Source organism: Emys orbicularis, chromosome 19, assembly GCF_028017835.1.
Source record: "Emys orbicularis isolate rEmyOrb1 chromosome 19, rEmyOrb1.hap1, whole genome shotgun sequence".
Lineage (NCBI taxonomy): Eukaryota > Metazoa > Chordata > Testudines > Emydidae > Emys > Emys orbicularis.
This window is the reverse complement of record NC_088701.1, coordinates 8582104-8726282: the sequence shown is the minus strand read 5'-3', so window position 1 is coordinate 8726282 and position 144179 is coordinate 8582104. Positions and strand designations below refer to the sequence as shown.

The 144179-nt window shown below is 48.0% G+C and overlaps 1 protein-coding gene across 1 annotated transcript; it reads left to right on the top strand.

Annotated features, from left to right (window-relative positions):
• The first annotated feature begins 79170 nt into the window (after window positions 1-79170).
• On the top strand, window positions 79171-142641 carry WIZ (WIZ zinc finger). The gene is made up of 11 exons (XM_065419737.1): window positions 79171-79225; window positions 82908-85462; window positions 85801-86166; window positions 128335-128499; window positions 130630-131136; window positions 134391-134870; window positions 136724-137260; window positions 137783-138313; window positions 139578-140021; window positions 140953-141145; window positions 141735-142641. Exons 2-11 carry the CDS (start codon window positions 82987-82989, stop codon window positions 141889-141891), a joined length of 5856 nt encoding a protein of 1951 aa, XP_065275809.1. The 5' UTR covers window positions 79171-79225; window positions 82908-82986; the 3' UTR covers window positions 141892-142641.
• The last annotated feature ends 1538 nt before the right edge of the window (window positions 142642-144179 follow it).

The following is a 144179-nucleotide window of genomic DNA, read 5'->3' as shown; positions in this document are numbered from 1 at the left end:
AAACCGTACTAAGTAAATCATAAACGCAAAAGGAAGGAGGGAACAACAATGCTGCAAGGCCAACCAACAAGGGGGTCTGGTCAAACAGCAATGTCGTAGAGATGACCAATAAGGGGTCCTGCTGCGGTCGCCAGAACTGTTACACAATTCAGTCAGAGTTCACACAATTTACTCCTCCTGAACTGCCTGGGCAGTTAGGAATCCAAAATAACAGGACCCCTCCCAGCTTAAGAACGCCCCCAATAGCATCTATCAACTGTCACCATCCCGCCTACACCAAACTTCCCTGACAATGAAAACTATCACAGTTATATACTTAAACAAAAAGGATTTTATTAACAAACCACTTAGTAGGTTTAACATAACTGTGGCATGAAGCCTGAACCCAAACCCAAAACAAGAGTGGACAACAGGTGTAGAAAAGGTCTCTATAATACTGTATCCACGCAGGAAACCAGGATGAGGGTAACAGACCAAGAACCCTGAAGTCTTCAACCAGGAACTGCCCTCTGGAACCCAGGAGCCACTGCTCAGGAACTCGCCGTCAGGAACACCTCCGCCAAGGACAGGACCAGGAGCGATGGTAAGCGTGCAGGTCTTCTCGTCTTCTTTTCTTCGTCTCCAGTACTAGCAGAGAGCTAACCTCTGCTTTCCCCAAGTCTATAGTACAAACAAAGCTTCTGGAGCCCTTGCTTTCCCCCCGATGAGACGTGGACACAAGCTGCCACTAGGACAGACAGCAACCAGTTGCTGTGTGTCAAGTCCTTATATAGATTTTCACGCTGATCACATATCCTTTCCCACTCTCTCTGGTTACTGGGCAGACTTGCCAGCAGTATCCAGGCAGCCTGAAGTATCCGTTATTTACACAAACCTCCTAAAAGATTTCAAACACCAACAAAGCTGTGACTGTCCAATCAGGGACAAGGAAAAAGGGCTAAATGGGACAACAAGAAGCCCATCCAAGATGGGGGACACAGAAGGGTGAGAATAACCAAAATGGTGATTCCCTGTTTACAGGGAGGGCGATTAATCATTGGGACAATTTACCAAGGGTTGTGGTGGATTCTCCATGTCCTGAGTTCTTTAAACGGATGCTTTTCTAAAGAGCTCTACTCTGGATCCGTCACTACAGTGGCCAACTTTCTACTTTGTGAAAACCAAACACTGAGCACTGGACTCTCCCTCGCCCCCTGCACCACCTCTTCCCCCCAAGGCCCCGCCCCCCGCTCAGCTTCCCCCCCCCCCTCGCCCATCACCTACTGCTCTCTCCACCTTCCTCTCCCTGACAGTTGAGCAGGGCTATAGGGATGGAGGGGTGACTGGGATAGGATGGGGGAGGGAGAGCCATGCTCCAGGGGGTTTGGAGTGACTGAGGCAGGATGGGGGGGCAGCACCCCAGGGGCAGGGCACAAAGGAAGCTGAGGGGGGGCTCGGGCAACGAGTCCAGCCACCGGCCCCACTCCTCAAATACTGCACACTTCAGGATCCCTTCCCCCAGGCACCAGCACCTCTCTCTGCCAGAGCCAGTTCCTGAGTACTCCTCCAGCTGCAGCAGCAGATGCTCTTCCAAGTTCCCATCCTCCCAACAACAGAACGGAAGCCGAATAAGGACGGTTATTCTGGTAATCAGACTTTTGGTGTCCGGTCAGTAATACTGAACACGCACTATCAGGTCCCCTTTTTGACTGGACTTTCCAGTCAAAAACCGGACACCTGGCAACCCTATCCGTCATGAGTTCTGGTCTGGATACAGGAGTTAGTAGGTGAGAGTCTCTGGGCTGTGCTATGCAGGAGGTGAGACTGCTCCCCCCTGGTCTTAACATCTATGAATCTATGAAAAACCTGATGAACCTCAAAGCAGGACCAATCCCCAGACAGATTTTTGCCCCAGATCCCTAAATGGCCCCCTCAAGGATTGAACTCATAACCCTAGGTTTAACAGGCCAATGCTCAAACCACTATATTCAGTAGGGGGGGCTCTCCTCTCAGGATGAGTGCTGACCCCAAGATCCCAGCATGGTGCTAGAGGGAATGGTGTGGGTCATTCATTGGGGGCCTCTGGGCCAGCACTGCCCCCCAATGCTTCATTGGGGTTACTAGAGAGATCTGTATGGGGAACGGTGTGGGGAAATAGCAGAGGCCAGCATTCACACCAGTGCCCTAGTGTGTTGCTGGGGGGAGGCTTCAGGAAATGTTGGTGATTCAGTAGAGGAGCTTTTCCTTTTGAATCACTTCTGAGCCTGTTCCCCCAATCTTGGGCTGTGTGACAGAAAGTGCGCTAGTGCAGAGGTATACGATGTGCTTCCCTTTACCTCTGAGTCGGTACTAAACCCCATTATGGCATTAGGAGGGGTTCTGTTGTTGGGATGCCATTTTGTGGTGGAGATGCAAAACCACTTTTGGCTACTAAAAATCCCAGACTCTCTTTAGGAAATTAAGGGGATTAAACCTAGCGTCCTGACCCAATTCCAACTTGGATAATGATATGCCCTAAATTCCCTTCCTCACATTCTGAACTAATCTGATGTGCGCTGTTGTGTGGTGCTTCTCTTGGGAGCGGTGGTCGTGGAAGCCCCATCCCTAGGACAGTGCATCTCATGCTTCCAATCGGTGGAGTCTCCTTCTGCTCCCTTCCCTCAGATGTATCATCTAGTCCACTCTCCACATTAGTACCTGTGGAGAGAACATGAAAATGGTTGCTCACCTGTATCTCCACTGCTGGTACATGGACGCTTCTCTTTCTTCTTCTGGAGGCCACATGCTGACAAATTTCTTCACCATCCCTCTGTCCCCACTGTGCAGCCTGCTCTGATTCTTCAGAATGTTGTGCCAGTAGAAGCATATCCTGACGTCTGTCCAGGAAATCTTCATTTTCTCTTATGCAATGCAGGGTCGATACTTGTTTCTCCAGACCTCGAACCTTCTCTTGCAATATGGAGACCAGCTTGCACTTTGTACAGACAAAGTCGCTTCTGTCCTGTGGAAGAAAGACAAACATGGCACAACCTGTGCACGTTACAACAGCTGAATGCTCACCTTCCATATTACCTTCCTTCTAAGAGCTTCCTCAGCTGTTGCAGTAACTACTCAGAGAAGCCTGCAAGATGAAAGCCTCAGTGGGCTCTCCCCAGGCAAACTCCTTCTGTTAGCCTCCGCTGTTCGCCGCAAGAATGATTTAAAAGATTAGAAAACATGCCTTAGAGTGATAGACTTAAAGAGCTCAATTTATTTAGCTTAACAACGAGATGGTTAAGGGATGGCTTAAGTATCTATAGGGGGAATCACTATTTAATAATGGGCTCTTCAATATAGCACAGAAGGAAATAACACAATCCAATGGCTAGAAGTTGAAGTTAGATAAATTTAGACTGAAAATAAGGTGTAAATTTTTAACGGTGAGGGTATTTAACCACTAGAACAATTTTCCAAGGGTCATCACTAACAATTTTGAAATCAAAATTGGACACTTTTTTAAAAGCTATGCTGCAGGAATTGTTTTGGGGAACTTCTGTGTTCTACTGGAGGACAGACAAGATGATCATAATGGTCCCCTTTGGCCTTGGAGTCTATGAATCTTATTGCACACCTGTTGATAATAATTCCATCTGGACATCAGTGGGTTTTTGATCACATGACCACCACTACAGCTCCATTACCTGGTGCCTGTTTGGGGTTTCTGACATTTCACATTGTCAGGCTGGAGGAGTGTTTCTTTTGTCAGCAGAATTCTGTGTCTTTAGCAAGAAATGCCAGAATTCTCCTTGATGTTGTCTGCCCTCCTTTTAGGCTGACCTTCAGTGGTGTTGGTGGTAGTGGCGCAGATTGTGGTGTAGCTGCTTCTTTTGCAGGTTGCCAGCCACATGCTCTTCGGAATCTACTGCTCTCCCAAAGCCAATGACAGTACCTAGCATTGTCTTTGCTTAGAATTTTTTTGCTCCAGTTTCTTGAGTCACTGGAGACTGATCATGTGATGGGCAGAAAATATCGGTGTCACATGGCTGGGGTTAATATCCACTGATATCACTCTAGGGCACGAAGTGGGTATTCACCCACGAAAGCTTATGCTCCAATACATGTTAGTCTTAAAGGTGCCACAGGACTCTCTGTTGCTTTTTACAGATCCAGACTAACACGGCTACCCCTCTGATACTCTAGGGCAGCGGTTCTCAAACTGTGGGTCGGGACCCCAAAGTGGGTCACAACCCCATTTTAATGGGGTCACCAGGGCTAGAGTTAGAGTTGCTGGGGCCAAAGCCTGAGCCCCATGGCCCAGGGCCAAAGCAGGAGAGCTTCAACCCCGGATAGCAGGGCTCAGGTTACAGGCCTCCCACTTGGGGTTGAAGCCCTTGGTCTTTGCCCCCCCGGAACAGTGGGGCTCTGGCTTTGACCTCCCTGCATGGGGTGGCGGGGTTTGGGCGTTGGTCCCCACTCCTGGGGTCGTGTAGTAATTTTTTTGTCAGAAGGGGGTCACGGTGCAATGACGTTTGAGAACCCCTCCTCTAGGGGTTACTTTTACACCCAGTCTTCTGAAGGACACGCAGTCACCTGCAGCACAGCTCCAAGCCTGCTGCCCGCAGAGAGGCTCCCACCCTGTGCGGGGGAGGGGGCAAACGCTGAGCCGGTCACCCATTGTGAGTGAGAAGAGCCTGCCGCTTCCCCGAGCCTGTCACCCCGCGGGAGGCGTGGTGGAGAGCCTGCCGGCTCTCCCCTCCCGAGCCTGTCACCCATGGGAGGGAGGAGAGGCTGACCCCAAGCCTGTTATCCCCTGAGGGGGGAGAGCTTCCCACCCATGCGCGGATGAACGGGACTCGTCTTTGCCTCCCTTGCCTCTTCTAAGATGGCGGGAGCGACTAGGCGTCGCTACTCGGTGACGCAAAACAGCTGAGACACGACAATGGGGCGTGGCATCCCCAGGTCAGTGTGGCTCGTGTCTCCCAAGATGGTGGGGGCTCTGACGGTCATGCTGCGGGTGACGTAATCCAGCAGTGCCGCTGGGAGGGAAGCCATGCTCTTGGCAAATGACTCCTTTGCCTGTCCTAACATGGCAGCTGCGAGGCGCGAGAGGCCCGGCCTCGGCCCTGGCACTTGCCTTCCTTGCCTCTTCCAAGATGGCGGCGGCTGCACTGGCGCGCGCTTAGTGACGTGCTCCGGCGCCGCCGCGGGAAGGGGGGCGGGGGAGCGGCCGAAGCGGCGCAGGCAGCGGCAGCAGCGGGACTGGCCGGGCCCCCGGAGGGGGGGGGGGTGTTTAAAGGGACCATGTCCCCGGCGCTGCTGCTGCTGCGGAGGCCGGAGCCGGGCAGGAGGCGGCGGCGGCTGCACCGGGGCCGCTGAGGAGCCCTGCGGGCCCGGCCCCCTTGGGCGCCCGGGAGGCGGGGACGGCGCGTGACCGGGTGAGTGTCCGCTGGGAGCCCGGCCGGCTGGGAGACAAAGCGGAGCCGCCGCCGGGGACTCGGCGCCCGGCCCGGCCCTGCGGGGAGGCGGCGCGGAGCCCGGGGAGCGGCCCCGTCCGGGGTGCTGAAACCTGGGCAGTTTGGGGTGGGGGCAGAGACCCAGGTGTCCGGGCGAGGCGCGGGGGGTCCTGGGGGTGGGGGCAGGGATCCAGGTGTCCTGGAAGGAGCAAAGGGGGTGCCGGGGGTCCAGGTGCCCGGGGTGGAGAGCGGTGGTTGCTGGGGGCAGGGACTTGGGTGTCCGGGGAGGGGAGCAAGGGGGGATGCTGGGGGTCCAGGTGTATGGCAAGGGGGAATTCTGGGGGTGGGGCACCAGGTGTCTGGAGTGCGGAGGGGACATGCTGGGGCAGGGCCCTAGGTGTCTGGGTTGTGGGGGCAGCAGTGCGGCAGGGCCCCAAGTGAGGAGAGCAAGGGGGGGATTCTGGGAGTGGGGCCCCAGCTGTCCGAGATGGGGCAGGGACGTAGCTATTCGGGGAAGGGAGTAAGGGGGGGAGGTGCGGAAGGGCAATCCAGCTGTCTGGGAGGGACAGTGGAGGGATTGCTATGGGGCTGAATCCCAGGTGCCTGTGGATGAAAGGCTGGTGTCAGGGGAGGGGGCGGGGGGATGATTTAGGACTGGGAGCCTGGTGCTAGGGATTGTTGGGGTGGCTGGGAGCCAGGTGTCCCGGAGAGGGGCTGATAGAACTGGGGATCGGCATGTGCCCTGGAGTTGATGGTGCTCTAAGGAGTAAAGAAGCAGGGAGGCTGATGCCTGGAGATGAGTGCAGGGGGATGCTGCCGTGCTGAAAGACAGATGCTGGGGGTGGAGGGCAGACTGCTGGGGCAGGGAGGATAGGGGGCAGTGGGCTGATACTGCTCCAGGAATGGAAATGAGAGGGAAGCTGATGGGGCCTGGGGAGGGGAGACAGCAGGGAGGTTGTCTTTTCATGAGGAAAGGGGGCCACGGGCATGGTATCCACCTGTTATGAGCTGCCTGACATTTAGGTTGTGAGCTCTCTGGGGCAGGGACTGTCTGCCTTGTTACTTGTCTGTAAAGCTCCCAGCACAGTGGGAACATGCTCCTTGATTGGGATTCCTAGGTGTTAACATAATGCCAATAACGATGAGGATCATCCTACCAGGCAGCCAGTGCATAAGGCACAATGCTTGGCATGGGGAGGGCTCTGGGATATAATGGCTTCCTACTGACAGGCCTGGCCCATGCTAGGATTTTTCTCCCTAAAGTTTTCTTCCATTGCTGCTGCTGGTTCAGATACACCAGTGAGAGTGTTAGCATGGATACTATGCCAGCAGCTGTTGGCATTCTAACCACAGTGTAATCTAGAGCTGTATTGAGCGGGGTGAGACAGTAGGGTGCTTAAAATGCTGGGGGCTGGTTAGACCATGTGGCCACTAGTGCTCCCAGCACTGTTCCTGAAGATGGAGCACAGCTATTGGTAGCAAGGGTGAGAATTTAAAGGTGAAAAAATCCTACTATAGAGACAAGACACAGTGCCAAGTCTTTTGGAGTTAGGTGTAAAACCGCACCAGTGGCAGGAGGACAGATAGGGAACCTTTCTATTCAAGGTTCTCATGCCTGTCACTGTGCTGTCTGATCATCTTCCAGAAGGCCACTAAGTGACATGACTCATCTGTTGCAAACTTCTTCCTAGCCAGTGACTGTGGTTGGATTATGTCAGGGTGGCTGATACAGCTCTCTGTAAAGGAGCTGTCAGGTATGCTGATGGTGCCAGAGTGGGTTATGTGCAGTTGACTGAGTAGGGATGCTGATGATGTAGGGGATGAGTTGTGACAGGAAGGCTGGTAATGCCCAAAGATTGAAGGTTGCTGGTGATCTAGGCATGGGAGGTGATGGGGATCTAGACAGGCTTAGGCAAAGAGGGCAACAGGGCAGTTGGCTGTACTTTAAGGATGTGATGCTAGTGGTGGCCCATGGAGGGAGGTAGCCTCCGTGGTGTTGCCTAGGGCAGGGAGGCAATGGGCATGCTAATGGATAAGGCATCATCCCATGAGGTTCATCATACCTGAATTATTGTGCTCTATGTAGCCTCTCCCCCTCACAAGTACAGGAACCTTTGTTGTAGTATATTTTGTGCAGCCTCTGAACTGTCAGTTTTCTTCAAGGCTTGGATTTCTGTGTTGAGAGCCAGCAACTGCCTTGGAGGGAGCTGGCAGGGAGGGAGAAGCTGGAGGCTTTGGCAGCAGGTCTGAGACAGTTGCAGGTTTTGGCATAGAAGGTGATCAACAGTGAAATAATTTAACAATGTAGGCCTTTAAATAGCAGAGTACAGCCCAATACGGTGAATAGGCCAGTTCATCTCCCCTGCCCCTCTCCAGAGCAGTTGTTTCAGGCTTTCTGCAGACTCAGGCATTGCTTAAACATGGGACATGTTTTGAAGGCTTGTTTTGCAATGAAAAAGCCTGGAATATTTTTTTAATTGGGGATGGGGGAGAAACAGAGTGTAATTAGATAGCAACTAAAAAACACCCTACAATTGTGCAGAAATGTACAAGGCCACGTGACCATGGGACCCTACTGGTAGTGAGAAAGTAATGTTGGCATCCTGGGAGGGGAGAGGTGCCTCAGGGGTAGCTTTCCCAGATAATGTTGCTGAAGTCCCTGAATGCTTATATCTCTGCTTATCTTACTGCAGCATGAAATCTCGGGAGAGGAAATCTCTCCCTGTCAGATTCTTCAGTAAGTTCATTGTCATGGAAGACCCCTGGAGCCAAATTCCCTGAAGATCCTAGCACCAATCAAGTTCAGATAATCCAAATACCAACAAAGCCCCATATAGATAAATGCTTGATGCTAGATTTGCCAGTCTGCCTAGCCTTGGCACTACAACTGTGTAAGCAGAAGAGACGGAAGATCTCTGGGGATACATCCCTCTCCAGTTCCAGCTCTGGGAGAAGAAAAGCCCCTCTTCCTCTGCTAAATGCTGTCATTAGTGTGACTTCAGAGAAAGATTCATGCCATTCAGGCGCTTGGGAGATGTCTTGCTGATCTTTTGAGGTTTCTCTGAGGAAGGAAATCTTATGGGATCCTGTCTAACCTGACTTCACCCCTGATGTGGCATTGCCATTAAGGGGTGGGGGTGGGGGGAAGAATTGCTTTGGGAGCTTCCCAAGTTCCCTGAATTCCCATTTGATTTGATTCCAGAACAATTGTTCTTATTTTCTTCTACCGTCATTGACTCACCAATGGTTGTTTTGCATCAGCTGGATATTTTAACCTGTGAAATTTAATATTGCATGCAAAAGTTAGGGTTCATTGGCATCTTTAACTTGGCATGGGTCTGTGCGCACCTCTCTTGTTAAAGGCTATTTTAAGCTGTTTTGTTCTGTTAAGTCTGTACCATGAAATGGGGTTCTCAGGCTTGTTCATAGGGTGGAGTGCATCTTTGGGAAGAAGTGTGTTTAAGACAAATTCATGATCCCCTGGCTGATTATACAGCATCTCTGTAACAACTACAGCAAATCCTTCATGGAATAGTAACATCAGGAAAGTGTTTGTGTCTATTTGTCCTATTTAAAAATAAGTTAATCACACTGTCTCCTGCTCCCCTTTCCTCTGTCCTGCTGTTCTTTTCCCCTGTTGCCCAGCTGCTGCCTCTTCTTTGCGTCTTTCTCCCCTAGACTTTCCTTTCCAGCTGGTGGCTTTGGATCTGTTGATGGCTCTTGGTGGTGACTGGCACTTCAGTCCTGCTGTTGGCTTTGGCCTCATCCTGCTTGTAGGTCATGTCTACACTACAGAGCCTATGTGGGCATAGCTATGCTTGCATAGCCCTAGTGTAGACACAGCATAAGCTGATAGGAGTCCTTCTGCTGGTACAGGAACACTAATTCTTCAAATAATATTAGCTACACCGACAGGAGCGCTATTCTGTCGGCAGCACTGCAGGTTTTATTGGCATAGCTATGGTGTGTGTGTGTGTGTGTGTGTGTGTGTGTGTAAAAATCACACTCCTAGCCAACATAACTATCCCAGTATAAATTTTAAGAGTAAACCAGGCCTTAGATAGCAGCAGCGTCCCCTGTTCTTATGTGCCTAGGCCCTTAGAGAAGAACCTGGGTGCCTGAAGAAGCAACTGGGAAGAACCTAGTTCCCATAGGCGCCGACTCCATGGGTGCTCCGGGGCTGGAGCACCCACGGGGAAAAATTGGTGGGTGCCCCGCTCCGCTGCCCCAGCTCGCCCCCGCTCCACCTCCTCCCCTGAATGCACCACATCTCTGCTTTTCCCCCTGGCTCCAAGCGCTTGCGCCGCAAAACAGCTGTTTTGCAGCAGTAAGCGCTGTGAGGGAGGGGGGAAGGAGGGGGAATGCGGCGCGCCCGGGGAAGAGGCGGGGCGGGGATATGGGGAAGGGGTCCAATAGGGGCAGGGAGGGGGTGGAGTTGGGGAGGGGACTTTGGGGAAGCAGTTGGAATGGGGATGGGAGGAGGCAGGGCAGGGGTGGAGTCGGGGCTGGGGGGAGACTCAAGCACCCACCGGCGCCAGAAAAAGTTGGCACCTATGCTAGTTCCATGTAGCCTGTTGGCTCTCTGTGGACCAGAAATACATGCCCAGCAGACCCCGCCATAAAGTATACAGTTTGGGTAGCATGGGGGAAGTAACGTTTTTAGATGCGTAACTGTGCACCTGCAACATTCCATTTGCAAAGCTCTGGCATGGAAGAGCCTTGTTTGTTTTTGATTTTTAGGAAAGGAGGTGATTGCCCATACTTAATCACTTTAGCATTCAAATTCCCTGGTTCTACTTTGAAGCTTGCATCTCACGGAGGTGAATGGAGCAGGAAAGAATTTATGATGCTGCCATTTGGCAAGAGGCACTTTGCTGCAAGTCTGGGTTAACAGGACAAATGTGCATCTGTTTACATGGGTGGGGGACGCTGTCTTGGCAAAGAGGAAAGATAGAAACTTTTTTTTTAAGTGACACTGTTGAATTTTCAAAATGCTACAAAAATTGTTTGGTAGCCCCACAATTGAGGGATCTGCAACTTTTATTAGACCCCTAGATTCCTGGTGAGGCAAATGTGAGCTCAGGGGATTGTGTTGTGTGTTTATGATCTTTCTCAGGCAGATTTTTCTGAGGAGCCTGGTCAGATACTGAACTTTAAAAAGAGGTGTGGAGATCACCATGTCAGCTCGCTACCCATCATGCAATTTAAAAACAACTGAACAGGTGTTTGAGAAGGGAAAAATAGTGACACTCCATAGAAACTGGTTTACAAGGAGAGATTTTGACAGGACCGATTGGAGAGGAAAATATGTATTTTGCTAATGAAATAAGAATTGTCTTTCCTAACTAGAGGCCAGTTTCCATGTTCTCCTGAGACCAAGTATGGAAAACTTCAGGCCAAACACAAATCTGTGCCAAGTGATGGTTGAATGAAATCAGTAGGTCACATTTGAAATTGTTTTGCAATCTTTCCAGTACCAGGAGTTCACCAGAAAGGGATACGAGATTGGGAGTGTGATGAGTCTTCCCATTCCAGCCAATTTGGCTATCTAGAAACCCAGGCCCAAATTCTGCTGCCCGTTGCCAAGATAAGCCCATTGATTTTATGTAGTCACTGAACTAGAGTGGCTTGTGGCTTGCCTATGTCCATGATTTTTTTTGCACTGGTATAGCTATACTAGAGTAGACGTGCTGGTGTCAAGGGGGTTTGCACTGATTGAGCAAACTCCAAAGGTAAGTTGCACTGGTGCAGTTTGTCTGCACAGGGGGTTTGCACCAGTACAGCTCCCTCCAAGTAGCTATGCTCATGGAAAATCCTGAATGTGGACATGGCCTTGGTTTCCTCCTTTTAATCATAGACTATCAGGGTTGGAAGGGAGGTCATCTAGTCCAACCCCCTGCTCAAAGCAGGACCAATTCCCAACTAAATCATCCCAGCCAGGTCTTTGTCAAGCCTGACCTTAAAAACCTCTAAGGAAGGAGATTCCACCACCTCCCTAGGTAACCCATTCCAGTGCTTCACCACCCTCCTAGTGAAAAAGTTTTTTCCTAATATCCAACCTAAACCTCCCCCACTGCAACTTGAGACCATTACTCCTTGTTCTGTCATCAGGTACCACTGAGAACAGTCTAGATCCATCCTCTGTGGAACCCCCTTTCAGGTAGTTGAAAGCAGCTATCAAATCCCCCCTCATTCTTCTCTTCTGCAGACTAAACAATCCCAGTTCCCTCAGCCTCTCCTCATAAGTCATGTGCTCCAGCCCCCTAATCATTTTTGTTGCCCTCCGCTGGACTCTTTCCAATTTTTCCACATCCTCCTTGTAGTGTGGGGCCCAAAACTGGACACAGTACTCCAGATGAGGCCTCACCAATGTCGAATAGAGGGGAATGATCACGTCCCTCGATCTGCTGGCAATGCCCCAACTTATACAGCCCAAAATGCCGTTAGCCTTCTTGGCAACAAGGGCACACTGTTGACTCATATCCAGCTTCTCGTCCACTGTAACCCCTGGGTCCTTTTCTGCAGAACTGCTTCCTAGCCATTCGGTCCCTAGTCTGTAACAGTGAATGGGATTCTTCCGTCCTAAGTGCAGGACTCTGCACTTGTCCTTGTTGAACCTCATCAGGTTTCTTTTGGCCCAATCCTCTAATTTGTCTAGGTCCCTCTGTATCCTATCCCTACCCTCCAGCGTATCCCAGGAAGCATTTGTTTTGTTCTTTTGTGTGTGTGGGCGGAGGAGAGCCTTTGCTTTTGTGTCACTTGAGGCGGGTGAAACACAAGACAAGGTGGGGAGTGTAGAATGGACCTCGGTGGCACCCCAGCTAAATTTGTCCCATGGCACTGCACCATATAGATTTGAACATTTACCAGTTTACCTGGAGTGATAACACCAGCTGAAGGCTCAGTCTAAAACACATGTTTGCAGCAGTTTAACTAAAGGTGTGACTTTAAATAGGTGTAGCTGCTGTATGTGTGGATGCTATTGGGTTAGCTTAAATCTTTTAATTGACTTAAGCTAAAATGATAGGAGAGCTACACAGCTGGTGCTTGTGCTATGTCAAGGTGCTTTGGGTTCATCTGGTTACTTGAAGGGGGAACAAGAGGGACTTCGCCATGTGGCAATGTCACATGCCCTCTATTAACTTGCATTCTCTTGAGCTGACTGATGTGATGTTAGTCAATCATTGCTATATAATAAAATGAATTAGCTACTTACAAGTGTGTCCCTCTATCCTTTGGGAAATGCTACCAGAGAACGATTGTATTAGAAAAGTTAAATGAATTAATTGTGTAAAGTATCCAAAAAGCTACATAAAGCACAGTTTGGTAGTGGTGGGTCACAGGTGGCAAAGGTCCTTTGTCTGTGTACATCTGTACCCACAGGAAGCAGTCTGTGATTGAGGGAATAGGGGCTGTCAGTTTGGGAAGAGAGGAAGGAGGTCTCATTTTCCACTGCTGATTGGATTCACAGCTGGAAAATTTTGGAGAGTCTTGTTGTTACCTGGGGTTTTCTGAACCCAAAACTATGGTAACTAGTCTTTGTTTTTCAGGCAGTTTCAGGACACAAATCAATGTGGACATAGCTCTTCTTATAAATAATTGGTACACATGAGTGCTTTCATCCAAAAATCCTTGTATTTTATTGTCTCAAGCACACATCTAAAATAACAATAGTCTAAAGAACCCCAGATATAGTTACACAAAGTCTGAGATGGTGTTGAGTGGTCAACAGCAGGTTTCCAGTAGCCAGCCTTCCTTCTAGCTGCTGGGAGTTGGATGTCCGACTCCTAGCTTGTCAAAATCCTCTCCGATCTTCACCAGATTGCACACTCTAATCTCCAAGACACCAGCAAGCCACTGCTGTTGTCTCTATCCCTTAGCGCCTACATGGAGTGGAGACTGTCTTCCTTCCAATGCCTCGGGTTTGGCAGAACTTCTGCAGGTCTTTCCCTTCAGCAAGCTGAAAAAGAGAAAGTGATCTGTGGGATGTGCTAGGCATGTCAGCACTGTCAGGCTCCACTGCACGGTGGCTCACTCTGGGAAGAATCCAATGTACATTGGGAGTGGCTGTCAATGAAACTGGGAGAGTCTATGGGCCATTGTTCTGCTCAGATTCATGTCCTTGGCTCCTGATATATAATTTAAGACTCCTCTCTTTTATAATGCTGTTCATTCTGCCTATTTGCCACCCAGGTCAGACAACCTACTCTGCTATGGCTACTTCATTGTAAGACACTTGGAAAACCCTCCTACATGTTCCTATGCTCTGGCGCTATCCATGATTTCTATTTCAAAAACACTATATTAGGGCCAGTACAGGGATGCCAAATCCTCTGCTCGCTTTATAGGCTAATGACACTGGTGCTCATGACCTGAATGTTCTTCCAGGAACTAATCTACCGCTGGGCTGCTGCAGAAATCAGGCAGCTACTCTGCTGCTTAGGGTCAGGATAGCTGGTGACTCTGGATGCACTTGAAGTGGCCAGGTATTGTATGCAGGTTCAGCAGAGAGTGTTCACTGCCTGTGATCCTACTGCATAACCTAGAACTGTGGCTGTCAGGAGAGTTCTTGGTGAGCTCAGATAAAGATTCAGGGACAAAGGAGCAGGAGGGTACCAGTAAAGAGAAATTCTTATGTTGGCCTGAGCTCCAGAAAGAGCAGGGCAGCAGAAACTGATTAATAGATTTTAAGGCCAGAAGGAACAACCACTATGACCATCCAGTCTGACTTCTTGCATAACACAGGCCAGAGAACCCCATCTAATAATTTCTGCATCAAGCCCATAATTTCTTGTTGACTTAGAGTGTATGTGTTAGAAAGAGACATCTAGTCTTGATTTAAACACTTCAAGCAATGGATAATGCACCACTGGTCCTAGATCAGTTATGCCAAGGGTTAATTGCCCTCCATTTTTTTTTTAAAGTGCCTTATTTTCAGTCTAACTTCAGCTTTTCTGTCTTTGTCTGATAAATTAAAGAGCCCCCTGCTAGCAGAAATTTCCCCCGTTGGTTTCTATAGACTATGCTCAAGCTACCTCTTAATCTTCGGTTGGCTACAAAGCTGGTGTCCTGAGTGAATTCCCTAGATTTGCTGGCCTATTCGTTGTTTGTATAACCACTTCCTTGTTCTGGGTTTTTTCACTTTCTCAGCATGCTGTTTGTGTGAACTCAGGAATTCACAGGCTTTCTGTAGTGTGGTCATCCCTTAACAAGAGCGTCCTGGGGATGTATCTCCCACAAGCCCATTCATGATCTCACAACATCTTGGTAGCAGCTCCAGAGATCCTAGTCTCTGCTTCTCCCCTCAGTCTCTGGAGCTGGACAGGTCTGGAAATGCAGCCGTACAAGGTTAATTTGGTATCTGGAGCCCCATCTCCTGCTTTTCCCCCATGCTCCAAGTAGCACTGCTTGGGTTCTCAAACTTGCCCTCTCCTGCTGCTCAGTGTCTTTCCTGCTGACCCCACTCCCAGCCACTTTCCCCCTGCAATGTGTGGCATTGACAAAGGGTTATATGTGACTCCTCACACAGAAACAAACTATCCCTTTCCAAGAAGGAGGGAAACCCATGATAACTCCCACAGACTCTAGTTGTAAACTGAAATTAAAATTGCCCCTAGCACACATTGTCTCCTGATGGGGTGTGTGCGCATCATGACAGCATATTTAGTTGATGTTCGCTCCTTTTAGTCAATGCTACTGCAGTTAATTGTTTGTAAAGTGCTTTTAAGATTAGAAATGCTGGTTTTATTGTGCTCTTCTAGGGTTGACATCACCATGGAGAATATTTTTAGGGTTGCCTGGAGTCTGGGTAATGAAACTTTCACATGCTTCTTACAATCAGTCTCTAGAAAACCTCCTCTGAGGTCAGAACTGTATGAGTTCTGAATATATGCAGTGTTATTGTAGCCATGTTGGTCCCTTGATATTAGAGAGACAAGGTGGGTGAGGCAATACCTTTTATTGGACCAGCTTCTTTCTTTGATAGTTGTTCTGGATTTCTTGCATAAATAGAAATTACCTCACCCATCTTGTCTCTCTAGAGTTCTGAAGAGACGTGTTTGAAATGAGTGCTAGAAATTAGAATTTGAAAATCTTACCTCTTTTTTTAGGCTCTGTGGCTTTTTGTGGGTCTGTGGTACCAGGTACACTACATGAAGTGAAGCATGTGTCTGCCAGCAGGCCTGGATTGCTTCCTAATGTGGAGCATGAGCGGGCACAATGGGTCAGTTACTCAGCTCTCTAGACGGGTTTTCTTTTGCTACTCTTTTCAGAGGCATTGAGCATCCTCTGCGCCAGGTGAAATCGATGTGAGCAGGTGCTCTGTATTAAGTGGCTCATGTCAGATCCCCCAAACTAGTGGATATTCTGTATTTATTTAAGCAAAGAAATTTGTCTTCATTCCAGTTTCCTTATTTGTGAAACTGGGGTAACTAATGTCTGAAGTGCTCTGGGATCCTTGGTCAGAAGGCGCTTGAGAAGCATGAGTCACCCTTCTCTCTCTACCGCGCCTTTTAAAAATAGGTGACAAGTGCTGTGCTGGTAGCAAAGAAATTAGCACTCTGGCCTTCATGTGGCAGCACAGTGTCTGAAGGCTGTTTTCCCTCTCTAGAGTGTGCCACCTCGAGAGAGGGAGAACACTTGGTTCCTTGGCAGAGGGAGCGGGGTATCTTGTGCCACACAGCAGTGACATCTTCCCACCATTAGAGAGAATCCTTGGTGTTCATGTCCAGCCCTTTTGGGGGAGAGTATGGGCACTGCAGTATGAGACCCTAAGGCAAGGGTGGGCAAACTTTTTGGCCCGAGGCCCACATCTGGGTATGGCAATTGTATGGTGGGCCATGAATGCTCATGAAATTGTGGGTTGGGGTGCAGGAGGGGGTGAGGGCTCTAGCTGGGGGTGCGGGCTCTGGGGTGGGGATGGGGGTGCAGGGGGTGCTCTGGGCTGGGACTGAGGGGTTCGGAGGGCGGGAGGGGGATCAGGGTTGGGGCATGGGACAGGGTCAGGGGTGCAGGCTCTGGGCAGCACTTGCCTCAAGCAGCTCCCAGAAGCAGCTGTCCCCCCTACGGCTCCTAGGCAGAGGCTCAGCCAGGCTGCTTTGCACGCTGCCCTGTCTGCAGGCGCTGGCCCTGCAGCTCCCATTGGCCGCAGTTCCCAGCCAATGGGAGCAGCCGGGGCGGTGCTTGGGGTGGGGCAGTGTGCGGAGCCCTCTGGCTGCCTCTACACGTAGGAGCTGAAGGGAAAACATGCCGCTGCTTCCAGGAGCCACGCGGAGTGGGGCAAGCCCCAGACCCTGCTCCCCAGCGGGAGCTCGAGGGCCGGATTAAAACGTCTGGAGGGCTGGATGTGGCTCCTGGGCTGTAGTTTGCCCACCCCTGCCCTAAGGGCTGGGTGAGGGGACCCTTCACGGCTCTAGTGAGCACAAAGGGTCCCTTGAGGAGAGCCATGTATCAGTCTTTAAAGTATTGAGTACATGCTGTGAATCCCAATGGGAGGTCAGTGTGGGTTTTTTGTGTGGTGATTATATATGTTCCTGAGGGACTTGTACAGAGTCTGAAGCACTGAAAATGTGCAGCTGTAGGCTTGACTGGCAAGAGCCCAATGGAATCCTAAAAAGCCTAGGGAAAAGATTTCAGCAGTGTTTTGGACTTAGTACTGCACTGGCATGCCATGCATGGGCTCCTGATGGAGTCAGTGAGCCCTCTCCAGGTGTCTTGGCTCCAGGTGGAATGGCACTTGTTGCTAAAGGAAGTTCTTAGCAATCAAAGCCAGCAGGTAGGTCCTACCCCTGCTGGCTAGAAAAAGAGCATTTGAAGCAATTTTTTGTGTGTGTCTTGCTGAGGGTGAAACTGGACTAGGCAGGGGGAGTGGATTAATGGTTCTGTGGGCACTGTGTGTGAGAGCCAAGGCTGCAGGGACAGGAAGAGTTGAGACTTAAATAAGCACAAGGCATCTCTGTGTGTTGTGCGGTGGCTGTGTCCCCTCCTCCCCAACACTGGGGGGAGAGCCGAGCGTTCCTCAGTGCGAGTCCTCTCCAGAAAGCTCTGAAAGAGACACAAGCATGAAGATCAAATTCTTTGTGTTACTGACATGCTAGCGTGTGGTTGTTTGGTTTGGGTTTTTTCTCCTCCCCTTCTGTAGCTCCTGTAGAGTAGCTAGCACAAGTGTGTGTGTGTGGTGGTGGGGGGGGGGGCAGAGAATCGTAGGGAATCAAGCCCATCACATGGGGTATTCAGTTTCGTTTCCTCACCTCCCCACATGCAGCACTCACAGGACTCTTCTCTACATCATTCCCACAGATGCTTGGTCTCTGCTCATTCCTGGCTCTCAGCAGTGATGGAGACTTCATTTCCTACCATCTCTTCTAGGGCTCCTTTGCTCTCATGGTTAAGAACTTTTTATGTAAATGGCTCCAGGCTATTGCTCCTTGTATGGTAATAGCCTCTTAGGAGACGGAGAATAATTCCCTCTCTTCATTTATATTGTTACCTTGAAGGTATTTATAGACTGATGTCTCTCCTCTGGCCTTCTCTTTCCTTAACTACATAAATTTTGCTTCCTTGCTTCCTCTACTCATGCACCTTTATTCTCTAGCTTTCTGGTACATTTGCTCGCTGTCACTTGTGCTTTCTCTAGCGTTCTTTCTGGATCGTGGAGTCTGGAGCTGTTCATGCTTATTTGAAACGTGGCCATATTGGGGGTTATGTAGGGCAGCCTTATCTCGTCTCCAGCTCATGTATGTGACTTACCCCCTCCTACGTGCAATAATAACTTTGCCTTGCAGCACACCATGAGAGATGGTGGCTGTGATTCTGGGAGATATGGTTGTCACTGCTTTTCCTTGAGTATAGCTCAGGCTCTGTTTAGACCACTATGAAATGTTTTGTTCACTTCACCAGTGATTGAAGTTGGTTATACAGTAACTTCATCCCCAGGGTGACTGGATGGGTTGGGATCAATAATCATCTTGACTTCCACGTTGAAGTAGTCCTCATATTGTTTCCTGTGTCTGCACTCTGATCATCAAGGTGGTAAACCACCCAGAGACCCTTTATTGCAGGGTTCTCAAACTGGGGGTCGGGAGGTTATTATATGGGGGGTCGCGAGCTGTCAACCTCCACTCCAACCCCACTTTGCCTCCAGCATTTATAATGGTGTTAAATATATAAAAGTGTTTTTAATTTATAAGGGCGGGGGGTTGCACTCAGAGGCTTGCTATGTGAAAGGGGTCACCAGTACAAAAGTTTGAGAACCACTGCTTTATTGGGTCCATGCCCCACTATCAAGTGATGCTAGAATTGCTTTCTTACACCTGTGGCTAATTAGGATGGTGAGTCTCACTGGGACAGATGCAAACCTAGCGGCAGCAACCTCTAGGCATGGCTAATGCAATGCATGGTAGCTATGAATTTAAGGAAAGATCTTGAAGCTCCCGCTGGGTCAACACGTAATGCCCATCCTGCTAAGTAACGCATGTTGACATGAGCCAAGCATGCTGTGTCCCAGACACTACACTGGCTGTCTACTTAATACTTGAAGTTCAAGGTCCCAAAGCCCTCAATGGGCTGGAGCTGTCTCTGCAGTCAGGACCTACCATGAAGCTGTGGCCCTCAGGAACAATAGAACTGTCAGCAGGACAGGTGTTGCTCATGGGAACCGGGGGACATGAGCATTCTCAGTTGCTGGCCCATAGCTGGGGAACTTTCCTTCCATGAGAGACTAGAACAGTCCTAAATTTCATTGCCTTCAGGGCAAAATCTTGTCTCCATTTGCTTCCCTACAATAAAGCCCACCTCCCAGGAAGAATAACTAGCTGAGCACTTCTCCTCTTTCTCCTCCCCCTGTCCCCAAACCCCTCAACATGCAGAGGGGTGGAGGTGCGGGGGCGGGAAGAGACCCAAACTTGTGTGTGTGTATAGGGTGTCTGTGGCTTGTGAGGCACAATCACAGTGTGAGTAGCAGTATAAATCCCTGGGGAGATGGTAAGGGGCTGTGCGAAGTCTTTAGCCTCTAGTTGGCTGGCTCAGGTGCATCCCAGGAGAGTGGTAACTGAAATCTGTTTCTTTTTGGCTTTCATGAAGTGAGTGGCTAGCTTCAGTCCAGATTCTGCTTAGGTAGGTGTCCATTTTTCAGACCTACAGCCTGGTTGGCCTCCTTGTTGGTGGCCTCAACAAGTTGCCATGTAGCAAACCTCTTACCCCTGGGGGTAGGCAGTGGGAGATATGTTGGCACTTCTGCTGCTGTACCTGCTTGGGGAGAAATAGTCTGTTAACGTAGTACCTTTCACCAGCATGAAATGCCATTTAAAAAATGTAACTGCAGCTATTAGTAGCCTCTGGTGATCTAAAGGGAGAGTGTGTAGGCCATGAAAATACCTGAACCTGTCCCAGAGGGTGGATATGTGTAATTATATGGGATATTGAAAGTTGTGTGTTTTACCTTTTTAGGAGAGTTTGTGTTAGGTCAACACTAAACACGGAACTTGGAGACAGCAAATGCTCAGAGGATAACAGGGAGCTCTGTAGTAACAGGAAGCATAGTGCAAATGAAGAGCAACAATGTGTGATGGAAATGTGCAGCGTTAGCCTGTGAATGAGGAGAGATGCTGCATGGTAGGGACCAGTGGAATAATCCTGCCTTTCTGTGGAACAGCTCATGATACACACAGACTCAAGACCAATGTTTATGTACACACACATGTGCTGGCATGTCACTAAGGTCTATACGTCGCCAGTGGGTAGCTTCGGACATCTTGTATCTTTCCCCATTGACTCCTCCAGCAAGGAGGGGACCAAGGTGTCAGCAAGATACACTGCTCCCAAGGCACGGATATTCGACAATTTCCCAGTCTCTGTATTGGCCATTTGGCGGCTTCTTCCACCCTCTTGTTCTGAACTGCCCTTCTCACCTGTATAAGCTCGTTAGCCTTTCTCGTCCTTGTTCCATTCTAACCCTGTGGCCAGGGAGTGATGCAGAATCTTGCTAAGCAGGTCAGTCTCCTAAAGGGTCATGTGGTGCCTTGGACACTGTATTGTTCTTTCTGACTCCCCCAGCCCTCCTGCATCACCGTGAAATGCTCCTAGGCTCAACAAGCTCTTGGGGTAAAAGCTTAAACGCTCCAGCATGGTTCTAGAAAGCACTGTGCTGCCAGAGGTGTCGTGTTTACATATGGAAATGTAAAACGAAGGTCCTGACCAATTGCCTCCTGGAATCCCATAGCACTAAGGGCATGGACCCAGGTGTCCTGGTTAAATCCCAGTATGGGATGTAACTGGGTATCGATATTTTCACTTTACGGCTGAAACAGCTGCTGCTTTGCCCCACTTGAAGCCAGTCATGTAGTGACACTGTAAAGGTGTTGGGCTGAAAGGCACAGTAAGATTCTTTTGTTACTATCTGTTGTTACTCCAGGTCATGCCCTCGGGCCTAAAGAGAGCAGGTGTGACCAAGAAAGGCTCATCACTTTCTGCAATTGAGAAATCCTCATCACTTTCTTTTCCCTTTTTAGATTTTCTGGCTACAGCTGCCTGTGAATCCTATGAAGTCCTGATGTTTGTTTTTCCTGAGTGACACAACAGAATCTGCGAGGAATGGAGAAAGCTGTCTCTTCTTCTTCATCAGAGCAGCAAAGAGCACATCGGTGTGATGGAGGCAAAACCTTGTTAATGACACTGGAGCCAAACAAAGAAGATTTTTCTGCCCTTGGGTGCCCCCAAGGTGAACAGAGAATAGCTGCTTTTGTTAAAGATGCAAAAATGCCTCTGGAGAGTGCAGCTTTATCGGGGACATCAGTGGAAGGGGGGACTGATCTCAAGGAGGCTGCCTTCTATGCTTCTGACAACGTGGCAGCCATGAACAGAGATGGGAGAGGGAATTCGGGTGCTGATGACATGTGCAGCCGTAAGAAGGATCCCACTTTTTTCTTGCCTCTAGCCCGCCAGGAGCCAGACGTTGGTTTGGAAGCACACAACGTGGCAGGTAAGTTCCACACCCTAAATCTATAGGTGGGACTCAAATACCATTGGCTAATGGCAAATCAGAGCCTCTTTCCTGGTGAACAGAAGGGAGGTCAAAAGCCTAGACTGCTGCAGAGTTTAATTTTCATTTAAAAATATACCTGGCATTTGTGGTGCTGCTGGAAACCTTCTAAATGGGACAGCAGAGCAGCGAGTCTTCCTGAGTCTGCAGACTGCTTAGGCGCCCCGCTTCTGCTCATTTGCAGAGTGAGTTAAGGAGACACTGCTTAGTGCAACTGCTTCTATTCAGGACCCTGCAGGCTGCATGAAACTGATTAGAATCCCTGCCAGTTTTCCTTTGCTGCTGCTGCTCTGAGCAGTGAGAAAGGCAGACACTGGAGCTGTTTGCAGGAGAGGAGGGTGGAGTCTGTCAGGAAGCTGTGGGCGAAGTCAAGAGACACTTCCAGCAACCAGAGGATGGGATGGCGGTGGGAGGCATTCACATTTATTAGGTATCTACAAGCCAGAGGCACCTAGAAAAGAAGCAAAGTCCCATGAACAGCATCCTTTTCCTTCCCTACACCTGCAGCCTTTCCCAGCATCTAATGGTAGTGGGGAGGGGGAGGTGTATCTGGGCGTCTCACCTGCACCAGGCTGGTGCTGTTGGGAGGGACCCCCTCCTCTTTTGTTTTGGCCTCTGGCTAGCAGATGTTTTTTTGAGCCTTCTTGGTAGTGGACTCTCCCTGGTGATCATCCCGCCTGCCATGGCCAGCCATGCAACCTCTGCCTTGGCATGCAGCTCCTCGTAGCACTCAGTTGATGAAAGCTCCTGTGCACTGGGCCTTTCACAGCTGTTTCCCCTCCTCCTCCCCCATCTCTCCTGGCTTCACTTTCTCAAAGGTCCAGGAATTAGTGGTGTTCCACATGGAGATCTCCTGTTTGAAGCTAAGCTGTGGATATGAGTGCAGCACTGGGCTTCCTTCCTAGGTGAATAGCTCCAAGATCTTTCCACTTGTGATACTGAGAGTTTTGGAGCTGGAGGGAGTGTGATGATGACACAGCCATGCTGAACAGTTCCTGTTCTAGTTTGTTTGAGCTTATACATTTGTTGGGGCAACCAGAAGAGAATCCAGAAGAGAAACCTCAGCCTGAACCAATCTACACGGGAGGTCCACTTCCTAGATACCACGGTACAAATAAGTGATGGTCGCGTTAACACCACCCTATACCAAAAACCCACCGACCGCTATGCCTACCTTGAGTTAATTGGTCATTTAGCAACATGGTAATGATCTTCAAGTTCAGCACCATAGACAGGGATGTAAAATTCAGTGGCAGTAGTGAACTGATAGCTCTTGGGAGTTCTGCTTGCCACAGTCAAAACTACCTGCTCAATTCATGAATCTTAGACTTGTCAGATCCATTAAATGGTGCTGGTCAGATGCTGAAACGCCAGTGGCACTTGGTAATTTAGTGACCTGTATGTAAACTGTAAAAAATGTTACTGTTTTCTTGCAACATACCCAGAGGATTACTATGCAATCTTAAAGTGCAGTGTCTCTATGTATAAAACACGTACTAACAATCCTGCATTGAAACAACAAGGAGTCTGGTGGCACTTTAAAGACTAACAGACTTATTTGGGCATAAGCTTCTGTGGGTAAGCTTCTTCAGATGTATGGAGTGAAATTTACAGATGCAGGCATTATATAATGACACATGAATCCTGCATTGGGAGACCTAATTAGGCCCTTTGCACATCTGTGGATTGCAATACGTCCCACTTGTTCTCCTTGTACCAGTCCAGAGCTGTGGGGATAGACTCCTCTGCCAGCAGGTGGAAATAGGAACCCTGGAGAACTTGGAGTGATTTCTTTCTTTGCTAAGTGGAGTTCATAGGCACAAAATATTCTGTTGGTTACAGTCTCCTTGTCGCTGTGAAAAGCTGTACCTCCCAGGAACCTATGGCTTGCCAGTTATCTTTTTGGGCTCTGTGTGATGCCCTCCTGCTATTGCCTCTCCTATTGCATGTTTCTATACTAAGAACTAGGGAGAGAACCCAAGGCCTGTGAAAGTGAGGGATCGTTGTCCAGGATGGGTTGTAGATCACTGATGATGTGTTGGAGAGGGTTTAGCTGAGGAGTGGCCAGTGGAGTTCTGTTGGTTTCTTTATTGGGCTTGTCTTGCAGCAGGAGGCTTCTGGGTACACGTCTGGCTCTGTTGATTTGTTTCCTTATTTCCTCGGGTGGGTATTGTAGTTTTGAGAATGCTTGGTGAAGATCTTGTAGGTGTTGATCTGTCTGAGGGGTTGGAGCAAATACGGTTATACCTCAGTGCTTGGCTGTAGATGATGGATCGTGTGGTGTGTCCAGGATGGAAGCTGGAGGCATGAAGGTAGGCATAGCGGTCGGTGGGTTTTTGGTATAGGGTGGTGTTAACGTGACCATCGCTTATTTGTACCGCGGTGTCTAGGAAGTGGACTTACCATGTAGATTGGTTCAGGCTGAGGTTCATGGTGGGGTGGAAACTGTTGAAATCGTGGTGGAATTCTTCCAGAGTCTCCTTCTCATGGGTCCAGATGATGATGTCATCAATGTAGCATAGGTAGAGAAGGGGCATGAGTGGACGAGAGCTGAGGAAGCATTGTTCCAGGTCAGCCATAAAAATGTTGGCATATTGTGGGGTCATGCAGGTGCCCATAGCAGTGCCACTGGTCTGGAGATGTATATTGTCACCAAATTTGAAATAATTGTGTGTGAGGATAAAGTCACAGAGCTCAGCAACCAGTTGTGCTGTGGCATCATCGGGGATACTGTTCCTGACCGCTTGTATTCCATCTGTGTGTGGGATGTTTGTGTGGCTAGGATGGTGTTTTCTGGAAGATCACCAATGCGTTGTAATTTTCTCAGGAAATCAGTGGTGTCACGGAGATAGCTGGGAGTGCTGGTGGCGTAGGGTCTGAGTAGCGAATCCACATATCTGGACAGTCCTTCAGTGAGAGTGCCGATTCCAGAGATGATGTGGTGTCCAGGATTTCCAGGTTTGTGGATCTTGGGTAGTAGATAGAATAACCCCGGTCAGGGCTCTAAGGGTATGTTGATTTGTTCCTGTGTTAGTGTAGGGAGTGTCCTGAGTAGATGGTGCAGTTTCTTAGTATATTCCTCAGTAGGATCTGAGGAAAATGGCCTGTAGAATTTGGTATTGGAGAGTTGTCTGGCAGCCTCCTTCTGGTAGTCAGACCTGTTCATGATGACAATAGCACGTCCTTTATCAGCCGCTTTGATTATAATGTCAGGGTTGTTTCTGAGGCTGTGAATGGCATTGCGTTCTGCACGACTTAGGTTATGAGGCAAGCGATGTTGTTTTTCCAGAATTTCTGCCTGTGCTCGTCGGTGGAAGCATTCTATGTATAGGTCCAAACTGTCATTTCTACCCTCAGGAGGAGTCCATGTGGAGTTCTTCTTGTGCTGTTGGTGGGCGGGTATCTGTGTATCAGTGCACTGTTCAGTGTTATCTTGAAAGTATTCTTTGAGTTGGAGACGGCGAAAGTAGGCTTCCAGATCACCGCAGAACTGTATCATGTTTGTGGGGGTGGTGGGGCAAAAAGAGAGTCCCCGAGATAGGACAGACTCTTCTGCCAGGTTGAGTGTGTAGCTGGATAAATTGACAATATTGCTGGGTGAGTTAGGGGTACCACTGTTGTGGCCCCATGTGGCAGGTAGGATTTTAGACAACTTATGGTCCTTTCTCCTTTGTAGAGAGATGAAGGGTACGTCTACACTTACCTCCGGGTCCGACGGCAGGCAATCGATGTTGTTATTAACGTAGCTGAATTTGCGTACCTTAGTCCGAAGTGGGGGGGTAGTGTGGACCAGGCCGAAGTGTGTAATGTAGATCTCCTGTCTTATTTTAATAAAGTCCATTTGTGTGGAAGGTTGGTTATTTATGAAAGTCTCCAGGTTGGAGAGCTCTTTTCTGATGTTTTCCTGTTTGCTGTATAGGATGCTGATCAGGTGGTTCCTCAGTTTCTTTGATAGTGTATGGCATAATCTCTCACTGTGGTCTGTGCAGTATGTAGATATTTGGCAATAGGAACCACTGAGGGCACATAACTTACCAGGTCGACCTTGGTCCCCATGGGTGTTGTGGAGTTAACACCGGGGAGTTGTACTGATTCATGCTGTGCACCCTCTGACTGGCTGCAGCCAGCTCCTCTGACCTGATAGACTGATGCCCTCAGAAATCCCCATCCAGACATGGCCACCTGAACTCCTGTCACCCCAAGTTTTCCCTGCTGCTGGCTCTGTCCCCATAAAGCTCAGCCCACTTCCTCCCCGGTGAAGAATTCCTTTTAATATCTGGAATTGGGTGGGGCAGGGTCTGGAGTGGAGGTGGCTGTGTACTGGCTGGGGACAGGGAGTTGAGGGCAGTAGCCTGTTGGGGGGAAGGGATTTGCATAATCTGGTGTAAAAATTTGCTGGAAAACTGTACAGTTGTGGGTCAATCATTGTTCAGCATCCCTACCTTCTGATTAGCTTAGGCAGTGCAATCCTTCCCTATATCCTAGATGGTTTGTGGGGCTCCGTTAGCGTCCGTAAAGTGCTCTGAGACCTTTGGAAGGAGCTAGGGAAGAGTAAAACATGTACACTTTGCTTTGTTGTAGGGTTGCTCGTAAATGAGGTTAAGATTTTTGTCAGTTTTTTTTAGTAAAAGTCAGGACAGGTCACAGGCAATAAACAAAAATTCACAGAAGCCCATGACCTGTCTGTGACTTTTACTAAAAATAATAGTTACAAAATGGGGCTGATGGGGAGATGAGAGCCTGAGCCCTGCTGCAGGAGGGGAGGAGGATCCTGCCTGTGGCGGCTGAGAGCTCCAGGGTTCTCCCTGCCACCTGCAGCAGCTGGGAGCTCTGGGGTCCCCACCAGCTGACAGCTCTAGCCCCACCACCCTGGGGCTGAAGCGGAAAATATCATGGAGGTCTCTGGAAGTCATGGAATCCATGACTTCCGTGACATAATCTTAGCCTTACTTATAACTGCTGGCACTGGCTTTTATTTCAGAAAAGCATGAACCATGTATTTGGGGAAGGGTATGTGTGACATATAAGGAATGTATTATTATTGCAAACCTGGTGCTGGAGGAGAGGGGAAAGTGCAAGGTGTCAGATTAGGGGCCTCCTGCCCCTGACCATGTCTAACCAACCCAAGAACTGCCACCCACTTGGAACAAATAGCATTAAACCTGAAGGCTCTCAGCACCTGATAGGTCTCAAAATGTAATTGTAAATGAGGAATAATCATTGATATTTCTAGTGGTGTCCTGCAGGGATCGGTTATTGGCCCTACGCTATTTAACTTTTTTTTTTTAATTATTATTATTATTATTATTATCATCAGTTAACTGGAAGAAAACATTAAATCATCACTGGTAAAGTTTGCAGATGACAAAAATTGAGGGAGAAATAGGGAACAGGTCACGATTCAGAGTGATCTAGTCACTTTGCTTTCACCCAGTTTACAAACGGTATGCATTTTAATATGGCTAAATGTAAATGTCTGCATCTAGGAACAAAGACTGTAGGCCAGACTCACAGGATAGGGAACTCTATCCTGGGAAGCAGGGGCTCTGAAAAAGATTTGGGGGTTGTGGTGGATAATCAGCTAAATGTAAGCTACAAATGTGATGCTGTGGCCAAAAGAGCTAATGCAATTCTGGGATGCACAAACAGGAGACTCTCTCAAGTAGGCGTATAGGGGTTATTTTACCTCTGTATTTGTCCAATAACTGTTCAGTCTGTGTCCAATTCTGGGGTCCACAATTCAATTTATTAGTGTCAATCTTGGAGAGGATTCAGAGAAGAGCCATGAAAAGGGTTAAAGAATTAGAAAATATGCCTTATAATGGGAGTCTCAAGGGGTTCTATCTGTTTAGCTTAACAAGGAGTTGAAGGGGTGACTTGTTTCCAGTCTAAAAGTATTTGCATGGGGAACAAATATTTAATAACGGGCTCTTCAGTCTAGCAGAGCAAAGTATAACATGATCCAATGGCAAGAGAGTCCTGGGGTAGTCTCCTTGATTTTCACCATGAAGCCTGTCCAATAGGAGCAGATCTAATTTTAGCAAACCTAGGGTTGGGGGAGAAAACACACTCCATTCCGATGTTTCTAGCTCAACAAGTTGAAGCTGGACAAATTCAGACTGGAAATAAGGCATAAATTTTCAACCGTGAGAGTAATTAACTACTGGAACAATTTACCAAGGGTCATGGTGGATTCTCCCTCATTGGCAATTTTTAAATCAGGATTGGATGTTTTTCTAAAAGACCTGCTCTAGGAATTGTTTGGAGGAAGTTTCCCTGGCCTGTGTTGTACAGAAGGTCAGACTGGTCTTTTCTGGCCTTGAAATCTATCAAAACCTTTTGGGATTGAGCCCCAACTCCTGTTGCCTTCAGTGGGAGTTGCAGGTGATCAGCACTTTGCAGCATCAGTCCAGTGTTCCTGTTTCCTAGACAGTTCGTTTTGGTTGAGCTGGAAACCTCAGGAGTGGGGAGTGTGTGTGTTTGGGACTCTTCTGCTCCCCCACCCCTAGGTTTGTTAAAACTAGATCTTCTTCTGTTGTCCAGAACTCATGGTGAAGACCAAGTAGACTACCAGGACTCTCCTGCCTAACGAGGGTAGGTTATTTGCATTATTAACGACCTCAGTGAATAGGTAGCTTGGTGCACAGTTTAAAAAGCTGTAGTATTTATTGAATCTCTGGCTTCAGTTATGGCTGTCTGTTAAAGCTTATTTTCCATGATGGTGTTTGTCTTACTAGCATAACACTTGTTGCATTAGAACCTTATCTGTTGGAGCAGACAGTGCACCACATGAATAAGAGCTGGCATCTGCAACTATGCACCTTTGGGAGGGTGTGGTGGATTTGCTGAGCCCCCAATGATTTCCATGCTTGAAATTCTGTTAGCTGTTTGGGGGAGAGGGATAAAGAAAAACATCCTTTAAAATGTCTCTCATTACTGATGCATCATCTCTAGTAATTTCCAAGGCAGCTTTTACCGTGTTCATCACCTAATGTGTTAAAGGCCAAAGGTGGAATCCAACATACTGTCATCCAAAGACTATCACTTCAGGGAACTGAATTGGCAAATTACTGGCATAAACCTGAATGATTGTTTACATTTACATAATGTGTCTTACCCCAAGTGCTTTACAAACTTGGGGTCTAATCCATGAGATTACTTACGTGAGTAAGGGTGGCAGAATCATCCCTTTATGTATTGAGATTGTCTTTGACTGCCAGTGAAATGTAAAAGTCCAAGGCTTAAATGTACACATCAGCACTACACATCTGTTTAGGACAGGAAGTGAAGAGGAATGCTGTATCCAAATGAAAGAGCAAGGGCAATTTTATGAGGCAAAAATTTTATGAGGATTTTGCCTGGGGATACCATGGGTAACATTCCTTCACTAACAAAAAGGGCCATGGGGTTTCTAATGAGTACAATTGGTCAGGTCCCTGCATCCTGCTGAGTCACCCACGCTAGTTCCTTGTTCTTTTGGGGGTCTCCCATCCAAGTATTGGCCATGCCCAGCCCTGCTGTGTTTGGGAGCCTACAGGATTGTAACAGGAGGTGGCGTGGCTGCAGGTCATGACAGATGAGACTGGTCACAACATAGATCAGATAGGATAAACACATTTCAATGGGCTGGCCCTGACCATTTCCATGCAAAGGTTTTGAAAGCCATAGAAGAGAAAATGGTGGGCTTGTTAGCAATAATTTGCAATAAATCACTAACCCAGGGGACTTGCCAGAAGGATGGAGAACAGCAGTGAGCTGAGCCTTCAAGAGGAGCCATTGGGGAACAAAGGAAGCATTAGCTGAGTTTCTATGATCATGAGGAAGCTTTAAACATTTAAATGATGACAGTTTGATGGCTTGGAGGATGCAGGGCTAGATAATTCCAATCAAACCTGATTACATCCTTTGATAAAGCCACAAGGAATAGGCTGGGCTGGCAGCCTGGTGCTCTAAAGGGGACTGGGAAAGAAGTCACCAGGACCTGGTCTAAACACAATAGTTAAACCTGTAATGTGTGTGTGTGTGTGTGTGTGTGTGTGTGTTTTTGTTTGTTTGTTAAACTGCTGTCAGGTGGGTATGGACAGTCTAAACTGATATAAGCATATCCACATGTGTTTACACCACATTGGTTTACATTGTTTAATTAAACCAGGATAACTTTTGTATGTAGCCAAGCCCTAGGTCTCTGTGGATAGGATGGAAGGAAAGCATTGTATCCCCTTCATGCAGTGGCACACACAAAAGCATGGACCATCTCTCTTCACCCAGTGGGTTAGTGGGCTGTGTCTGGTTAGAGCAAAGGATTCTGTGAAGTCAGCTGGGCTGAGATTGGAGTGTGCGGTTGGAGTGAAACCCTTCTCTTAACCTCGTCCTGGCTTGAAAAATCCCACATTTAATAGCAATGGGAAACTTAATGTGTGCAATATTTCTAGATATTTCTTTGATCCAGTTCCACAAGAGTATCTGCTGGTTATCAGAAAGACATCATCTGTCTTGCAGCAGGACACAGCTGTCTCATGAACTGCTCAGAGTAACTAGGCGTACTGCTGTGCCATGTTGGGATGAGATTCTCTAGGCGCTCTGGGCCAGGGATCTGGAGGAACTGGTAAAATAACCCAAACTGCCTATTCCCAATTTGGGGGGATGGAGGAGCATGAAATGGCACAAGGATTAGGGAAGTTTAAAGAAGTGTTTAAGGGTTGGCATGAAATGGAACGTGGTTAAATCCAGATTATGTGCTGGGGACAAGGAATGATTGGAAACAAAACTGGAGGAATACAGCTTTCTAACGAGCAATGTAGAGCAGGAACCAGGTGGAGAGTAGAGAAATCAGATGAGTATGTGGTGATCTCTTGGAAAAGCCCCAAATTACCAGTTATGTGCACACAATGCCTTTATAGTACAGTACAATTTAACTAGTTAGATTGTAGGCAAAAGGACTAATGGCAAATCAGAGCCTCAGGGGTTGTATTGGTTGTATTGGTATAACACCACTGGTTTATAAGAAAAAGAAGGATCACACCTCTAAACAACATAGTTATACTGGTACAAAACCTTTGTGTAGGCCTCCTGTGTGCTGCCTTGGGACATGCACGTGAGAGACATTCCCTCTTCACTAGTAAAGCTGCAGTCAGGGTCCAGTGTCCACATCTGGGTTCCTCACTAGGTACAACGGACCTCAGGGGTTGTATTGGTTGTATTGGTATAACACCACTGGTTTATAAGAAAAAGAAGGATCACACCTCTAAACAACATAGTTATACTGGTACAAAACCTTTGTGTAGGCCTCCTGTGTGCTGCCTTGGGACATGCACGTGAGAGACATTCCCTCTTCACTAGTAAAGCTGCAGTCAGGGTCCAGTGTCCACATCTGGGTTCCTCACTAGGTACAACGGACCTTGGTGGAGCAGAGAGAGTGCCCAAAGGAGGTTGAATGGTTCACAAAGGCACATCTTGTAACTGGCCAGAAGGAACTGGATATCATAACTAGTAGAGTACTGGGAAAGGAAAATGCTCCATAGAGGCAATGAGTAGTAGTGAACTCTTCTAGTGCCTTTTTAATAAATACCATCAAATGCAGTGTCACATCTGTGTTAAATGCTTCAACAGACTCCATTTTTGGGAGATACAGCAGTTGTATTTTCCATAGTCAAGGCACTATAATATTGAAAAGATTTTCAGGCCTGGATTTTGTTTAATTTCAGTTATTGGCCTCTAATCACCTCCCATCACACCATTACCTAAGGGCCAGATCTGGGGAGGTGTGAAGGTCCACCCACATCAATGAGAACTGAGGGTGCTTGGCAACTGGCAGGATCTAGCCCTGATGGATAAAATTTGTGGCACAACCTGGTCCAGTCCCTCTTTCTGAATGGTTACCAGTTTGTTGTGATGGGGTCCCACATGCTGCTCAGCACCCTAGGTCTGGGCAGTGTCTAGTCTTTGATCTTAGCTCTGGTTCTGTCTTGCACCCTTCTGGGTCTGACACCCTTCTTGGGCAGTCTGGCTGCCTGGACCCCAGAACCAGCCCTCTCAAGCCCCCAGTTACTTAGACATGTTCCCCCAGAGTCTACCTGGCTGAGAAAGTTCTGGTTTCCTAGTTATACCCTTCAGGGCAGTAAAGCAACGAACGGGGCTATGCTAAGGGATTTCCCATTCACACATGCTTTACTCTTGTAACTCCCCTGTGTTTTCTAAATCTATGGAAAAAAATTTCTGAATGCAGCCCCCTCAGTCTGATCTTGCCCCCCTTTGAAAGTCCTGGTTTTGGCCTGAGCCAAAGGGGAGGCAAAGTTCTACCTGGCTGCACTCTCTCCAGCTGTGTCTTCTGTTTCTGGCAATGAAACTGCATAGTTGCTTAGAGAGCATGTCTCTTTTAAAGCAGACTCTGACACCTGTTCTGCCCCTGCTCTTCTGCTGGGGAATTTCCATTCTCTAACCCCCGCACTGGCTTCTGGGCAGAGAGTTGTTCAAGTCAGTGGCCTGGCCATAGCAACCCCACCATTCTAGCAGGGGAGAGCTAGACAATATTGATGACCCGTGGTTGCTCTGTGTCAACTTCCCAGACATAGTCTCTGCAGTAGGTGTCAGGCTTCTGCTCCAGAATGAATGTGCAAAGCCAAATCTTCATAGATGGTGCTCACAGAACAAAAATGGAGTTAACAGGTTGACAAGACATACCTTCGCAGCCTGTCACATAAAGAAAATGGCTCTTTCTAGTGAGGAAAGATGGTGCAGTGGTTTGGGAGCTACTTTAAAACTTGGGAGAGCTGGGTTCAAGTCCCTGCTCTGTCAGACTTCCTGTGTGACCTTCAGTGAGTGACTTACTTTCCCTATCTGTGAAATGGGGATAACAGACCTGGTTTGGCTCACAGATGAGTGGTTGCGAGGATAAATGCAGTAAATATTGTGAGGCGCTCAGATACTATCAGATAAGTGCCTGAGAGAGAGACTCTATAAGATATTTGGTACCCGTGTTAAAGTATAAGTTGATAATGCCTTTCTGATCAGCATGAAACTGTATTGGTAGCATTTGGGTAATATGGGCTGATAACCTGAGTCTAGTTAAAAGCCTGGTCATATCTGTCATACGTTTGAAACAACCATAGTATGAAAAGATGCTGTCCCTTTTACAGCAGTGTAGGCTGGGAATCCCACATTTTACAGAAGGGGAAACTGAGGCACAGAGCAATGACGTGACTTGCCCAGGGTTAACCAGCCGGCCAGTGACGGAGTGCTTGAGCTTCTTCCTCTTCCTGGTGACAAACTGGGATTCAGCCTATGTTTGGTCATTGAATCCTGGTAATTAAATCTTCGTCTCTGGGACCCAGGTAACTTTGTGTCCAATAGTAGTTAACTTTAGGGATAATAAACCACTATTTAGCATCTCTGCCATATCCATTCTCTGTGCAATGAACTTCCACTTGCTTTAGTATGAAGATAGTTAAAAGACAGTTTAGTAAGAGAAGCAGAACATTTATCAGTGGCTAATGTGTAACATGCAGGCCTCTTCCATTGGTTGGTGGTATAATCGTGTTATCAAAACTGCTCGCTAAAGAAACCCGATTTAATGAGCGTTCTTGTCCAGTTAACAACATTTCAGCCTGTTGTGATTTGATTTAATAGGATTCCCAGCTAGCTACCCTTCAACAGCATGCTGGCAACTGGCTAGCACTATCGTGTGTAGACTCAAGTGGTAATAACTGAATCATTTTAGCAGGGGCGTAATGTAGCCCATATCTATGAAAAAGGAAATCCCACTGGTTACCATACAAATGCACATAAGTTAAAGGACCCAAAACAGATTTGAAAGCACAGACTTGTAAATTCTCTGCCATAGGCAATTTCAGAAATTCCTGGGGGAGATCAGCACAAAACCAAGTCCATGCTGCTCCAGCCAATGCTGCAGACAGGTCAACAGAAGGTCATGGTCAGCTGTATCAAATACTGCTGTGAAAGGTCCAAAGAGCCAGAAATGAATGACGACCCCCACCTGCAGCAATCCAAAGGTTGTGTTATGCTTTCCATAGAGCAGTCCAGAGCTATGATAAGCATGGCTTGGCAAAGGAAGTGTGTGGCAATAGACTGGAATATCTCTCCCCTTCCTGGCCACCATGCACTGCAGAAGAGGGAAGTGACCGAGCAAATTCACTCCTCTTGCTTGGTGTCCCATGCCATTTGATCACATGTATCCTGGCCAGCCTCCTGTGGCTTCCAATAGATCCACTCAGCATGCTTGAAAGGACAAACCTTCAGCGAAGGTGCCAGGTCAGGCTAGGCACAGGTCAGGCCTTCTCCCAGTGGCTTGCCCTGCCCTACTGCAAAGTGCATCCCCGGGAGCCTGCATGTTATAGGCGATCCATGCCGAAGGTGCCGGGGCATTAGATGTTTTGCTCTGGTGAGAGCAGGGTACAGTTGTGGTTTCCAGGCAGTTTTCTCCTCTCCAGGTGAGATGGATCGCTCTGAGGATACATCGACGCTGCAAAAATAGACGTCCTGTGGCAGCGAGTTTTAGAGCATGGGTCAATTGACTCCAGGCTCATGAGATTCATGCGCAGGGCTAAAAATAGCAGTGCAGTTGTTGAGCTCAGATGGGAGCCCAGACTGAGATCCATCCCCCCCCTTGCTGGGTTTCAGAGCCGGGGCTCAAGCCCAAGCCTGAACATCTACACTGCCCTTTTTAGCCCCCTAGCGTGAGCCCTGCAAGCTCAAGTCAGTTTACCTGGGCTCTCAGACTTGCTACGACAGGTCTTGTTTTACAGCGTAGACATCTGTTGAGTTACTGGTCTAGGAATGGGGCAGATATGTGAATCTGGGCTGGAAGAAGTTGAAAAGATTCTTGCTCTGTCAACTTGTTTGTGCAAAGTTGGCAGTCCTAGGTGTGGCAGGAGCACTGGGGATGGATAGTTGGGTTATCCTCTCCCCCTCCTTCCCCCCCCCCCCCCACCTTCTCTTCCCCTGGCCACTGCTCACAGCAACCTCTTTGGACAATATGAATGGCATTGGCAAATTCCATCCAGAAGTCCTTGGCAAGAAAAATGGTGGCTGCAACATGGACCTTTTTTTGCAGTGGGGAGGTGGCTGGGGGGCACTGTGGGGAGGAAAAGTTAAAACAGTGGGGGGTGGAGAATGGAAGAATGCTGTGGAATATTGTGCTGCATGCTGCCCTGTGAGAGTGCTAACAAATGGATGATTCAGTAGGTGACTGCACATGCTTGATGAACCGTGATCTGGCTCTTTACTGTATTAGGCTCAGTGCAGATCCTATGAATGGGCTTGTTGCCATAGGAGTGCTATGCAGGTCTCTGTTAAGCTGCTGCTGCTTGGCTCTGACTCTGAGCAGCACAAGCAGGGAATCCTGGAATGAAGGTTGGTTGTCAGGCTGCCACTGAGGGAATTCCTGGCCCTCTGAACCCAGACATGGCATGGCACTTGCTCTCGGGTATATGGGGAGTTCCTAAGTGATCGGTGACCCTTTGTGGCTGCAATGTCAATATTTTACGTGGAAAGTAATCTGTATAAGATCCTGGGTTTGCACAGTGGTGTGTGCTGCAAACAGTCCTACAAACGAGAATCCACAGGTCTCCATCAGGGACTGGGAACAAGAGAGAGGGCTGGAGTGTGGAACCAGGTCCGGTTAGATACCAGCTTTAGTTTCATCTTTCAGCTTCTTGGTTTTTCTGCTCACTCATTTCATCTCCTGCCACATCCCTGAAAATGTCTCCAGTTTAACTAGTGGCATGTCACACCTCTTGGGATGTTATTCAGGGTGCTCCACCCAGGTCCACCCTGTGTCTGCTCTCTGGTGGAGGGGCCCATCTGAAGAGTAGTTTGAGAGGCCTAGAGCTTAAAAATGGCTTAGGGTGATGAACCCAGAGATTGAAAATAGTTCAAGCAACCTAGCCTCCCTGCCATGGATGAAGTTAGCTTTGCTATTATGGAGACTATTCTAATAACATTATAGGGGAAGTGGAGGGGGGGCCCGAGTTCCTATATTTAACCCTTTACCTCTCCCTCCTCTTCTCCCTGTGCCACTGAGCTCTTGCTCATCTCTCCCCTCCCTCCTCCCCCCCCCCCCCCCCCAGCTCTTGCTTTTTCTTCATTTTTAGGTCCATTTCTCTCAAGAATACAAGATAGAATCACTAGCACAGTGAACCATAGACAGGTTCAGATGCGGTAGTTTCAGATATGGATCTGTAGAAGTTTGTCTCAAAACTGCTCTCCGCTGCTTTCTAACAGGCCGTGATAACTCTTCCCTATACACGGTGCTTCCATATCACCTCAAACATGTAGGGTATCTTCCCTGTATCAACAGGTGGAGACTGGGGCGGTTGGTGCCATGGTCATGTCACACCCCCATGTATAAGCTCTTGCTCAGCTGTTTCCCATTCTCAGTGGGTGACAGCACCCTATTTGCTTCAGGCTTGATCCTGGGATCCCCTCCCATTTGAATTTGCAATGAGAACTGGGACTGGCTGGGCAAAGAGGAGCCAGGGTGGGCATAGGAGGTGTGGAGAGGAGACTGATATTTGGACTGGGAACCACTGGATGAGGGGAAACAGGTTAGGGAGAGAAATGAAGGCCAGGGAGGAGATGCAAAAGAGATGGATTGGCTAGGCAAGGAACTACTAGGGAAAGGAGCTGAGATTTGGACAGGGAGCCAAAGTGGGAGACTAGAACTGCCTGGGCAAAGAGACTGGGACTGGGGTGAGAATTGTTAGGCGAGATGAATGGGACTGGGATGGAGAGCTGGGGGGTTGGGGAAGAGGCAAGACAGGAACATGAGACATGAAGGAGACCTCCTGGGTCATCAAGTGCAGTCCACTGGACCCCAACATATCATAAACTTATCAAGCTTCATCTTAAAGCCACTTATGTTTCTTGCCCCCATGCTTCCTATTGGGGGGGCTGTTCCAGAACCTCCCTCCTCTGATGGTTAGAAACCCGCTTCCCATTACCAGCCTCAGTTTACTCATAGCCAGTTTATCCCCTTTGTTCTCTAACAATATGGTCCTTTTGTTCTTCTCCCTCGTACTTAACCCCCAATGTATTTAGAGAGAGCAATGAGACCCTCCACTCAGCCTTTGTTTTGCCTTTTAGTTTCCTCTCATAAGATGGGCCCTACATTCCCCTGGTCATCCTCTTAGCTCTTCTCTGAACCTGCCCAGTTTGCATTCATTTTTCCTGAACATGGCTGACCAGAATTGTACAGAGTATTCCAGATGAGGTCTTACCAGTGCCTTGTCCAATGGCAGCATTAGTTCCTGGTCTCTACTGGAAATACCTCACCTGATGCATCATAGCATCACTTTTGCCTTTTTTGTGGCTGGATCACATTGGTGGCTTATAGTTGTCCCATGATCAACTAGTACATCCAAGTCATTCTCCTCCTCTGTCGTTTCCAGCTGACGAACCCCCAACTCATAGCAGAAATTCTTGTACTTAGTCCCTAAGTCCATGACCTTGCCCTTTGTACTATGAAATTTCATCCTATTTTTATTGCTCTAGTCATCAAGGTTGCCCAATTCTTCCAGTATAATATTCCAGATGTCTTTGTATTGCTAGTGCCTCCCGACTTTATCAGGAAATTTCATTAGCAAGCTCCTTTTTATGCGACGCTCCTTAATGGAAATATTAAATAAGATCGGTCCCAAGACGAATCCTTGAATGCCATTAGTAACCTCTCTCCAGCCCAATAGTTCCTCTTTCAACACAACTTGTTGTCTTCGCTACTTTAGACAGTTCTTTACTCACCATACAATTCTTGTATTGATCCCCATCTTCTCTAGTTTAACTAATTTCCCATGTGGTATGATATCAAATGCTTTATTGAAATCAGGGTAGATTAGCTCTACCACATTTCCCTTGTCAAACAAATCAACTCTCAAAAAAAAAAATCATGTTAGTCTGACGTGGTCTACCTTTGGTAAACCCATCTTGCATTTGTCTCATTTGCCATAGCTTTATTTTTTCTTTCCTTCAAAATTTGTTCTAAAGCCTTGCATACAATTGAGGTCAGATTAACAGGTCTACAGTTGCCAAGGTCACTTTTTTCCATTTCTTAAATATAGGTCTGACTTTTGGTATTCTCCAGTGATACAGCACCCCTCCCCCCCCCCCCCCCCCCCCAATGTCATAGATTAATTAAAAATCCCTGCTACTGGACTTGCACTTTCATGTGCCAGATCTTTCAGTATTCTGAGATGGACATTATCTGGTCCCCACCCCAATCCCCCATTATGAGCACATTAAACTCTGAATTTTGCTTCCATCTTGGATGTGGAAACTTCCATTTCTGGACACTCATTCCCATCAGCCATTCTTTCTCTGCCCCCATGTTCTACATTATCATCCTTATTGAAAACTGAAGCAAAGTATTCATTTGGTTTTGGGGTATTCGTAGTTTATCTTTAATCTCTACCCATCCTTGCTCCATAGCAGCCACTCTTTCTTTCTTTCTTGATCTCTTTTTATTTATATATACTGTATCTAAAATACCACTTCCTATTTTGTTTTTAATTTCCTTTACAAGATTTAACTCAGCTTGACTTTTTGCAATTCTCTGTACTTTCTGACCTCCAAGATGTAGTTTTCTTTGCAGTCGGTTCCTTCTTCCATTCCTTGTAGGCTGTCTGCTTACACCTAATAATTGAAGTGATTATTCATCACCTCCCTCTGCCAAATTTCAAGTTCCTGCTCCAAAGCATCTGGGCACTAGAGATTCTCAATGAGATGATTGTAAGAATTTTTTAACGTGGCAAAACAACGTATTTTTCCCTAGGCTCAGAAACAACTAAACTGTTTTTGGTTGAAACTTTCCAAAACAATTCAGCCTGAGGTAGAAAACGGGCGTGGCAAACTTAAACTCAAAGAGTTAGTCTGCAAAATTATAAGCAACTGAAAACAGGATCTTATAATGGGAAGTGTTGGAAAACCTTAATAATAATAATCTCTTGACAGAGAAGCATTAAAGTTACATAGCTAAGAATTGTGCTTTGTTTCCTAATACTCAAGTTGCCTGCAAAACCTTAATCTTGTCTCCTTTTTAGCCTATGCATTATAATAGTCTCTTTAATTACATGAACAGTATACAATTTCCCAAATACTACAGTATGATAGCAACGGGCTTTTTCCTCCAGCCTTAGTCATCTTGCAGTATTCATTCTGTCTTGACACTCTGTGTCCAGCGCCTCACTCACTTGAGAGAGTTATCTAACACCACGAGAGGTTCAGATTCTGCAAGTGAGGCCCTGATCCTGCGATTCACATCAAACAGATGGACTGCTGTGGCTGCAGGGAGCCCCATTTGACTTCAGTAGGGCTCTGTATGCATGTTGTAATTGGCAAGACTGAGTTTCTAGTTTAAGATTGTGAATAAAACATCCCAAGTGTTCAGAGTTCTCTTCCTGTGTTGTCTGACAGATTGAAACATGGCCCTGGGATTGTGAATGGCTATTGTTTGTCTTAGTAAGGTGTTAACTCTTAAGCCTAATGTCACTCAGCCAGATTTTTCTATAATATAGGTACACAATTTTGCAACCAATTTGTGTCATTATACCAATGCTATGTACTAATTGGGTTACCACATAGACAAATGGCCAGATCAGCAAAGGGCAGAAATAGAACTGGATTTAAAGTGTTTGGGGTCACTTTGTCTAGAATGGTGCCCACTAGAGATGTGACTTCAATAACTAAAGGTTTAATTATTACTGTATTGTGCCCTCAATCTCTGTGCAAGTGTTTGCTGTTATTGGTGGGAGAGCCTCAGTGTAACTTCAGCCGTAATTGCTAGTGTAATCTGGACCTCCCCACAGGCTGAGTATGACACCCCTTATCTACGTGAATGTAATTGTCCTAGCAGATGAGTATATTAAATGTATTATGTCTATTTTTCAGATGCTTATAACTTTAGCCAACATCCATTTTGGGGGGCTGGAACATTCCATCATTCCTATCGGTCCTGAGGGCACTGGATTTCTTAAAACTTTGAAGAACGATCTGTTCTGTTGGGTCTTGATTGAAATGGTTGGGGAACGTGAGATATTTTGCTTATTTTTGTACCTGTTAAAATCGTGAGTTCTTTGGGGTAAGGACTGTCTTTGTCCTGGGTTTGTACAGCACCTCGAACAGTGGGTTCCTGGTCCATGACTGGGGCTCATAGGGGATACCACATACTACTACTACTACTACTACTACTACTAACTAATAAATAATTCTTAAACTTCTTTGATTTCTGCCTCTGATCTCTGGTCATATTACCTGGCTCATTTGGGAAGAGCAGAATTGGATAAAAAATTCTCCAGAATATTCAAGAAAACAAGGTGACTGGCTCTCCTAAAACATGACTTATCTTATTGGCAGCCAACCTAGAATATTAAATTGATAGGGTATTGGATGCCAAGCATGCATCTTATATGCACATAAGCTCTTTATGCAGCAGGGACCATCTTTTTGTTGTGTTTATACAGCATCTAGCACAGCGGGGTCCTGCTCTATGACTGGTGCTGCTAGGCACTACCATAATACACCTAATAAAAAATAACCATCCCTCATCGCTACCCCAGTGGAATCCAGCAGTCTTTGTAGATGAGACCAATTCAAGCTAGCACAGAGTCAGCCACCTTAAATATTTGGAAACATATAAATAAATAAAAAACTAGTTAAACTCCCCTGCTCCCATTCACAAAGGTGAGTGAGTTGCTTTAAGGAGGAGGTCCCTGCATCTCCAGTCTAATTTTTATAGCCCCTCTTCCACAGGCAATACCCAGGATGCACTGCTTGGAGCTGGGGATTAGATTCGGCCTGTATTCCATGTCTTTGTTTTCTTTCTTTCTTTCTTTCTTTCTTTCTTTTCCCCTCCACTCACCATCTGTCTTTCCCTCTCTATCTCTCCTTTTGTCCCCCAACTCTCTCTCCTGATTTGTAAGTGGAGCTGCCAGCGGTGGGAGAGGATCTCATGATTCATCCAAGTGTCTCTCCTGAGTTCCATCGGGGCTTGCCCTTGTAGCTAAGAGCGCTCTCTAGGAAGGGCTTATCCCTTCTCCTGCGGCTCTGGAGACAGGGCCGTTCTTACCCATACGCAAAGTACGCAGCTGCATAGGGCACCAGGGAATTTGGGGAACCACATTTCCTGGTGCCCTGTGCAGCTGTAAAATGATCCAGCCCCGGCTCTGCCTCTTCCCCATGGCCGCCGCCCCTGCTCTGCCCCTACTCCGCCCCAGTCCTGCCCCCACTCCACCCCTTCCCCAAAGCCCCTGCCCTGCTCCGCCCAGCCCCACCTGAGAACTGCTGCAGGGGTCGGGCCTGCACTCACCGCATGGTAAGTGGAGCGACCTGGCCCCAGCCTGCTCCACTCCCCTGGCTCCCAGCCGCGCTGCTGGCAAGTGCTGGGGGGTGGTTCCCCCCCTGCCCCCCAAGGCTGGGAGCCAGGGGAGCAGAGCGGAGTGGGCTGGGGGGGTGGTTCCCCCCGCAGGGGCCTGGAGCCAGCTGCCCCCCCCCCCTCGCAGAGGCCTGGGGCCCCACACAGCCCGCACATCGGGCACCAAAATGGCTCGGGACGGCCCTGTCTGGAGAGATCACTTACCTGATAGGGAGATTCCTGCCCTTAGTCTCTTGAATATATAAACTGGTTTTCCTTTGCCAATGGAGCAAAACTCAAAAGCTCCACTTGAGCCTGCAGCCACATGCTAGAGAATGAAAGCAGCTGCCCAGGGCCACTTTCCTCTTTGTTTGACTGTATGGCTACAAGGTCAAGTGACAGAACCCTGCATTCCCTCAGTGGAGGAGGGAGGAGACCCGCTCCTGGTATGTCCCTTGTAATGCTGCGTGTGTAGGCAGCTGTTGAACATTTGAGGGAATGCAGTCGCCTCCATCCATCCAGCCAGGCCACTTTCCAGTGCTGCATCGTCTCCTGAGTCGGAGCCATTTGCTTGGGCTCTCTGCTTTCCACAGTAATTCTTACTCCTCAGCTTTCCAGGGCTGAAGATGTTGCTAGTGGCAGCCGAAGCCCAACAGATTGGCTCCCTCAACCAGATTCACTTACACCCAGCTCACTCTCTAGCTCCCCTAGGCCTCTCAGAGCCAGCCGAATCAGTGCAGTGATGGGGTCGGGACCACTGTAGGCCAGGTTCCTGCAGGCTCAGTTCGGCAGTGGGTGTGAGGTGATCTGGATTGCTCTGTACCATCATCCTTACAGCTAGGACATGAGGGATTTTTGCTTTGCAGTGTGAGGTTAACCTGAGTAAATGGCTTTAAAAAATGAATTTTGTTTTGCACTGGCCACTGTCGGAAGACAGGATACTGGGCTAGATGAACCTTTGGTCTGACCCAGTAGGGCCATTCTTATGTTCTCTGTCTCAAGAGCTAAGGCCCCATATCTTGTGAATACATTTTTGGGGAGGAAAGGGGGGGGGGGAGGGGAAGTCCCATAGTGGTCATTGCAGTGGGACCCAGGACACCTGCCCTGGACAGCACTGCAGTGTAGTGTCAGAAAACTGCTTATAAATAAATTGTGATAGAGGAGTTCTACAGCCCTCGCTTGCCTGGTGCTCTCTGATTTGCAATAATTTTTTAATTACTGGCAGAACAGAACAGATCTCTTTAATTCCCAGGTTTTCTGCTGTAGCTATTGTCACCTGTGACTTCTCTCCTTGTTACTTGGAACAGGAATATGGACATTCCTCTCTTGCTTCACCCACTCAGCTTCCAAATGAAGAAAATATTCTCTCTGCTCCTGCAGGTCTCTTCTGTCCAGTGTCTTATGCTGTGCCTCTCACTGTGGTCTCTGAATTCCTTCCAGGCCAGCATGAGAAGTGACAAGCTGGGACCTCTCATGTTGAAGTCTTCCTCGCCTCAGGATGGGGAAATTGCTTTTTAACATCTGCTGTGCTCTATGCTTTTAACTAGCAAGGGCAGGTCAAAGCCGGGCACCTCGCACTTGGAGGCAAGGTTCCTAGATCTTGTTGGAGTTTGTTCCACAGTCTCACACAGCCCTGAGAAAGTTCCATCTCCTGCATGGATGAGTCTTACCCTTGGAGTGGTGCCTGTGGAGTGAGGTGGGGCAGGGCTGTTATCCCCATTGCACAGATAGAAAACTGAGGCAGAGCGAGACAGTGACTTGCCCAAGGTGGCACTGAGAGTCTGTGACAGAGCAGGGAATTGAATCTGAGTCTCCTAGTGCCCAAACCGCTGGACTCCTCTTCCTGTCCTACTGGAATAGCTGCACAGCTGAGTCCTTGGGGACTCAAGCTAATGTTTGGGACGCCATCCCTGGAGCCATAGTGACTTTTCTCTTTTCACTTTTTGTGAGGTTGCTAATGTGGAAGCTCTCTCATTACCTTTTACTGGACTGTGAACAGCTCCGCGCAGACAGGCCATTTAGCCAGAGGCTTTTCCTGTGCCATGGAGAGATCATCCACAGCAGGGGAATCTCTCCTCTCGCCAGCTAGCTCCTGTCAGATCACTGAAGCCTTCGGAAGCAGCCCAGTCTCTGAACCTGCTCACTGATTGGGTCCAACTGTAGGTCCCGGTACACTGGGTTTCTGCTTCCCCTAATTAGAAGGCATAAGAGCAAAGGGAGAATAGGGTCTCTACTCTACAGGTGAATCCAGGAATCTGGCTCCTAGGACCTCTGCTTGAGGGAAGTCTGAAGCCATGTTGTGTGCCTGTACTTTGGCAACGCCCTATATCCCACAAGCCTAAATACACGAAGCGGCATGCCTGAACTACAGTCATAGGTGAATAACCTTAGTATTTCCCCTTAAAGTCGTGTGTCGTCGTGTGTGTCATGTCGTTCGTCGTCGTGTTCCCCCCCCCACATACATACATACATTCAAGGACTGCTCCAGCTTTCTGGCTTCAGAGAAAGACCCTGTTACAGACACATCTGAAGTCTTGTCACGTGGTTCCCTTCTACTGAGCACTGTGATAAGGAACATTCTCCATCATTCAAAACATGGATCAAATCAGCTCTAGTTTCATCTTAAGTTATTGGCCTGTGTGCCAGAATCTTCAGGTGGAATTCTATGGCCTGTGTATTGCAGGAGGTCTGGCTAGAACATAATGGGGCCTTCTGGCCTTTAAAACCTGTGTTTGCTCTTTGGAGCACCAAAAGCAGGTGAATTTGCTTCTATGTGCATAATCATAAATGGATCATCTGCATAATTTACTGAGCTGCCTAATTCTCTTATATTGGACACAGGCCACTAGTGACTTCTTTCTTCTCTAAGAAAAGCATCTTTCCCTCCCTCCCTCCCTTTCACCAAATGGAACATTTTAATCAGGTCTCTCATTCTCTGGTCTGCTAGAAGACCGACATTCATTGCATAGTATAGTGTCTCTTAACATGGAAATATTTTTGTTTGCCTTGTGTCAGAGTTCTTCTTCATGCCTCTTCTTGTTCCCTAATGAGACAGAAGAAAATGGATGATGATTTTTGCAGTGGTGACAGCTTTATTTTAAAGGTTGCATCTTTATAATGGAAACAAACCTCATCATCCCTTGGTAATAATGTGACAATTTTATCTTTTTGTTCTTGGTCTTGACCTGGTGGTGATTTTCCTTTTTTAAAATTTATTTATCTTCCTCTATAGAAAGTTTGAGCGTAATCCTTAAAGAAGGTTGGTTGGTTGGTTGGTTGGTTGGTGAGTGAGAGAGAGGTGGAGATTTTTAATTTTTTTAATTAAACACTGCACAGAATTACAGCTGCCCATCACATGGAGCTAGTTTTCAAACTTCTCTTCCTCCCTGAAAAGTTATTTATTATAAAATATATTACTTTTAACACCTAGGTCTTGTATAGCATGTTGCAGTGATTTTAAAAATTCACTTTTATGCGCGAGCAATTACTGCTTGGGGCTTTTGTTTCATAATTGCCCTTGGCATTGTGAATTTGTAAAAACCTGTAACAGTTCAGTGCACAGTTCCAGAGTGCAACTAGGCCTCACCCAGACACATAGATGGCCCAGTTTCTGTAAAGGTGTGGTGCTGCAGTGATTTTTGTGAAATTGTCACAACATTGTATGTGGACTAGGGTTGCCAACTGTATAATCGCACAAACTTAAACACTCTTGCCCCGTCCCCCATTCACTCCAGCCTCCCTCCCTCTGTCGTTCACTCTCCCCCACCTTCACTCACCTTCACTGGACTAGGGCAGGTGGTTGGGGGTGTGTGGGGATGCTGGGTATGGGCTCTGGGAGGGAGTTTTGGGTTCAGGAGGAGGTTGGGGCAGGGGGTTGGGGTGCAGGCTCCAGCCGAGCGGCGCTTACCTTGGGTGGCTCCTGGAAGCGGTGGCATGTCCAGCAGCGACTCCTAGGCTCAGGGGCAGCCAGGCAGCTGTGCGCGCTACCCCTGCTTGCAGGTGTAACGCCAGCAGACCCTGGTCTTCAGCGGGCGGAATAGAACCTGGGATCCCTGGAGCTTAGTGCATGAGCTAAAAGCCAATTGGCTCTTAGCTAAGGCTGTAGAGCAGACTCATTTTATCTCTTTCTCTAAGTGGTCTCAGTGCCACTAGATGAGACAGAACACCACACCCAGAAGGTGTGTGGGTTACATACTTCCCCTAGCTGAGGAAGTGTTTCCCGAGCTTCAGAGACTTCCCAGTTGAAATCCCAGACGAGCCTCCTGTGACGGGTTAGATCACAGAAACCCCCTGGGGCTACCAACTGATGTGCCAAGACTACTTCTGCCCTTGCTTTCCCTGCCAGCTTGGGACTCCAGCACCCTGTCTTGTTGAGCCAGACACACCAGCCTTTTTCCAACACAGAACCAGGGTCTGAACCACGTGCCCCAAAGCTGCAGAGTTAACTGAAAGCAACTTAAGAAGTGTTCCTGTCTTTAACACTCAGATGCCCAACTCCCAATGGGGTCCAAACCCCAAATAAATCCATTTTATCCTGTATAAAGCTTAAACAGGGTAAACTCATGAATTGTTCGCCCTCTATAACACTGATAGAGATGCACAGCTGTTTCTTCTCCCCCCCACCCCCAAGGTATTAACATACTCTCGGTTAATTAATAAGTAAAAAGTGATTTTATTAAATACAAAAAGTAGGATTTAAGTGATTCCAAATCGTAACAGACAAAACAAAGTGAATTATTAAGCAAAATAAAATAAAACCCACAAGTCTAAGCCTAGTACAGTAATACAACTGAGTACAGATAAAATCTCACCCTGAAAGATGGTTCAATAAGTTTCTTTCACAGACTAGAGCCTTCCTAGTCTGGGCACAATCCTTTCCCTGGTACAGCCCTTGTTCCAGCTCAGGTGGTAGCTAGGGGATTTCTCATGATGGCCGCCCCCTTTGTTCTGTTCCACCCACTTATATATGTTTTGAATAAGGTGGGAATCCTTTGTCCTTCTGGGTTCCCACCCCTCCTTCTCAATGGAAAAGCACCAGGTTAAAGATGGATTCCAGTTCAGGTGCCATGATCACATGTCACTGTAAGAATTCATTACCCACTTGCCAGCACACACGTATACAGGAAGACTTACAAGTAAAACAGAGCCATCTACAGTCAATTGTCCTGGTTAATGGGAGCCATTAAGATTCCAAACCACCATTAATGGCCCACGCTTTGCATAAGTACAATAGTACCTCAGAGTTATATTTCTTATTTCAGATACAAGAGTAATACATTTATACAAATAGGATGACCACACTCAGTAAATTATAAGCTTTGTAATGATACCTTACAAGAGACCTTTTGCATGAAGCATATTTTAGTTACATTATATTCACACTCATCAGCATACTTTCATAAAATCATATAGAGTGCAATGTCCCACCCCCCACTTGTAATGCTGACAGACTCTGGTCGTCGGCGAGCAGGATTGAACCTGGGACCTCTGGAGCTTAGCGCATGAGCCTCTACCGCACCAGCTAAAAGCCAGCTGGCTGTTAGCTAAGGCTGTAGAGCAGACCCATTTTAGATCTCTCTCTAAGTGGTTTCGGTGCCACTAGATGTCACAGAATACCACACCCAGAAGGTGTGTGGGTTACACAGGCTCCACCCCTGCAGCTCCCATTGGCTGCAGTTCCCTGTTCCTGGCTAATGAGAGCTGTGGAGTTGGCACTCGGGGTGGGGGCAGTGCGCAGAGAGCCCCTGGCCACACCTCCGCCTAGGTGCTGCGGACTTGCTGGCCTCTTCTGGGAGTGGCACAGAGCCAGGGCAGGTAGGGAACCTGCCTTAGCCCTGCTGCGCTGCCGGACTTTTAATGGCCTAAAATCTCCTGGATTGGTTTCAGTCACCTCGATTCCAAGAGACTCCTGGCCAAACCGGGAGGCTTGGCAACCCTAATGTGGACACATGTTCATCAGTTTAAACCTGGCTTGTATTGGTTTACTTGTTCCCTGTTAGCTGGATTTAAATCAGTTTAATGTGTCCACATGCAAAGTTGGACTGGTTTAACTCAATTGATGCTGTAATGTGATGTGGAGAACTGGAGAAAGAGGATGAAGTTTCAGGAGGGAACCAGTTTGTAGCATCAGGGCTCAAGAATGCAAGTCAGGGCACACAGTCTGTTCGTACTCAAACACGAGAGCATCGGCAAGTAATGCTGGCAACTCAACTTGCATACTAAAGATCTCTTTCCTACAGCTCTGCCTGCCTGATGTATATCTTATTACTAATGAAACTCCTGCAACATTGCACCTTTAGTTAAACCGATGCCACCCCTGTATGTAGACAAGCCCCAGTGTTTTTAGTGTATCTATGTCATGGTGATTCTTAGCTGCTTGGAACATAGAGATGACGCCATATAGCTAGGGAGCCAGAATTTGGTTCAGGGATTTGTGAAAAACCAGTTTGTGCCTTATCTTACTGCAGCTGTGTGTTTTAATTTATTTATATATTTTGTCGTAAAACCAAAAGAAAATAATGTGCCTGAATCTCTCTTGCTCTGCACCTTGTATGGTCACTTATACCAAAGCATGCCACTAACTGCTCTGATTGTGTACCATCTTTATGCCCTTTGCACAGGTGGAGATAAGTACATTGGGTTCTGGAGGTAATAGAGAATCAGATCCAGAGAGAGTAAAAAAGGAAAATCAAGGTGATTGAATGAAGGAACTACTACAATGCAGTGCTAAGGCTGTGAACTTGAATGACCAACTGCTACTGGCTAAATGACCAAGCTCTCTCTTTCTGATGAGATTACAAGTTAGATTGATAAAGGTAATAGCATTGATGTAATAGACTCCTGTAAGGCCTTTGACGTGATATTTTATTAAGAAACCAGGACAACACAAAATCAACGTGGCAGACATTTAAATTTGATTGAAAACTGGCTAACTGACAAGTCTGAGTGTAACTGAAAACTGGGAATTGTCATCAAGTGGGTGTATTTCTAGTGGGGTCCTGTAAAGAGGAGTTTTTGGCCCTTTGCTATAACTTTTTTTTTAATCTTTTTATCAATGATCTGGAAGAAAACCATATAAAATAATTCCTGATAAAGTTTACAGATTATGTAAAAACTACAGGAGTGGTAAATAATAGAGATGCAGATCACTTGGTAAGAAGGGCACAAGCAAACAATATGCGTTTTAATATGGTCAAATGTAAATCTCTGCAACTTGGAACAAAGAATGTAGGCCATACTTACAGCCCCCCCATCCTGTATCCTGGGAAGCAGGGACTCTGAAAAGGATTTGGTGGTCATGGTGGATAATCATCTCCTAGTGGAAACTAATGAGATCCTTAGATGCTTAAACTGGGAAAGTCCAAGTAGAAGTAGAGAGGTTATATTAGGTACCTCTGTATTTGGCACTGGTGAGACTGCTGCTGGAATCCTGTGACCAGTTCTAGTGTCCACAATTGAAGAAGGCTGTTGATAAATTGGAGAAGATTCAGAGAATAGCTACAAGAATGATTAAAAGATTAGAAAACATGTCTTGCAGTGAGACTCAGAGCTTTCTCATTTAGCTTTACAAGAATAAGGTTAAGGGGTGACTTGATCATGGTTTATAAGTACCTGCATGGGGAACAAATATTTGATAAGAGTGCTCTTCAGTCTAGCAGAGAGAGGTCTAATATGATCCAGTGGCTGGAAGGTGAAGCTAGACATGTTTTTTTTTTTTTTTTTTTTTTTTTTTTCCTAGTCTAAATTTGCAAATTTTCAACAGTGAGGGTAATTTAAGCTTTGGAACAACTTACCAAGGGCTGTGATGGATTCTGTCCTTGGAAATCTTTAAATCAAAGCTAATGATTTATTTATTTATTTATTTATTTATTTATTTTAAGGCATGCTCCAGTTCAAATAGGAATATATTCAGGGAAGTCCTGTGATATACAGGTGGTCAGACTAGACTAGTGGTTCTCAAACTGTGGGTCAGGACCCCAAAGTGGGTCACAACCCCGTTTTTAATGGGGTCGCCAGGGCTGGCGTTAGACTTGCTGTGGCCCGGGGCTTAAGCCCGAGCCCCACCCCCTGGGTCTAAAGCCAAAGACCAAGGGCTTCAGCCCTTGGTGGCAGGGCTCATGTTATAGGCCCTCCGCCTGGGGATTTGTCTTCTCTCCCCTCCTCCCCTCCCCCCCCCTCGCATGGGCAGCCAGGCTCCGGTGGACTCATGCTTCAGTCCCTCCTCCTGGGGTTGTGTAGTAATTTTTGTTGTCTGAAGGGGGTTGCGGTGCAATGACGTTTGAGAACCTCGACTAGACAATCACAGAGCTCCTCTCTGGTGTTAGTCTGTGAATATATTTAATATACCCTAGGCCAGGTCTTCAGCTAGTGTAAATCAGTATAGCTTCACTGAAACCCATGGAGCCGCATCTGTTTGCACCTGTGTGTGCAATGTAACCACTTTCCCTTTGTTCTGACTCCGTGTTCAGATCACTGTTGCATTAATGAAGGGTTTTGCATGTAACAGATATTTGGAGGAAAAAACAACCCACAAAACTTCGTAGTATAGCTGCCACAGAATGGCTGCGATGTGCCACCCCAGAGATCCCTGCATGACTGACAAGTGCTTTGGGAAACATTTGATTAATGGCGCTTTGTAAATTTATTTGTATTCTTTATTTCACCTACACTGATTTTATTAACTTTACAGTAGTATTTTAATATGCCTACTGTTTTAGTGGTTTGATTTTAATTTTAATTCTAATAGCAACACTGCAGTTCACAATTTCTTATGAATAATAAGGTAATGTTGTAAATATAAAACGTTCATTAACGTTTCTCTTATCTTAACACGGAATTTGTGTAACTTTTTACGTTGAGCCATCTTGTCTGAGCAAAGGTATTTTTGGCTTTCATATCAATGAGAATGTAATTCTTTTTTTTTTTTAATCTGTAGTCCAGTAAGAATATGTTTATATAGGGCCTTTCATATGGAATACCCTAAAGCATTTTACAGACCTGTGTATAATTTTGCTTCATACTTAATTTTGCTGGTTTAATGGCAACACTTACACAATCAATTTTGGATAAAACGTGAAGAATACAGTGTCTAGTAGAAGCTCCAGGAGGGCAGGATTTAGGTATGAGGTAATCACTAATGGAGCTTTGGCCAGGATGCACAGTGGAATTAATATCTGTTGCAAAAAGTGCCACAGAATCTCTGATAATGGACTGATTGGGGCCTCAATTTTAAGTCTCATCCAAATGTTTTACTGGTTTAACTGACTGTTCCCTAGAACTAATTACTGACCCAGAGCTCCCTGATTGCCCCTTATTAAAACAAATCTGTATCTAGGCGAACTCTCTCTCTGTGGAGGCGGGTGGGAAGGAGGCATGCAACGTGGTCCTTGAACATGCGACCAGCAGAACCATGTGGCGGTTGATAAAATGCTTATTCATTTTGCAATGCTAGTCTCTGGCAAAGTAATTTGGAAGTGAGGTGAGTGCTCAGGTTTGTCAGCTGACCTTGTTCATGGGGGATCCCTTCCCAAACTCCTCTCCCTGTTGATTAGCAGCCAGGATGGTCCCTGATGTGGAGGAAAGGGTTTCAATCTTGCTATTGGTAGCAATTGTCCGAGCTCACTAAGCACCTGCCATGCCAGTCTTTCAACCTCTATAAATAGCCTCCCAACCACAGCACCCAAGAGCAGGTGCATGCCTCGTGCTGTCACTCACGCTAACCAGGGCGCATTTTAAAAATAAGCTGCTGGGGGCATTCCAGGCAGAGACTCTGGATCCTCTTGCCGCCTTTCCCTCTCGAGAGCCTTTCAAACTAGGACATTCCCAGCTCTCTCTCCCAGCGGCACCATGTTACAAAGCTACTCAGTGATGTTACACAATTGCTCCATTCCTCTCCGAAAGCCATTGCAGGGAGGTGCTTGCGGGCCGGAATGGGGCTATGCCTGTCACCTACAACTGGGCATAAAGTGTGAGGCTAGAATGTGGCCTTACCCGTGCTAGATTAGACCACTGGCCTATGCAAGCTCATTTTTGCCTCTGATAATGACCCACACGAGATGCTGCCCAGAAGGGCAAACAATTCTCCAATACAAGGCTAGTGACTGCATAGGGTTGGGGGGTGGTAGTGGGGGACATGGAGTAACTTCCTTCTGACCCCAGCAGTGAAGACTTAATGCCTGAAGCACAAGACCAGATTAATCCTGTATTTGTAGCTTTGCAAGCTGTTCTTGGCCATAATATTTAACCTTAAAATTCAGCTGCAGCATTCCTCCCTGGGATCCTGGAGTGCTGCATTCTGGGAAAAGTTCTTCAAATAACATTATTGTCATGACAAGCTGCACAAAGTTAGCTGGGGGCCGTGTGGAACAAATAGCAGCTGATGGAAAAAGAGCTGCTTTTAAACATTTCAGTTAAATTATTATTAATTAATTACAATTAACATATCCAAACTAGAGCAAGGTGCAATATATGCCATGCTATTTCCGCCACCTCTCTCATTTCACCTCAAGTAATAGACCGTTTTCTTTCTATTTGCTTTTCAGCATAAAGAGTTTGGGTTTTTTTATTAGTACCATGGAAGGCATAATAGCTGTTCAGATTCTCCTTCCTTATACTATAACCAAACTCTGCTGTCCTTTGTTTCCAGTATAGGTTGTGCCTCAATTGCTATGTCCTCTAGTCACACTATGTATACTATCCCCTGGGTCCCAAGGAGCTCTGAGCTATGGTGCTGGGGCTGCCCATGCAGAGCCAAGGCCCCAAACCCCTCTTTCTCTGTCAGGTCTGGTGCAAGATTTTGGAAACAGAGAAGGGAGATGCCATGTACCCAGGGAAGCAAATGCCTCTGAGGCTTGTGAACCTAGTTTTTTAATTTGGGGTAACATTTAAATTGAGCTTCTATTATGGTGTCTTTAAGAAGTTTCCATGCAGCTTGCAGGGATTTCACTTTTGGCACTGTACCTTTTAAAATCCTGTTTAACAAACTTCCTCATTTTTGTGTCATTTCCCTTTCTGAAATTAAAGGCTACCATGGTAGGCTGCTGTGGTGTTTCCCCCTGCACAGGGATGTTAAATGTTATGTTATGGTCACTATTACCAAGTTGTTTAGGTATGGTCACTGCTTGGACCAGATCCTGTGCTTCACTTAGGCCTAAATCAAGATTTGCCTCTCCTTTTGTGGGTTCCAGGACTAGCTGCTCCAAGAAGCTGTCATTTAAGGTGTCAAGAAACTTTATCTCTGCATCCTGTCCGGAGGTGACATGTACCCAGTCAACATGGGGATAGTTGAAATCCTCCTTTATTATTGGATTTTTTTATTTGTATTTCCTCTCTAATCTCCCTGAGCATTTCACAGTCACTAACGCCGTCCTGGTCAGGTGTACAGTAGTATATCCTTACTGCTAGATTCTTATTATTCAAGCATGGAATTATTATCCATAGAGATTCTATGGTACAGTTTTTAGTTCAGTTAAGATTTTTACTTCATTTGACTCTACGCTTTTTTTCACATCTAGTGCCACTCCCCGACCAGCACGACCTATTCTGTCCTTCCGATGTATTTTGTACCCTGGTATTACCATGTCCCATTGATTATCCTCATTCCACCAAGTTTCTGTGATGCCTATTATATCAATATGCTCATTTAATACGAGGCAACTCTAGTTCACCCATCTTAGTAGGAGTATTTAGATATCTAGCATTTGTATATAAGCAATCTGCCATTATATGATATAATTGAATGGCTCTCTTTTTCATTTGACTGTTTCTCATGAGATCCTACCTGTATATTATCATCTTCCATCCTCTCCACCTTACAAGGATGTAGGGAAATTGGATTCGCTTAATATCGTATTGCTTAAAGTGCATTTTTCAGGTGCATAACTACAACATTAAGCGAGGAGTTACTGTAGGAGCATTGCCAGCAGATTGAGGGACGTGATCATTCCCCTCTATTCGGCATTGGTGAGGCCTCATCTGGAGTACTGTGTCCAGTTTTGGTCTCCACACTACAAGAAGGATGTGGAAAAATTGGAAAGAGTCCAGCGGAGGACAACAAAAATGATTAGGGGGCTGGAGCACATGATTTATGAGGAGAGGCTGAGGGAATTGGGATTGTTTAGTCTGCAGAAGAGAAGAATGAGAGGGGATTTGATAGCTGCTTTCAACTACCTGAAAGGGGGTTCCAAAGAGGTTGGATCTAGACTGTTCTCAGTGGTAGCAGATGACAGAACAAGGAGTAATGGTCTCAAGTTGCAGTGGAGGAGGTTTAGGTTGGATATTAGGAAAAACTTTTTCACTCAGAGGGTGGTGAAGCACTGGAATGGGTTACCTAGGGAGGTGGTGGAATCTCCTTCCTTAGAGGTTTTTAAGGTCAGGCGTGACAAAGCCCTGGCTGGGATGATTTAGTTGGTGTTGGTCCTGCTTTGAGCAGGGGGTTGGACTAGATGACCACCTTGAAGTCCCTTCCAACCCTGATATTCTATGATTTTATCTCTGGAGGATGTTAAACAGAAGCGACTAAAGTAACACATTTTTAAATCAGCAAGTCCAGATAACTTGCATCTGAGAGTTTTAAGAGTTGTCTGAGAAAAGCTCACTGGACGGTTAATGTCGATTTCCCTCCTCCTCCCCCCCCCCCCCCAATAAGTTTTAGAGCACTGGGGAAGTTCCAGAAGACTGGAAGAAAGCTCATGTTGTGCCAATTTTTTAAGAGTAAACGGGATCACCTGGGTAATTGTAAGTCTACAATGATAATGGAGCAACTTTTATATAGGACTCAATCAATAAAGAGTTAATGGAGGGTAATGTAATTAATGGAAATCAACATGGGTTTATGGAAAATAGATCCTGTCTAACTTAACTTGCAATTGCATCAAAAAAGATATTTTGTTGATGAAGATAATAGTGTTGAGGTAATAACTTAGATTTCTGTAAGGTGGTTGACTTGGTACCACACAATATTTTGATTAAAAAACTAGAATGATGTAAACTTAATACTGCATACCTATGATGCTGTGGCCAAAAGAACTAATCTGATCCTGGGATGCATAAACAGGGGAATAGTTAGTAGGAATAGAGCGGTTATTTTACCTCTGTATTTGGCACTGATGTGACCACTGCTGCAATCCTTTGTCCTGTTCTGGTGTCCCAATTCAAGAAGGATGTTGATGATAAATTGGAGAAGATTCAGAGAAGAGCCACAAGAATGGTTAAAGGATTAGAAAACATGCCTTACAGTATCAAAGGGGTAGCTGTGTTTGTCGCTTTTTACAGATCCAGACTAAGAGTCCTGTGGCACCTTATAGACTAACAGAAGTATTGGAGCATAAGCTTTCGTGGGTGAATGCCCACTTTGTCAGACGCATGTGGTGGAAATTTCCAGAGGCAGGTATAAATATGCAGGCAAGAATCAGTCTAGACGAAACCTTATGCTCCAATACTTCTGTTAGTCTATAAGGTGCCACAGGACTCTATGCCTTACAGTGATAGACTCAAAGAGGAGGTTCAGGGGTAACTTGATTACAGTCTATAAATACCTACATGTGGAACAGCTATTTAATAGTGGGCTCTTCAACCTAGCAGAGAAAGGTATAACATGATCCATTTGGTGGAAGTTGAAGTTAGACAAATCGAGACAGGAAATAAGGTATACATTTTTAATGGTGAGAGTAATTCATCATTGGAACAGTTTACCAAGGGTCATGGTAGATTCTCCATCACTGACAATTTTTAAATCAAGGCTGGATGTTTTTCTAAGAGATCTGCTCTAGGAATGATTGTGGTGACATTCATTATATGTGTTATACAGGAGGTCAGACTAGATGGTCATAGTGCTCCCTTCTGGCCTTGGAATCTATGAATCTGTAAACTAATTGAGAATTCACAAGTGAATCCATTAGAGCATAAATTCTATGCTCAGAAAGGCAGCACAGTAATTTTGGGGAGATTACCATGTATTTAGGACGGAAGAATCCCATGCACCGCTACAGGCTGGGGACCAACTGGCTAAGCAGCAGTTCTGCCGAAAAGGACCTGGGGATTACAGTGGATGAGAAGCTGTACATGAGTCAGCAGTGTGTCCTTATTGCCAGCATATTGGGCTGCTTTAGTAGGAGCATTGCCAGCAGATCGAGGGAAGTGATTATTCCCCTCTATTCGGCACTGGTGAGGCCACACCTGGAGTATTGCGTCCAGTTTTGGGCCCCCACTACAGAAAGGATGTGGACAAATTGGAGAGAGTCCAGCGAAGGGCAACGAAAATGATTAGGGAGCTGGGGCACATGACTTATGGAGAGAGGCTGAGGGAACTGTGGGTATTTAGTCTGCAGAAGAGAAGATGTGGGGGATTTGATAGCAGCCTTCAACTACCTGAAGGGGGGTTCCAAAGAGGATGGAGCTCGGCTGTTCTCAGTGGTGGCAGATGACAGAACAAGGAGCAATGGTCTCAAGTTGCAGTGTGGGAGGTCTAGGTTGGATATTAGGAAACACTATTTCACTAGGAGGGTGGTGAAGCACTGGAATGGGTTACCTAGGGAGGTGGTGGAATCTCCATCCTTAGAGGTTTTAAAAGCCTGGCTTGACAAAGCCCTGGCTGAGGTGATTTAGTTAGTGTTGATCCTGCTTTGAGCAGGGGGTTGGACTAGATGACCTCCTGAGGTTTCTTCCAACCCTAATCTTCTATGATTCTCTGATTTTTCATCCATAAAATAAGAGATTGAATCTCTGCTTTTAAACTCAGCTCAGCCTTAACTATGGAGCAATAATTGGCACCTTCTTAATATCTCCACTGGAATCAAATATCAGTGAGATAAATTTGAGAGATTATGGAAATACGGGTTCCTTCTTCCCCATCTGGTGAGAATGCTCAAAAGTGAAAGTCTGCTGTAGGGTCCTAAGAACTCCAGTAACATTGATAACACGTACTCCAACAGTTAATGAGCTTCATTAATTGAGTTTTGAGACAATCAAAAGCACATTTCAATGGCACTGACTCTTGTTGCTTCGTCCAACTGTATTTCCTACAGTATTTGAAAATGGTCTTGAAATGGAACAGAGCCGCCATTTCAAAAGGTAATGTGATGTCAGAGGAACAGCCTTTGGGGCCGAATTCTCATCACAAAGGAGCCATTTGCAGCAATGCAATCTTGGGACTAGTTCTACGGTGTCCCTGGAGTAGTCCCAGATCTGCTGTAAACTATGCTAGCTAGCAACAGCCCCCAACAGGTCACTACACAGCAGGGGATTGCTCCAGTATAACATTCTCTGGTCACACCCCTGGCACACCATGAGTAAGCCCTGGCGGTGCAAAATGTGTCACTCAGGGATTCCCCCATGCCAGCTAACTCCGCAGCTGGAAGGCTGCACTAGCTTTCTGGCTCCTCTGCGCTGCTGGGGTGGTATAAAGAGGCCAGAGTAGTATCCAGGAAGTAATCCTATGTACTTAGTGCACAGGTTCAGTCAAATGAAATCTGTAGGGTTGGATCCTTGCTCAGCAAGAACTTGGAACTAATGAGATCTCAGTTTTGTTTGACTTATGTGCCATGGCATGCATGTAAACTCCACTTCTTGGTGGCTTGTAAGCAGTTACATATCACTGCTTGATTATTCGGTGGCAGAGAGAACAGCTTTATAAGCCCTGACAGCAGCCAGCAATACCAAGAAGAGGAACCTGAGAGGGATCCCTCAGGCACACCACATCAAGCAGGCATGATGAGATCTCAGCTGAACCATGGAGTCTGTTACCAGTTGATGGTTTTTGAACGATTCAAGGCAAGTCAGTGCCCAGCAACCTAATGCTACCTCCAAGGGCCCAGTCCTGCTTCCACTGCAGTCATTGGCAAGACAGGGGCTTTGCAGTCAGGCCTTTTGGATCCCTTACCTGATGAGGCTGCTAAGAGAGTTGATGAAATTTGGAGGGAATAGGAGTCTGAATTGGCTGCATTCAGTGCCAGTAGAATCAGAGCAACAGCTCTAGCAGAGCAACAACCGTGTTGTGAAAACTGATGAAAACTTCACAGAGATGAAACTGAACAAGAGCTTGTGGCTGAGTCTGGATGCCTTTCAACACCTTGGGTAGAAAATGTCAGCATCTGCTGAAAGGACAAGGGAAGTTTCTGCCACATGTCATTTAAAGCTTGTTTAAAGTTGGATGGAACAATTCAGGATTCCGAGGATGAATTTGTGATACCTTAGAATGTGGTTGCTAGAAAACAGCAAGCTAGGAATAAGATCAAAATGACTTGTTGCTGCACTCTGTATTATATTATCAGATACCAATGCCAAAGAATGGATTCAGAGGACCTGTGAGGTATGGTGAAGGAAAACAAAAATTTGCAGTGGGAGAGAGCGTAAGCAGAAGACTGAGTGGCTATGGACTCTAAAATAAAGATTGAGTGTGTGCATGAAGTATCATAGAATAGAATCGTAGAATATCAGGGTTGGAAGGGACCTCAGGCGGTCATTTAGTCCAACCCCCTGCTCAAAGCAGGACCAATCCCCAGACAGATTTTTTTTTCCACAGATCCCTAAATGGCCCCCTCAAGGATTGAACTCACAACCCTGGGTTTAGCAGGCCAATGCTCAAACCACTGAGCTATCCCTCCATTACTGCAAACCTCATTACAGATGCCAGTGGAAGGAGCTGCTGAAGTATTAACTAATCATTCTGCATGTAAGTTTGTCTTGAATCTGCAGTAGGATTGCATGTTGACTCCTCCCTCTAGCAAGAATACCCATGAAATTAGCATATTTAATTTTGGCCAGCATATCCTGATATTTAGAAGTGGCACCAATCCAAATTCATTAAAAGATGTAAGCTAAAGCTAGGGATTTGGTTTCAAAGAAGCTAAAGGGAATGAGTCCTCTAACTTTTTTTTGTCCTGGATTTCAATGCAGTTTGAATACTAAACTCCCTGAGGCTGCTTTTGAAAACCACAGCATGAGAGTTGGTGCACACCATTTCTAAGTAATGTGCTAACAATGTGCTTGGTGCTGTACAATACACAGATGAGCCAGTCCCATCTCCAGAGGGCCATGCTCTCTAGAAGACAGAACTAGAGAAGTAAGTTTGTTCTGGTAGAGCCAGAGAAAGAAGCTACCTTCTATAACTTTTGAATTAAGGGGGAGGAGGCTTTGCAGAAGAAGTGGGTCTCTGGGGGGATCTGTATGTGGTGAGGTTGGGGAGCCATTGTGTGCACAGGGTAGAAGGTGCAGGGTAGGATTATGACCAAATTGTCATCAGCAGGAATAAAATGGGGTTTCTGGCCATTCGGGGCGGGATGAGTGAGCTTTTTACGGACACACTCCAGCTCAGTGAGGAGCCATGAAGCAACCCAATTTGGTCTGCAGACGTGTGTCTTTGGTTGGTGAAAATGCCACCGTTTCAGAAAGCTCTTTTATGCTTCCTTCCACCACCCAGCATCATCAAAATCTTGTTGGGGAGGGTGAGGAACCCTGGAGAACCAAAGTAGTTGTCCTGCTATTTAAACCTTCCTACCCAGGTCCTCCCTTATTTTTGCCAACTGCCTTTCTCCTTTCTCCCCTGCATGGGCATCTATAACATCGGACCGATGGGTCCTCAGTACGGTGGCGCGGGGTTACACCCTTCAGATGCTTTCTACCCCTCCTTCCCATCCCTCCCTGTCCCTCTTCAGGGACCCTTCTCACGAGAGTCTCCTCGCGCAGAAGGTAAAAGGGTCACTGCAGGTAGGTGCGGTGGAAATCGTTCCTCCGGAGTTCAGGAACAAAAGGTTCTATTCCTGATACTTTTTAATCCTGAAGGCCAAGGACGGTCTACGACCTATCCTAGACCTGCAAGACCTGAACCGCTTCCTAGCAAAGCTGAAGTTCCGCATAGTCTCCCTGGCCTCCATCATCCCCCTCCCTGGATCCAGGAGCCTGGTATGCTGCCCTCGATCTGAAAGATGCGTACTTTCACATCGCCATCTTCGAGGGTCACAGATGCTTCCTCCAGTTTATGGTAGGTCCCAACTACTATCGGTTTGCGGTCCTCCCGTTTGGCCTAGCAACAGCACCGCGGGTATTTACCAAGTGCATGTCGGTGGTGGCTGCCTACCTCAGACGTCATAGTGTCTAGATCTACTCGTACCTCGATGACTGCCTAGTCAGGAGAAGAGCTAGGTCCAAAGGGATGTCGCAATGCTGTTAGCCACCTGCCATCGCCTTGGTCTGTTGGTGAACGACAAAAAGTCCACGCTAGTTCCGGTACAGAGGCTTGAGTTCATCGGAGCAGTGCTCAACTCGGCCTGCGCCAGAGCGTTCCTGCCACTGGAGAGATTCAGGGCACTGATGGACCTCATCGCGGAAGTCTCTGCCTTTTCCCCCGACCATGGCCAGGATTTGTCTGTGCCTACCAGGTCACATGGCAGCATGTACATATGTGTTGCGCCACGCCAGGCTCCGGAAGTGACCCCTGCAGCAATGGCTGGCGACAGTCTACTCCCAGTCGAGGGACCACCTGGAGAAGGTCGTCACCATCCCTGCAACGGTGCTTACCTCGCTGCGATGGTGGACCGACTCCAGGAAAGTCCTGGAAGGAGTTCCCTTCCTCAGCACTCCTCACTCAGTTCAGTTGGTTTTGGACGCCTCGGACCTTGGCTGTGGGGCGCACCTCGGCACCCTCCAGACTCAGGGTATGTGGTTCCCAGAGGAATGATGCTACATGTAAACATCAAAGAGCTCAGGGCGGTGCGCAGAGCATGAGTGATCTTCCTACCTCACCTGTTGGGGAGAGTGGTCAGAGTCCTCACGGATAACATGGCCTCAATGTTCTACATGAACAGGCAAGGCTGAGCACGATCTTCGGCCATCTGCCAAGAGGCTCTCACCCGGAGGTAGCCGGCATGATCTTCCAGAGGTGGGGAACTCCCCAAGTGGATTTGTTCGCCACCAGGCAGAACAGGAGGTGCCACAGGTTTTGTTCCAGACGGGGTCTGGACAAGGGCTCCCTCTCAGACGCCTTCCTCCTGCCGTGGGCGGGAAGCCTGATGTATACATTCCCTCCAATTCCACTCATCAGCAAGGTCCTACCGAAAATCAAGAGGGACAAGGTGCAGGTTATGATTCCCGCAGCATGGCCTCGCCAGCACTGGTTTGGGATGTTATCAAGCTTGTCAGCGATCCCTCCCTGAACCCTGCCGAACTGACCGGACCTGCTTCTCACAGGATCACGGCTGACTCTTGCACCCCAACCTCATGTCCCTCCACCTCACGGCGTGGATGTTCCATGGCTGAACCCAGATGAATGGGCCTGTTCGGAAGGGGTCCAGAAGGTCCTCCTTGAGAGTAGAAAGCCCTTGACTAGTCAGACCTACCTGGCAAAGTGGATGGGGTTCTCCCGCTGGGCGGCTGAACGGGGCATCTCCCCTTCATGTTCTTCGGTGCAGTCGATCTTGTTTTACCTGCTTCATTTAAGGAACCAGGGCCTGGCGCAATCCTCTATCAGGGTGCATCTGGTGGCCATTTTGGCCTTTCATCCGCCAATCCAGGGGCAGAAGGTGTTCTCCCATGACATGACGGTCAGGTTCCTTAGAGGCCTCGAGAGGCTCTTTCCTCAAGTCTGGTCCCTGCCCCCCTCAGTGGAATCTCAACTTGGTTTTGTCCAGGCTCACGGGCCCACCTTTGAGCCTTTGGCTTCATGCTTCCTGTCTCACCTATCGTGGAAGGTAGCTTTCCTGGTGGCGGGGATGGCGGCAAGGCGAGTCTCCAAGCTGCAAGCCCTGACCTCAGAACCGCCGTACTTGGTCTTCTATAAGGACAAGGTCCAGCTCCGGCCCCACCCGGCCTTCCTTTCCAAGGTGCTGTCTGCTTTCCACATGAGCCTGGACATCTTCCTTCCGGTCTTCTGCCCTAAGCCCCATGAGACTAGTGAAGAGAGGCACCTTCATGCTTTGGACGTAAGAAGGGCTCTGGCTTTCTACCTAGATCGGACAAAACCTTTCCGTTAGTCAACTCAGCTTTTCACCTCTACCACTGATAGGATGAAGGGCCTCCCGGTGTCTACGCAAAGGATTTCTAACTGGATCACCTCTTGCATTTGGGCCCGTTATGAGTTAGCGGGAGTCCTGCCACTACCGATCGTCAGAGCCCACTTGACTAGAGCGCAGGCATCCTCGGCGGCCTTCCTGGCACACTTCCCGATCCAGGACATCTGTTGAGCTGCGACGTGGTCCTCGGTTCACACATTCATGGCCCATTACGCCAGCACTCAGCAGGCCAGGGAGGACGCTGGGTTTGGCAGAGCTGTGTTGCAATCTACATGTCCGTGAACTCCTACCCACCTCCGAGGGGTACTGCTTGGGAGTCACCTAAGTTGAATGGACATGAGCAATCACTCGAAGAAAAGACAATTACCTTTTTGATCTTGGGAGACAGACCAGTCCTCGCTTACAGACAGCCCCCCAACTTGAAGCAAATACTCACCAGCAACCACACACCACACAACAAAAACACTAACCCAGGAACCTATCCTTGCAACAAAGCCCGATGCCAATTCTGTCCACATATCTATTCAAGTGACACCATCATGGGACCTAATCACATCAGCCACGCCATCAGGGGCTCGTTCATCTGCACATCTACCAATGTGATATATGCCATCATGTGCCAGCAATGCCCCTCTGCCATGTACATTGGCCAAACAGGACAGTCTGTATGCAAAAGAATAAATGGACACAAATCTGACATTGGGAATCATAACATTCAAAAACCAGTAGGAGAACACTTCAATCTCTCTGGTCACTCAGTAACAGACTTAAAGGTGGCAATTTTGCAACAGAAAACCTTCAGCAGTTTCTTGTTGGAGTATGTTTTTGAACTAGAATTAATTTGCAAACTAGATTCCATTAACTTGGGCTTGAATAGAGATTGGGAGTGGCGGGGTCATTACACAAATTGAATCTATTTCCCCATGTTAAGTATCCTCACACCTTCTTGTCAACTGTCTGGAATGGGCCATCTTGATTATCACTAAAAAAAAATTTTTTCTCCTGCTGATAATAGCTCATCTTAATTAGCCTCTTAGAGTTGGTATGGCAACTTCCACCTTTTCATGTTCTCTGTATGTGTATATATATATCTTCTTACTATATGTTCCATTCTGTGCATCTGATGAAGTGGGCTGTAGCCCACGAAAGCTCAAATACAGGGCCGGCTCCAGGCACCAGCGGAGGAAGCACATGCTAAGGGGCAGCATTCTGTCCATTCTTGGGGTGGCACAGTCCCGGCGGCTTCTTTTGTGTGTGTGTGTGTGTGTGTGTGTGTGTGTGCGTGCGCGCTTGGGGCGGCAAAAATGGTAGAGCCAGCCTTGCTCAAATAAATTTGTTAGTCTCTAAGGTGCCACAAATACTTCTGTTCTTTTTGCGGATACAGACTAACACGGCTGCTACTCTGAAACCTTTTCCGTAACTGGTGTTCTTCGAGATGTGTTGCGCATGTCCATTCCACAACCCACCCTCCTTCCCCCCACTGTCAGAGTTTCCGGAAAGAAGGAACTGAGGGTGGGGGAACCAGCGATGCCCTATATACTGCAGCATGTACACGCCACTCCAGGGGGTGCCAGAGCCAGTCCCCTACGGATACTGCTGAGGGAAAAACTTCTGACACCGGTGCATGTGGCGAGCCCTCACACCTAAGTTGAATGGACATGAGCAACACATCTCGAACACCAGTTGCGGAAAAGGTAACTGTCTTTTTGCTGTGGCTGCTGTTGGAGTCTGCTGGGTATTAACCATCTAGGTAGCAGAGTAGTGTTATAACTGAGTATTCCCCCAGATGTGTGATAGAAGACAATGATCTAGACCAGCCAGTCCTGCTAACCTGCATAGATTTCTATGTGCTTGGGAGAAGCTGTGAATGCTGGGAGTAGTATATGTGGTAGCTAAATGATCATGAGCCACTAAAACAACTTCCCCTGCGTTCATTGTCTGCAGATATTTGAACCTAGCACCTCGTGGTTGAAAAGCAGGAGTCCTTTCCTGCTTGAGCTAAAGGTCCAGCTCTGTTAGCCCCAGAGGCAGTAGACTCATTAATCTCAGTATGTAGTGTGGCCACTAGAGAGGGACAGATCCACCCTTTGTGAGTCTGAGTTACACAAACACTGATTAGAAATAAAATTATATTCAAACACTGGAGTCCTCCCAGGTGCTTGGACAAGTAACTGCTTATTTTGCTACCAAGCTAGCACATCCAGCACCACCTCCTCTCTTTTTTCAGCATAGATATTCTTCGTCTCTTCCTGCCATCTGTTGCTGAAACCACTTCATGAGAAGTCTCTACCTCTGTAACTGCTCAGACGTCTCACAGGAGAGCAAGTGTGGAATATGTGAATGGTTCAGGCCTCTGTCAGAGGCAGGATCCCACAGCACATGGGTTGCTGAGGTGAAAGACAGGGTTAGATGGGCACATGCATCATTTACAGAATAGTAGGAAGTGGGATACTGAGCTGATGGTCTCCCCTGGCAAGGCAGGAAATAGGCACCAGGCTGATGGTCTGTTCCAGCATGGCAGTTCCTGGTGGAGAATTCTCGCCTCCTTACTCTTCATATTGAACCCTAAGAGGAGAGGAATAGTAATCTGGGGACTGCACCAGGAAGGGTTCCTCCTGCTGTGTGTGTAGCTGGCTGAGCAATAATACTGTGTGCTGCCTGGAGAGGAAGGCTGTGGGCTGGAGTCCTGTGATTTCTAGGGGAAGCAGAGAACAGCACAAGCTACTGTTTGATGGCATGCAAGCCATTGGCAAGAGCCAGTCAGGAAGTCTGAGTTCAGCAGCCAAAGTGCTGAACAGTTAAGTCAAGGGTTACCGCCAGGCTTGATTAAACCCAGTGAGATCTTAGTGTGTGCTCCTGGGGAAAGGTGTGTTGCTAGGCAGTTTCACAGCACCGTAGGACTTAGGCTCCATTACCCTTTGGATTTGGATAGTGCCTTTGTTATTGTCCTTTATCAATTTGTTTGATGCTTTCATACAACATGAAACCAGGCGTGGGCAAACTACGCTCCGCAAGCTGTTTTTAAGCCGGCCCGCGAGTCGCACCATGCCACTCAGCCCCGCTCCAGCACTCCGGCCGGGGTGGTGGGTTGGGGGGCCACACCACGTGGCTCCCGGAAGCTGCAGCATGGCCCTACTCTGCCTCCTACGCACTCCAAGGGCCCCTGGAGGCACTCGAATGGGAGCTGCAGGGGCGATGCCTGCGGATGGGGCAGCGTGCAGAGCCACCTGGCTGCGCCTCTGCGTAGGAGCCGGAGAAGGGACATGCTGCTGGTTCCGGGAGCTGCTTGAGGTAAGTGCCACCCCTGAGCCACTCCCCATGCCCCAAACCCCTTAGTCCCAGCCCAGAGCACCTTCCTGCACCCCAAACCTCTCATCCCCAGCTCCTCCCCAGAGCCCGCACCCCCAGCTGGAACCTGCCCCCCTTCCTGCACCCCTGCCTCAGCCCTGAACCTCCAAACCCCTGCACCCCCTCCCGCATTCCAACCCCAATTTTGTGAGCATTCATGGCCCTCCATACAATTTCTATTCCCTGATGTGGCTCTCGGGCCAAAAAGTTAGCCCACCCGTGATTTAAACAGATCAGGGTAGAGCCCAAAGTCCTCACTGAGACCTAGAGTTGCCAACTCTGACTGAAGTTATTTCGGGAGATTTTTTTTCCCCCCAACATGACATAGGATATTTTGAGAAAATGACATTATTAAAATCCCGGAATGCTTTCAGTAGTCACCGGGAGATCAATGCCGATTCCGGGAGACTCCAGGCTAATCCTGGAGGATTGGCTACTCCATTGGGACCCCATGGTGCCGGGTGCTGTACGGACCCAGAGAGAGAATCCCTACCGTGGAGGGACTGGGGCCCCCTGGTGCTGGGTGCTGTACAGACCCCGAGAGATGATCCCTGGCCCATCAGGATTGCCATCATAACCAGATTTTAAACCATTTATAAAGCTACTGTGAAGCTGAAGACAGCAACAGCTAATCTCCTGCCTTCCCAAAGTGATTGCTGGGGAGGCCGCCTAGCTTCTGTCTGATGGAGCGGGAGGTATCCAGGACAGCTGCTGGAATTAGAAGAGGACTGGTGAAACAAGCTCTGCTGACTGAGAGAACTCACCAGCCTTTGCCCTGATGTCACACTGAGCCTGCTTCACATCTGCCAGCATCTTAAAGACTTTGGCTGCCAGCACACTAGGGTCAACTTCATAATCTTCAGCTCTTGCTTTGGCAGCTTCCCCTGGTGAGATTCTTTAGACTTGCTTCTGAGCTTAAGATATTTCTCAGATCTAAACGTGAGGGACATCTTGGAGCTATGAACAGTGAGAAGGACCTTAATTTAATTCCCTCCCCCTCTGCCTTGACGTACTGCTCCAGAAACTGTCTCCAAGCACTCACCCAGCCTGGATGCAGGAAGAGGTGATGTTCCACAGGCCAAATGGAACGAGTTACCCAGGCTCCAGAGCTAGCAGTGAGGTGTCTACTGTCTTGCTACCCTTCCAACCTGCTGCAGAAATCCTACGAGCCAGGCATGGCGTGCAGCAGGCTTTGGGAGGGGAAACTCTCAACGTTTATTTGTGTGCATCGGGCTGTGGGGGCTTGTAAAAGTCACGGTAATATTGTTGGTCTGATACAGCAGTTGCCAGCTCTCCTCTGCCCTGGATGCAGAGGAGCCAAGCTCAATACCTGTGGGCATGTTGGCATCTTAGTAATGGCTTGTAGATTAAGCAAAGTGACCCAGGAGCCAATTTCCTGGGAGGCGAGATGGCTGAGAGTGGTTGAAACATGAGATCATGCTAATGTAAACAGTTGTGAGATGGCTGTGAGCTTGACTCTTCTGTAACTAAGCTTTCCTCTCAATAACAATCCAGAGGCTGAAGTGGGTCGAAGGTTTGGTGAGACAATGCTTGTTGTACAATAAGTGAGTGGAACGACTCATTCATGGCACAAGGAATATTCTGAATGGGGGTCCAGTGGCCATAACAGTGAGGTCGTTGAACAGACCAAAGCCTTTAGAAATCTGAGGCAAATAATGATGCTTTATAACAAACTTGACAACAGTTACGCTGGTGGTGTTTTGAGACCTCTGGTCCATGACTGGAGCTCCTAGACTCTATGGTAATGCAAATACACACTCCTGGTGCCATTCATGCAAAGATCTCAATGCGTTTTGCACATAATTAGCCTCCCAGCACGCTTGGGAGGTGGGAACTATGCCCATGTAATAGATGTGCAAATGGAAAGGCAGAAGGTAGAACAGAACCCAGGAATCCTGACCCCTAGATCTCTGCTCTAACCATTTAATAACACTCTGCCTGAAATTATACCATTCTAAAATTTAGTTTTATTTTATAAACATGTTCCTCCCATGGTCTCTGGTCATTGTATAGCACTGTGTCAGTGTCAGCACTGAAAGACTCTTGCAATTGAGACTTATCATTGGCCTGGCTCAGAGGAGACCATCCTACGAGCTTGCTTCCAGCTGGCCTGAAGCTGCCTTGTGGGTTCAGGTCTCCCATCTGGGGAGAGGAGAGATCATGGCTAGCTGACTGTTGCATGCATGCCCTAGCGTATGACCGTGTGGCAGAGCAACTGGGGCATTGCCAAAAGCAGTGCCATGAGAAGATAAAGAGGCTGCAGGACCAGTATAATGAGGCCCAGGATGGCAGCAATTCATCCTACTCAGACAGGAAATGTGCCTGTTTACAAAGTGCACGTCTGAATCCTAGGAACTCCACCCAGCCTGGCACAGGAGCACCTGGCAACTTAGTCATTAGAGGAGGTGCTAAGCAGACTCTGAGAACTATACAAACCAGAGCAAAGAGGAGCAGTGCAGGTGGTGCCTGGTACATTGCTGGGATCTCAAGGTTTCTTGAGCAGACCTAGCACCTTGGCACGGCTGCAGAGATAGCAGCTGAGCCAGTTTGGAGGTGGAGGAGTGGTTCTCTACAGCAGGTATGCAGCTCTTCACTGAGAAATGTTCCAAAAGGGCAGATCTTGATTCCCATATCATGTTGTAACCTCTACCCCACCTTTTAAAGTTTTGTATCTAAGTTCTAATGTGTCCTTAGCCTTTGTAGCTCAATGAGAGAGTGGCTTTCAAGTAGGCACTGGAATGCAAACCTGACTTGGAATCTCTGCTTTCCTGGCATTCCTTGGTATTACAAAGATGGCTGGGAGACTGCTATTAACTCTACCATTTGCTTTACATTATAGCGTCCACCTGTGCAGCACAGGTGACCCAGAGCCAGCAGGGAGGTAGGTGGACCTAGATCTGCAGAGATGGAACCTTGAGGTCCAGGGATAGGGGAAGAGCAGAGAGGGTCTATTCCTGGAAATGCACAGAGACACAAATAGGGACTCTTGAGTTGATGTGCCAGTTGTAGAAGCGCAAACGAGAGTCACTATGAAAAGATAGGCTAAGGCACTGATGCAGGAATGCGTTAAGAATGAGAGGGAGATGTGCAGGGAAAACGGACAGATCCAGTAGGAGTTATTTAAAGGAATATGAAAATGTCTGCTGCTTTGACCCAGCATCTGCATCCTTCATGCCCTGATAATGACAGGTAGTGCAATAATTCAGGGCAACAGCAGTTATGGGACTGTCCTCCTAGACCCCCACTTCTTCCTAACCTTTTCTCAGGCATCTTACTTCTCTGCAAGAATGTGGGAAGGAAAATGTGTCCAAATGAGAGGCACTCGCAAGAGAATAGCCCCCAGTGCCCTACTCTGGTTTGTATGTTAGAACTTAGAGCAGCTTGCTTGTGTGTAACAAAGTTTATTCTTTGCAAACTTTGCACATCAGCAATACTGCCCTTCGATATCCGTACAATAGCAGTTCACACCTCCATGAACTCACTCGCTCTAAGGACATAACCTCATCCAGAATATAGCTCTGATCCCACAGTAATCCACTCCTTCAGGAACTTCTTTGCTAGGCCAATAAATGGAATTGTCTAATTAAGAGAGGCTGGTTTTAAAACAGAAGTTATATTCACTTCACTTGATCAGGATCTAATTCTCTAGTGTGTGGACAGATCATTCCTTATTTGTGCATCATGTGCAACCTCAGATGGAACTGCTTGTCTGTCTGGCTATTCGTGGGTTGCTGTCAGTCTGGCTGCCTTAGCGCTCTACTGTTCACTTGCTTTCACATATGTTATGCAAAGTGCAGCCGGCAGATACATTAGTGGCTGAACAGTCGTTCCAGCTCAGCAGACACATCCATCTAGCTTTCAGTCTCCTGAACATATGCTCCACCATCTCCCCGCACCTGCTGAATGTATTGCTCAATCTGTGTGTCTGCCGTGGCAAGGAGAAATATGAGGTCATCTCCAGGCTAAAAGGAAAGTGTGTCCATGCTCTTGCTGCCTGATATCTGTGCAACATTTCATGTTGATCACCCAGCTATCTTGCCCTGCTCTGACCCTCTCCAGCAGAGAAAGATGGAAGTGTCCTGAAATGGCTCAGGACTTTTCTCTTGCACAAAACCGAAACTACTATTATCCTAGTCATACAGTGCCTTTGAGAGAGCTAGTGAGGCGGTGCAGGCTGGTGCCCCAGCAGTATGCAGACATAACCTTAATGCCAAACATAAATAATTCCATTTCCCCGCTTGCACAGTGCCTAGAATTGGCATCTCGGTGAAGCAAAACCCCAAAAAGCTGAGGTGAAGCCAGGGGGAGCACCCTTCCTGCATAACTACTCCCATTTTCAGGGCATCTGTACCTAAATGGATGTAACAATTTACAGCCCTGGGAGCTCCCTTCAGCTCTGGCCTGAATAGCCACAGCAGCAAAATACCTCCTCTTCCACCTGCAGGTGGCCAGAAGGTATCGCCAAATTTGGATCTGGCCATGATGATCTGCACTTTACATCCACATCAAGCTCAGTGAAAAGATGCTCACCAAAAAGGTGAGTAGTGATTGGATGTCTAACATAGTGAATGCCAGTGAAAATGGGGTAGGATCAGAGGTTAAAATAGGGAAAGAACAAGTTAAAAATTTCGTACACACGGTAGATGTCTTCAAGTCACCAGGACCTGATGAAATACATCCTAGAATACTCCTAGAGCTGTCCGAGGAGCTATCTGAGCCATTAGCCATTACCTTTGAAAAGTCATGGAAGATGTGAGAAATTCCAGAGGACTGGAAAAGGGCAAATGTAGTGCCAATCTATAAAAAGGGAAAGAAGGACAACCCGGGGAATTACAAACCAGTCAGCTTAACTTCAGTACCCAGGAAGATAATAGAGCAAATAATTAAGCAGTCAATTTGCAAACACCTAGAAGATAATAAGGTGATAAGTAACACTCAGCATGGACTTGTCAAGAACAAATCATGTCAAACTGACCTAATAGCTTTCTTTGGCAGAGTAACAAGCCTTGTGGATGGGGGGAAGCGATAGATGATGTGATATATCTTGGCTTTAGTAAGGCTTTTGATACTGTCTTCTCATAAACAACTTAGGGAACTACAACCTAGATGAAGCTACTATAAGGTGAGTGCATAACTAGTTGGAAAACCGTTCCCAGAGAGTAGTTATCAATGGTTCAGTCAAGCTGGAAGAGCATATCGAGCGGGGTCCCGCAGGGATTGATTCTGTTCAATATCTTCATCAATGATTTAGACAATGGCAGAGAGAGGACACTTGTAAAGTTTTCAGATGATACCAAGCTGGGAGGGGACCTACAGACTGAATTTTTTTCCAGAAATGCTGATTCTACTTGTTCTCAAAGGAAGTGCTCAGCTCCACTGAAAAGCAGCCTAGGACTTGGGGGACATAGATTCAAGTCCCTGCTCTTTCATAGACTCCCTGTATGATCTGGGGTGTCTCTTAGCCTCTCTGTCCTTCAGGTCCCCCTTCTGTACAATGGAGATAATGGCAGTGCTCTGTATCACAGGGGTTTACAAGGGCAAATACGTTAAAGTTTGTGAGGTGCCCACATACTAAGGTGCTGGGGGGCCAGATAAATTCCCGGGAGAGAGTATGATTTTGATCTTGGTTCTCTTGTAACCAAAAGCGGCCGAACATATCTGGTATGGGAGCTGCTTTATTGCTGCATTGGTAACAGGTTAGTAGCGGTACACTGTACAGTAGGGCGGCGATCTTTACTATATGATTTTTACTTTGTGCACAGGCAAACACTATGTTGCTTCCACAAGCAGTCATGTAAAAGGCCAACTCAGTAGCTGGTATTCTGGTGCCTGACTTGATGTGTTCCTCATAGTCAGAGCAGACACTGCCAAGGTTGTCTCAGTCAGCACATTACCCTTTGCTTAGCACAGACCCTGCTATTTGGGTTAACCTATTATATTTTTGGCACTGATGGTTATTCTGCCATAGCTTTGCCTTAGAACGGCTGACTGTAGAATCACTGCTTTCCAAGCTAGGGACAAGACAGTGATAATGTAGTTACCTGCTAGTGCAAGGTCACCAGTAGAGCAGTGGCTCTTCCAGTACCTGTGCTCATGCATGAAATACCATAGATTCAAAGAAACGGCTCAAGTGGAATTTAGTCTTCTAGAGCTAAACCATGATTTGCTTCATCTTACGTTACTATGAAGATCGGGCAGTGACCGTCACCTGTTGCTTAATGCCATGGCTGAACATTGTCTGTCTGTACAGACTTCTCTAACAATGCTACTGTGGAGATGCTGAAATGTGTTTGTCTTGCCCGTGCCAAAATTTATCTCAGAAGCCTCTGAAGACTGACACCTGAGCATAATCCAAGGCATTGCTCAGGTCAATGAAGACTTCGTTGAGGTGGTAGTTTGGTCACTGGACGTTTTTCTGTAGCTGCAAGACAGCAACAAACTCCTCGACAGGAATGCATTTTCCACCACCACACCACCTGAGTATATGATGTCCATAAGACCATAGATACTAGAGATGGAAAAGTCCTGTTTGTCTGTCCTTGGCTAGTGAATGCTACAAAATGTTCTCCAGGACTTTGCCCTGTCTAGTTTTGAATGTCTCAAGCAATGGCTCTTTCACTGTATCCCTTGAAGAGACCTTTACACATCTGAATAGATCTCTACCACTAAAGAAATATTTTCGTAACATCCATCTTAAATTTTATTTCTCTGTATTTTATCCCATTCCTCCTAGTTATACTGCCTTAGATCATCCTAACCAATTCCTGGGTGCATATTGCCTCCCTTAGTCAGTGGTGCATTGTACAAATCACATATAAAGAGTGGGATTTTCAAAGCATTCCACTTTGGCCTAATTCTGCTCCCTTTAAGTAAAACTAACATTGACTTTGATGTGGGAGTCAGACCAATGCTAAATGCCTTTGAAAAGCCCACTCTAACAGTCTTCAAGTTGATTTATTATTTGTGGGCACCATGCTTTTTTGTCCAGAAATCTGTCTGAAACATTTTATTAATAATCCCCAGCCCCTGTATAGCACCTTCCATCAGCAGGTCTCAAAGCACTTTACAAAGGAGGACAGTATCATTACCCCCAGTTTATAGATGAGGAAACTGAGTCACAGAGAGGTGAAAGGATGCAGCTGGGGGTGGGTCTGAGGCCAGAAGTGGGGCCGTGGCTGGGGCCAGAAGTAGAAGCGGAGCCACAGCTGGGTCTGGGGCCAGGTGCACCTCTGCTCCCAGCCTCAGCCCCGAGTGGGGAACGGAGCTGTGGCCAGTGGCCAATACTGGTGGCGGGGCCGAGAGCAGAGCCACACCGAGGCTGGGGATGGGAGCCAGGGACATGGCTGAGGGCGGGGAGGGGCTAAGTGGTGCTCTCTCCTCTGCCTCCCGTGGGGGCTAGCCTGGGCCCTGCTGTCCCCCCTCCCCCCTGACGTTCCTCTTTGCCCCCCACAATTTGGGAACCTCTGTTCTAGGCCATGCTCCCTGTAGCTCTCTCTAGAGATGCTTCTGAAATGAGCGTAGTCCTTCTTGGGACCTTCATTTGTGATGAGGCTGGTGTTATTTTGCAGAACTTTTCTCTGCATTCAGATATGGCAGAGGAGTTCTGTTGCTGTGGATGGTATGTCCCATCCACAGCTATAGAGTTGTACATCACTTTCCAGTCCAGAATGGGGGCTATTATTATATGAGTGTTTATTAGCACTTTCCCTTGGGAGTTCAGTGGGTGCAATGAAAGATGGTTCTGTGCTTTACAAGCTTTATCACCTACACGAAGCATGTCAGTTATTCCACATCTGCTATCCCATGTGAGCAAGGGTATTCCTTTGGATAATAGGTTGGTGACTAAGCAAAATCTTCACGCTGTTGATGTGCAATGGATGCCCATTCAATATGCAATTCACCTCTATTTACCATGATTCAAGTTGCAATAGTTTTTCTAAATGAGCCACAGGTTTGTTTTTGTTTGTTTGTTTTTTAGTGGTGTTCTTGAAAGGTTGGTATTTCTCAATTACCTGAACTTTAAAACATGGCATGTTAAATAGCCCTCAGCAAAGACTTTATCTAGAACTAAGTCCATCATGTAGAGAAGGACTCTTACCTCTTGCTCTAGCATGTGGTGCCTCCTCTGAAAAACCCCATAATGCAAAGCTTATTTTTTTGTTTGGCTGCATGTTTTGGTCTCCTCTTCCCTATGCTCTCATGTGGTGTTTTTGCTTTTGAAAATGTCTGTGTCCCAGCCAGTTGGATTGAACTTCCCTAGTGCAATATGGCAGAGTAGCAAAGGCCCGTGTCTGTGTAATGATGGCATTTTACCTCTTGAATGTTCCTGTTTTTAGTGGAAAGAGCATAAACTTGAGAGCTACTGCTGCTGTTGAGCAGCATGTAAAGTCTGCATTCAGTTTCTCCTGGAAAAATTACACAGTCCCTACTCTTGCGACTTAGAGGAGTTCTCCTTGGATTACCATAGAGAGTAAAATTGAACCCACCAAGTCCAAGACATTAAACTTCCTTGTCTCTTACTGTTTCCAAGATACCAGGGTTTGCAGGGAGTGCTTCTACGTGCTCATCCAGAGGAAGATAAATCACTGCATGTTTTCCTCTAAAGGAGACAGTTCCTAAAAATAGGAGCCATGCTGGAGCTACCAAGAACAAAGGAACTCTTGGGAACCACTTCTGCCATTGTCCTTCTCTCCATATCTGCGCTCTCTGCCGCTCCACACCTAGCTACATGCCCGTCTGCCAGATGCCATCTATTCTCCGTATGTTTTGGAAGTCTTTAAAATCTGCCATTTTTTTGGTGTGTCAGATTTTAACGATTGCCGCTTCTGTCCCCTCCCCCTGGCATTCCAAACTGGTGTGACAGCTTCCTGAATACTGCCCATTTAACATGATCCTGCAGTGTGTTACCGGATTCTCTTATTGTTCCCCTTTAAAAGAAAAGTGTTTGAAACATTCTCCCCGGATCCTAGGGACGTTGTCCTTTTGGTGCAGCATTTTCAGGCCAGATGTGATCACAGACTGGTGTAAATCCAGAGTGAGCCCAGAGACTTCACTAGAGTCACTCTGGTTTTAGACTGGTGTAAATGAGATCAGAATTCAGCACTCACTCCGGGAGAGATTTTTCAGTCACAGGCAGAATGTTTAAAGCTGAGATTTTCAGAGTAGTCTAGAGATTTTGGGACTCTGGGTTAAGGGGGTTTACAAGTCCACTCCATGGTTTTAAATCTCAGTCTGAGTCTTTAAGTAAAAGTTCTTTTCTTTGAATGATCACGGTGTCTGTGCTCCTCGCTTCCCTTCATAGCTACGACAACATTCTGGACTCTGCATTTGCTGAGGGTGTCCTATTATTCAGTCATTTTTATTGCACAGTAAACGTAACTGGCGCTTCATGAAACAAATGCAAGATCCTTGAAAATTATGAGGTCGCTGCCTTGGAATTTGCTGCCCTCCTAACAGAGGAGAGCAAACCCCAGACGCTAAAAAGCACAGAGACAAGACCCATGAGAAGGTCAGGATTGGAAAGATCCAAACTGTTCTCTTCCATGGAAGAGGAGGAAGGGGACTGCACCCTGTTAAAGGTCTAAAGTAGCTCTCCGAGGTCTGAGCCTGCATATGCACAGAGTACTCTAAGTAAAACCTGACTCCCCTGCAGCGCCACATTCCCTGAGAGCCCATTGTGCCTATGTCAGTGCTGGCAGCTTTCTATTTCCTCTCTTTCCGTAACTTGTCTTAAGGCTAACGATTAAAGGATCTCTCATTAGTAATGGCTCAGCTCCCTTGTACGGTCAGTGTTGGTGGCTGCTGCACCTGTTAATTGGGTATCCCCTCATCTCTGCTTGCAGTGTAAAATGCTCAGTAAATTCTCTGGTTACTGTGTAAGAATCCTGTGTGTTGACTACCCCTTCACCTGATCTGTCAGGGTGCAGGAGCGCTATGAGACTGGACCTGTGGTCTCTGCAGGCTGCATCTCTTTGTTTAACTGGGTAATCCTAAGGCATAGCTGGCTTCCTGGGTTAGAGCCAGGCAGCTACAGGATACTGGGATGGAGAGGAAGGCAGCACTCTAGCTGCTAGGAGAACTGTGACCCGAGATGATGATGACCAAAGCAGGGTCATGAGATGTTGATTTACCATGACAAGGATATAAAAACCTTTTCCATTTGGTGACAGAAATCAAACATGGGTGCCAGGCTGGGATCCTAAAACTAAACAGGAAGCAAGGCGGGTTTAACTGATTACTGTTCTGACTCCTTGAGCCATCCGCATGGCAGGCCTATTCTGGCAAAGCAGAGACTGGAGTGACCTGGACACTAGCGCCTTGAATCTCCCTTGCCCTGCATCTTGTATAGTCCCTTACCCCAAGGCAAAGTGGCTGTCAAATGCTGTCAGCTCAGAATGGTGGCAATTTACCCCCTTTGTGGCGGTGTAAGTGGCAGCAGGGCCATGGAGAAGCAGGTCCTGGAATTCTGCACTGCATTCTATATGTAATGCAGCCTGTGCTTCCTGAAAGCTTCAGCTGAACGGAGCTGTGGCTCTCCTTTGCTTTAGAGGTGATTCAGGCATGGCGTGGATCACACCTGTACTCCGTAGAATGTACTGGCTGCTAGCCGGGATCTACAGAGCTCTATGGTAGTGTAGGTCTGCACTGTCTAAGACCCTGTCTGTTCTAGGGAAATTGTTTAAAACATCCCACTATTGCCAATACTGGCTCTGCTATCACCAGTGGCACTACGTTGCCTGTCCTAATGTGGACAGGCTGCCGGTGCCATTGTTAAGATCATAAGAGCTACCAGACTGGGTCAGACCAATGGCCCATCTAGCCCTGTATCATGTCTCTGACCAGTGGCCAGTGCCAGAGCTTCAGGGGAGTGCACAGAACAGGACAGTTGGAGTGATCCACCCCATCTTCCCCTCCTGGTTTCTAGCAGTCAGAGGTTTAGGGTTGTTCCCAAGCATGAGTTGCATCCCTGACCATCTTGGCTAATAGCCATTGATGGAGCTATCCTCCATGAACTCATCTAGTTCGTTTTGAACCCAGTTATACTTTTGGCCTTCACAGTGTCCCATGGCAATGAGTACCAGAGGTTAATCATGCATTGTGGAAAAAGTACTTCCTCTTGTTTGTATTAAATCTACTGCCTGTTAATTTAATTGGTTGACCCTTGGTTTGTGTATTGTAAATAAAACTTCTCACTTTCTCCACACCATTTATGATTTTATAGACCTCTGTCATATTCCTCCCATCCCTTTAGTTGTCTCTTTTCTAAGCTGAATAGCCCTAATCTTTGTAGTCTCTCCTGGTATGAAAGCCTCAGAAATCTTTGTTGCCCTTCTCTGAACCTTTTCCAGTTCCATTATATCCTTTTTGAGATGGGGGGTGGACCAGAACTGCACACAGTATTCAAGTTGTGGGCGCATCATGGATTTATATTGTGGCACTGTTTTGTTTTTGGTTTTTTTGGGGGGGGTGTCTTGTTTTCTATCCCTTTCCTAATAGTTCCTAACATTCTGTTAGCCTTTTTGACTGGAGGGAAGGATTTTCCAGTGATTAGGGCACTAGCCTGGGATTTGGGAGAGACAGGTTCAATTCTCTGCTCAGTCACAGACGTCCATTGTGTCCTGGGGCAGGTCATTCACTCTCTCTGTACCCAGTTCCCCTCTTTGAAATAGGGATAGCAGTGCTGCCCTGCCGCCTAGGGGGTTTGTGAGGTGATTGTGAGATGTTCAGATATGATGGTAATGGGGGGAGAGGCAGATAAGTACCAAAGATTGATAGGGCATGTTGTGAGGCCTGTCTTACTGTGGTTTTTCCTGAGTTACTTTTGCTCATTTGGAGTTTTCTTGAACTGACAGCACTTGGATCCCTGCTTGCAGTAGGCATGTTTGGTAAAATGGGCAGGGGCGGCTCTAGGCACCAGCAAAGCAAGCACATGCTTGGGGCAGCCCATTTGCAGGGGCGCCAGGGATCCAGCATGGGAGCTGAGAACCAACAGGGGGCCCTGGGAGCTGAAGTTCCTTGGTTAGCTCCCTGCCTATAGAGCCAGCCCTGGAGCGGGGAAAGAACTACATTTCCCAGCATTCCCTTGGCCACTACCAACAGGAAAGAGGGGGAGGGAGGGAGGTAGCTGAGACCTCATGCTGCAGCCTGCTATGAATGGAGAGCTGCACTGTGAGTAGGGATTCCATATTTTAACGTTCAAAAAATAGGACACTCCACGGGGAGGGAGGGTAGCCCCACCCTGCCACCATCCAATCCCTCCGCCTGCCCCCCTACAGAAACCCCAACCCATCCGACCCCCCCTGCTCCCTGTCCCCTGATCGCCCCTTCCCGGGACCCCTGCCCCAACTGCCCCCCAGGATCCCACCCCCTATCTGAGCCCCACTGATCCTTGTCCCCTGATTGCCCCCTCCTGAGACCCCTACCTGTCCCCTGACAAACCCCTGGGACTCCCATGTCTATCCAACTGCTGTCTGTCCCCTGACTGCCCCCTCCAAACCCCTGACCCATCTAACCCCCGCTTCTCCCTGCCCCTGACTGCCCCCCCCGAAACCCCCTAACCCTTCTCCAACCCCCCAGCCCCCTTATCGTGCCACTCAGACCAGCGTGTCTAGCTTTGCGCAGCGCCAGACAAGCTGCTGCATACATGCTGCCACAGCGCGCCCGCGCCCCCCCCCCCCTCCCCCCCCCCCCCCCCCCCCCCAGCACCTGCCTTCCAGATTTGAACACCTCAAAATTCAGGAGTGCTCAAGCTCAGTTTGGGCGGCTGTTACTTCATTTCTCCGAAATCAAATATACTGATCCACTGTAACTTGCTGTAGAAAAAGTAGGATAAAATTGAGCAAGAAATGCTTCCCAGTGGTTATTAGGACTGGAATTGCTATTTTCAACAGCCATTGCCTTTTTTTTTTGTATGTTTGTTTAAAAGGAAGACAGTGATATTGCATTGGCAAATTCCCCATAGAAAGAAAGAGTGGAACAAAAGAATAATAAAGGCACCTCAACTTTTCCTCATTTATGTAGGACAGTCTTATAATATGCATCCAGATATCCTCCAATCACACAAGCTGAAAATTGTTCCACTTTACTGCAGTTCTGTAACCATATGGGAACCAATCCTGTCTGTGTTCTGTGCACATCTAAAATCCCTGCTGAATGACCTGCCCTGGGAGTGAGTTACCAGTGACCCGGGGCTGCGGCAGAAGGAGGGTGCAGGTTGGGTGGGGGTGAGCCCAGGGCTGGGGCAGCAGGAGGTGTGTGTGTGTGTGTGTGTGTGTGTGTGTGTGTGTGTGTGTGTGTGTGTGTGAGAGAGAGCCCAGGGCTGGGGTGGCAGGGGGGTGCGGGTTGGGGGGGGGTGAGAGCCCAGGGCTGGGGCGGCAGGGGGGTGCGGCGAGGAGCCCGGGGCTGGGACGGGGGGCAGCCAAAATTTTTTTTGCTTGGGGCGGCAAAAAACCTAGAGCCGGCCCTGAAAATGGGATCCATATATTGAGTTGACAGTGCAGTGTACAATAGCAGACCACTGCGCTGATGACACTCTAGGCCATGGTAAGATGGGACTGGCAAAGCAGCCTATGGGAGTTCAGTATCCAACACCCATTGAAGTTAGGCATTTGAGCACCTAATTCCCTTCGGCTCTTGGAAATCCCAGCCTTAATGGCTGCTCACATTGTCCATATCTCCAACAAGTGCAGCCTCCCTGGCCTGAGACACCTGTGACTTAATGTGGATACCCATCATACAGTTTGAACAGTTCCACCCTGCTGCTGGCTTTTGTGTTCTTGGGATAAATGTTCATCCCACAGGCTGCGTCTGGAAGTCGAGCTCGAAGGCTGTGTAGGGTCTGAACGGGCTTTCAATGGAACACAGAAATTGTTCTTCTCATTTTGTGTTACGGGACCACGTTGGAGCCCCAGTCACGGTCCAGGACCCCGCTGTACTGTGCAAACGCAGAACAAAAAGATGGTCCCTGCCCTAATGAGTGTACAGTCCAACTGTTAAGAGATAACAGGTGGATACAGACAGATGGGGGAGCATAAGGAAACAATGAGACAGTTGTGATCAGCTCGATGGGCAGGGCTCTCAGCACACCAGCGGCCTAACCGTTGTGACGTTTTTTGTAGGCGTCATGGCAAAGGAGAGATTTGAAGGAGTATAATGAGTTAGTTTTGTGGGTGTTTATGGGGAGCATGTGGGCAGCATGGGAGAAAGCACAAAGGTGCTTGTTTGAAAATTTAACAAGTGGGTGATGGAGGCTGGGATCGCGGGTTGATCAGAGGCGGGGGGAGCAAGCAGCTTAGAGAGGGATGACATGGTCAAAGCAATAGGCTAGGACCGTGCTTCTCAGCCTGCGGCCCAATCAGCACAGAGCTGCGGCCCATGTGACATCCTCAGGACCATAGAGGTAGTATTTGATGCGGCCCACATAACACATTGTGGGCCACAATAAAATAAAAAGGTGGAGAACCACTGGGCTAGGACAATGATCTTTTGCATCAGCATTTTGAATGGATACCTCTAGCCTAAGGACAGGACACTCCAGCTCAAGGGCAGCAGAGGGCACATCACCGTGTTACTGTGTGACATCCTGCACAGGTTCCATCGTTTTCACAAGGTTCCCTTTGCAAGGGTTCTTTACAAAAAATCAACCACCACCCAGTTGCTTGACTTCAAATAGACTGGGTGCCTCTCTCAAGAGAGGGTGGGTGGGAGCCAGGCATTGAAGCATGTGCATTTTTATTTTAAACTGCTTACTGGAAGAATGATTATAGATCAAATCGTTGGTGCACAGGATTAAACCCTCTTAAGTGTGGGTTAGAAATGCTGCAGTAATCTCAACCCGGCTGCAGGAGGGGAGGAGGCGCAGCAGAAGCAGAGGAGGGGGCGGTTATCTGCCAGGAAAGCTTTTTAACACAAAATGACATTATTCCAAATGGCAGTAAAGAAGCCAAGATTCGGCCCTGATCGATGAAGCTTTCCTTCTCTCTGTTGCAGATGAGCCCGATCCTGCCCTCTGTGGTGCTGTCCCGAGCACGCCTCACAGGAAGGAACTCTGGTAAGTGCTGATGCTCCTGGGATAAATCACACATTTGTGTCACTGCCACTGAACCGATCCCGAGGACTTTCACTTTTAACAGAGCTTCTAGGTAGTAAAGCCTGAGGATGCCCCTCCCCCTGCCGTCATTATCCTTCCTGGCCAAAGAGGAGCTCCCCTTTGGAGCCAGCCAGTGTCACTCCTTGCTGTTGAGTAACATTGGGCATCTTACTCTCTCTCACGCTTGCCAGGCAGGGCTGAATGCATGTCCAACCCGGTTGTTCTACTTGATGACATCATTGGGCCTCCGAGCCCAACCCATGCAACATTCTCAGTCTTAAAGTAAAAGAGACTAGGATGAGGAATCAAACCCAGCTCTCCTGATTACACCTCTCAAGTGACCTGTGTTTCTCATGATGACATGCTACCAAGTGGCTTTTGGGAGGGAATGGGGGTGCATGTCCTGCCATTCAGTCTTTTGCTTTTTCTTGTTCCTCTCTTCCCCCATATCCACCAGCTGCCTGCATGCACATCACCTCCTGCAGGGGGGTCTGAGGCCAGGTATATACCATTCCTCTCCCAGTGCCACTATTATGGCTACTGGAGGCTTGCCTGCAGCCATTATCTCTGAGTAGGCAGGCAGTGGTATCAGAGATTTAAGGTTGATGGAGGGATGTTCAAGGAGTAGCTGTGGAATACGATGGAGAAAGCATGTCAGATATTGTGTGTCCCACATTGTGGCATTGAGTGATAATTCTGCAGCGCAGTACGGACCACTGACCTGCTCAGAATGCCCCTCGTTTATCCTGCTTACGCAACATCACTAGTGCTCAGCACATTTGAATGGGTTTATTTTTGTATCCAGTGTTACTCAGTGTTCTGATCCTTCCTGGGCTAGGAGTTTCCTTAGTGAGTTATTCTTAATAATACACGTGGGATTTGCAGTGCATATGGTAATCACCTTTCCTTGGTGACCATGGAGAAACTCTCTTCCAACCAGCAGTTATTTTGCTTGGGTAAAATAAGGGATTTTACTGAGCTGGAAAACTGGATGTGAATTTGTGGGGAGAGGAGGTTTCTTAAAACAGAAAATGGCAGTGCTGTGTGGGAATTTGTGGGCTTGGCAGCTGTTCTATCTTAGCCAACAAAGGTGCTTTGTTCTCAATTCAGTAGAACTTGACCTGTTAGATAATGCTATCCTGTCTCATAGACTTGAGAGCAGAGCGGCTGTTGCGGTTTTTATCGCCTCTGGTCACCTCTGCAATTGGAGGCATTTGAGTCCCCTGTTTGTTAGGTTCTCTGGCCCAGTGCCCATCATAAGGAGCAAGTGAAAGTCTTAGTTAGTGTTTTTCTATGAGGAAGGCTTGGAATGAGAGAGAGGTGGTGTATTGGATGACTCGGTTGATTAATAAAAGAGGTTCAGGGGGTTTCCACTGAGACAGGTTTGTAATGAGCCAAAGCTGAGTATTCCTGGTGTGAACTGAACAAGGGGGGATCTCAACCCAGATGTTAGTTGACAAGCATCCACATCAGACAATCACTGCCACGTTTGTCACTGACAACAGAGAAGCCGAGGACTGAGTAGGCTATGGAGATCCAAGTGTAGTCCTTGTAATCCAGGAATAATCTTACCTTGCTCTCTGGCTGTACAGAGGCCTGGAGTCTGTATGGCTGTCACTGTGCTGCCTTTTGCACCATGTGTGCTACACCCAATGGTCTGTGAAGTGGTACCTCTGATAGCTGCCATCAGACTATCGCTCTCGGCATGCAATGCTCTTTCTCAATCAAAACCTGCTGGGACCTGTGGTCTCCACCATCTGCACCTCTATTTTAATAAAGATACTTCCCTAGCTTTTTTTCATCCATAGATCTCCAAGCACTTTGTAAAGGTGGGTAGAATCATTATCCTTGTATTTGCAGAGGGAGTAGGAGTGGTTCAGAGCAGTTGAGTAGCTGGTCACTGGCAGAGAGGAGAACAGGAGCCCGATCTGATTCGCAGCTGCCCTCATGTGGTGTCCACAGGCACCTCTTTTTAGATTTCTGCGGTACCTCTGCCTCAAAGGTTGAAATTTTAGCCATAGCTGACTATGGGCGCTGCTTCTCGAACCCTAGTCCCTTTGGGCATCTGCCCCTCCCCTTCCCCTTCCTACGAGCAGCCATGTTGGCAATAAAAAGCCTTCAACCCTTTCAAAACTGGTACAAACACCATAGGGATCGTCTGTGAATGATGGAGATTGTAATGTCTCCCCACAAGACTGCAATTGCCTTAGCAGCAGTGCCCTCATGTCTATTTGCTCCACTTAATGCAGATGAGATGTAGCCATCAAGATCCTGGCAGGCGGTTAGCACTGTCCTGTTCTGTGCCCCAGTGTAGAAAGAGTAGGTGCGGGGAAGAACCTTTTTGGGCGTATTCTCTATACTTTGAGCCCCTACCAAGGTGTGAGGGCATGCTCCTGCCCCCATTGGCTTGTGGCCCCTGTACAGAATGCTGAAGCTGGAGAAACAAAAAACAATCGAGGAGCAAAATGGATTCTAATTTCTCACACTTCCTTTAGAGAGATGCCAGCCGATAGAACTTTCCTCTGAATAAGCCACTGGCGAGGCTCCTATGTCTGGACTCAGAGAAGGTTAAAGGGTGATTTGATTAGTCTGTAAGTACCTACAAAGGGAACAATAATGGGCCCTTCAATCTAGCAGAGAAAGGTAGAAGCATGATCCAATGGCTAGCAGTTGAAGCTAGACTACTTTAGACTGGAAATAAGATGTAAATTTTTAACAGGAAGAGTAATTAATGACTGGAGCAACTTACCAAGGATCTTGGTGGATTCTCCATCTCTGACCATTTTGAAATCAAGATTGGATGTTGTTTTTCTAAAAGCTCTGCTCTAGGAATTATTGCGGGGCATTTATCTGGCCTATGTTACACAGGCTGTCAGACAAGATGATCATAATGGTCCCTTCTAACCGTAGAATTTATGGATCCAAAAGGCAGGGTGCTAGGGGCCATGCCTGCACTGTCCATTGAGCTCTATGAAAGCCTTACTGGTTCCTATTCGGCCTCATAATAAAATATCTGTCCTCCCACAACAGCAAATATCCATGGGCAGCTTGGTAGAAAGAGTGATCGAACTGTCTAGGAGCCTGTGTCCCAAAGGTCTCTGCAGAGGGTGGGGCAGATTTTTGAGCGGGGAAAGGGGAAATTTTGTTTAGGTGGGTTGAGGCAGTAATCCAGGAAGTGATGATGGAAACGTTCAGCTGGACTTCAGGAAACCCTTTCTAATAGGGTCACTTCTAATATGTGGGTCGGCCTCTCTAGGGAAGCTGCTAATGCTATTGGAGTCTTTGAAACGAAACTGGACCAAGTCCTTGAGGATATGCAGAAGAGATTCATCTTGCACGTGGCATTGGAAGGGGGAAGGAAAAAGTGGAATAGGCAGCCTAATAGGTCCTTTCCAGCCTTAGAATATTTGATTAACAGATCAGCCTTGTTAATTTTAAATGGGCTACATACAGGGAAAGCCTGGTGACGTTCTCTGGCATCTATTATGCAGGAGCTCAGACGATCTATGATCATGATCATGATATGATCTAACAGTCACTTCTGACCTTAAAAGCTATGAAAATGAAGTGATGTGTTTTATGTAAACAGAAGTGTTTGTTCATATCCTTTAACCAGCTAATAAATGTCAAAAATTATTTGCAGCACCAGGAATGAAGAACATGTAGAACTCAAGAAAGGGTTTTACAGAGCAGATTCCAGGGGTTCAGCAGAGCTAAGAAGCATGACTGTGTCTGGCAGCACATCATGGGATTGTTCCACTCTAGAGACAAGAGGAGGTGACTTGAGAGAAGAAAGCACTTTAGAAAGACTTTCTGGTTTGAAGGACTCAGCAGGCTCAAAAGAAGTGCAGTGTGTAAATCCTTCACACTCAATGGAGTCCACGTTTACAGTGGAGTCCAAGATTGTAAATACTGTGCAGATGGACACTGATCAATTGGAGAGCGACTCTCAGGACTTGAACACTCACAAGGCTACAGCAGAAACTTCCATTCCTTGTGCTGGAGTACTGTCTGTTAGTGGAGAGGAAAAATATCATAAAAACGAACCAAAGCAACTTGAAGCCTTCAGCAAAGAGCACTTAGATAAAAAAAAGAAGGGCATTCAGAGGTTTGACTGGATTTCTGGGCACAGTGAGAGTTCTAGTCCTCACTATAAAGACATAAACAAGCCAACAGATGGAGCAACTAACTTATCCATCAGGGGACAGGCCGTGCATGAGGTGCCTCGTCTGTTGCCTCTGCCAGTATTCAGAAAAACGCTAAACCCTGTCTTGAACAAGTCAAAAACTCTGGAGAGTGTATCCTCCAACAGGACAGGGCTGGCAATGGAGGCCAGTTTGAGTGACTTGAGTTCTCTTAATGCTGCAGAGTGGACATTGCAAAAGCCAAGCCTCCAGATAAATGCAGATCTTGCTATCAGCAAACAGTCCTGGACGGTAAACGCTGAAGACTCTGTAGAGCGAATCCCACTGATGTCTCTAGAACCAACTCCCTGCAGCTCCTATGACATTGAGATGAGGCCGTATGTGTGCAGTGTCTTGTTAGAGGAGCAGGGAAAGGAAGAGCTTGGCCAGGAGGAGGATCCCACCGTGTACACGTGCATTGAATGCAGCATTTACTTTAAGAAAAAGGAACACTTGATGGATCACATGCTTCAGCATAACCAGGGACCAGGGCAGGACCAAGATAGAGATGCAGTTGGGGGTCAGTGTCAGTTCTCCTGTAATGAATGCGGATGGGCATTTGGGGACCCTGGCTCTCTGGAGCAGCACAAGCGGCTTCATCAGGAGTCCAGAGAGAAAATCATTGAAGAAATCCAGAAGCTCAATGAGTTTTCAGACGAAGGTCGAGAAGCCCGGCTGCAGTGTCCCAAGTGCGTCTTTGGAACCAACTCCTCTAAGATCTTCGTCCAGCATGCCAAGATGCACGTCAAGGAGAGGAAGGACCAAGGCATGAAGAATGTGAATCTCTTTGGCAGCACTGGCAGTGGAGAAATGCATGACAGCCCAGTGCACAACATCTACAAACACTTAAAACCAAACAAACACACCCCTGTGCAGGTGCAGCCACACAGCAGCAGTAAAGGACTCAGCACATGCATGCTCTGCAGCTTCCCCGCCCCCAATGAAAATATCCTAAAGGAACACATGAAATATGCCCATTCCCATCTTCCCTGGGACACAGAGATTTTTGAAGAGGACTCTAATCAGCCCGGAACTAGCAGGGATGCCTACAGCCCCGCTAGGCCAGGCCGATTTTCAGAGATGGATTATTTTGGCAAAGCCGAGAGACTGTTTCCCCAGCCTCACCGAGAAAGCACATCCCATTATGAATCTGTTCATAGCTTTTCCATGGGTCACCAGAGACTCAATAAAAGCAACGGAACTAATAAAAAGGACTTCCAGACGTCGGAGTTTCACACCAGGAAAGCAGCCCCGTACGGTGCCCTGCACAAAAACTTAGGGCTGTCTACCCTTACCTCAGCAAAAGTTTATTCTCAGTTTGCCCTGCAGCAAATGAAAAAAAAAAGCACAATACACCACCTTGAGAGTGATGGGGACAATGTCAGGAGTCACCCAGAGGGGCTGGAGGAGCTCAGGCACAAATGGGCATTGGCAAATGATGTTGGGAGCATGGAAGAGGAAATTTCTTTAACCACGGAAATAGATTTGACTGAGAATAGAAGCTTCAAACCCTTTGCTATTCCTCAGTCTGTTTTGGCCCTCAAGAGAACTTTCGGAGACACCTTGAAAGCAACAGACTCTTCTATAGCATCGGAAGAACAGCAGCATCAGTTACAGAAGATGGTCCCTGTTGTCCTTCTAGAGGAGATGAACCTTCATCCCCAAAAGACAAAGCAGCCAAAGGGGAAGCTGTACAAGAAAAAAATAGCAGCTCCTTCCAGGGAGTTCATGATGGACGAATCCCTCCCTTTAGATATTCTCTTGCTGGACTCCCCTCTAGAGGGTTCCCTAGAGCTAGATGACCTCTTGGATACAGACTCGCCCATGCTGAAGAACGAAGAGAGGAAATGCCCATATTGTCCTGACAGGTTTCACAATGGGATTGGCCTAGCCAACCATGTGAGGGGACACTTGAACAGGGTGGGTGTGAGCTACAATGTCCGTCATTTCATCTCAGCAGAAGAAGTGAAAGCTATTGAGCAAAAATTTTCCTTCCAAAAGAAGAAGAAAAAAGGTAGTATGTACTCAATTTATTATTTTTTTTACTTTTTTTTTAAACTTTTTTTTTTTTTTTTTTTTTTTTTTAATTCCTCCCACTGAGGCTGGGTATGTATATTATGGTAGCTGGCCTGAATCTCTGAGTCTCTTGTCACAATACAACATCCATTCATGGCTTTTTCATCTGGTTAAGCTTTTCTCTTTTGGCATTATCACCTGGCTGGGGCTTTTACCATGTTATGTGCAGTAAAGTCCTCCCTTGGGCTTCCCATGTCTGGAAATATTTGTTAGGTGCTTTTAATATTTGTTAGCTGCTCCTGGATGATGCTGACAAATTGTCCTTCTTTTTCGCAGTTGCCAACTTTGACCCAAGTACTTTCAGTTTAATGCGATGTGAGTTCTGTGGGGCTGGTTTTGATACACGTGCCGGTCTGTCCAGCCATGCCAGAGCCCACCTGAGGGACTTCGGTATCACCAACTGGGAGCTCACCATCTCTCCAATTAACATCTTAAAGGAGCTGCTGGCCAATTCATCCCAACACCCTATGCTGCAGTCTGCAGTAGGAACGGAGCCTTCATCCCCAAACCGAGAGAGGGAGGTGCACGGGTTTGGACACCGAAAAAGCATGACCCCCATGTCTGAATGCAGTATTCCACGGTCTCCTTTATCCCCGTTCCCACCTGCATGGGGAGACGAATCCATGCAGTCCTTCCGAGACGGTAAGCAAGTCCTGAACTTACCTTGCAAGCCGAAAAGTGTATTTACTGCTAATCTAAGGCCAGATCCTGCCATCCTTACTCTGAGTAGAATTCGATGGAGGGGACAATTTGCAGAGCAAGGTTCTATTCAGCATGAATAAAGGTGGCAGAATTGGGCCCCTTGTTATTAATCTCCATCCATACCTTGTTATCCCTGTGTCTTGCCATAAACTGAAGCTTGGGCTGTGCCAATGAAACCTGACACTCTATTTTGAGCAGGCAAATAGATCTGTGGTGGTGGAGCAATAGGCAAAAGAACCCGCCTTTCTCTTCACACACAGCACAACATCCTTGAAAGCTCCTGTGGAGAGACCCAAGGGAAGAATTTTTTTTTTTTTTTTTTTTTTTTTTATTAGAAGGATCAATCTGCATTGAACTGGGTTTCTGTCACTAAAACCTATAAACCTGGAATGAGAGTCCGTCCCGTTTTTTCCTCACTCAGCAGAACTTTGGTAGGAGGGAGAAATGGCAAAGTTGAAGCCACTGGGACCAGTTCAGTGGCTTCCAGTTATTTATTAATTCTACTAGCACTCAGGTGTGAGCAGAGTCCATGGCCTGAGAAGCTGTGTATTTGCCCCATCTGCTGCACTCTTCCTGAGCCTAACGTAACTCTGAGGGATGGGTAAGTGTTCAAAGTAACTATCAGCCACCCCAAACAAAACTTGGTGCTGGTAACAACAACACCCAGATTGGTTGATGCAAGTGACAGAAACCCAATGTCCTGGTTTTTAAAAATGTCTGTTTGAAACTATGGGTGCATTAATCTAGAACTGCAGTTCCCGTTAACATAGGAAAGTGCTAGAGAGCATTCACTAGGGCAGTATATTCCAATCTTAATTCCAGAATTCTGGCTGTAGGGAACCCGTGGCTGCCCTACAAATCTCAACACATGTAATCTCATGTTCAGAAATGCAGTCCAAAAAGTGGCAGGATCTTTGTGCCTCTCTGTAGCAAAATGGCTCCCACTGCTGCAGCGTCTGAGCACCTTGCAAACATTAATTTAGCCTTGTGACATGCCTTTCATATCAGCAAGGATTAGTATGCCTGTTTTACAATTAGGGAAATTGAGGTAAAGAAGCTCTAACTCCTCCAAGGGCTTGCATGGAGTCTATGGCAAAGCCTGGAATTGAACCCAAAACCTCCCAAATCTCTATCCAGTGCCTTAAACAGAGACCAGTGAGCAGGGTAGCCTGCCTGGCTACTTCTGTAGGGTTCCTGGATACAGAAGCAGAGTATATCCATGCTGTTGCCCTAGGGGTTTTTCGCCTTCCTCTGCCTAGGGCACAGGTTACTTGCTGGTTTGAACTAGAGTAAATGGTGGATTTGAACTTGAAATCTTTAAACGAAGATTTGAGGAGTTCAGTAACTCAGCCAGAGGTTATGGGTCTATTGCAGGAATGGGTGGAGACAGTGCTGTGGCCTGCAATGTGCAAGTCAGACTAGATCAGTGGTTTTCAACCCTGTGGTCCGTGGACCTCTGGGGGTCCACAGACTATATCTAAGATTTCCAAAGGGGTCTGCACCTCCATTTGAAAATGTTTAGGGGTCCACAAATGAAAAAAGGTTGAAAACCACTGGAGTAGATGATTGTGATGGTCCTTTCTGGCCTTAAAGTCTAGGAGTCTGAGTCTTCCAACCGCCCTCAATGGGTAGCCCTTCTGCTGAATGGTGACGGAACTCTGGACCTTGCAAGTCTGCTTCCCAGTGGAAGAGAAACTACTGATGCAGAGTCTGGGTCTATCCTAAGTGTGCCTTGTTTTATCTACCCATGCACACCAGTTCTGGAGCAGAGGCAGTCACAGACAGCATGCAGGCAATCCCTTCTTCCAGAAATCCCACCCCAGTTCCCAGGAAGCTTCTCTGTCCCAAGAATTCACTCCAAATGCAGAGAATAAAGGAGAATTTCTCTGTTATCTGCCACAGCTTTTCTCCAAGAACGACTGCATAACAAAATGAACAATAATACAACATTTCTTCAAAAGACTAAAAACTCGATAAAAGGAACTTCTAAGGCTGTGTATGACGGCACTCTCTGCTGACACCTACCACAGCAATAATATCCTGGCAACTTTCTCAAAAGTCCTTGAAACAGATGAAAAAAGGATGGTCACTGGAATTCCAAACTTAGCAGTCATCTTAGCTGTCTCTAGTTAAAATAAGGAACATGCAATGTAGGGTGTGCTGTCATGCTCCTCGTGCCCTACGTGCATCTAAAAGGATTCTTGAAGATGAATATAAATGAATTATCTGAAAAACACAGCTCTACTTGGCAAGTCAAATCACAGTAGATGCATATAGCTTTGTGACTGTGGCTGGCTGCTAGTAAGATGTGAGCCATGGGCTTGTCATAGACACAGTGCCTTGATGCACTGCTTAGGTGCACCTCTTGCATACGCTCGTAAGCAGTTTTGGTGTCTTTAGAAATGTTGCTGCCTTTGGCTGGCACTTCAGCAGCTTCAAGCCACAGGTTCCATGAAAGACTGCAGAGATGCTTTTCTAATACGTGCAGTTTACTTACTTAGAATACTGTGTTGGTCTTGTTAAAAATTAGCCCTACTCCCAGAATGTACATGTGTTCTTGTTAATAAATTAAATGAATGGAAAGGGAAGGTGCCTCAGTCAGTTGAGTCGCTTCAAAAGCCTTTCAATAGCAAAACATTCTCAATGAAGAGAGAATTTAAAAAATGGGAGACCCTAACCCTCACTTTGGATTTTCAGTGTAATTCTAGTTCTACAAATTCCTCTTATCCAAAAGTCCTAGTTATCCAAAACAAGTAGCCTGATGTTAGTTAATTGCACTTCTGCTTATTCAAACACCCAGTTATCCAAAACTTTCAGGTGTCCCCAGGCCACTCCAATAAACAGGAGTGGACTGTAAATGCAAACAAGAAATGAGGGTGATTGCTCCAATGTTCTAAGTTCAGGCATATTAATTAGGGCCAGTAGTGCTAATATTAGGAATTAACACTATCTCAATTGTTATGCCATTAGTCACCTTTAGGAAGTAATGTAGACCCAGTACCTATATTGAAAATGTTTCCTGCTAAATTTTGATCAGTCCATATGTCACACCCCTGTCAGCCTCAGAGCATTGCCAACTGTTTGGCTTTTATCAAAGTCCAGGAAAAAAATTACCTACTCCAATATACCTGTCACTTTGTGCCATGATAGTCAAACTGTTTAGCTATGTGATCCAGTGTGAATCTCTACATAAAAACAGCATTCTCTTGACTTCCCAGTACAAAGCCAACCTGACTGTGTCATGCTCTGGGCCCTCCAAAGTGTACTCCACTTAGGGCATAACATTTCAGCTTTGCTCAAGGAAAACTACTGCTACAATCATGTGAACACTGAAGCTACTGCACGGAATCCTTACAATCTGGATTCATCCATTTGATGCTGCTACAGCATCAAAAACTATCTAAAAACCTGTCCCATGAAGTACAGAAAGAAAATGGGACTCCTGTGTTTGGTCAAAGAAACAGTAAAGAAATGTCTTGCCATCTCGGAAAGCACTGAGGTCCCACAGTGATTAGTACCGTACTGGAGCCTGAGTGGAACAGAGTCTCCTGTGCTTCCATTTCTTATCTAAAACCCGATCAGCTTGTTTATGCCAAAGTGTGTGTGTTTAGGAGAGAGTGAGTGTTAAGTGATATGGCTGTGGGGAAAATCCAGCGATAAGCCTTGTTGCTCTGAAACCAGGGCAAGAGTATGGCAAATCCTTTAAAAGCTATCTCTTGGATTTAAATATTGCTTACTTTATTCTGTTTTATAGTCTCATTACTAGTGTGCTGGGGCAGTGGGATCTCAGAAAAAAGGGATTAATTTGGAAAGCTAAAGGCCTATGTTTAGGGCTTCAAAAACTTGAAGTGTAACTAACACACACCCAGCATTATGTAGGTGCTAGTCACAACTCCAGAGTTAAGACTGAGTTGAGTTTTGTATTTAAATAGGGAACAAAGCCTCTTGATTATGCATAGAGAACACAGCGTATCCACCTAATTTACAGCACTCCCTCCCTGAGTACAAAATCTACTTTCTGAGAATTTGAGTAAATCTTTTAATTAGTTTGAGTCCAACTAAATTTTAAAATGGCTCCTTCAAGACCTCTAGCACTTAGTGTCAGGAGAAGGAATTACCTAACAAATCTCTCTCGTGAGCGACTTCTGGGGGTTTTTTTTACGCTAATTCCATAATATACACATTTTTGTCACTGCAAAAAAAGTTAACGGGACACTGTAGTTTGCAATTGATAATCCCAAAAGCCAGCACATGAGTTTCATACAGCTGCTCCTTTGTGCATAGATAGTATTTTATGTTTTGCTATGTCTTCTGTTGAACTTATGCTTGTAAAGTATATGACTTTGCACCACCTGTAACACTCTTCATCTCAAAGCCCCTTATGAAGGTGAGTATTATACACCAACCCCACATCCAACCTCCATTTTACAGGTGGATAGTTAAGGGCACATGGAGGCAAGCTGACTTGCCAAAAGTTACTAAAAGGGTCAGGGCACGTCCGGAATAGAACCCAGGTTTCCTGTCTGCCACTCCTCTGCTTTTAACTACTAACTCACACTGCCTCTTGTGAGTTACAGTTGCTGTGGGAATCCTAAGGCTTAGCTGAGATGCATTAAACCTGTCCCTGGACTATTGTGAATGGTGAATGTATAACACCTATGCTCACGTCTCTCAGAACAGAATTCCTGTTTCCTTCCCGTCCCCTTCCAGGTGTGGATCATGGAAAAAGCTGACTGGTATTGACTCTGGTTATTTGAGAAGCCTCTCTCCAGGCAGGGAATAGCTCGCTGTTAGACCCTACATTTAAACCATACATTTCTGGTGGCAATGCCCCTGTTGTCAGGATACACCTTGTTTGTCAGCTCAGTTTTAGGAGAAGATAGAAAGACACTAATTTCTTTTAGCATTTTATTAATTGCCCTCTAGGTTATGTCAATTTTCTGAAGTTGTCACGGTGTCCGGTGTTACAGGAATTAGCCAGATAAAGCCCTAAAAAGCAGCACCTCAGGTATGCCACAGTAGCGCTGTAGTGTAGTCACTTGCTAGAGTGATGGAAGGCCTATTCCCATTGCTGCAGTAAATCTACCCCTCCAGAGGTGGCAGCTAGAATTCTTCCATCCTAGCAGTGACTATACCGGGTGTTAGGTATAGTTACTACATCTCACAGGTGTGAATTTTTCATACCGCAGAGCGACATAGCTAGGTAAACCTAAGTTTTAGATGTAGACCAGGCCTTAGTCTTCCTGCAGCAGAGGTTCTCCTACCGTCTTCTTCCTGTAAACGTCCCCATTTGCATGATACACAAACAAAAACTAACCAGAGAGTATCCGTGGAAAAGGGCTGTCTTGCTGAAAGATCTGCTATAGCTCAACCAGATTATGGGTTGGATGCAGGAATTACTGGGTGGTATTCTCTGGCCTGGGTTATGTAGGAGGTCAAATCAGTTGATCATAATTGTCCCTTCTGACCTTAAAATCTGATTGCTTGTAAAAACATCTGAACAAATGAAAATAAAAGGGGGGGGGGGAGTGGAAATATCTGATGTTCAGGCCCATGGCAAGAGTTTTAAGTTGGATCCAATAGAAGATAAGAACTAGGGACATGTATTTGGATTGGAAAACGCAAGGTATAAAGAGGGTGGTGCAAAAAATGGTGCATTCTGAGTCAGGACTGAACCAATGGCTCAGTGGGAGAATTGTGCTGTTGGAGCGGTCATGTTTGTGTGAAATGTAAAGAGGTCTTGGCCCTGATGGTAATTGAAAACCCCACAGTGCCTTTTCTGAGTAAGGATGTTAGCCTGAGTGTCTTGGTCAAATTCCAGCTGGGGAATTATTCTGCCTCCCTGAATTTCCCCCACTCCACTTTCAAGTGGTTATTGTATTCTTCACTTCCTGCCCTAGCCTATTGTGCTCTGTTAAACAGCTGCCAGTATCACCTGACAGGAGGCTGTGCTTAAGTGGCAGGCAAAGCGATCTTTGCTGATTGCTTGTAAAGCACGTTGAGGTTTTTCTGCTATGGAAGGTGCTAGGTAAATGTAAGCTCCTCTTTGCTAGAGGTAAACTTAGCTAGGATGTTGTTTGGTTGCCCATGATTTATCCTCTCCACTTGTTCAGTGTTCTTCATGCTCTATATCCTTCCAAGTACTTACTATAGCTCTCCTCCTTTAGGCTGTTGTTGCCTTTCTCTGTCCTGGGGACTGCTCTCATTATCTAGCAGCCATTCCCTTGCCGCCTTTATTGACCCTAAGTGCAAGAAACAGATATAGATCTAGAGACTTTTTGTACCTTTTCACCTCTTCCTGCTCTGGGACAGCTGATGCAGTAGCAATGGTGCCTGCCTGTTTGACTGATCTGCACCTTAATTTAAAAGAGCAGAATGCTAATCCTGAAGAAACAGAAAACAGATGTTATGCTGCCTTACCCAAACCCATGTGTCATTTTCCATAGGCACAGCACTGAACTGCAGTAGTGTTGCAGGAGCAAATGTGCATTTGTATCATTTGTTAACCTGCTGCCCTGTGGACATTCAACGCAGAGCCAACAAGGTGGACATTTGCCCCTATGGCTGGAAAGCAACTGGAAGAAGTGGGTGTTAAGGAGGAGATGCCTGGTGGAGGAGAACAGGGAGATTATCCCAGCTCAGAGGGACGGATGGTCTGAACTAATCCAGCAATTTCTAATCTCAGCTGGCTGCTGGATTGTTCAGAGAACCCAAACCAGTGTTTAAAAGGGAACTGCCCCCATTGTGCTCAGAGATAAATAAACCCATCACTGCTTAGCTAATGTGAGTGAACCTGAAGGTCTTATGCAGCAGAGAGAGCTTCTTCATAGCTAAACTCAGGGGCAGCCCTGTTGTTTTTGTAATGTCTGTTTGCAGCCCAAGCATTGATGGACTAAAGCTTTTCAAAGACTGATTGGATGGTTAATAAGAGAGCGTGCAAATATCAGCTGGTGCTTAGAGCTGACCATGGTCCCAGGCTTCCCATTCAAGTACACAGCAGTGGTCCTCTGTGATTTAGCATCACCTGTTGAAAGTGGAATGCCACTTACACAAAGCCAGCCCCTACAGGTGTATTTCGTTTGGAAAGGATATCGGTCGTTCTGTGCTTTTCCTGGAGGTTTTCTTTGATGTTTTCATGGGTCTGTGGTTTTAATTTGTGCAGAGTGCTCACCTTTCTTGCAACCAGCTGTTCTAGCTGGAGCCTTCTAGGTGTGGCTTGTTGGTGGCTACCTGCTTGTAGTGACAAGGGAAAGTCACGCTCATGTCTGTCTGTCCGAGACCAGTATATCTGTTTGGAGCCTACATATTCCAAGGAGGATATGTCTGCCTGTCATACCTGCATTCTATGAGGTACCCCCCGAGAAAAGAGAGTCTCAGCATTTCCGTGTGTCTGTGTGCACATGCAGGGGTGGCTCTATGTTTTTTGCCGCCCCAAGCACGGCAGGCAGGTGGCTTTCGGCGGCGCACCTGCGGGAGGTCCGGTGGTAACACGGATTCGGCGGCATGCCTGCGGGAGGTCCGCCGGTCCCGCAGCTAGCTGCCGCCGAATTGCCGCCGAAGCCACGGGACTGGCGGACCTCCCGCAGGCATTCCACAGAAGGCAGCCTGACTGCTGCCCTCATGGCGACCGGCAGGCCGCCCCCCGCGGCTTGCCGCCCCAGGCACGTGCTTGGTGCGCTGGTGCCTGGAGCCGCCCCTGTGCACATGCACAGGACTCCTTTTACCTCCCTTCTCCAAACTCCCCCTGCAGGCTTCATGCTGAACTGCCTCAACCAGGATGGCTCCACCACCTTCAGTCATGACTCTCCCTTTGGCCCATCCTTAGCTTGTCTATCTGAAGATGTTTTTTCTCCCTTTTTGTAAGCCTTGCCACCCTCTCAAGCTCCACCTGCAGGCTTAATTTTAAGCTCTTCGATCCTGCTGCTTCTGTTAACCTGCATGTGTGGGCCACAGCTGCGCCAGCTAAAGCTGTAGAAAGCCTGTCATTGGTTACTGTGCGAGCATTACAAAGCCTGTTCTGTTAGGCATCCAGCAGTGTAGTCTGTCCCTAACACAGTGAGATCAGAAGAGATCCTTTTTAGTTGTTTCACTCATACTGGATCACAGTCATTCACGAGATCTGCAATGCATCCACGGGAGGGTAGCTCATGACTTAGCACTGACCCAGTGCTAACTCTTGCACACCTATTTCTGTTAGTACTTCATGCTCTTCCGCCACGGTTTCCATTATGCCAGAGGCAGGAGTGCAGCTTCCCGCTGTTTCTCTCTGTCAGTCTCCTGCTCAGTGTGAGGAATGGAAAGTTACTCATAAGAGCAGGGAGTGACCTGAGCTGCTTTGCCTGCCCAGGTTTTGTTTAAACAGGGTGTGCAGTGACCTTTCACGGCAAGTGTGTGCACATGAAAACCAAGCTGGCAACTGTGAGAAGCTGCCACCTCTGCTGATCTGGGCTCCTTCCCTCAGAAATTTACTACTTCCACTGATTTGGATTTCCAGATAAGTACCAAATATAGCCTACAATCCTGTGAACTGGACTCAGACTAAGAGGACCCTGTGAATTTATGGTCCGTATATCCCAGACAATTCACTTCTTCCAAAGCCCCTACAAAATTAAGAAATCTAATCTACGATTGAGGTCAGGCTTGACAAAGCCCTGGCTGGGATGATTTAGTTGGGGATTGGTCCTGCTTTGAGCAGGGGATTGGACTAGATGACCTCCTCAGGTCCCTTCCAACCCTGATATTCTATGATAATGTAATAGAACTTCTTCCTGGCTCCATATCTCCCAATTCACTTAGTCTTGTAGTGAAGTACGCTCTCCTGGCACTGGCTGTATGTCTCAGAGGCGAGGCCTTGACGCTTTATAACCCCAAGTAGAAGGCCCTTAGTTTAGTAGCACTCCATGAACATCTCAATCTGTTTGTGGGGGACAGGAGAGCATGGAGTGAATGGGCTGCAGCCTCAACAAAAGTGGATATGATGTTTTTAATTGTGCATAATGAACTAAAAAATATCCCAAGAACTTGAAGGAGCCCAGTTGTTTGACTTAGTTTGCGCACCACTGGCATGAGAACACTGTGGTCCCAAGATCTGACTAAACTGCAACTTTTTTTCCCTCCCCATAGATTCATAGAAGTTAAGGCCAGAAGAGACCATTATGATCATCTAGTCTGATCTGCATAGCACAGGCCAGAGAGCTTCACCTAATAACTTTTTTGCATTCAGTCCATAACTTCTAGTTGAGCTAGAGTGGATCTTTTAGAAAGACATTCAGTCTTGACTTCAAGACTGCAAGTGATGTAGAATTATCCACACCCCTAGGTAAGTTATTCCAATGGTTAATTCCCCGCACTGTTAAAAATTGGAACCTTTTTTCTAGTTTGAATTTGTCTAGCTTCAGCTTCCAGCCACTGGATCTCATTGTGCCTTTTTTCTGCTAGATCAAAGAGCCCTCTGCTTATCAGAAATCTCCCCTCTGTGTAGATACTTGTAGACCATGTTCAAGTCATCTCTTAACTTTCTATTCAATAAACTAAATAGATTGAGCATCTTCAGTCTCTCGCTCTAAGGCAGTTTTTTCATACATCACAAATCATTCTTAATTCTCTTTCAAATTCTCCTCAAGTTTGGTCACCAGATGTGTACATAGGGTTCAGTAATGGTCTCATAATGTTGTATAGCGCTATAATACCACCCCTAGTCCTGCTTTGATATTTCCCTGTTTATACATCTGAGGATGGTGTTCATCCTTTGAGCTACAGCATCACACTGGGAGCTCATGTTCACTTGGTTTCCACTATGACTCCAGAGTCTCTTTCAGAGTCACTGCTTTCCAGAATACAGTAGCCCATCCTACAAGTATGATTTATGTTCTTTGTTCCTAGATGTGGCTGTTTTTAAATGCATGTTACTCAAATGAACCCATCTTACCAAGTTATCCAGCTCAGTCTGTACAACTGACCTTTCCCCATCATTATTTACCACTCCACTAATTTTTGTGTCATTTTCTGCATCATTGATATAAATATTGAATAGCACTGGGCCAATCACCAATCCTTGTAGGCCCCCACTAGAGATTATTGGATTTTGATTTCCCATTTAGAATTACTTTTTGCAACCTATCACTTCACTAGTTTTAATCCTTTTTATGTAGGTTGCATTGATTTTTTTTATATATATATCTATAGATAGTGCTAATTTGTACCAGAATGTCATATGGGACTAAATACTTACAGATGTCTAAGTGTATAGTGTCAGTGCAGTTACCTTTTATCAACCAAAATTATAATCTCATAAAACAAAAATCAAGATTGTTCTGTTTAAAATAAAAAATTTAAAAAAAAGTTGACTGGCATTATTTATGCTAGCATCCTTTAATCCTTCACTGACTTGCATCCCATATCTGCCTTGCCATGATTTTGTCCAAGATTGATGTCAGACTGCCCAGCCTAAAGTTTTCTATATTCATCCAAGTTTTTACCCTTTTTACACAGTTTTTTTTTCCCAGGCCTCTGGAACTTCCGTAATGTTTCATGACGTGTTAAAAATGAACATCAATGGTTCAGAGAACTCCTTAGCCAATTCTTTTAATACTCTTGGGTGCAAGTTATCCACTCCTGCAGCTTTAAAAATGTTTTACTTTTAAAAGTTTCTGTTTAACGTCTTCCTTAGTTACTAATGGAACAAAGTATTTCATTATTACTGTCAGATACATAATCCAGCTTCTTTCTGAATTCAGAACAGAAATGTTTATTGCATTCTTTGGCCTTTTCTGCATCATGCTGATAATTTTACCCTTCTTGTCTAGTATCAGACTTGTATTACTGCTAGGATTTCATTCATTCCTGATATATTTGAAGAACACTACTAGCCATAAATACCTTTAGCTTTCCTTATCCACTATCTGCATTGCCTAACTACTGATTTGCATTCATTGCTTTCAGCTTCCTGTATTACTCCTGGGGAAATTCTGCACCAAAAATTAAAATTCTGTGCACAACATTTTAAAATTCTGCAAAATTCTGCATATTTTATTTGTCAAAATAACACATCAGTTTCAATTATTTTGGTAATTTATTTCAAAATACCTGTCAGCAAGTATGTCTGTAACAATATAGACAAAAAAGATTCAAGAAATGTTTTTTGACAAATAGATTCCTTACCAGGCATATTAATACAGAACTCTGAGTAATAATTCATTTAAACTACAATACAGAACTGTATTTCCCGCACCTCTCAGAAGCAGTGCAAAGGCTTGGGGGAGTCGGGGATAACGGAGGAGCTGAGAGAGAGGGAAGTAATTGCTGGGAAGGAGTCTGGGTGTGAACTTGGAAGGTTGTTGGATATGGGCGGAAAAAGTATGGAACGGGTTTTTTGTGGGGGGTGGGAGATTAAGGAGCTTCGCCCATGCAGACCCTGGCTGACCCCTAGCCTGTCCCAATGTGTCCTTGCACCCCCTCCCCCCATCCCTATGTGTCTCTGTGACCCCACTCAGCATACCCCTGCATCTCCTCCCCCTGTCCCCATAGAATCATAGAATAATAGAACTGGAAGGGACCTCGAGAGGTCATCTAGTCCAGTCCAGTCCCCTGCACTCAAGGCAGGCACTCAAGTATTATCTCTAGACCAGACCTGACAGGTGTTTGTCTAACCTGCTCTTAAAAATCTCCAATGATTCCACAACCTTCCTAGGTAATTTATTCCAGTGCTTAACCACTTAACCACTGACCGTTTGGAAGTTTTTCCTAATGTCCAACCTAAACCGCCCTTGCTTCAATTTAAACCCATTGCTTCTTGTCCTATCCTCAGAGGTTAAGAAGAACAATTTTTCTCCCTCCTCCATGTAACAACTTTTTATGTACTTGAAAACTTTATCATATCCCCTCTGTCTTCTTTTCTCCAGACTAAACAAACCCAATTTTTTCAATCTTCCCTCATAGGTCATGTTTTCTAGACCTTTAATCATTTTTGTTGCTCTTCTCTGGACTTTCTCCAATTTGTCCACATCTTTCCTGAAATGTGGCACCAAGAACTGGATACAGTACTCCAGTTGAGGCCTAATCAGCATGGAGTAGAGCAGAAGAATTACTTCTTGTGTCTTGCTTACAATACTCCTGCTAATACATCCCAGAATGATGTTTGCTTTTTTTGCAACAGTGTTACACTGACTCATATTTAGCTTGTGATCCACTATAACCCCCAGATCCCTTTCCACAGTACTCCTTCCTAGGTAGTCATTTCCCATTTTGTATGTGTGTGGCTGATTGTTCCTTCCTAAGTGGAGTACTTTGCATTTGTCCGTATTGAATTTCATCTTATTTACTTCAGACCATTTCTCCAGTTTATCCAGATCATTTTGAATTTTAATAGGTATATCTCCATATATTTATTTATCTCAGAACTGGAAGGGATTCTGAAAGGTCATCAAGTCCAGCCCCCTGCCTTCACTAGCAGGACCAAGTACTGATTTTTGCCCCAGATCCCTAAGTGGCCCCCTCAAGGATTGAACTCACAACCCTGGGGTTAGCAGGCCAATGCTCAAACCACTGAGCTATCCCTTCCCCCCCCTAGCCTCCAAAGCACTTGCAACCTCTCCCAGCTTGGTATCATCCACAAACTTTATAAGTGTACTCTCTATGCTATTATCTAAATCATTGATGAAGATATTGAACAGAACCGGACCCAGAACCGATCCCTGCGGGATCCCACTCGTTATGCCCTTCCAGCATGACACTGAACCACTGATAACTACTCTCTAGGAACAATTTTCCAACCAGTTATGCACCCACTTTATAGTAGCTTCATCTAGGTTGTATTTCCTTAGTTTGTTTTTGAGAAGGTCACGTGAGACAGTATCAGAAGCCTTACTAAAGTCAAGATATACCACATCTACCGCTTCCCCCCCATCCACAAGGCTTGTTACCCTGTCAAAGAAAGCTATCCAGTTGGTTTGACATGATTTGTTCTTGACAAATCCATGCTGACTGTTACTTATCACCTCATTTTCTTTAGGTGTTTGCAAATTGATTGCTTAATTATTTGCTCCATTATCTTTCCGGGTACAGAAGTTAAGCTGACTGGTCTGTAATTCCCTGGGGTGTCCTTTATTTCCCTTTTTATAGATGGGCACTATATTTGCCCTTTTCCAGTCTTCTGGAATGTCTCCTGTCTTCCATGACTTTTCAAAGATAATGGCTAATGGCTCAGATATCTCCTCATTCAGCTCCTTGAGTATTTTAGGATGCATTTCATCAGGCCCTTGTGATTTGAAGATGTCTAACTTGTCTAAGTAATTTTTGACTTGTTCTTTCCCTATTTTAGACTCTGATTCTACCTGATTTCACTGGCATTCACTATGTTAGACGTCCAATTGCCACCAACCTTCTTGGTGAAAACCGAAACAAATAAGTCATTAAGTCTGCCATTTCCACATTTTCTGCAGCCCTGCACCTCTTCTCTCCCGTCCCCATGTATCTCTGTGCCCCCACTCATTTGTCCCCCTTCCCCCATGTAGCCCTGCATCCCCTTCCCCCTGTCCCCATGTGTCTGTGCCCTCACTCAGCCACCTTCCCTCATGTGGCCCTGCACCTCCACTCCCATTCAGCCCCTGCCCCAATCTGTCCTCCCCCACTATCCCGTATGATGCCCTGTGTGTTACCCCCAGCAGCCCCATGTGCCCCACGCTGTCAGTATCCCATATCCTGTCTCCTGACCTGGCCCGACAAGTGCTGTGAAGAAGGCACTGTAGGTTCTTTCTTTTCCCTATGGTATCTGGGGCTGGCTGGGAGCAGCTACTCTGTTCTAGCGCCACAGCACCCTCTGGTGGGCAAAAGGCAGAACTTCCTGGCAGAAGCTATTTTCTGCATAAAAAATTAAAATTATGCACAGCACATGAATTACGTGCACATGCAGTGGTGCAGAATTTCCGCAGGTGTACTATATATAAATATATCAAATGTTATATTTTAATGATTCTTTCATCTCCCCTCTTAAACAGGGATTTTTTTTTTTTTTAAGTGAAAGAAACCTATCATGATTGCAGAATTGTGGTTTGGGGGCATCTAATAAAGTATTCTAAGACAATTCCCAGTTATTACTCTCACTTGATATATTCCAATACATTTTTTGTTAGAAAGTTTTCTATAATTTTTAGAAAATAATTCTTCTTCCACAAACACACACCCCACTCCCGCTCCATGCAAGAGCATCCACATCTCACCCAGCTGTGGGTCATATTGCCAGTTACCCAAGGGCCACATCTGATTTGTAGACAAGACCAGAATGCAGCTGTCCTCCATTTCTCAATATTCAGTATTGCTACTCAGAAAGACTACAGATTCCAGCATGCAGTGCTTCATCTTGAACTAAGCTTTTGGGCCCATGGAGACCACAGCTCCCAACATTCAATAGTCCTTGATCCATGCAGCCTGTATGGAGAATACAAAGTCTCAATGAGCAGTGCTTCATCTTGAACAGAATGACCAGCCATTGGAGTGATAGGATCTAGTGAGCTATATTCCATTACATGAGCAATTTAGCCCCAGAGACTACGGGTCCTGACAGGCGCTGCTACCCCTTGCTGGTCATGTTACAATAGCAAAAATCACAAAGAATTCACTTTCTTCTGAGACTGAACAAGGAGCTTTGTTAGAGTAGAGTAAGGAAAATAAGACTATCCTTTAAACTTGCCCTCTCTCTCCCTCTGTTTCACTGCAGAGGTTCTGCCTGGGACCTTCCCCGGACCCTTCCTACTTGGCCGACTGCTATCAGTTTAAAGAAACAGTGCACATGTCCTCATAGCCACTCACTTTTTTTTCCTATATAAAAACAACTTTTAAAAGATTTAATGTTTATCAACAAATTGTAGAGGCCAGGTGAGTCACCAGCTTCCTCATCTCCTAGCCCTGAACTGATTCCCTTGTGTTATCGAGTCTCAAAGGTATAACAGTGGCCAGCTCTTGCAATATTGTGCATTTTTAAAGCTTTCTCCAGATCTCCTGGTATCTGGCAGGAATCTTACGAATTTTTGCCCTTGCTCAAAATAGCCACCATACCATTTCTTGCAATGGGACCAAAGCTACAGGCTCCCCACTGTCTAATTGGTTGCTATTTACATATAGCCTTTGCAGGTCTAGGAGGTAGGGTTACCTCCTGGCTGGTATTTGACCGGCTTGGCTGGTTTTTGTATGGATTTGCCAGTTGCCAGAAAAATAATTTAAGCTGCCAGGTTTTTTTATGTGGGTCTAAAGATTTGCATTGTTATCACAATACATGGGGATATCTAATGTTAAAAGCTTGTGTCCAGCTAAAGATACTGCAGTGTATTTAAGCAATAACAGATCAAAACTGTTGAAAATATAGCCGCTGTTTGCCCACCAACACACAAGCGCCCTTTTGGTGTGTGGGAGAGAGGGTTTGAGTCACACGAGAGCGAGGAGGTGTGCAATGTTATCAATCTTATCTCTGTGTTCTCTCTCTAGATACTATAAGTGGCTGTTGAAGGGGGGGTTGCGGAGTTGCCTTGTGGTTGGGGTTGCGGCAGACTTATTGTGATTGGTGTTGTGATAGACTTGCCATGGAAGGGGTGTGCCCTTTTTTTTGCATTTCAAAAGTGGTAACTCTAGGTGGAGGTGAGGCTGCCCCAGTCAACATGGCTGCCTCCTCCCATTATTTTCAATGAGACTGAAGACAGGCTGACCTCAGAAGATGGCTGCTACCTGGACTCTGTATTTAAGAAATTAAACAGGGAACTGGTGGGGAATTGCGGGGAGGGAGCAGAGAAGGTAGACTGAGGGCAAGTGAATGGGGAGCAGGGAGATGGAGAGAGGCTAGGTGGATGGGGAAGATGACAGGAGAATGCCAGGGGAGGATGTGGGAGGGATATGAGGGCAGCTCCCATACCCCAGGAGCTAGCAGAGGGAAGTCCCTTCCAAGAGGCCAGCAGTAAGGATGCATTTTGGGATGCTTTTAGGGTGAATTTACACCTGAAATGGTCTCTCTCAAAATTTGTGGGCAGGTGGTTTCCCATGTCTTCTATTACATTTATGCTCTTTGAGAGGAAGGGAGGGTATCGAGGGTTACAGTGCTACACTGGGATTCAGGAGGCCTGGCTTCAATTCCCTACTCTGGCGCACAACTCCCTGTATGACTTTTGGGAGAGTCACTTAGTCTTTGCCTCAGTTCCCCCTTCTGTACAATGGGATAACAGCCCTGCTCTGTCTCCCTGGCATGTTGTGAGGATAAGTACATTAAAGATTGTGATGTGCTGGGATATTGTGATAATGGAGCCAGAGAAGTACCTTAAATAGAATGTATTTAATTTATCCAAGGGAAGGTTAAGGGTTGACTTTATCAGTCTCTAAATACTTACACGAGGAGAAGATTTTTAATAACAGACAACTCTAATCTAGCAGACAAATGCATAATGAGCTCTAATGGTTGGATGCTGAAGCTAGACAATTTCAGATTACAAATAAGGTATATTATTAACAGTGAGTGTGATTAACCATTGGAATAGCTTATCTAGGACCATGGTGGATTCTCCATCATTTGCAGACTCTATCTCAGAATGGGAGGGCTTTCTAAAAGATCTGCTGTAGCTCAACCAGAAGTTATGGGCTTGATGTAGGAATCACTGATGAGGTTATCTGGAAGTCAGACTAGATGAATCTCATGGTCCCTTCTGGCCCTAAAATCTACAAAAGGCAGCAGACAAAAACAATAGATGTTATTGTAATAATCTCATAATTTTTAAGCCAATTTTGAGGGCGGTTTTGAGGTTTGACTTCTGATTTTTGAATGCTACGGGAGTTTGCATTACTGGAGTAGATTCCTTTTTGTTTAAAACTCTTCTTAGCAGGACAGTGTCCTGGCAATAAGGGTGCAGTTTCCATTTGGATCACGCACAATTCAGCTCAGTTTGGAACCAGTGGAAAGTACCAGCTGCATCTCTTGTATCAAATAACTCGATCACTCTGAGACACAGGATCTTGGGATGCAGCTGTTTCCAATTACATTAGCTGGTGTCCAATATTTTTCCTCATCTAATTTTGTTAGGATTGGGTTTCCGGGCTTAAATGTGGGTGAGCTTCTGGCTGTATTCAGACAAATTAAAGCCTGAGATCTCTTAGATTTGGTGTCCCTCTGTTTCACATCCTTTGAAGTAGGACCACTTAGGACAAAGGTATTAACTCTAAGGTTGGCAGCGCTGTTCTGATCTGTTGACTGAGCTGGGCTTATTGCAGTGATTAAGATTTGGGTTGCCCTAGAGCTCAGCAGAGGAGGTCTTTGCTAAGCGAATTCTACAGCAAATCTCTCTGCCAATCCATTCTCTTGTGGGAGGTGGTGGTTGAAAGCAATATGCTTATCCCAAAAGCTTAGCATTCTGTGATGGGAAGTGGGTGTTCCACAGTCAATAACTGTTTCTTCTGGATGCCAAAATGAGAGAGAGAGAGAGAGAGAGAGAGAGAGAGAGAGAGAGAGAGAGAGAGAGAGAGATGTCTTTTTACCTTGTGAGTGCAGTGAGAAGTAGTTTGGCAAATCTAGAAAAATAGTCACTGGCTGCCAGATAGGTATGTGTCTTCTGTTCACCACAGGGGTAGCGCTATTTTGTTCTCCTTAAGGGCCTATACCGTAATGCTCTGGTATGTGAGGTTGCATGAGTTGTGTGTGTGGCATTTTGGAAAAAATCCTAGGATGCCACCTTGGGTTTTAGACCCTGCCCTATCCTGAGCCAATGTAGACATTCAGCTCACAGCCAGCACTTTGTGATAACTTGATGTCCCCTCACATATCCTTCCCAGTGTCATAGGCACCGACTCCGTGGGTGCTCTAGGTCTGGAGCACCCACGGGGAAAAAATTAGTGGGTGCTTAGCACCCACCGGCAGCCAGCACCCCCATCTTCCTCCCAGCGCCTCTCGCCCGCCACAATCAGCTGTTCCGTGGCATGCAGGAGGTATTGGGGTTAGGCGGAGGAGTGGGGACAGGGCGCACTCGGGGGAAGGGGTGGAACTGGACAGGAAGAGGCAGGGCGGGAGTGGGACAGGAAGAGGTGGGGTGGGGGCTTCGGAGAAGGGGTGGGAGTAGGGCCTGGGGAGGAGCGGGGGGTTGAGCACCCCCAGAGCCTGGAGGAAGCTGACACCTGTGCCCAGTGTTTTCCTGGGGGGATAATGGGACAACCATATGACTGCCATAGGTCATGCTTCAGGTTCAGAGAGTTCCTTTCTCATTGCATAGACGTCAGTTGGATCTGGGACCCTGATAAGTAACAGGGTCAGCCATGTCTTGTAAACTTAAATATAGTTTACAACTGTGGAATAGCACTAGTGGCTCCATTAATCAGTTCTAATTTCTGGGCTGAGGCTGGCAGGCCATTCAAACTGACCCCAATGTGCGCTTCGATAGCATTCCAGGCTTCTAGGGCCTTGTAAGATATTGGCCACCACTAGGGACTTTGCTGGTGCCTATTCTGATGTAAGTTTAAATCTCAAATATGTAAGTAGTCTCTGGCATCTAAGCGATACCTTCTCCGGGTCTTTGCCATTCCTTAATCTTATGAGTGGCTCTTGGTCAGTCATAAGTATGAAATCAGGATCCTCCAGATGTCTTGCAAACCTATGTGCTGCTCACTAGATGTATTTTTTATTTATTTGGACATACCTGAAAGCCATCTGGAGCAATTTGTCCTGGGTGTCCAGTCATTCCTGTGTAGCTGGAATAGCACCCACTGAGACTATAGCTGTTGATATCCACTGAGATGGCTGTGGCTTTGTAAACACTGGAAATATTGAATAGTACCAGGGTCCCGCAGAGGTCAGTTGTGGATCTGGTACTAATCAATATTTTCATTAATGATTTAATGACTTGGATAATAGAGTGAAGAGTATGTTTATACAATTTGCAGATGACACGAAGCTGGGAGGGGTTGCAGGCACTCTGGAGGACAGAACTCAACAAATGACCTCAACAAATTATATACAGTAACTCCTCACTTAAAGTCGTCCCGGTTAACGTTGTTTCATTGGTACAGTGCTGATGAATTAGGGAACATGCTCGTTTAAAGTTGTGCAATGCTCCCTTCTAATGTCGTTCGGCAGCCGCCTGCTTTGTCCACTGCTTGCAGGAAGAGCAGCCCGTTGCAGCTAGCTGGTGGGGGCTTGTAACCAGGGTGGACTGGCAGCCCCGCTATTAGCTCCCCGCTCCCTTAAGTTCCCTGTGCTGCAGCCGCCCAGCAGGCTATCAAGGCAGTTCAGCTGTCCCTCCCCCCACTGCCATGTGCTGCTCCTGTCCTCTGCCTTGGAGCTGCTCCCAGACACTCTTGCTTGCTGTGCAGAGGGGAAAGGGGGGGCTAATGTCAGGGTGTCCCCCTCCCCCCTGCTCCTGCACCCTGCTTACCCCTTCTCCATATAGAGCAGAGAGGGGACACAGACGGAGAGAGACAGAGAGCTTGGGGCAGTAGCTGCTGTCTCAACTTCCTGATCCACTTAAAAAGACAATGCACTTAAGAGTGGGTCAGCTTACTTAAAGAGGCAGTGTGCATCTCTCTCTCTCTCCCATACACAAGGTGTATGTCTGTCTGTCTGCTATGCTGTCTCCCCTCCCTCGTGTTCGTGCTGCCTTGAGTGAGAGGCTACATTAGCAACAATGTGTTAGCACTTGGCTGAGCCCTCAAGGGTTAGTTTATCATTTAGCAGCAAGGCATTCCCTGGGAAATATCCCTCCCTCTTCCACCCTCTAACTTCACCACCTCAACCAAGCTTCACAATCATCATAGCTGTGAACAGTATTAAATTGTTTAAAACGTATACTGTGTGTATATCTATATAATATATAGTTTTATGTCTGGTGGAAAAAAATGCCCCTGGAACCTAACCCCCCCCCCCCCCCATTTACATTAATTCTTATGGGGAAATTGGATTCGCTTAACATCGTTTCACTTAAAGTTGCATTTTTCAGGAACATAACTACAACCTTAAGCGAGGAGTTACTGTAATTGAATGGGGCAGGGGTCTCCTGACCTGGCTGCCTCAACCTCGGGGCATGCTTCTCCTAAGGAAAGGAAGTCTTTGGAGCCCACTGGGAAGACTCTCAGAAAGAAGAATGCTCTCTCTCACTCTCAGGAGCCAACTCCAAAAAAGGCCAGGTCCCCGTCAAGGTCCTCCGGCTCAAAGGATATTGTTGAGGCCAAGGACTCTTCCTCCAGTCCTGGCAGGCTTGTGAACCCCTGAGCTCCAAGCACAAGAAGCACAGCTCCAATAAAGCAGCGGTTCTCAAATTGCGGGGCGCGGAATATATTCTGGGGAGGCATGAGAAGCTTTAGGGGGGGAAAAAACTTCCTGTGCACATTCAGAGCTGAGCAGCAGATGCTGGCTGGGTGCCCAGCTCTGAAGGCAGCATCACCACCATCAGCAGCAGAGAAGTAAGGGAGGCATGGTATGGTATTCCCACCCTTCTGCACTGCTGCTGGCAGTGGCATTTCCTTCAGAGCTGGGTGCTCTCCGCCCTGCCGTCAGAGCTGGACAGCCAGAGAGAGGTGGCTGCTGGCCAGGCACCGGGGGAGCGGGTGTGTAAACTACTACAGACACAAAGAAGGGGGGCGCGATCAAATAAGTTTGAGAACCACTGCAATAGGGCACTGCTACCCTCCACCGGTAAGGAGGGCAAGCACAGGGTACCATTGAGTTCAGTCTTGCCATCAGCACCGAGGCATCCCACTCAGCTGTTGGTGCCATCGTGTACCTTAATCCAGCTATCAGTACCAATGCAAGCAGTTCAGATGTGGGTGCCTGTACAAGCAGTATCCTCAGTACTGATCAAGACACAGTGCCAGACATCTACAATGCCAGCAGTACGCTCATCGTAGTCAATACCATCCGCTTCAGCTATGGTGACCTAGGCTACAGCATTGGTACCAAGGTCCTTTTTGGTACCACAGGAATTCCAATACTCAAGGGACCTCTCAGCATCAGATGAACCAGTCCCCGTTGCTGACTGGTACCAAGCATCTCGTGATACTGAGCCATCAGTCTCCAAGCGGCCATCTTGTGGCACAGGATTCTCCTCCACCTTCAATAACTGCCTCACCATAGGAGGATGTGGAGAAAAGAAGACTCCTAATTGGTCTCCTCTATTTCAGTGAGGGGTTCTCCTACATTCCCCTTTGGGAATCTGCTTTTGACCAGTCACAGGGAGGACCATGCAGATCACCAAGTATGGTGGAATCAGCATTGCATGCCACCCCTGCTTCATTATGGACTCCTGCAATAGCCATATTGGGACCCAGACCACCAGTACCATCCCTCAGGGGACCCGGGTTTCACATCCTCCCCATCCCCATCCACCACCCCCACAGGAGGAGACATTTGAGGAGCAGGAGGTTAGACTAGATAAAGAAACCACCCCTGAGACTCCCATCTCATTATCGTCTCTGGATGAGGTGGTTGTGCCGTCAGCAACTTTAGGCAGTTTCAGGACCTCATTAGAAGGGTAGCAGACACTCTGCACATCCCTCTGGAGGAGGTCAAGGATTCACAACACAAGCTGGAACTCTTGCAGTTCACAGTGATGTTACCTATTATTGAGGATCTCCTGGACCCAGCTAAGATAGTGTGGCCAACACCTGCCACTATTCCACCAACATGCAGAAGTGGGAAATAAGAAATACTATGAGCCCCTTAAGGAGTCTAACTTTTTATTTTCCTATCCCCCACCTAACTCCTTAGTGGTGGATGCAGCAATAAGCAGCACTTTTCAAGATCTACCCCCTATGACAAGGACCAAAAGCGACTGGATCTCTCTGGACAAAAGTCATACTCATCTGCAACCCTCCAGTTCCGGATCACAAACTATCAGGTGGTCATGGCCAAATACAACTTTACTAATTACAACAAGCCCACGACCTGTATTGAACAGCTGCTGTGTGACTGCAGGGAGCAATTCAATTCCATAGTCGCAGCAAATCAGCTATTTGCCAGTACAACTCTCCAAGTGTCCCTAGATGCTGTGGACCCTGCTGCCAGATCCATCTCCATGGTGGTAGTTAGACACAGGGTATCATGGTTCCAACTTTGGGGGTTTCCGAGAGAAGTTCAGAACACAGTAGAGGACCTCCCCTTTGATGGTCATACGCTTTTCTCAGAGACCTTGAACAATTCCCTTCACACGCTGAAGGACTCCGGGGCTATCCTACGTTTCCTGAACAAGAAACATTTTATACAGACTGCCCAGAGGTCGCACCTTGCTCAATCCTCGGGATATCATAGACCAATGGAAACCTCTCCCCCCCTCCCCCCCAGAAAGAGAAGTTTTAGAGGAAGAGGGCTGCCCAAGCACCCTCCACAACCACCCAGGTGTCAAATAAACAGCAGTCTTGATGGGTTGGCCAAAGGTTCAAACTCTCACACTCCTCTGGCTTTACAGTGGTGCCCTTTAGCTCACCTCCCCCTTCCGAGGACTGCCTTGTCCATTTCCCCCAGGCTTGGGAGCAGGTTACCACAGACCAATGGGTCTTGGAGGTCATAACAGTGGGCTATACTATCCATTTTATGTCACTCCCTCCCTTCCACCCCACCTTTCATGTCCCTCTCTAGGGAACCTTCTCACGAGCTTCTACTGAGGCAAGAGCGAGAGCGACTCTCCTGCAATTAGGAGCTATAGAACCAGTCCCTTCCTCTCATGGGGGCAAGGGGGTGCTACTCAGAATAGTTCCTGGTGCCAAAGAAGGGTGGAGGCTGATCTGAGATTTAAGACAGTTGAACAAGTTTGTAAAGCCTCAAAACTAGAATGGTAACTCTAGCAACTATAATTCCTTTACTGGAGGAATGGGATTTGTTTTGGCCCTCAATCTACAAAACACCTACTTCCATGTATCTGTATACCCGCTGCACAAGAAATACATATGATTCGTGTGATTGGGTGGACTACCCCTGCTGAAGGCCTCGTGGCCCTTCCTCACCCCGCCCCAGAAAAGAGCAGAGAAATCCTCCAGGCAGCATAGAGTGGCTACAGGGGAGCAGCCAATCAGAGGGACTGCTGTAGCAACCAATGACGGGTCAGAAGGACCATATAAAAGGAAGCAGCAGGGGCAGAGCAGGCAGTTGCTGCCTGGAACTCAAAGAGGGGTGACCATGGACAGCTACTGCAGGCAGGACTGAGCCCAGGGAAGGCTGCTGAAAACTGGGTGCCTGGCTGGCTGGAAGAGCAGCAGGACCATGAACAGGTCAGTGCAGGCAGTCTGAGTCCAGTGGACTGAGCCCAGAACCTAGCCAGACTAGGCAAGAGTACCGTGATGGGCCCTGCTAGTCTGGCTGAAGACTGAGCTCAGGGAGGGCTGCTGAAAGAACACCAATTGAGGGTACCGAGATGAGCCCCTGTTGGGTTGTTAAAGAAGGCAGTGTCTCTGGGGAGGAAGCCTTGGTGCTACGGCCCCATACCAAGGCTGTGAGAAAGAACTAGACACTGTATACCCCCAAAAGAGGGACAGTGTGTATGACTTGGCCGAAGGGCTGTGTCACTGAAGACCCGCTGACAAACCATCAGCCCAGGGACATCCATGAGAGGTGGTGCCACCCTGTTGTAAGAACTGAAAGAAAAGCAGGCTCACACACAACTGTGAGGGGGACCTGCGAGAGGTAGGTGCTGCCACACTCAAAACTGAGTGATTGAAGGCACATATTGGCCGGGGGGGGAGACGCTCACGAGAGGCAGGTGCCAATGCTATTACAGTTCACCATAGGCCAAGATAATTTCCAGTACTAAGTGCTCCCCTTCGGCCTATCCTCAGTCCCAAAGGTGTTTTCAAAAGTTCTAACAGTAGTGGCAGCTTACTTTCAGCAGGAAGCAATCCTGGTCTTCCTATACCTCGATGACTCAAGAGATGCTCCTTCGAGGCAGTGCTATCTTCCATCCAGACAGGCCTTGCTCTGTTCCAGGAGTTGGACCTACAGCTGAATATAAACTGTATCCTTTCAACTGGTACCAGCGTGGATTTCTTTACAAAGGCATACTTAGACTTATTGACAACCAGAGTTTATCTGCCTTTGCACAGATTTGTGATCTTGTCAGGTCTGGTAGGGACAATTCAGGGAAGCCCTGAGACCACAATAAGGAACTGTCTTCAACTGTCTCCAATATGGCAGCTTGCACCTTTGTGGCCAGTCACACAAGGCTACACCTCCACTGCTTTCAAGTTGGCTCAGAACAACATACTCTCTGAGCAGGGACACCTTGGACAGTCAGGTGGTGGTATCCTTGTGCGTAAAGAAGTCCCTAAATTGCTGGAAGGAGCAACTCAATATTTGTGTGGGTGTCCCTTTCTGTCATCCAACCCCATCAGTGACTCTAACAATCCCTGTTAGGATGGGGAGCCCACCTCAACACCCTCAAAGTTCAGGGCAGATGGGTACCCCACAAAGCCAGTCTCCACATCAACCTCTGCCACAAGGCTAACCAGCGTTGCGCAGGCGAACCCCCCCTCAGTTCCTTCTCAACCGCCCTTGGCAAGAGACAGAGCTATTAGCAGTCCGCTCATCAGATCATCCTCTCTCTCTTAGAACTTGAAAAGTTAATCCCTTTCTTAGTTTTAGAGTTTTCTTTAGTTTTCTCTTTTAAAAACAAAAAACAAAAACTTATTTTCCCCTTTTGGGGTCCATCCGGTTCACCGAGCTTTAAGAGGTGCCTCTCATGCAAGGAGGACATCCCTGTAGCAGACAAACATTCCCACTGCATCTGTTGCCTCAAGGAAAGCCACATTTCCCAAACATGTTCTGCCAACATCTCAGGTCCAGATCTCAGAAGGACCGAGAACTGAGACTAAAACTCCTCATGGAGGCAGCCCTTCAGCCATCCCCAGACCCACACCAGGAGTCACCCAGATGGCACAATGCTTCCCTATAGCCCTCGACATCTAAGGACTATGGATCAAAGAAAACAGCCGCGAGTCCCCAGAGACATGAAAAAATCATAGGCACATTCGGTATGATTGGTACCATCGGCACTGAGACACTCCAAACACAGTACCCATAGGTCATGAGGGTCTGAAGTGGCAGGTACCCTTAACGTGCCTAAGGACCTGATGGGCATAGGCACTGAAGCAACGGTACCGACATACAAAGGCAATGACAGAGACCACACCACCACCAAGCAGATGCTGCTGCTATGAGCATTACCATTAGCATGGTCAACAGCAAGCCATCCAACTTCTGAGCGCTCAGTACAGCCCAGATCACCAATCCCTTCAGTGCCATCGACCCAACAACAATTGTCGGCACTGAGTAGGACAGCACCACAAGAATTCAGACACTCGAAGGACCTCACAGTATCTGAGATACCAGAGTCTCCCTTGCTATTGGGGCTCCAGTACAGAGTTTATTTCGGACATGGGAATCTCCATCAGTAGTGTGTCATGCACCTCCATTTTCCATTGGAGAATCTGATAGCGAACGCAAACAGGAGGAGGTCGTCTCCCATTATTCCTCCCACATTCTTATAATGCCCATTACCAACTTGGGCCCCCTCAGTCATACCCTTCGTCTGCTCCTCAACCACCATAGTATGGCCAACCATGGGCTCAACCACTGGGACCCCTTCCACCACCCCAATGGACCTACTGGGATCCCTGGGTGGCATACAGGCTCCATGCCTCCCAAACATCTAGCATGGCCCACCATGAGCCTTTGGGGTGCTCTCCCCCAGCCATGGTATGCAGAGCCACTGAATCTCCAGAAGTGATCATGGAGGAACAGGAGGTCAGATTTGAGGAGGTCGTCACACCACAGACTAACATCTTTCTCCTCTCCAGCCGAAGCAGTGATGCCTCCTCCACTATCCCTAGCCGACAACATCCGGCTATTTCAAGATCTAGCAAAACAGTTTGCAAACACATTGCAGATATCTCTTGAGGAGATGAAAGACACCCATCATAAACTCGTGGACATTTTTGCACTCCTCCTCTTCCTGCAGAATACCCCTCCCCGTCAACGAGACCTTTCTGGACCCAGCCAAGCTTATATAGCAAACCCGGCATCGGTCAGATATGGCAAAGGGGCCAATAAGAAATATTTATTTTTTTCCCATTTCCCCCCAATTCAATTGTTGTGGATGCAGTAAACTCCCGGGGTTGCCAACACCAGGTGAAGTTCACCCCCCTTTTGATAGGGATTGGAAGCACCTCAACCTATTTGGGAGAAAGGCCTATTAATCCACCACACTATAATTCAGAATTGCAAACTATCAAGCTCTGACAGCAAAATACAACTACATCAATTAGGCCAAGCTCAACGCATTTATTGATCAGCTCCTGGAGTCACACTGCGAACAGTTTCGTGCCATTGTTAGTGAAGGACAACTGGTGGCCAAGACAGCACTTCAATCAGCACTTGATGCAGCCAACACAGCAGCTTGGTTCATCTCTACAGCTGTGGTGGTTCTTTGAGTGCTTGCTCATGTCCATTCCAATATAGGGGTGTGCTCACCCCGAGCACCGCCCGCCACTGGAAAGTGTTTTTCCCTCAGTGGTATCCGTCAGGTTGGCTCTGGTGACCCCTGGAGTTGTGCTCTCATAGCGCCAATATAAAGGTCCCTGCCAACCCATCACCCCCCCACCTCCATTCTTTCTTACCGCCCATAACGGTTGCTGGAACTGCTTTTCATTCTTGGTTCTGCAAGTATTCCCTAGTGGAATCTCTCTACTCTTGTTTCTATATAGTTTATTGCAGTTTAGAAGTAAGTTTTAGTTGTTAGTTACTTAGCAGGGTTCGCTAACTGGGATTAACCCCCTTTTCCCCCCCGGCATTGGGACATGCCTCGATCTCCAGGCTTTAAGCCTTGTGATTCCTGTCACAAGCCTATATCTGTGAGTGACCCCCGTTTAGGGTGACCAGATGACAGAGGTCAAATATCGGGATGCGGGGGGTGGAGCAAAAACAAAAAAAAACCCAAGCAGGCGGTGGAGCAAAACAAAAAAAAAACTGCCGGAGCACAGGAAAAACTGAGAAATCACCATGCCCCTCCCCCTCCCCACCCAGCTTGCCTCTGCTCCGTCTCCCCCTCCCCCCTCGGGGAGGGAGGGGGGCAGCACGCAGAGCCCCCCCTCCCCCCGCCAGAGGGACCTGCCAGGGGGCCAGGTGAGTCCCAGGCAGCGCTAGCCTTACCTGGAGCGGCTCCTAGGAAGCATCCAGCAGGCAGGTCCCGTCCCTCTGACTCCTAAAGTCGCGCGGGGTCGCTGCCGGCGCCTACAAGCCCCGCCCCTGCAGCACACAGTGGAGACCTACTCGCCGTCTCTGTGCGTGCCTGGGGAGTGGGGCTGCAGCACTCTGCAGGCTCCTGCCGGCCGGCGGGCGAGCGCCAGGAGTTCAGCTGCGCTGCCCCAGGTCCAGGAAGAAGAGGTAGGCAGCGCCGGCTTGTGTCCTCCACCAGACGGAAGTGTGTCCCGACCGATGTAAGTTCGGGACGCGGGACCAAGTCCCCTAAAATCGGGACTGTCCCGATAAAATTGGGACGTCTGGTCACCCTACCCCCGTTCCAGCTGCCTTATGTACCTGGGGGAAGCTCACGTGTGAGAGCGGTGCAAGATTTGTAAGGAATTTAAGCCCTGTACCAAGAAGGATAGGAATGCTAGACTTTGCTCTGTCCTCATGGAGGCAGCGCTCTGACCTCCATCAGAGCCAGCACATTCAGACCTGTGACCGACTACCTCAGTGAGGAGCACCCTGGCCTTACTTCGAGACACCCAGTGCTATTCCCTGTCTCCAGCATCAAGGAGAGACACTCTGATTGCATCTCCAGGGACGAAGAGAGATGCGCTGGCGAGAGACACTAGGCATGATTCACCATCGTCTGTGCCTAGGAAGAAACAAAGACCAACAGAGGCCAATCACCAACACAGATCGGCAAGACATGGGGATACTACCAGAGTGCAACCTGGCTAGGGCCACCCTGTGGCACCAGCATTCCATGCTGTGCCATTGACTCCAGTCCCAGAAAGGGAACCATTGAGTCCAGCACCGATAGACTCACCACTGCGAGAGAGGCACCAGAGCCCCACAATCCTACACGTGCCATTGACGCTGGTGGCCTTCGCGGCAGTGAGAGACTTACTGGTGCTACCGATATTGTCATCTCCAGCCTTATGGGAACTGTCAAGGGAGGCACCAAAGGACAGACCACTGCAGGCTCGAGGCCACAGATAGTTTCGAAGGGGAAACCAGCCATGATAGCGCAGTCCCAGTCCCCTCCCCCTCCTGCCACTGGTCAGAGGCACCGATCAGCACCACTCTACACTGGTATCCAGAGGGATCCTCAGAGATGGACTTGGAGGCGGGGTCTTGTGTCTCATGAAGAAGCCAACATCGCCAGTCTAGACACTATCCAGCTATGGACCCAAGTCAAGGGGTCCGACCAGCGGTGTGGCCACCAGGGCAGTGGCAGTCCCCCATGCAATGGCCTTTCTGGAAGCCCTGGGCATTCCCAGCGCAACCTGGGTCCCATTCCAGGAGGTCATATTTGGTGGGTTCAGAGCCCAGATCACCTCCACCACCAGAACATGATCCAGACTCCAGTACCGAGGCCACTGTCGTGTATCAGGAAACTGCACCGTGGGACCTGGTGGGTGCCAAAGGCAAAGAGCAGGGCCCAGTGCCGGTCCAAGCATCCTCCTCTTTCCCAGATGAGGCAGTCGTAGGAACTGATGTTGTGCCCCCACAGGGGGATTATAAGGCACATCAAGAGCTCCTAAGGAGGGTAGCTCAAAACCTGGAGATCCAGGTGGAGGAAATTAGGGAATCCTCCCACTCTCTTGTGGACATATTGGCAGCAACGAGCCCCACGAGAGTGGCGCTGCCCCTGAATGAGGCCATCATGGACCCCATCAAGGTGTTGTGGCAGACCCTGGCATCACTTCAGCCAACGGCAAAAAGGACTGAGAGGAAATATTTTGTTCTGGCAAAAGGGTTTGAGTTCCTGTACATACACCCGCCACCAGGTTCACTGGAGGTGTCAGCTGAGCGGGAAAGACAGGGCCAACAGGGACCGACACGTAAAGCCAAAGATGCCAAAAAGTTAGACCTTTTTGGGAGGAAGGTCTATTCTACAGGGGGTCGCCAGCTCAGGATTGCCAACCATCAGGCACTCCTGAGCAGATACAATTTCAACTCCTGGAACTCTCTGCAAAAGTTTAAGGAGTTGCTACCTCAGGAAGCAAGATGAGAGTTTGCAGCTCTCTTTGCGTCGGACTCGGCAGCCCGCTCTATGGCTTCAGCAGTCACTATGTGCAGGAGCTCATGGCTTCAATCCTCGGGCTTGCCACATGAGGTCCAATAAACTCTGCAGGACCTCACCTTTGAGGGTACATCGTTCTTTTCTGAGCAGATGGATTCTAAACTACACAGCTTGAAGGACTCGAGCTACACTTAAATCCTTGGGCCTTCACACTCCAGCCCCAGTGAGGAAGCATTATAGGCCACAGCTGGTGGTTCGCTTCTTCCCCCGACCTGTTTGACAAGACTATAGTAGGAGAAGGAGCAGGGGCTACAGGAGGAGACCTCCGACAGAGTCTTCATCTGCATCTGCGACCCCCAGACACTTGGCAGGGTCAAAGCAGGCATTTTGATGGTACGCTCGGAGACGACATGCTTGGATCCAGGTTCCCCAATTTTTGTAGACCGGTTATCCCACTTCTATCGGGTGTGGGCCCGTAACACCTCAGATCAATGGGTGCTATGCACGATAGCACTGGGATACACCCTTCAGTTTTGTTGTACCCCTCCCTTCTACCCTCCCACCCCATCCCTCTTCAGGGACCTTTCTCACGAGCAGTTTCTAGCCCAGGAGGTGCAGTCTCTCCTAAGGGTAGGAGCAGTGGAGGAGGTTCCACCAGAGCTAAGGGGCCGAGGGTTCTACTCCCGCTATTTCCTAATCTAGAAAGCCTACAGTGGTCTCAGACCGATTCTGGATCTGTGAAACTTCAACAAATTCATGAAGAAGCTGAAGTTCTGCATGGTCTCCTAAGCCTCCATCATTCCCTCCTTGGATCCAGGGGACTGGTATGCCACCCTCGACTTAAAGGATGCTTATTTCCACATTGCCATCTTTCAGAAACACAGAAGATTTTTCAGATTTGTTGTCAACCATATGCACTACCAATTTATGGTGCTCCTGTTCGGTCTCTCAGTGGCTCCTCAGATGTTCACAAAATGCTTGGCAGTGGTCGCGGCCTTTCTCAAAAAGCAGGGGGTCCAGGTCTATCTATACCTCAATGACTGGCTGGTAAAAGATGGGTCCAAACGTCAGATAGAGGCAGATGTGAGTCTAATTCAGCCAATCTTCCAGGATTTGGGTCTGCTCATAAATGCGCAGAAATCCACCTTCTCCCTGGTCCAGAGGATAGAATTCATCGGGACAATTCTGGACTCAGTACAGGCCAGGGGTTCTCTCCCAGATGCACACTTCCAAGCATTAAAAAGGCTTATAGTGGTTGCACCAACTAGCAGTTTGCGCAGGAGTCCCTTTCTCGAGACCAAACCATCAGTGTCCTTCATCACAGATGCATCTGCAATGGGATGGGGAGCTCACTTGGGGTCCCTCAAAACTCAGGGTTTCTGGAAGAACTCTTGTTACACATCAATGTCAGAGAACTCAGAGCAGTTCGCCTGGCCTGTCGGGCAGGTGCATGTCAGTCCTCGTAGACAACACAACAGCCATGAACCATATCAACAGACAGGGTGTAATGTGCTCCTCTCACCTGTGCCAGAAGGCACTTCATTTATGGGAATTTGCATAGCCCACTCAATTCACCTCAAGGCTTCCTATCTGCTGGGCTCTCAAAACGATCACCTCAGTAGGGTCTTCTCCAACCACTATGAATGGTCCATTCATCCAGAGGTCCTACAAGTCATCTTGTGGAAGTGGGGAACTCCCCAAATAGATCTATTTGCAACCAAGTACAACAGGAAGTGTCTCAAATTCTGCTCCCTCCTGGGCTACAGTCTAGGATATCTGACAGACGCCTTCCTCTTGCCTGGACGGGTCATCTGTTCTATGCATTTCCACCCATTCCTCTCATACGTGAGGTTTTGCTAAGGATCAGATGGGACAGAGCGCAAGTCATCCTGATAACCCCAGCCTGGCCATGACAGCACTGGTTCACTCTGCTCATGAACCTGTCAGTGGAAACACCAATTTGGCTACCTCAGGTTCCAGATTTGATATCCCAGGACCACAGCTGCCTGCGTCACCCGAATCTCAAGTCGCTTCACCTCACGGCCTGGAAGCTCCTGGCTGAACACCTCAGAGCTAGCATGCTCCAGTCTGGGTTTGAGAAGTTCTTCTAGGGAACAGAAAGCCATCCACTAGACCTACATATCTGGCAAAGTGGAAAAGGTTCTCCATCTGGTCAACGCAAAAAGGTGTCTCACCCACGTGGTCATCAGTAGCATTCATTCTGAAGCAGCAAGGGCTATCAATGTCATCAATTAGAGTCCACCTAGTTACTGTTTCAGCATTTCACCCATGAGTGAATGGCCAGTCTGTCTTTGCAAACTCGATTTGTAGTTGTTTTCTGAAGGGGCTGGACAGACTGTACCCCCAGGTACAATGACCAATTCCACTTTGGGCTCTTAACCTGGTGTTGTCAAGGTTCATGGGTCCTCCATTCGAGCCCTTAGCAACGTGTTCTCTTCCCTACTTGTCCTAGAAGGTGGCGTTTCTGGGGTCCATTACTTCAGCAAGAAGGGTCTTGGAGATTAGGGCCCTCACCTCAGAACCTTCATACACAGTATTCTTCAAGGACAAGATCCAGCTGTGTCCTTATCCAGCCTTCCTCCCGAGGGTGGTTTCACAATTCCATAGTAACCAGGGCATGTTCCTTCTGGTCTTCTATCCAAAACCACACGCCAAGAGCCAGGAGCAGAGACTTCACTCGCTAGATGTCAGATGTGTGCTGGCTTTCTACATAGAAAGGACTAAATCATTTTGGAAAACTACTCAACTGTTTGTGGTGATTGCAGATAGGATGAAAGGCTCTCCAGTCTCAGCCCAGAGAATTTTACCATGGATCACATTATGACCTGGCAAAGGTCCTTGTTCCAGCCCTGACGGCACATTTCACTAGGGCACAGGCATCTTCAGCTGCATTCATGGTACAGGTCCCTATCCAGGACATCTGTAGAGCAGCAATGTGGTCTTCGGTCCACACTTTTGCATCTCACTGTGCCATTAGTCAGCAGGCCAGAGATGACATTGGATTTGACAGAGAGGTGCTATAGTCTGCTTGTCAATGAACTCCGAACCTACCTCCTACCCCTGCTTGGGAGTCACATATATTGGAATGGACATGAGCAAGCGCTCAAAGAAGAAAAAACTGTTACTAACCCTTCCGTAACTGTTCTTCAATATGTGTTGCTCATATCCATTCCAAAACCCATCCTCCTATCCCTCTGTTGGAGTTAGCTGACAAGAAGGAACTGAGGGGTAGTGGGTCAGCAGGGCCCTTAATACCAGCGTTATGAGAGCATGACTCCAGGGAGCACTAGAGCTGATCCAAGAGATACCACTGAGGGGAACATTTTCCAGCGGCGGTGCTTGGGACGAGCCCACACCTACATTGGAATGGACATAAGCAACACATCTTGAAGAACAACGATTACGGACGGTTAGTAACCATTTTTTGTGGTGAGTGTCCTAGTTGCACATGTCTTGGCTTCTTTAAGGAAGTACAGACAACAGTAGAGGATCTCCCCTTTGAAGGCACCGAATTGTTTGCTGAGAAGACTGACATCCCTCCATACGCTCAAAGATTCCAGGGCCACTCTCCAGTCATTAGGAATTTATACACCTGGAGAAAAAAGAAAATTTTTAGTCCTTAACTTCAGCATAAATCCCACACACCCCATTCTCCAACTCAACACTATTATGAGCCTCAAAGGAAAAAATCCATATTTTCCGAACATAAACCATCAGGCCCTCAATCTTCCTCTTCACAACCATCCGCCTCAAAACATCAGTTTTGACATCCTGGTCAGGGTGCTGACAGACCACTCCCTACAACACCAACTGCAGCTGACCAACCCATTGCATCCATGTGGGTGCCCCTCGCTTCGCTCCACAACAACTGGGAACGAATAACGTCCAGCAAATGGGTTCTGGAAATGATCCGCAATGAGTACTCCATCCCCTTCATCTCCCTCCCTCCCCCCACCCAACACCTTTCCCCGTCCCTCTTCAGGGACTCTTCTCACGAGAGTTTGTTGAAGAAACACCAGAAATAGATCACCTCCTCTGTCTATGAGCCATAGAACCTGTACCTCAGCACCTACAAAACACGTCTTATTTCATGATACCCAAGGAGGAGGGAAGTTGGAAACCCATAATGGATCTTAGAGCACTGAACAAATTTGTAAAGGCTCAAAAATTCAGGATGGTCACACTAGCAGCGATTATTCCATCTTTGGAACAGGGAGATCGATTCTCTGCCCTCGACATACAGGATGCCTATTTCCACATACCGATCTTACCTTCCCACAGATGATTCCTCATCATTACCAGTACAGAATACTCCCCTTTGGCCTCTCATCAGCTCCGAGAGTATTCACCAAAGTCCTCTCCATGGTGACCGCTCACCTACGCTCCCAGGGGATTATGATCTATCTCTACCTGGATGATTGCCTCCTCAGAGCCTGCTCCTTTGACAGGGCCCTTCGGGCCAACCAAACAGCTGTAGACTTGTTCATGGATCTGGGCCTACAGATGAACATCCAAAAATCAACGTGCACCCCTGTAGAGCTCCTAGAGTTCATAGGAGCCGATCTAGACTCATTATAGGCAAGGGCACTCCTACCAGAGCACAAGTTCCAAAGCTTGTCCACGCTCAAAGAGGCAGTACAAACCAGCTCTCAAATATCAGCTAGACACTACCTCCAACTCCTTGGGCATACGGCTGCAGGCATGTCTGTGATATCTCATGCCAGACTTCACATATCCAAACATGGTTCAGCTCGGTCTACAGGCTGAACAGTGACAGACTAGACAAACCTCTATCACTGCCCACCAAAGTTAAAAACTTCCTGGACTAGTGGAAAGACCCAGCAAATGTCTGCACGGGGATCTCCTTCTCACAACCTTCTCCATCACTACTTCTCACCACCGACGCATCCCGCATGGGGTAGGGCGCACATCTCAACAATCTTACGACACAAGGCAAGTGGTCATCTACAGACATGTCTCTTCACATCAACCTCCTTGAATTCAGAGCAGTCAGGACTGCTTGCACCCACTTCTTTCTGATAATCAGAGGTACACACCCAAGAGTCTTGACAGACAATATAGCATGTATGAACTACATAAATTGTCGGGGAGGTGCCAGATCACCCTCCCTTTGCACAGAAGCACTAAAGCTATGGAACTGGTGCATTTCCCACAGTGTCACAATAGCAGCAGCATACCTTCCAGGAGTACTGAACACAATGGACAGTCACAGACACAAGTTCCCACACAACCACAAATGTGAGATGAACTCAAAGTACTACACGACATATTCTGACAGTGGTGGAAAGCAACTATAGACCTGTTAGCCACTTACCTGACCAAGAAATGTCCATGCTACTGCTCCAGAACAAGCCTCAGACAGCATTCCTTAGGGGATGCTCTCCTTCTATGGGACAAGGACCTTGTATACACCTTTCTCTGGTTCCCTCTATTATCAAAAGACCTGTTTAAAAATAAAAAAAGAGAGAGAGCAAATGTCTTATTGATTGCTCCCTCCTGCCTGAAACAAACATGGTACCCTTAGCTGTCACAACTGGCAACGTGTCCACCTATCTCCCTTCAACCCACTGCATGCCTCCTCTCGCAGAACGAGGGATGCACTCTCCACCCCAACCTGCGGATACTCTGACTCAAGGCTGGATCCTTCATGGTTCCAGCACACAGAAAGATTCTGCTCTGAGGAGGCACAGGAAGTGTTACTACACAGTAGGAAATCGGCTACCTGTCGTACTTTCCTGCAAAAGTGGACCAGGTTTCAGACTTGGTGTAATTCAAGACAAATTTCCCTGACTTCTGCTACTCTCCCAATGGTCCTAGATTATATACTGACTCAAGAAATCAGGACTGTCTCTTAGCTCACTCAAAGTTCACCTAGTGGCCATAGCAGCCTTCCATCAGGGAAGTATCCTGAGGGATACTCAGTGCTCTCACACCCAACTACAAAATGATTTCTCAAGGGTATAGTAAACTTTTCCCCAACCCAGGCATCCCACCCCAACACAGAATCTAAACTTAATACTGAAGAGCCTGAGTAGGCCATCCTTTGAACCCATGGCCCCTTGTTTGGTCAAAAACCTGTCTATGAAGACAGAATTCTTGGTGGCAATCACCTCGACAAGGAGAATAAGGGAGATAGCAGCATTTATGGCACATCTCCCTCATACATCCTCCCTCCTAAACTTTTCCTCTCCACTGCAGAAAGGTCTAAAGGCAGGTCTAAAGGCACAGCAATATCGTCCCAGACACTCTCCAAATGGGTCTCGAACTGTATCAAACACAGTGATCAGGTCACAACATCATACCTCCAGCCAGAATCTGCACACACTCCACTAAGTCAGTTTCCTCCTCTGTCACCTTCCTCAAGAATGTCCTTATCTCAGAAATCTGCAGAGCAGCAACCTGGGCATCTGCACATATCTTCACAGAACACTATGCGATTACTGGGGACTGCTTCAGACACTATCTTCAGTTCCGCAGTATTGTCATCCATAACTGACTCGACTCCAAAGCCTCAGCCTCCCATTAGGCATACTGCTCGGGAGTCAACTACAGTGGAGCACCTATAGGGACACTACTTGAAGAAGAAGAGGAAGTTACTCACCTGGTGCAGTAACGATGATTCTTCGAGATGTGTGTCTGTATGGGTGCTCCATGACCCATCCTCCTCCCCTCTGCTTTGGAGTTCTTGTCAAGGACTCTGGGGTAGAGAAGAAACTGAGGCAGGTTTGCCTGCGCAGCGCTGGTTAGCTGTGTGGCAGAGCACAAGGGGCGGACAGCACAAGTGCGGGCCAAAGGGATACTGCTACCAAAGTTCTCTGAGCAGCAGCACAGGGATGCAAGCGCAGCTACAGTGGAGCACCCATAAGGAAACACAGCTTGAAGAACCATTATTACTGCACAAGGTGAGTAACTTCCTCGAACTGTCACAGTCACATGTCTGTCTTCTCCTGGTGAAGGCAAATCATTTTCTCTCTACATTGCACAAGTTAATGAGTGATTTGGAGTTAAGGCTCTTAAGCTGCCTTGTGGTTCAGAATCCAGCAAAGCACCCCTTACGTTCAGGCCATTCTATGGCTCTTAAGAAGGGGGTGTTGCGGGCACTTTATTTTCCTTGTATTTATGCAGGTCTAAAATGAGCCACTTCTTGACATGTCATGGAGCAATTAATGCTGCAGTGCTTCCCGGGAGCTGTAGTAAGTAGGGGTTGTGTTAGCTGTCCCTGCTGTGCTACATTAGCAGACTGGCATAGCATTTAAAATAATTTCTGACAGCCTGTCCCCTGGGGCTGCTGTGAGGGGGGCTGCCCTCCCCTTTTCCCTCCTTGAACCTTTCTTGGCAATACAGGCACAAACAGGGGAAGATATATTAGCCATCTATCAACCTCTTGCTGCCAGGCTTTGCAATGAGCCGAGCAGGACAGTCTGCCTCCATTCAGAACCTGCTTCAGGGGAAAGGGACAGGCAGGGGCAGGTGTAGCAGCATGCAGGGCCATGTGGGGAAAAGTTGAGGGGGTGTGAGGGATTAGGGGCAGGAGGGAGCACTAGGATTTCAGTACCCGGGGAGGTGAAGATGGGGGAACCTGTAGCATGGGCTCAGAGGGGCCACCCCTCGCGGGAGAGACACCCAAGCGCCTGTTGTCCGAAGGCTGGGGTCCTGCCCTGCTGGCAGAAGGCAAGGTTGTCACTTGGGGTGGCAACCCTGCCTCACACTGCCCCAGGCAGCACCAACCAGGCACGGCCTTAAGGCCCCTGCCAGCCCCCTGGGGCCCTCCACAGACTGGGTCTTCTCCTGGGCCTGTGGGCCCTACGCGAGCTCGGCTCTCCTCTGCTCCTGCCTACGTGCGTGGCAAGTGTCTGTGGCTCCCGCCTAGAGGGCCTAGTATCGATTGCTCGGTAGGTGACTGTTCCTGTCTGCCTTTGTGGGTTCTGGTTCGGCGGCGGCCACCTGGGCGGGCTCGGCGCTCGGCTGCCCCGCCTAGCCTGGCGCGGCCCGTGGCTCGGCGCTCGGCTGCCCCTCCTTGTGGCCGCCCTGCATGTGCCGGACCCAAGATGGCGGCCTCCACCTCCTCGCCGCTGAAAGTGACAAAAGCGGCGGCGCCGCCGCGGCCCCGAGAGCAGGACGGGGACGGGGAGCCTGAGCCGGAGGTGGTGCCCGAGACCGGTGAGGATCCCCCCGCTCCACCCCCGGGCCTGGGCGCGGGAGCGGCCCCACCCAGCCCGCAGCCGGACGGGAGTTGGAGTCGGAGTGGAGCAGGCCGGACTCCTCCTCCTCTCCCCCCGCGGGCGGTGGCGGGTTCGGGTCTGGGTCTCACCGGGTGTCTGAGCTCGCTCCTCGGCCCCTCCCATCGGGGAACGAGTGGGCTGGGGGAGGAGACGCACTTCGCTGTAGTCCCCGTCCCCGTCCCCCACTTCGCCCGACAGGCCGTGCTCAGCGTTCCCCGGCCGCCTATCGGGGGGCTCTGCCCAGGCACCCCACTCCCGCCTGCACTGACAGCCAGGGTTTAGCGCGCTCCCCCGCACCCCCACCCCCCGGGCTCTGCCCAGCGCCTCCCCTCCCCCCCGCACTGACAGCCCAGGCTCTGCCCGCTCCCCTGCCCCCATCCCGCGGGGCTCTGCCCAGATCACCCCCTACACTGACAGCCTGTGCTCAGTGTGATCCCCAGTTTCCCGGGGGCTCTGCCCAGCCTGTTCTCCCTCCCCCAGACTGACAGCCTGGGCTTGCTTCTGTCTCTCTCTTTCTCTCCCCCCCCCCCCCTTGCACTGACAGAATGGGCTCACTCACCCTACCTGTGCCTAGTTCACGCACACGTATACATACTGACAGAAAGGGCTTGCTCCCCCTGGACTGACAGACCAGGCTCAGGAACCCCCCTCCTCCCCCCCCCCCCCCACTATTAGACCAGGTTCAGTGCACTCCCTGTCCCCACCCTGGGGCCTCTCGCCTGCTTTCGCGCCCCCCCCCCCCCCCCGACATGCTGGGCTCACACCCCAGGGGCTGTACCTAGTTCTGTGTCTTTCCCCCCTTCCCCCCACATTGATGGGCCAAGCTCATTGCCTCCATCTCTGCCTCCTCTTTCTCTTCTAGGAGGCTGTGTTCAGCTCCTCCCACATACAAAACACATACTGACAGGCTGTCTGGAGCACTGTCCTCACACCTCCTCTTTCAGATAGCCCCCAGTATGTTGTCTGTGTCAAGGCTCTGCCTAGTTCTTTGCTTCTCACACACTGACAGGCCTGGCTCATTGGTTTCCTGGTGTCATGGGGCTGTGCTTTCCTCTGTGCTCCTCTGCACTGATAGGCTGGGCTGACTACTTCTCTACCAGTACACCTGGCTCCCCCAGTCCCTGGGGAGCTGTGCCCAGTGTGCCTCTTCCCCTAAATATAGCGACAGGTTGGGCTTATTGTCTTCTCCCACCCTTAATTCAGCTCTGTGCTCCTCCACATTGACAGGTTGGGCTTACTGCCCCCTGCCCTGACCACAAACTTGGCTCCCCTCTGGGGTGGGGGATAGCTGTTCCCAGGTCTGGGCCCTTTCTCATGGATGGGTTTCATTGAGCCCAATCTTTTTCTCTGATTGTACCCTCCCAGTGAGGAGTAGCTTTAACACCATGAATCTAGGAGCAGAGGATTTGCTAGGCCAGATCAGGGGCCCTCTAGCCCTGTTTCTTGTTCCTGACAGCAGCCAGTGCTAGCTGTTAAAAGGAAGATGCAAGAAACCCTGTAATGGAGAGCTGTGGAATAACGTGCCTATGGGGGAAGCTACTTCCTAAACCCCACAGCAACCCTGGAGCAAGAGGGTTTTTAACTCTTCCAAACTCTTGGGGGGGCATCAGTCATTGCTGATATAAATTCTGGATGCCCTCGCCACATAAGCAGCCTTATTCCTTCATGTTGTAGGATTTTATGTATCACCATGATGCCCAAGCACTAATCTCAGGGAGCAACATGAATATTTACCAACAAGAGCCTGTTAAAAGACGCTGTTTTTGAATCATTTTAAAAAACTCTTGTCCTGTTGTGTCTCCAGCTAGTGAATGAGGCTGAGGTGTTTCTGCAGAAAGTGACTAGTCCCAGTTTGAGGATATGAAACAGAACAGGGGAAATTGGTGTCACCCTCAGAAACTTTCAGAGTCACAGTGACAGCTCTATAGTTGAATTTAACCAAATGAAAAGGCTTGTCACTTTAATCTGTAAAACTAACCATAAAAACCAAACCTATGCAGCAGTTTACCTTAGCATAACTGAAACAATCAGCCTTTTCTTGCTATATAATAAAGCAGCTAAAGCCCTACCTTGCATTTCCAAACTGTCAAAATGACAGCTTCCTGTTTGATTGCTTTAACTATTGTTTAATATTTAAGAGACAAGGGAATAACTTTTATTGGACCAACTTTTGTTGGTGAAAGAGACCAGCTTTTGAGCAGACACAGGGCGTTTCTTAAGCTCAAAAGCCGGTCTCTTTCACCAACAGAAATTGGTCCAATAAAAACATTACCTCACCCACCATGTCTCTCTGATATCCTGGGCTACAACACTCCAAACAACACATTTAATATTTAAGGCATTTTAAAAAGCAGTGGCTTACTCCCCTGTAGTTGGACACATTGCTACGAATTCCTTTTTGTGTTACAGTGCAGTTTTTCTCTAAATGACCATTAAGTTAAGTTTTTGTTTTGTTTTATGGCTTCTAGAAGTAGGTAAAATAAAAGTGATTTTTATAAACTTCCCACATTTTATTTTGGAGATTTCCTGTTGCCCTGTCTGTTCATGTCATCTTTAATATTTTCTGTCTGCTCCAATTTGGGATTCCACTGATCTCTGTGCCTCTGTCCCATGGTTCCAGGCACCCTTCCATTCAAATACCCCTTCAAAACTTTTTTGATCCAGCTTGCTATCCGTAATCTCAGTTGTGCCACTGGGTGCTTCCCCTATCCTGCTGGCTCTCAATGAAAATAAAACAAACATTACAAACACAACATAAACAGTCCAACTGTCCATAATTAATGCTCTCCCAGAAGCAATGTACCAATCCCATTGTGTTCTCTCTTCCCTGTGGTCTATTGTCACTTCCTGTGCCTTTAGCCTTCTAACCTGGTAATAGACACAGAACGCCACTAGCCATCACTTTTAGCCCCCAACTAAAACCTCTCCAGCGCATCATCAAGGATCTACAACCTATCCTGAAGGACGATCCATCACTCTCACAGATCTTGGGAGACAGGCCAGTCCTTGCTTACAGACAGCCCCCAAACCTGAAGCAAATACTCACCAGCAACCACACAACAAAAACACTAACCCAGGAACTTATCCTTGCAACAAAGCCCGTTGCCAAATCTGTCCACATATCTATTCGGGACACCATCATAGGACCTAATCACATCAGCCACACTATCAGAGGCTCGTTCACCTGCACATCTACCAATGTGATATATGCCATCATGTGCCAGCAATGCCCCTCTGCCATGTACATTGGCCAAACCAGACAGTCTCTACATAAAAGAATAAATGGACACAAATCAGACGTCAAGAATTATAACATTCAAAAACCAGTTGGAGAACACTTCAATCTCCCTGGCCACTCGATTACAGACCTAAAAGTCGCAATATTACAACAAAATAACTTCAAAAACAGACTCCAACGAGAGACTGCTGAATTGGAATTAATTTGCAAATTGGACACCATTAAATTAGGCTTGAACAAAGACTGGGAGTGGATGGGCCATTACACAAAGTAAAACTATTTCCCCATGCTTATCTTCCCCCCCCCCCCCCCCCAGTTCCTCCTATCTCCTTGTCAATTGCTGGAAATGGACCATTTTCATTACCACTACAAACAGTTTTTTTTCTCTCCTGCTGATAAAAGCTCAGCTTAACTGATCACTCTCCTTATAGTGTGTATAGTAACACCCATTGTTTCATGTTCTCTCTGTGTGTGTGTGTGTGTGTGTGTGTGTGTATGTATATGTATATGTGTGTATATATATATATATATATAATCTTCCTACTGTATTTTCCACTACATGCATCCGAAGAAGTAGGCTGTAGCCCACGAAAGCTTATGCTCAAATAAATTTGTTAGTCTCTAAGGTGCCACAAGTACTCCTGTTCTTTTAACCTGGTAATGTAAACACTACTAAGCATAGTCCTTGTGCTATGAACAGTCCCATTGATGTCCTGATAGTAAATGCTACACACGGTAGGAAGTGTTGGCAAGATTGTAATTTCCTCAGGGCCAGGACCTGTTGGCTTGACAGTAAAACTCTATGGACATCAGTGATGCTCTGTAAACTAACAACTCACTAGCTACAGAGAAATGGTCAGGGACCCTCTTTTTGTTTTGTGTTTGTACGATGCCAGGCTCAGTGGTGTCCTGATCCATGGCTGAGGCTCATTGGTCCTATCCGTCTAGAGACAAGAAGATATGGAATGTGTTTTGCGCTGTGTGACGAATACCATCATTTCATACCACTCTTTGTTCCCTGAGTCACTGCTGATAGCACGGGAAGCTTACACTGAGAATTTCTGTATATTCCAGTGCAGTGATGACTTAACCCCTGCATTTGCATCCGTGAGCTATAGTTCCTATTCTCTTAATGACCCAGGTCCAAAAGCATCTGTTTGCTGTAAACCTGCCTATTAAAAACTTGTTTTTCCATTAATAGATAGTATTGACTGGGATATTTTTTCACTTCCATTCTTGGTGCCTGGCTGATAACATGGAGCTAATGAGTAACTTGTAGGGCATTTTAATCAAATGTGGAATGGTTTAACCTTTATTCACTGCTCCCCTTGAGTGAGTTTCATTAATGCTTTACTGTTTACAGCTCGGGCTGAATGTTTCCTTCTCTCCCTGGCAGTTATGGCCTCTGAGGAGGAAGAAATGGTTGCCATGGAAGTGGGGTCACCACCCATCCCAAAGAAGAGTACTCCAGCCGGGCAATTGGATCAAACTCCAAACAGAATAGGGACCAAACTGTCTCCTGAAGCTCCTGGAAACAAGCCAGACTCCCAGGATTCCAAAAGTGAGTGCTTTTCAGATTATGGCTCAACTTCATTCTGTAATTTGGCTCCGTAGCAGCTGGCCTCTCCTGCTGAGGGGGAGGCACTTTCCTCAGCTATTTCAGAGGAATCCTGGGAGCCTTGTTTTGTTGTTCTTTGTTGCATGTCATTTTCATTGGAAAAAATAAGCTTTTTTTTATTCCCTACATGAACAAATTATTGCCCAAGTCCATCACTTACAAGGCATCTTGCAGTTACGAACAAGCACACAAGAGTGGCCCTACAATAGCAAGCCAGTGGGCGTGACAAAATGGGAAGATATCCGTAAAGGAAGAACTCGATTATGATGATTTATTGGTGATCGCACCCACTGCGTGCCAGTCACTTTCCAAAACTTTAAGAAGGATGGTCTCTGCTCCAAGGATTAAGAACCAGACAAGGCCTTTATTGGCTTCTGTTCCTGATTATCCAGACCCCACATTCCTGCTTTTATTCTTACCTGTTTGTGATTTAATAGACAGCAAGTCATGTTAAAAATAAATGAAAACTCCTTGCTCTTGGCTGTTTCCCTGTTGCCTAGAATGATGGGGAATTGTCATTGATGTGGGAAGGTACTTGCAGTTCAAACTTCTTCCATCCTCATCATAACTTGGCAGAAAGAGACTCTGTGGTGTTAGTCTGCCTTGGGCAACAGGTGGAGTTTTCAAGTAATCTCTCTTAAAATCACTGGATTAGCACCATTGGGCTCTTCTATTGCAATCCCTCTTCATTCAAAACTGAGAAAGGAAAGGAATGGAGCTGGCAGGCCAGGCCTCTGTGCCTATTCGGTCCGTGGGATGATAGAATGAAAGATGGTCCTGTTGGAGCAGGGCAGTGCTCACATGTTGCTGTGGTGAGGAGTCATGTTGGCAACTTGCCATGAGCTGAAGGGCTGGCTCTAATATGAATAAATTGGAGGGGACTACTGCCACCCTTGTTCTTAGTACTCTAGTGTGGCTCTGCAGGCTAGAGGTCCCAGACTACAGCACCTTATTGTGGTCAGAGCAGTCATGGACAATTTGCCAAACAACACGCATCGTGATGGAGCATTACATGGCCTCTTAGACTATCTGTTCCACTCTACTGCCACGCAGGATAGTTCCCATGATACCTTCAGTACCCCAAATGTGAGTTTGTCCAGTAACTTCCATAGCAGATGATTCAGCATAAGTAGAAGGTTGCATGATCAGGAAGCTTTTCCTGGTGTCTGTCCTGAATTCTGCCCTTACTGGAAGAGATTGGTTTAGTTACACTCCCAAATAGCTGTGTAAATGAGTCCTCTCTGTCCTGGGTGTTTGCACCTTTCAGATGTCTTTAGGCAGGTATGTCCCTTCTCTGTCCTTGTTAGGGCTAACTTAAACAGTCTCAGTCTGACCTCATAACTGAGTCTCTCCAGCCCCTTGGTTTCTTCCAGTTTGTGGGTTTGCTGATAATGAGATGCCTAGAAATGTACACAATGTGCCAGCTTAGTTTGCACCATATCCCTTATTGTAGGTCCCAGAGTGGGCCAGGCACTGTACAGGCAGCAGAAACCCCTGGGTACCATTTTGAAAAGGAATATGGGTGCTTCTGAAAATGTTATCCATGGTCCCTGGCCTGAGAATTATAGTATAACCTAGAAGCCATACAATGAAAGAATAACAAACTGTGAGGGGGAAGGGAGGGCAAGGTGAGCAGCAAAGTTAACAGCTGTAGCGGGATGGCCCAGATCTGTTGTCCTTTTTCTGCTGTATCACACTAGACTCATACCTGACTTGTCTGCTTCCCCCTCATCCCCAGTTCTCCCAGTTTATTGCTGGTGGTTGCATTGATACCCAGAAGCCTTGGTTAGGGCCTTAATGTGCTAGGCACTCTGCAGACAAGTGGACCGAAGGCAGTCCCTGTCCCTGAGTGCTCACAGTGCAGGGTTCTGATAGGTGGCGACAAGGCAACAGGAAAGATAGCTACATTTGCATAAGTAGTCTTGGGAGTTAAAGTAGTTTAGAATTGCACTTTGGGCTGGGGGGCTGCTTCCGGGCGCTGAGGACAAGGGCACCCGGCATGAGCCATGCAGGGATTGTGCGCTGCAGCTTGTGAAGCTCTGTGACTCACTAACAGCTGCTCTTCTTTTTCAGCTCAAAACCTCACAACATGCGAGGTCTGTGGCGCCTGCTTTGAGACCCGCAAAGGCCTGTCCAGCCACGCTCGCTCTCACCTTCGGCAGCTTGGCGTGGCAGAGTCCGAGAGCAGCGGAGCTCCCATCGACTTGCTCTATGAACTGATGAAGCAGAAGGGCAAACCTGACAGCAGCCCAATGTCCCCAACGCTCAGCAAAAAATCCAGCTCCCCCAAAGAAGGGACAGGCAGCTCCCCACGGCCAACACTGCTGTCTCTCAGCAAGACAGGCGACCGCTTGCCAGATCCCCCTGTGAACAAAGCGATCAAGTCCCCACCAGGCTTCTCCTCAAAGAGCCTTTCACAGCCAGGATCCCCGCTCCTCAAGAAAGTGCCACCCACGCTCTCAGGATCTCCCCCTCCGAAACACCCCGAGGACAAGACCCCCAAGTTGCCCTTGAGCCCTCTGCAGAGCTCTCCAAAAGCACAGTGGCCGCAGCCCGAGGAGGAAGGGCCCTTAAATCTAAGTGAGTCTCTTTACCTTTGGTGTTTCCCACTAGATATGTGGCAGGAGAGCTGAGTGTGTGGGAACTTGCTGACCAAAAGTCGATGCTGCTATCTTGTTGGGTAACCTGCTACAAGGCATCCCTTCGCTGTCATGTGGGGAGAATGGGTGCGGGGCTTTCCTGTCTTCCAGCCATGGGTGGGACTCAGTGTAGCTGTCAGCAGTTTTCCAGCGAGGTCCCATAGGGGCTGCTGCCGTCTAATCTGGATACACCTTGCAAACATCCACAGGGCAGTGAGTCCCAACTTGGTCCTGGACTGCATTCCGTGTGTCTTTCTGACAAGCGTGTGGCTCCTTTCCTGTCTCTGGAGGATAAGTGCTGATCATAGCTCATTGTGGGAGGAGATTGTCATCTGTTTCTGATTTAGCTGGTGAGGGTCTCCTCCCCTGCCCAAACAAATCTGGGTAAAGTAAGTGCCCCTGCTACACCTGCAGCTTTCCACTGCTCCCCCAGCTCCTACCACATTTCTCTCCAGCCAGATAAGTGGAGCAGGCCGCCTCCTCAAAGACCCCCTGCTGCTTTTGCTGTGTGTTTGTACCAGGGCAGCCAAATTGGTCGTCCATCTTGCTGTTTCTCTCCATGTGTGCAGCAGCCATCTCCCCAGGCCTGTTCTGGGGGCTAAGCAAGTCTATCAGCCGTGCACCTGACCCCACTTATTCCTGGAGGGGAGTCCTAGGGGAGTTCCTAGAGGGCACCCTCCTGTAAGATGCCACTTGCTGCCTTCCAACTTTGTTCCTAGACTCTGTATAACTGTTCCCTGCAGTGCCCTGTGTCTGTTGGGAAGCAAAGGGCATTCTGGGTACAACAGCCAGTCGGGGAGGAATCCTAGTCTGAACTAGTTTGCCAACCAACTAGCTTTCCTTTTCTACAACATCTGAGCTGAGACACCCCGTAAACCAGACTGAGTCAGTGCAGAGACTGTTCAACGCGGCGTGGTTGTGTTCTGAGAAGACTCTTCAGTTCTGCATAGAAAGCACAGGTGGATTTTTCTCAGCAGCTCTTGTCCAAACTGGGCTGCAGCAGTTCAGTGTCTGTTAACCCTGAGTGAGAGGTGAGGCGTCGGGTGCTGACTGCTTGTGGAATTGGCAACTGGAAATAGTCCTAAATACACACAACGAATTACCCACTCTCCTCCAGCACATGCACTCCACTCCTTGCTAGATCTCCTGCGTCAGGGCAGCCCATGGTTTTACACACTGTAAATGCCATATCTAAGCTCAGCAGAGTATGGTTTAGAGCCTGACTTCTGTTACTTTTCAAGTAACATTAGTTTTGATCTGACAGGACTAGACTGAACTCCTCTCTCTATGGAAGTGGACCAGAGCAGCACAAGCTGTTGCATACTCCCCTTTCCCCAGGGTCCCGGGAATGACCTGGAGCGACCTTCTCTGGCACTAAAGGGAGTTTGGCCTCTGTGGCACATCCAGTCCTCACCCTCTGCAGCGAGGTGGCAATCAGTCCTACTTGTGCTGATGTGTCTTGTCTATCGTCCATTTGGATCTGGACTTTCACAGATCAGGCATCCTACCCAGGCCCCTGCAGACGAACAGTTCCATGTCCCAGTCCCCCTTTCAATTGTTCATCAAGGTTTGTGTCATTCCAAACGGGTGACTGACCTTTATGTATCACTTAATGAACTCTTCCACAGCCTAGTTTGCCTGAGCACTAAAGCCCTGAATCCAGGCTGATTAGTTGTGGATGATTCTGCTGCTCTTATTCTGCTGAAAGAAACAGTTGGGAAAGTGACTGTCCGCTTGACATGTTTCTCTGACTGTCTCATGCCCTGGCATCCTCATGTCCCAATCTTCCTTAGCCCAGTTACGACGACCAGGCCTAGACTTCTCAGTTATCCAAGTTACTGAGACAGCAGTGGGCAGTGCTCCCATTGATATTAGGGCCTCTGTGTTAACCTTCACCTAGGCTGCTGGGGTCTGGCTGGGCAATCTGGGGAATAGCCAGCCATATACCTGAGTGCAGATTTCAAATCAAGAGGCTTGCCATTACCTGACCTCTTACGTGCTTGCTTGACATTCATAGACTTGCATGGAAGAGACTGCCACTATAAGCACATATGGCAGTTTTTCTGCAGAAATGTGCATGAACTTTGTGAGCTTGTAATGATCAATGCACCAGTTCTGCACGTGCTCAGTAACAACATTCCAGTCTTCACTCTTAGTTGTTCAAGTGAGGGCTCTTTCCCTCAGAAAGTCCCAGCCCTCATTAATCTCTTGGTGCCACCTGTGGGATAGCCTTGCCATTCATGGCCTTGTGGAAGTCGCCAACTTTGTAAAATGAAATCCCTTTTAAAATCAGATCATGTTTAAAATTAGGTCTGAGATGTTCCTTGCTACTTAGCAGGGATGGGGAAGGAGAATGCTCTGGAGCTGGTTGTATTCAGTTCTGTACCAGTGTCAAAGGAGCACAGCTAGCGTGAGGAGCCTGTGTGTCCAGTATGGTTTTAAGGTTTGGTATTGCAAAGAACTGGGGCTAGGGAACACCAGGCATTTAGCACTTACACTAAAGCTTTGTTTTTAGTCCCATCCTGTCGCAAAATATTGGACTTTAAAATCACTCCATTCTGATTATCTTCTTGCTTTTTCCAACGTTAAATCTGACCTGACTGTAGCAGCTGGTACCACTGGGGTCAGCTAAAGCTGAAACTAGAGCCTTATGCCATCTGACACTTTGGAGTTCCAGCTTTCAAATGGTGTAAAGCGCTAATCTCTAAATTTAGCGATTCATGGGATATTGGCTATTGAAGTAATGTGGGAAGGACTGCTTAGCTGGAGGAGCAACACACAGGTTTTCGGGAACAGTAACGTTCTCCAGAGGCCGCTCCTGGGCCAGCGAACACAAAATAAAATGTTGATCCCTGATTACTATGCACAGCCTTTGGCTATCACTTTCTAAAGCTGTTTGGCACATGTAAATGGAGACACAGAAATGATGGAGAAGCCCTGAAAGTCAAGGTTTCTGATGGAATTCCAGCATAACTGTCAGGGAGCGGCAGCAGTGCTGCCTGGGCCAGCATGATAATTTATCTTTCCTTTAGGGCTGCCTGTTTAAAATCTCTAGAGAACGCAGCATATAACCTCTTCGCTGGAGAGACAACCCAGGCCACTTGAACCAAGTCCCTTTTGGGTTGTAACTGGTGCTTGAAAGACATTCTCCTCAGTGACCGTATGTATTATGATCGATGTGTTTTCTTTCCGCAGCTGTAGATAGTGACTCGGGCAAAGAAATTGACTGCCAGTTATGTGGTGCCTGGTTTGAAACCAGAAAGGGGTTATCGAGTCATGCTAGAGCCCACCTGAGACACCTGGGAGTGAATGATCCAGATGCTAAAGGCTCTCCAATTGATGTTTTAAATGACCTCATCCAAAGTGAAGACTTCAAAAGCCGTCTTTCCTCTCTCCTCCCTAGTGAGAGAAAATCATTAGTGGAGGCTGGGAGCTTGGACAGACCCAGCCCAAAGAGCACAGCAGCAGTACCTGCAACAGGCATGAAACAACCACCTCCACCAAGGCCTTTGGGCAAACAGCCAGCGATCCTCTCACCTCACTCCCTTCCACCATCCAAGAAACTGAAGCCACAAACCCACAGGTTGTCAGCTGAGGCCAATCTGCAAAGAAAACAGGGTCTTTCCTCCAGCGCGTACTGGGCTTCAGATGCTGGGATGTCTCCACTCAACCTCTGTAGGTTCTCTCTCATCACTGCCTCCTCTTCCCTCCTCCTCTCCCCCTTGTTTACATTAAGCAAGGCCTGATGCCACTCCCTATCGAGCCTTCACCATTGTTTGGCTAAAGCAGGGAACTGGGCATCAAGACTCCTGGGTTTTGTTCCCAGTGCTGGGATGGAGTGTGGCCCAGGGGACTGGGAGTCAGGACTCCTGGGTTCTGTGTCAGGGCAATGACAGAGAATAAACGGCTCTTGGTCGCACGCCCTTTGCTTTTCCTTTTCCCCATAAAGTGCTCTCTCACACCACTTTCTGAGCCAGCTTCTGTGTCCTTCCTCAGCCAGGCGCACACACCACGTTCCTACCTCAGTCCTGAGTAGATAAAGAGCCCAGCCCCTTCCCTTCCAAGGTAATACCAGGCACCTGCTTGGGCACCATCCATTCAGGAATCCTCGAGTCAAACGGGTTCTGACTGCTTCACCACCCAGATCAGGGAGGGGAGGCCAGGCTGTTTGGTGCTCTCATGTTGCAGAACGCCTGTCGCCTTGTGCAGGCTGAGCTCTCTCAGTGCTGCTCGATAGACAGGGACTGCTGCACTTTCTAGGGTACTCAGTGGCCTAACCTGTACAGTATGTCATGGTGACTCAGTGCCTGGACCCTGCTAGAAAGCCCAGTGCTGGGTGTTTTCATCTTGGGTTGAAATTGCCCTGTCTGTCCTTGGCAGAGGGGGAATCAACCTCTCTTGTCCTTTCATTTCAGGCCAGCATTCATCAGGCCTTTGGCCTGAGTCTGGTCCCCATTCTGGGAGGGGGGTGTCTGTTTCCATTCTCCCCTTACCTTGGTGCAGAGAAGGAGGCAGGTTCTGCTTTCGCCTTCAAATGGGGAGGGGTGATCAGTGACTGTGGCTGGTTTGTGCATTCTCTTCTCCATAAACTGGTGATTTAATGCTGACTGGCTGCTAAGCTTTCCCCCTTTCAAGCAGCCTGTAAGACGATGTGTAAGTTGCACCCACTCACCGCTAAGCATTTACCTCCAGGAGATTGCATGGCTCAGACTGCAGCTTGCTTATGGTGGCAAAAAATATATACTGCGTCGTGTTACTCCTCTTGCTCCTTCCAAGCACACACTGAGAAATTAGGGTTTCCTGGATCATGCTGCACGCAGGCAGATCTGCAGAAGCCAAGAGGGGATGGGGTTAAGGATACATTGCATTTGAAGGAAGAGTGCTCAGCACTTTGATTAACCAAAAATGACAAGGACCCCCACATTTGGTTTAGCTGCTTGGTGGACAGCAAGCCAGTGCGCGATACAAACCTGGGTTGCCGGGCTTACTGGACAGATCATTCCAGTGTCTGTGGGAAGGAGATTCAAACAAACGTGGAATGTGTGTCTTCATCCGGGCTCTAGCATGCCTGCAGGTCCCCTTCCTTTACTCCGCACCCAACACACACAGACACCCACCTCAAGCCTTGGGCAAGCAGGACATGCACACAAGGGAAGACACTGAAATGACTGTATTCTCCCAGGCCTCCTGGATCACAGCTCCTACCTAGGCCTCCAGCCATTGCGGTTGCTGTGTCTAGGCTCACCGAGAGTGCCTGCTCTCTGCCCCACCATCAAAGCCTGCCCTGGGTGCTCTGTCCTCCCCTGCACTGCCCTTGCCTATCGCATTTCCCAGGGATCGTTTGATGGTTTGATTCCTTTCATTGAGTTTGTTCTGGGATCAGCTTTGCCATTGTCTTGACTTCTGGCGCGTGGCGTGTTTGCTTTGTGCTGTCTGGTTGGGGGGGATGATCTTGCTAGTGTCCCAGTGGCATAGGGCTGCGCCTGTCAGGTGCTACAGTAAATGCACGTCTCCCCTCCTTGTTTCAGCCTCTGGACCGGAGCCCGTGAGGGATATCAGGTGCGAGTTCTGTGGGGAGTACTTCGAAAACCGGAAGGGGCTGTCCAGCCATGCCAGGTCCCACCTGCGCCAGATGGGGGTGACCGAGTGGTATGTCAACGGCTCCCCAATCGACACGTTGCGGGAGATCCTCAAGCGCAGAGCTCAGCCCCGGGGTGGCGCCACAAACCCACCAGCCCCAGGGCAGAAAGCCATGACCAAGACCGTCATCGGCAGCATGGGATCGCTGGAGCCTCACAGCCCAGGAGAGATTCACGTGCCCTCCATGCCCAAAAAGGTCCAGCAGCCAGGAAGTCCCATGGGACACTCTCCTACCTCCTCCCCTCCCCCAACAGCCAGGAAGATGTTTCCAGGGATGGCCCCTCCCTCTTTTCAGAAGAAACTGAAACAAGACCAAATGAGAATGGAGATCAAGCGAGAGATGATGTCTGGGAGTCTCCACGGTGAGCCCCATCCATCCAACAGGACCTGGTCTCCACGGGAGGAGATGTCCCCCCTGAACCTCTGTAAGTGTGAGCAGCAGCACTCCTGCTAGCATGGTGGGGTGACTTTGACTTCAGTGATCACCTGCCATAATAGGCAAGAGCTTTGGGGGGGAGGAACAAATCAGTGTTTGGCTACAGCAGGGGACTGGGAGTCAGGACTCCTGGGTTCTGTTCCCAGCTCGGCCACTGGCCACTTCGGGCACGTTGTTTCCCGATCTGTTAATTGGGGATCACACTTATCTCTCGTGGGGTGGGTGACAGTATTGGTAGCGTGGTTTGAGATCCTCAGGTGCCACATGATAGATGCGGCAGAATATTAGCAGCTATGTTTAATCTACGTGATGTCCCGGTGCCTCCTTGCTACAGAGATAGAGGGCTGCAATAGCAGAGGTGTGGTTCACCAGCCTTTGCTGTTAGATCTTCTGTGGCGTGCAGGTTGACGGGGGTGGAGTGCGCCAGTCTGCACTGCCCAGTGAGCTTTCCAGGGGCTGGATGCTGCCTGGGGATTCTAGGCACTCCCTTCTCTGTCTCTGCCCCCTGCAGCCTCCCGTGCTGACCCCGTGAGGGATATCAGATGCGAGTTCTGTGGGGAGTACTTCGAGAACCGGAAAGGGCTGTCCAGCCATGCCCGGTCCCACCTGCGCCAGATGGGGGTGACCGAGTGGTCTGTCAATGGCTCACCCATCGACACGCTGCGGGAGATCCTCAAGAAGAAGTCCAAGCCCTGTATGATCAAGAAGGAGCCCCATACTTCCAGCATTGAGCCCCCCAAGCCGATGGCAGAGGAAGGTGCAGCCCTCAAGTCCCCTGGGAAAATGCTGCAGGCCATGTCCCTCTCCCCTCTGGGTGGAAGGACGGGGAAGCCCAGCCCCAGTGGTTCCAGCATGAGTCGGGAGATCTCGCTCTCACCACTCACCAGCAAATCCCACGGGGGCTTCCTGACTCCACTCTCCACCAAGCGGCCGCTGCAGGAGGAGCGGCTTGGGGGCCATGGTGAAGTGAGGCAGAAGACCTACATCCAGACCGAGCTGCCCTTCAAAGCCAAGGCGGCTCATGACAAGCCGGCACACACATGTAAGTGGGGGTGGGGGCGGCGGCAGGCAGAGAGCTGTGCCAGGGCTCCATTGTGGCGGGGGAGACAGGCAAAGAGCCCTGCAGGGGCTGGGTCCCTTCACAGAGGGCCCAGTGGAGTGCCATGCCAGGGCCCCATCCTATAGGGAGGGATGGGTGGGTGGAGAGCCCTGCTGAGCTGTATCCCATGGAGAGGGGGACAAGTAGCACCCTGCTGGGGTGTTAACGCTTTCCTTCCCACTTCCCAGCAGAGAGACTTCCTGCTTTGTTGTCTCCTCCATTGCTGCCCCATTCCCAGAAACCAAGAGAGCGTAAAGGGACTGGGGAGTCCACTGCTGTGGGCCTCTGATCTGGTGCCACAAACCTGCCACGTCATAAGAGCAACTTGTCTGGTACCAGAGGCTGTTCTGAGCCCTTACCCCAGGTACATCTATACTGCAGCTGGGAGGCTGCTCCCCAGCCCAGGTAGATGCACTAGCTCTGCTGAAGCTAGAGTGCTAACAATAGCAGTGGAGCTGGGGTAGCATGGGCGATGGCTCGCACTAGCACCTGGCTACAAACCTGCCCAGACCACCTGGTATGTATCCGAGTGGCTAGTCAGAGCTGCCCACCTGTGCTGTTCCTGGCTACACTGCTGTAAGAACGAGCCTCAGCAGAGCTAGCACCTGTCCGGCTACCCGCGCTGGGAAGTAGCCTCCCAGCTGCAGAGCAGACCAGCATCCAGGGAGAGCTGGCTGAACAAGCAGTGAGACCACCTCAGGGCACAGGCAGCAGGATTAGTTTAGCCACCTCCCCACTCAGCCTGGCCTGGAAAGCCCCCTGCAGCTCTCAGTGGACTACAAAGACCTTTGCCAGTGGTCTCTGGACACCATATAACCACAGTAACGCAATTCACTACCGGTAGCCTGGGGTAGTGGTCTGTGACCTACAGAATGGCCAACAGTCTTCATGCAGCCCACTGCATCCCACAGCCCTCTGCAGATGCAAAGGATTGTGGGGAATTGGGTCACGAGACAATTCCAGCCATTTTGTAGGTTACAGACAGTAAGGGGTAAGCTCCAAAGCAGATTCCACAGCCTATGGAAATGCTGCCCCCTCACTCACACCCCCACCACCCCAGACAGACCCCACGGAGGAGGAGGATTGGGGAGAGGGCCAGGGACCAAGCAACTCCTTCCTGTTGGATCCTAGCACCCCAGTGTTTCTCTGCCTTCCAGCTGCTTCCCAGGCCCCCTGCAAGCTTTCACTCCCTGCTCTCTGTCTCCAGCCAGTGAAGCCTGCTGCGAGCTCTGTGGCCTCTACTTTGAGAACCGCAAGGCACTGGCCAGCCATGCTCGGGCTCATCTGCGGCAGTTTGGTGTGACTGAGTGGTGCGTGAACGGCTCACCCATCGAGACGCTGAGCGAGTGGATCAAGCACAGGCCCCAGAAGGCCGGAGCCTATCGCAGCTACATCCAGGGGGGCCGGCCCTTCACCAAGAAGTTTCGTAACTCATCCCACTCACGGGAGCAGGACAGCACAGGGAAGAGGCTGCCCCTGGGCCTGCAGCCAGGCGCCATGCCCTTCATGAGCAAGAGCCTGGTGGGCGAGATGGGGCACAGTGAGCCCAGCAAACTCCTGGATAGGGGCAGTGGTGGGGGTGGCGAGCGGCCCATGGTCACCTCTCCCCTGTCACTGGTGAAGGTGGAGGAGCATCGCCAGAACATCAACAGTGAGTTGGGAGCCGCCTCTTATTGCCCCTGAACTCACTGCCAAGCAGGAGCATGCAAACACCTTTACCCTGGGGTGTCTCTGGGGGTGCTGTGGGCTGGAAAAGCTTGGGAGACCCTTGTCCAGAGCACTACCCCAGGGAGGGAAGGATGAGCCCACAGGTGGGCAGTCGGCATCCTGTGTTTCCTGTCCTCTCTCCCCAGCCAATCCACCACATGATGACACAGTTCCTATTGGTGAGAGGTGGTGGGATCCATGGGCAGCAAGTGAAGCTTCCCCTTGGGGATGCTAGCCCCCTGCCCCGCCTCTTCTGGCCGAGGCCACACCCCCACTTGCTGCTCTCAGCCCCCCTGTGGCTCCTGGGTGGGGGGCCTGAGAGCTTGGCCCCAGCCAGGACCATGATGAAGAGAATTCTAAGCCTGGAGCCTCTTCCTCCCCCCACAGTGGCAGAGCTCTGAGCTTGGAGCCTCTCCCCCCCATGACCCCATGCCATTCAGCCCTGCAGCCCCATTCCACCCCCACTCCGCCTCTTCCCCCGAGGCCACGCCCCCGCTCGCTCCTTTCTGCCCCCCTCGCTCCCGGTAGCCCCGAGACCGGAAAAGCTCTGTGCCCCCACCACTGGGAGTGAGAACTCCTCCAGCCCTGAGGCTGTGGTGGGGGGAAATTTTTCCAGGGGCTCCAAATTGCCAGAGGCCCCGGGCACAGGCCCCATGGGCCAGTGCAATAATCCGCCACTGCCTTTCCTCTCCCCCATGCCCCCCAGCCATTACGCGCCGCCCATGGTGGGATCATACGACCAGTCCCCTGGATGGGAAGCCGGGGGGGGGGGGAGGAGGCATCCTAGGCCCTTGTAGCTCAGCATCAAGCTTATAGCCTGGGTGACATGTGCCTACCAATCGTGCTGTGTTCTGAAGATGCCTCTTCTGTCCTAGAGTTTGAACGAAGACAAGCCAAACCCCCAGAGGCCCCCCTCTCCCGAGAGGAGGCGGCCAGCGACTTCCAGCAGAAAATGGAGGAAGCTCGCCAGCCACCACCCAGGATGAGACCAGTGCCCTCGCTGGTCCCCAGGCCTCCGCAGACATCCTTGGTGAAATTTGTGGGTAACATCTACACCCTGAAGTGCAGGTATGTCTGCAGAGAGGGATCCATGCTCCCCCATCCGGAGTGCTGGATGGCACCCAGTCCACAGCACTCTCTCTTTGAGGGCATGGACTCCTGGCAGTGACTGTGCAGTACGTGTAGCGTTTCACAATGATTCCTAATGCCAGCAGCTGGCCCTCAGCCTGCCATCAGTGCCTTTAGTCTTAGAGCCCTTTCATGCTGTGTAACCACAGCCAATCCTGGGTATGGGACCCCTCTTCCTTTAAGGTCCTTCCCAGTATTTGCCAGGTGTGGAGTTTAAGGTAACGTTTGGTTTCCAGAAAGGGCCATGTCTGTCTTTGTGTGGTGCTGAGGTCAGTGGTAGCTGCATCCCCCGAGATTGGCTTCTCTGGATGCCTGACAGTCAATACAAAGTCTTGACAGTTAATTAAACAACCTCCTCCGATGCACTGTGCACATCTGCATCCTCTCTCCCCATTTGTTTGCTCCTTAGAGTTGGGCTGCAGTGCCCAGAACAACGGGGCTGGTCCCAACTGGAGCCATAATAGAAATATTCAATGAGCGTCTCATCCAGGGTCTGACATTGTTCCCCCTTCCCCTCCCCTGGGTGCAGGTTCTGCGAGGTGGAGTTCCAGGGCCCTCTCTCCATCCAGGAGGAGTGGGTGCGACATCTCCAGCGACACATCCTGGAAATGAATTTCTCCAAAGCCGACCCCCTGCGCAGCGAGCCAGAGGCCCCCGAGGTGCAGGCCATAACTGAGGCTCAGTAACGGAGCCCGCTGGCCGGCGTCCCTCTGCCCCTCTCTCGTACGAGCACGTTTCCAAAGGCGCACGCTGAAGGACTCTGCTGCAGACGGTTACCAAAGGGAGGTAGCTAAATTCTCACTGCTGGGCTCTGCAGCCTCCTGGAGCCCAGCTTCCCCTGTGCTGACTCGCATTGCATGGGAGTGCCAACGTTGAGCACTACGTGACATAAGACATTCTTCTGGGGGAGACAACCGTGACAGACTGGAGATGGGACCCCCTGGGGCTCCCATGAAGTGGGCAAGGAGGCTGCTGCACAGAATCCTGATGGGTGTGACATGAGACTCATTTTCCCAGCCAGGAAGGGGAGCTCCCTGCAAAAGGGGATGAATGTGGGGATCCCTCTTTCCCGCTAATGAATGCAGATTAGTCCAGAGACTCTGGTCCCAGAGAGGGGAGTGCGTGTTTGCTCTGTTGCGATTCAGGTTTCTATGAGAATTGCGAATGTGACAGTCCATCAGGCCATCTGTAACGAGATAGGGAGAGGGGAGAAAGCAACTCTGTCTGTGATGGTGAATATTGTTAATTATGTATATGGCCCTAGAGTTAATGTATATTCGATTCCTTAGACGACGATGAATTTAGTTCACGTAGATGTCAGAGTCCATTCTTATTGGGTTGCGCTGCATGTTATCCATCCCCCTCCCCCAGACAATACATCATTGGTCAACTTCATCCCACACATTAAATGGCAAGTCATGGATTTACTGATCCTCCACCCGTCTCGTAATGTCTACATTCATTCTTTCCCTCCCCACAACTTCTTGCTGTCCGGTTGTTGTCCTAACCATTTCACTTGAGATTGTGCAGTGCCCCGCGGGTTCCTGTTGCTGTTAGCTTCCCGTGGCGGTGATCCAACACTACCGGAGGGGGTAGCTTTAGGCTGCACGCTGCCTTCCTTTCCTTTCTTAGCCTTTGATTGTAGAATGTCTTAAGATCTCCGCAGTGCGACCTCCCGCCCCACCTGTCTGACAGGTGGGTGCGTAAACTCCTCCTGACTGAGTTCAGGTGTGTAAATACCAGCCAAGTCTATCCCAGGAGGCGTGACAGCAGGCATGGGCTTCCAGGGTTCTTTGGGGAAGTGCTGAGTGCTACTAACACTTTTCCTGCCAATTCAGACTCCAAAACAGCAGCAGTGGCGGTCGCCAGCTCTCTCCAGGAGAACCTGGACGTTCTCCACACAGCCCTGCTCGCTGTTGCTTTTTATGTCTAGCTGCATAGAACCTCGACTTTTTTAACTCTAGTTTTATGTAGAAATAACGAGCATTCCTTTTTATTTGGAATCCCAAGCTGAGCAGAGCTTGGAGGGAATTTACCTTTTAACTTTTTCATTGGGCATATTCTGGTTATTAATGTACCTAGGAATATGTAAATTAGATTAAACTTCTCTTCTGGAAACTAAGCCAAGCATCCTACGGTGTGTGCATTTATATTATCCAGACAGAAAGGAGGGGGAATCGGATGTTGTTTGCACAGGGGACCATCACAATTTAAGAGGCAAAATTCCTTCTGTGATGCTTTGATAGATAAACCCAGCTGGGAGTTTTCTATGAATTGTTACCTCTTTATTTACTGACCATAATAAGTCAGCTTGGGAAGATTCGCTTTTAGGAATTTCTGCAGACGTTTTTCCAAGTATCTTAGATTTTTTCACTAGCAGGAAATCTCCCCCACCGCCCCCATTACTGGTTCAGAATGGAATGGCTGCAGAAGGCAACTCAAACCAGAGTCAGCAAAACCATGTAACCGTAATTCACATTTCTTCACTGCAGTGATAGGCACCAATTTCAATTAACAGACTCTGATGCTAGGAGTGATCGCTATGACTGATCTGACCAGCTGTAGAATTTTTCGTAGGAGCTAGATAACAGCATGTCTTCTAGACAGAGCTAATCTCATAAAAATCAATCATTAAACACCAGTTTAAACTGAATCTTTCCACTCACACGGTAACCGAGCTGCCCAGGTGTCCGAAGGTAGCCAGCAATGAGGTTCCATCCATGGAGACTCTCCACGAGTTCGTGCAACATAAAACTAAGGCCTGTCCACGTTGCAAGGAGCTCAGAAACTTATAGAAGGGCCCCTAGGAATGCTAGCTTCAGCCTCTGTGCATCTCGTCAAGGTCAAGGCCTTCCTCCAGCCATACAGAACAGGCCAGAGAATTTCAGCCAGTGTCTCCTGTATCTTGTAGTTGAGCTGGAGCTTGTATTCTGCTGATAGCTGGGATTGTCGATTCATCTCACCTGCTATAGGA

Coding starts and splice junctions, on each gene's coding strand:
- WIZ (XM_065419737.1), top strand. CDS start 82,987: ATGACTGTGTCTGGCAGCACATCATGGGATTGTTCCACTCTAGAGACA. Junction 85,463..85,800: donor CCAAAAGAAGAAGAAAAAAG/GTAGTATGTACT, acceptor TCTTTTTCGCAG/TTGCCAACTTTGACCCAAGT. Junction 137,261..137,782: donor GATGTCCCCCCTGAACCTCT/GTAAGTGTGAGC, acceptor TGCCCCCTGCAG/CCTCCCGTGCTGACCCCGTG.